Source organism: Phalacrocorax carbo, chromosome 3 (assembly GCF_963921805.1).
Source record: "Phalacrocorax carbo chromosome 3, bPhaCar2.1, whole genome shotgun sequence".
Taxonomy (NCBI): Eukaryota; Metazoa; Chordata; class Aves; order Suliformes; family Phalacrocoracidae; genus Phalacrocorax; species Phalacrocorax carbo.
The window spans coordinates 57,420,424-57,542,319 of NC_087515.1; the positions used below are offsets into that span (position 1 = coordinate 57,420,424).

The window sequence follows — 121,896 nt, forward strand, 5'->3', positions numbered from 1 at the left end:
ATAACCTTTTTACTCATACTTTGCTAATAAAAGTCATTATTTTATCCTTAAAGGAGAGACAAACATATTTTTCATTCCTTTACAGTGCAAGTGTCTTTCCCTCCTGGTGGATGGCAGCTTGCAGGTGGACCATGTTCTCAAAGGAATGGCTGGATTTGTCCCATGAGCCAGGGGATTAGTAGGCATTTTGGGATTCTGCCACGGCAGATATGGGAGGAGGCTGATGTGGTGACTGTGGGGGTGTCTTGCCACAAAGAGCACAGTGTTTGCCCATCCACGTGCCCGGTGTAGGACTGCCTCTATGAGCACAGCCAGGGCTCGCCAGCTTACCCACACAAGGTGGAAGTAGACAAGTCCGATGCCGAAAGCAGTCAAGTTGCCTCCCTTTACAGGCAGCCTAGATAGAGCCACATGCCTGTCAGCATGTTTCTTCTTTCCATGCTTATCTTGGCCAGTGATTGTTTACACTCATCTGAGGGACTGGTCAAATTAAAACACAAAGCAAAGGTGTGCCTGCATGCCTGTGCATCTTTCTCCTCCCTAGTCAATGGGTCAAATTCTGCCCAGAGAGCAGTTTGGAGAGTTGTTCTCACTGGGGACTTGCTAGGACCCCCCTGTGCCTGCAGCCTAGCTCAGAGAGAAGCTTCATGTGAAACGAAGAAAGAGAGTGGTTGTCCCCACATCAGCTTTGCTTTGGGGTGTGATGAAGAGGCTTATGATGAGAAAGGCATATCGACACAGGTTAGAAACATTCATTGCACCAGTCTCTCCAGTGTTGTTTACGCTTACTGTGCCTTCATAAATATTTTTAAAAAGCAGCCTGTGTCAATAGAATACAGCTCCCTTGTACCAGGAGGCCTGCTCTCAATTGTTTTCATGGAGCTAGGCATTCAGTCCGGTCACTTGTCCGGAAGAAAATATGGTAACACGTCAAAAGTAATTTCCTGGTAATGTGGCATCTTCTTTGGCAAAAGCTTCTTAAAACAAACAAAAAAGGCACAATAGATAAATTTATCAAATCCAGGCTTGTTTTAGACCATATCTTCCAGACAGCGAGCACTGTGGATCACACAGTAAGTGACTTTCCCTTCCTTCCTTATTTCTGCTCTGAGGCCCTGCACACACTTTATGTGTGTTTACGGATACAGTTCTGTGATTACTTTGGAAGTGCAAAATACTTGGCATAAGGGATTGTGACAGGGTTTCCTTGGCTCTGACAAGTGTCCTCAGTGCCTTCAGTTTTGGCCAGCCCAAAACAAGATCTTTGCTTCAAAATACCATCCAGTTTTTCAGCAATAAAACAACCATCTCAGACAGCGTGCTCTGGTGTTGCCTGACCATCTGACCTGCTGCCTTTAGGATTTAGGAGCGAGGCTGGGGAAAGAATGCAAATGTACATCTGAAATTGGCATTGGGATTCCTAGCTTTGATTCCTCCTTTGTGGAGTCCTGTCAACCAGCCAGTTGTCTGGGTGTGAGTGTCTGAGTGATCTTCCATGGCCGTTTCAGTGTAAACCATTAATCAGCCAGTGTGGGGGGGACAGTCTGTGCCTTTGGAGGCGACCTTGTGCTGGGATTTAAGGTTATTTGTTGCTTCGGGTTTGCAACAGGCTCTTTACTCTCAGCTACCTTGTACCTGAAATGTACATTTTGTCCTGTCTTCCTTCCCTTTACTACTACCTACTCCTGTTTCTTCACCCTCCAGCTAAACCTGTGTTGGACAACTCAAGCTAATGCTTGTTACTGAGCTCAGGACTTTTGCAAGAGCTCCACACGACGTGTGCATGGCATTGGTGAATGAAGAGTTTTGTATTGGAACACTAATTACTGAGGGGCCTGGTGCAGAACAGGAAATACAAGTCCTTTTCTTACATAAACATGTTCAGTTTGGGTTGGCTGAACACCTGGATACCAATTCTCTATAGGTTGGGATCCCTTAGGTTTATTTATCCAGTTATGTTCCTATTTTCAAATTTAACAACCCCCTAACTATCAGCACCATGGTAGAAAAAATATTGATACACAACGTACAGGAGACAACTTTATGTTCCTTTACAACAGAAACTAAGAAAACTATTCAGCCAGAGGCATCACTGAACACCTCTGCCCATTCACACAGAAAAATGGACGAACTACATTTGTCATTTCTTGCTATCAAACAGCATTTTCTATTTCCTTTGCTGTCCAGAATGGGGACTTAAAACTCAGATACAAGTAAACAGCAACTTTTTTGTTAAGCTCTCCACATTCTGATAAGAATATTTTGTTACACGTAAAACAAGACCAAAACCCCTACACATAGGGAAATCAGGGGTTTTATAACCAGAATTGTCAAATTGCACCAGAATTAGAGATTTGTACACTGGAAGAAATACCATCAACACTGAAAATAGTCTAAGCAATACTGCTTCGAGTTTAATAACACAGAGTGTCAAATAAACAGGGTTTGGGGTAAATACAAGTATTGGTTAATTATGTCTCATTAAGTAGAAAAGAGGCAGAGGCATTCCAGAGATCAAAATAAAGTATACCGCTTAACACAGTGGAAATAGGTTAGGGTTGAGAAGAGTGACTATGAAGTATGTTCACGAATTTTGCTACCTCTCAGTCAGCCTTACTCTGACTGTCTGCCTCTACCCCTCCTCCCATTTCGCTCTTGTTTCTAGCACAAGGCCACAGATGGAGACTTTGGGAGGGCTGGGGAGGAGCAGATATAACTAACAGCTTTATTTTTAAAAAACTTCTGAAGAGGTAAGATTCCCTTACAAGATAATCCTTGTCTGAAAAGAATTTCTAACAAAAGGGTATTGTGCCCATGGAAGTAAATCTTTTGGTTTTCTTTATACTGGATTAAGGTAATTAGGCTTTGAGATGAAACTTGATAGTAGCCTGCCTGTAGCAGCATGACAGTCAGTGAGGGCAAATGGAAGACACTGCTGATGAGTCGTAGACATATATTTATGAAAACAGTTTCCTGGGACTGATAGAAGTTGGGAGTAAAAATGTAGGTAGAAGACTAATGATTCTTAACTAAGAGACAAATGTATTTGACTGTCATACAAAACTGACTTAGTAATTTGGTAAAACTGAAGAGAAAAAGAAAGCTTGAGTTAAAAGGAAGTAAACTAGGACCAAAAGCTGATCTAAAGTGATCCACACAGTGCAACACTCACCCTCATTCAAGTTTTCAAAATTTAGTGAAATTCAGGGCACACCACAAAAGAGCCTGAATTCCCTACTGAAGGAGATCAATTCTTCTAGAGAATGACCCGTATACCAAAACTTCAGACTGCATGAATATTTTAGTGTCTCTCAGAAAATTGTCGCCAGTCATCAGGAGCACTATTCAAGTGAAATTAACTATGCATTAATAAGAGAGAGAAGAGTTTCAAGTTTTAGTAACATGGAAGATGTATAAAGCAGCTGAAGCCAGGTAAGAAGGGGCAGCCATATTTGTGTCATAAGCAACGACATGACTACTTTGTCGCAAGGAATACTACAAGAAGGAAATGGCCCCTTGATAGATAAAAATGACAAAATGATCAATGGCCATGTAGAAAAGATAGAATTATTCTGTTCTTACCTGTTTTTGGAAGCCATAAAGCTAATGAGCATAAATGCCTTCTCATAAAAGAGGACTATATTAAATCACACTGACTCAGAATGAATATTTTGAAAATCAGCAGACCTAGAAAACTTGCAATGAAGAGACCTACAGAGATGATGGAGAAGATCCTGGCCTGGAAATACTTATTTTTAGTGAATCTTGAAACACCAGAAGGACACTAGAACAATGCAGAGTGTTCAGCCAACGTCACAGTAGGTCACCAGCACACTTGACAGCACTGCAGCTTAGTTTGCCTGACAAGGGATCCTAGGCAGCAGAAAAATGAATTGTTAATGAAATTAGATGGGAACACAGTCACTAGAAGTCTACACTGGTTTACAATATAGCATTCTTTTAAGAAACTAATGATATACAATGTCTGTGTGGTTTCTTCCAAAAGGATTAACACAGGGCTTGAAGCCACTCCAAAGAGCTCACTAGCTGGTTCCCTTCAGATAGCCTTCCACATGCAGCAGGTTATTCAATGCTGCTTACATATGGTCAGGCCAAACCAACAAGCAGTTAGATTGACATGCAGTTTGACTACAGCATCTCTGTCATCAGCTGTGAGTCACAAGTAAGACCAAGGCAGAATCAATCTTGCCACATTGGCAAGGAACTGTTCAGGTGAGAGATGCACGACTGAATTCTGCTGTAAAAAAGGTGAAAACTTCATCAACTTCCTTGATAATTTGACCTTTCAAAGCCAAGTCAGGTGATCAGTATGATTTTGAGCATGTGAGCAAGAGACACCAGCAAAGCACCTAAGGGAGTGGGACCTCATTAGTGACTGAGAAAAAAACACTTCAGAATAAGAAACAGAAAAATTTTCTACCTCAATCCAGTTTGAGCAGGGATGTGCTTTTATCTCTGTGTACAGTATTAGAGAGATTGTTTCAATGTCCAGTTTTTAGAAGGTTGTTGAAATATTGGAGTGGGTGCAGAAAAACAGCCACAAAAGTTATGCAAGGTCTAGAGGAAAAGGCCATAGCAAAAATTTGGAGAACTCAGTCTGTTGAGTTTAATAAAGACTTGTAAAAAATGAGAAATGACTTGATTACAGAGGATGTTTCCCTCCTGGCAGAAAATGTCATGGACTAAAGAGCTCTTAATCTAACAGAGAAATGCACAAAAGCCAATAGCTTTTCAGCAGAAGCCTGGCAAATTCAAATGAGAAAATAATCAGAAATGTTTAACAGTGAGAGTAAACATTTAGAACAAATTGCCAAAGAAAATGGTCCGTTCTTCATGTTAAGCTATCATCACATCAAAGCTCCAGGCCTTTCTAAATTACATGCTTCTGTTAGACAAGCCATCAGGCTCCTTATGAGAATGACTGTCCAAAAACCAAATGGCCCATCCCAGGGACTGAAACTTCACTGGCTTTGGCAGGCTCAGACCAGATGAGTTATTGACCTCTCTAACCTTCATTTTGTGGGTCTAAGAGACCAGTATAGGTTAGTTTGCATTTTTAAATTCTCATCTACCAGCCTTATTTGTCACCTCTCTTGTAAACAAAGAATTCCTGCAGCTTTCGCCTGTCCGGACTCCTCCAGTGGGCAAAGAACTATCTCCGCATCTCTGGAGATGCAAACTCTCTGCTGACTGAATCTCTCCTTGCAGCTAAGTACCCTGCAATAGCAGGGGCTTTTCTTTCTCAGACTTTTCCATTTTTCCTGGAAAAAGGGCAGTTTCTGTCTATCCATCCCTCTTTTTCTCTTTCTCCATCTGAAGCCACAATTGCCAAGTCTCCTGGAAAATATTTTCTAGCTTCTGGAATGGATTATTATCCCTGCTCGGTGCAGATCTTCTGTACTGTATTTCTCTGGGTGGTTTTCAGAGCCTCTTGGGGCCCACTACTTCCCATGGTCTGGCAAAATCCCTGACCACCACTTGGGACCTTGGTTTGTTTATTTTAACATTTATAGTGCAAAAAAACTGAAACCAATTGATGCCAACCATTGGTACAGAACAAAAAATTAATATAGACCAAGCACATTTCTATCCACTAAAGAAAGATGTAGAATAAAGGCCTCACCCAGTGTCAAATTAAATAAGAGCCAGAGTTAAAAGTTTTGTCTTGTGACACATTCTACAACTGTCCAAACTGCGTGGCAAGAAGCAATAAATACTGTAGCCAAGGGCTTGGGGGGACGAGTCCTCCTGCCTGGTCCCAGTAGCTCTGGCCCAGAGATAGACAGCAGGAGCATTCTGGTTCATTTCAACCATTGTAAAAATTTAACAGCCCCAGGGCAGATACCAGCTCCTGTTGGAGAGGACGGGGCTGACATGGCACTCAGCTCTAGGAAAGCTGATGTCTTAAATAAGCACAAATGGCACAGACCTCAAAGGAGCACTTGCCTCTCACCTAGGGCCTTACTCTTCTGACACTCCAGTTTTCTTACTTCTCTCCTGTTCTGTGTGGGAGGTGGGCTGTGGGACTGAATTGCTCCATGGTCTTTACGTTGACCTTTGCACCTCTCTCCACAGTCTTCCCTAATTTGGGGGATTTCTCTGCTCAGTTAAAAAACAGGAGGTGAAGGAATACAGTGCCACTGAGCCATCTGGGAAAAGCCGTCTTACACTTCATGGTGGCACGCACACCCAGGTTGAAAATGGTGACTTGCCTCAACTCCCTTTCCTAGGTCCCTGGTGTTGCTGCTCACCCCAGTAGTGCTCCTGGGTTTGCAGCCCTTAGTTCCATGGCTCAGACAGTGCCAAAGCCATTGTTTTTTGTGCTGGAGCTATGTAGTTTCTGTGCCAGAATTATAAGTAAACCGTGAAAAAATATTAACATTTTTGTGTAGACTTTTGCAACTTTTTTCCATGAAGACCCTCAAAAATGGCAAAAGTCTTGCCTTCTCATTAACCATAAAGAAGTGTGTGGTGCGTGTGTGTCTTCTTAAAGGAGCAATAGTTTGTCCAGGAAGAGCATGTTTGCAGACCAGAGATGTTCAGAAGGACACCATGTATACAACTCTGACCAAAAGGCCTCTGCAAAGGCCAAGCTAAGCAGATGGGTATGAAGACTACTATCCAGGCAAACCTCAGTCTACAAGCATAGCTGCTACTGCCCTTGAGCAGTCACAAAGCATGGCCACAATGTCAGTTAGGCTGGGGGCGAAGTCCTACAAAAAGACCGAGCACCCTCTAGGTCCCAACATGGGGCCACTTTTTACTAGGAGTGTTTATCTTTTCCGTCCTGGGGCAAGAATGGTGGTCATCACCAGCCATCCATGCATACTCTGGGGCCTGCTGGCTTCACCGCCGCCTCAGGCCCCAGCAATGCTCCCTGTGCTCTCCTACCAGGAAATACTGTTGTACATGAGATCCCAAACACTTTATAAAGTGCTTTCAGCCTTAGCATGCATATCAGCACTTTATAAAACACACGGGGATGGAAACACACATGCCAAATTCTTCGAGCAGTGAGACTGATTAGTGGTTCAAGGTTTGTCCTGAGGACATGCTTGCTTTTATAAAATAGCAGATTGCTGTCACTAGTGTTTGAGCAGCCTTCATTGCTCAGAAGCTCAGATATATCCTGTGAAATCTGCATGGACCACCACGTGTTTTTGAGGTTGGTGGGTGGACATACGCCCATTACAGAGACTAGCTATACAGATGCTCAACAATTAAGCTGTTAGTGGACTCCCACACACTTGTAAGGTACGCAGGGCTCATGGAGTGCCTGCCAAGTTCCTCAAGCAGCAACAGTTCATGACACTCTTGAGATATCTGCCAGATGCCGACACAGTGTTCTGAAGTTCCTATTTCAGGACATAATTTTAAAAATACTTCTAGCTCAGGATTTAGATGCCAAAAGCATTTGTGTATGAATTGTAATGTAAACCATAAACCCAACAGGAAACATCAGAGCTTTCCCCTTTCATAGATACTATGTGACTAAGGAGCATTAGGAAAATGTTCCTTCACTGGCAAGAAAACAAATACATTTTACTGTCCCATATGTGCAAAACAAAACAACCAATTAACATATATCTGGCAAAGAAGAATATTTTTACCTTCCAGCATTGCCCACACATCCCAGATTGTATATTGATTGCAACATTTATGAGTATTGCACAGGGGCAGATGGTGAACACTCTGCTAAGCACTGAGTTTGGCCAACAAGGAGGCACTGCAGTTTAGCTTAGCCTGAATTTGCTCACGTTTCTGGAGCTCACACTGGGAATGCTCAGTGGCCTAGCAAAAGCTTTAACATAGTCACCTTCATATCATCAACGGGCTGGTGTAATCACTCTCATAGTACTAATACAATTCTTATTCTTTTAGTAGATGCCAAAATTCATTGCAGTAGAAAAGCAGTCCCAAGAAGAGACATTTGTCGGCTTTGCCTAACGTAAGATCTATATTTGTAGATCTAAGTTCAGTAAAAAGTGAGTGCGTGTGTATGTTATATGTATGTGTTCTCATCACATTGGTCCTTTGAAGCTGACTTCTTGGGTTTTTTCCTCAGTTAAGATTCAGGTGGGTATGAGGAAGTCTTAAAGCTAACAGGATGCTAGCCCTGTTTTTCCCGGTATGTTTTTACAGGGGAAGTGCAAAGATAACAACAGCATGAGCAAGAGAATGCAACTCCCACCCCTGCGGCAAGCCATCTTCAGTGCATGTATTTAGCCTAGCCACACCAGCCTCTGGGTCAGAATAAAGTACATATTTGTTGCGTCTGGAATATTGTCACAGGCTTTTTTATAACTGCTGAATAGATTCAAATATCCCATACCACCATTTTGAACCACCCCCCACATCATCTTTATCAGATTTGTATATGTGAGGTCCCTGAGTGCCCTAATAAGCCTTAATGGCCTTAATGAGCCTCAGCTGGGGATTCTACCCACAACCGCTGAGCCCGGAAGCCCCATTTCAGTTCAGCACAGGGCTGTTAGTCCCTGGCTGAGCTGTGTTGCCCTTCAGCTTGTTTATGTCTATGTCCACAGTTTTGTTCCACCATGAGCCTTGGTGATCCAAACCTCAACCTACAGATTGACATCCTGGCTAGACCTCAGCTCAGCCTTGTTGTTGCGGACCTTTCCAGCCATTGCTAGATCTGATCTTAACCCTGACCTACAGATTGAATTTCCAGGTTGACCTCAGATCTGTCTCATTGCCATGGTATTGCCTTATGATCTGGATTCTTGACTGGTTCTGGCCATCATCTCTAGGTTTGCCCTGCTCACTTCATTCAGATACTGTGGATGGGCCCTGGTTGGGGAGGTTGGGACGGGCTGACCCTGGGTTCTCATTACCTCCTGGCTCACCTTGCTTTATGGAGCAGCTGGACTGTGTGATGCCATGAGAGCAGGACCTGCATTTAAGTTTATAAGAGCATAAAAATGGCCAAGAGGGTCTGAACAAGAGTCCCCCAGTGCAGTATCTTTGTCACACACTACTTGGTAGCCAATGCTTACAGAAAAGCGTAAGTGGCCTGTGCTGCCAAATTTCATCAGCTGGTGCCTGAGGGACCTCCTGAGCCAGAGGTGATACCTTTATGCTAAAGCTCGAAGTCCAAGCACACCAGTCCATGCCACTGTTGACCCTTACAGTTTGTGGGCTGGTGACCAGCTCTGCCAGGAGACCTTGGGCTTCCCACTGGCAATAATCTGGGTCACCTTGGAAGCTCCCCAGTTTCCTCACATTGTCATTCAAACTTACTTCCCAGTGTGTGTCCACTGATAACTGCTGGCCTTGAACAGGAGGAGTTGTCAGTAGTAGACTCTTTGTATTTCCCTCTTGTTCCTTTTCACTGTGCTACTTCTTTCTAATGCCTGCTGCTAAACACAAACTAATCAAGAGGGGCAAATAACCTGTAGATAGATTTCTACAGAAATCCGTCTGTAGTTCGGGTTTGCAAATGAGGCCCATCACGTGGGTAGTTTGGGTTGAACAATGCAGTATGATGGGGTGGAGGACTGCAGCTGGGGCCATTTGATTAAAAGTAATATCAAGGTCAAGCCTCTATATCAGTGTAGTTATACATTTAGGTCTAGCTTTGGAAATCAGTCCCATTTCTAAGACATTGAAATGCCATATGAGTGATAGCTTTGAATCCTTTCTACTGAAGGCTTTGGACCTCATAAAAGTCATCTCCAGACTTGTGTAGCATGTTAGTACACTCTGCACAGACACATAAGAAACATAAATAGGGAGCTCTGGTTTCCCATATATCTGCATCCTGTCTCCTATGGTCTCCACAAAAAATAACCCATCTTCTTGATCTCTGAAGGCTTCCTCATAACTATATCCCCAGGATTTTCCCATGTCCTTGGAATGATTCCCTCTCTGGTTCCCTTATGCCTCTTCTTCATCCCACGTCCTCAGCATTTTCTCTTACAGTGATAACTCCATCCTGCTCCTCAACTTAAACACAAGGAAACATGGTGGGATGACTTGCGCAACTGGAGTGCTGCAGTGGATGGCTATAAACTCTTCAAAAGCGATAGACAAGGAAGGAGAGGCGATGGGGTAGCCCTGGATGATAGGGAGTGTTCTGATTGCCTAGAGCTTAATGATGCTGACGACAGGGTTGAGTGTTTACGGGTAAGAATCAGGGGGAAGGCTAACAAGGCAGATATTGTGGTGGGAGTCTGTTATAGACCAACCAACCAGGATGAAGAGGCAGATGAAATATTCTGTAAGCAGCTGGGAGAAGTCTCACAATCACCAGCCCTTGTTCTCATGGGGGACTTCAACTTACCAGATGTCTGCTGGAAATACAATACAGCAGAGAGGAAACAGTCTAGGAGGCTCCTGGAGTGTGTGGAAGATGATAACTTCCTGACACAGCTGGTGAGTGAGTCAATTAGGGAAGATGCCCCACTGGGCCTGTTGTTTGTGAACCGAGAAGGACTTGTGGGTGATATGACTGTTGGAGGCTGTCTTAGGCATAGCGATAACAAAATGATAGTTTTTGATTCTTGGAGAAGTAAGGAGGGGGGTCAGCAGAACTGCTACCTTGGACTTCTGGAGGGCAGACTTTAGCCTGTTTAGGAGACTGGCTGACAGAGTGCCTTGGGAGACTCTCCTGAAGGGCAAAGGAGTCCAGCAAGGCTGGACATTCTTCAAGAAGGAAATCTTAAAGGCAAGGAGCAGGCTGTCCCCATGTGCCAAAAGATGAGCCAGCATGGAAGAAGACCGGCCTGGCTGAACAGAGGGTTTTGGCTGGGATTCAGGGAAAAAAGGAGGGTTTATGACCTTTGGAAGAAGGGTCAGGCAATTCAGGAGGACTACGAGGATGTCATGAGGTTATGCAGGGAGAAAATTACAAGAAAACTAGAACTCAGTCTGGCTGCTTCCATAAAAGCCCATGGCTTGTATGGGTGTACTCTTCACTGGGTAAAATACTGGCTGAATGGCTGGTCCCAAAATGTGCTGGTGAATGGAGTTAAATCCAGTTGGGGACCGGTCACAAGTGGTATTCCCCAGGGCTCAGTATTGGGGCAAGTTCTGTTTAATAACTTTATCAATGATCTGGGCAAGGGCACTGAGTGCACCCTCAATAAGTTTGCAGATGATGCCAAGTTGGGTGGGAGAGTTGATTTGCTTGACAGTAGGAAGGTGCTACAGAGGAATCTACCAGGCTGGATTGATGGGCCGAGGCCAATTGTATGAGATTCAACAAGGCTCAGTGCTGGGTCCTGCACTCAGGTCACAACAACCCCATGCAATGCTACAGGCTTGGGGAAAAGTGGCTGGAAAGCCATCCAGCTGAAAAGGAGCTGGGGGTGTTGGTCGACAGCCAGCTGAATATGAGCCAGCAGTGTAACCAGGCGGCCAAAAAGGCCAATAGCATCCTGGCTGGTATCAGAAATAGCGTGACCAACAGGAGTAGGGAAGACAATGTCCCCCTGTACTCAGCACTGGTAAGGCTCCCCCTCAAATACTGTGTTTAGTTTTGATCCCCTCACTACAAGAAAGACACTGAGGTGCTGGAGCCTGTCCAAAGAAGGGCAATAAAGCTGGTGAAGGGTCTGAAGAACAAGTCCTGTGAGGAACAGCTGAAGGAACTGGGGTTGTTTAGTCTGGAGAAAAGTAGGCTGAGGGGAGAGCTTCTCACTCTCCACAACAAAGGAGGTTGTAGTGAGGAGGGTGTTGGCCTCTTCTCCCAAATAACAAGTGATAGGACAAGAGGAAATGGCCTAAAGCTGCACCACGGGAGGTTTAAATTGGATATTAGGATAAATTTCTTCCCTGAAATGGTCATCAAGCACTGGAACAGGCTGCCCAGGGAAGTGGTTGAGTCACCATCCCTGCAGGCATTTAAAAGACATGTAGACGTGATGCATAGGGACATGGTTTAGTGACGGACTTGTTAGTGCTAGGTTAATGGCTGGACTTGATGATCTTAAAGGTCCTTTCCAACATAAACAATTCTATGATTCTAAATGTTTCCTTATATTTTCACCATCTACCTTTTTTTCTTGGTGGGTGAGCAAGAGGCTATGTGTGCAAGGAAAAGGCTAGGACTGCATGCCCACCGAAGCCACACGTAACGGCTGCCTTTCCCTTGGGAAGGGCATTTGGGAGTCTCTCTTTCCACCCCTCCCATTCCCTCATGGATTTCTGTGAAATGTGAAATTAGTTTTAGGAGGCTGCTGCTCTCATACACAATTGAAACTAGCCGTTGTGTTCAAAAGTACCTGGGGAAAGGGCTGATAGACAGATGGTCTTTGCATAAGCCCTTGTTCCTCTGAATTCTTGCACTATTGAGATTAGTGTTCAGGGAGTGGAGTTATTTTACCTCCCTCATTGTTTAGTTCAAATTCATCCAACAACTGTAATAGTGTATTAAGTGTATTTCAAAATATTTTAAAACAACAGCTTTCTACCTTCTGTTTTCAGAACTACTGTGCAAGGTCAGCATTTTACACGGGGTTGTGATAAGAAAGAGCTTTCGAACAACCGTTAGGCTGCACAAGTATGTGGGGAACTGGTCACCACTGATTTAGAGCAGAGGGAATTTTGCAATTCTGGAAGTAAGACTAGTAAGTGTAGTTTAAATATGCCTCTCCTTTTCTCTTTTCACTGTTTCCACACCAGCCTGATATGTAACCAGATAGTTTTCTGAGACCTCTGTTAGCAAGCAGAATTTAGTGTGCAGGCACCAGTCCAAATATTATGGGAGCTTAGAGGCCTTTGAAGGCGGAACAAATTGGTTTTAAAAGCAATAGCAATTGCTAAAAGGATCGTATTACAATAATAGATTTGAAAGCTTACACTGTGAGCAATGCAGCAGATGAGAGCTGATGATATAGATGAAGTACTTTGTGAGCTGCTGGGAGCAAAGCAGGTCTAGATTATTGCATTGACAGAGGTGGGTTGTGGGGCAGCTGACACCTCATTAAAATCAGGGCTTTCAATCCATCCATGACTACCGTGGGACTTGGGAAGGGTGCAGGAGAAGCACTATTAGTCACAGGCTGGATATGGGAAGAAGGAGAACCTGTGTCTGTATATTCAGTAGCGCTCTGCACTGACTAACCTAAATGCTGCTGTGATAAACTTGATAGTAATTAACTCTAACAGGAAATGAAGGAGGAAAAACAGGAAATAAAAAAAAAAAAAGGAAAGCTCCAAGTAAAGGGAATTCTAAAGAGATCTGCATGACCCTGACAGAAGACACTGAGGCCGAGACCCCCAGAGCTGTTTGAATGAGAGTCAGGTGGCTGACTAACTTTTGAGATCTCAGCCACAGACTGGAGAGACAGAAAAGGAGCTGGCAGTCTACTAAGCTGCTTCTTGACAGACTGCTTTTCATCCATTTTGAGAGGAACCATGAAAGGCTGAGCTGTGAATATTTTTCAGGATGTTCATGCTATTGGGGATTTCTCATGCTTTTATTTACTGTATCATAATATTTGCATTCTGGTTTACCTGTGGTATATTCATTGTAAGTAACTTAACATCCTAGAGGTTTCTTTGCCTGGCTGCCTAAATACAGTGACATCTTGTTTGGCAGACTGAAGAAAAGATTAAAAGTGTTTTGGCTGCAGTTGCCTGCCATGGTCAAACCAAGACTTTGATTTCCTCAAACACAAACTCCTTGTTAGGACCACACTTTAGCAGCAATGGTTTATGTCTCTAAAATAGAATAGTTATTATTAGCTAAAGCCAAGACATATTCAGTCAATCAGATTCTGTTTTGGGGATGTTATGGATGGCATGTAAAATGAAGTACTAATGACTGACAAAATAGCACAGCAATGAAATTCTATTCATAAATTCATGCTCACTGGTTTCCAAACTATTGTTAATGGCAACTTCTTTCTGGGTGTCAACAAGGCAGGAATGGGAAGGCAGAAAAACAAGAATCACTAAACTAAACTTTAATGTGCATACACATACAAGCATACATGCATGCACACACATATACACACGTGTGTTTATTTTTACAAGTGAGACAATACCATATCCATTCTAAGTGTCGCTTTTCTGCTGTTCCATCTGTACAAAGGGTTCTTAAAGCAATTATAAAAAGATACAGAAGACGGAGGGAGGAGCGAGGGAGTATACAACCCAAGAGAAGCATACAAATCATGTGGACACATACTGTGTGGGCAGTTTGAGCTGGCTCACAGGCAGCACAAGATGAGTCTGTCTCGCAGAGGGTGCCACTTCGTGGACTAACCCCTGACTTTAATATTTTACAAACATCCTGCTGGCCCTCAAATGGCTGCAAGGCTGGTTTTGAAAATGTAAGCTAAAGATAAGCAATACAAAGGTGTCCACAGGCAGGAGGAGCAAGATCTTCAAAGATCTGAACTTTTGCCATTAATCTTAATGGCATGTTATTGCTTAAATCATGCAGCCATATACAGTTTAGTATGGTTAACTATTTAATTGCTGGGTAAAACTTGCAAGGAAGAACTAGAATGATGAATAATAGGAAGACATACATTAGTCGCTCTCACTGGCATCTCATTTTGGCCTCACATCACACTAACATTTTACCAGAGCTTCATATTTGCATGATAAAGGATTGTCTTGAACCTATTTGCTATTAAATAGGCTGATAATCTGACTGTTCTGCTATTGACCCAACAACCTGCACAATTTGACACCACTCTGACCATGAGATGATAAAATTTAAGCTCCCAAAGAAAGAAAGGAATGCAGGGTGATAATTCCAGACTTTAGGAGAGCAGATTCCATCTTCTTCAGGATACCACAGGAGGCTGCCATACAGCAGTGTGGAGGAGGTTCACATTCATTCGATCTTCAAGAAGAGTCTCCTTGGAGCATCAGAATGGTCCATTCCAGTGGGCAAGGAAATGAGCAATCCTGGCAGGGGACTGGCTTAGGAACACGGAACTCCTGACTGAAATAAAAGGCATCCTTCGAGGTTTGCCAAACTTCTGAACTGGATGAAGCTTTGAGCCACCTGAAAGTTATCCCTGTTTGTGCAGCAGAGGTGGAGTAGTCCAGAGGTCCCTTCCAATCTAAATTATTCTGGGTTTTATGTTTATGCTGTGCCTTAATGGGTATGTATTAGAAAGGTTTGTTCTTTTCAGTTAACAAATGGAAGACTCCTGGCCATCATTTGAACCGGATAGGCTGCTGCTGATTAAAAAATAAAAGTCTGTCTGATACTCATATATGATGGTGATGGGCCCAGTACAAATGACCCCTTGTCTGCAATCCAAGGACTTGTGTAGTGTATCAGGTAACAGTAATCATTCTTTTGCATTTCTGTGCAAAAACGGTATTGCAAGATGCAGTCCCTTCCGTTTTCTTTAACTGTCCAAATAAGCCATTTGATTCGTCTATTCATTCTTCCAATGACCTTTTTCCCTACGCAGCTTATTCTGCTTCCCCACTGTAACAAAATCAAGAGATACATCTCATATGACAGCAAAGACCAACAGGAGTCATGCAAGTAAATGCAGACAAAAAGGTTGATGTGTGCTTTGTACAGTGTTGTATCTTAGTTATTCTGAAAGTTTTTAGACAGATTCTGTGTTCTGTTTCAGCAGAGGAAGCAAATGTCTCCTTCCCAAGTACAAATAACATGCAGACCTTTGAAGGCAGGACATAGGTGTCTGTCACAATATTGCAAGGCATTTTACAAAGCATTGCAAAATGCTTATTTCTCGTTACTCCCTACTAAAATGGGTGTGTTCTTCACAACCTAAGGTGGTGTGATGGGGATCCAAGTCAACTAGAACATTGAGGCAGATCTGCCAAACATTTTCCTTAAGTTGGGCACTCCCAAGACTGCAAAAGAGCTTTTAAACTCAAACCCAAGTTTTATTTTAACAGAAACTAGATCCCATAGCTTTTAAAACAGATAAAACTTAGAATGAGACAAAACAGAAATGAAAGCATTTGGAAACTGAATTCCTTCTTGCCCACTATGTCCTGGCAGGAAGGGACCTTTTTTTTCAGGCTTCCTCTCAGTTCAGCAGCTCAGAAACTTTCTGTATTGCAACAAAATCTCCTCTGAGAACATCTTCTGTGAAACTCTAGGAGATATCTTTCACCCCATCACCGAGGCCTGGTTGTGTGTCTGTTCTTCTGAGCAGTTTGCCAGTCTCTGCTCTGTGATTGCCAAGTTCTCCTCACACCCTCAGCTTGAGTCCCTACACATTTAATTTAGTGATGAAGTATTTTAATTTGATTACTATTTAATCAGACTTTTAGATTATACAGTATCTAAAAATCTCACCTGAAAAATGAAGGAGGGTGATAACAGAGGAACCATCTTGCGAGGATGGGGGGGAGGTTGGAAGATATAAACTGTCGAAGGAAGTTTAAGACCAACTTGGCACTGAAAGTATGTGGTGAAAGAACACCATGTAAAGAGAAGTCTTTGGCCAAGTTTTTAGGGTTGGTTTCTCTGTTGTTTGTTTGTTTGTGGGGGGTTTTTTTTAGCTTTTATGCTTAATTCCATATCAATTCCACATGGCATGATTGGAAGAACTGGCCCATAGAGGAGATTGCTGTGGTTGTCAGAGAAGGACAGAATAATTAAGATCTTCAGAAAGGGCTATAGGAGACAAGGTAAGAAAAGCTACAAGAGGTAGAGAAGCATCAAGCACCAGCCAAAAGAGAAACTGAAATGGAGACATGATTTTACCATACGATCAGATGTTGTTTTGTAGTAATATACTGTAAGAAATTTCAATCCATATTGTACATAGACTTTTCTAGTAAGGCAAGTTGCATGTAGGAAATAAATTATGTGGTAAATATATGTTAACATAAGAAAGTAGCTTTGCTCACAGGCACTCTTTCTTTTTAATGGAAAGCTGCAAAAGGCATACAGATGTTTTTCAAAGACTTAGTCCATTCAGTTTAATGCCATATAATGCCACTGGTTGTCATAAGGCTATTGTAGCCCCCCGGTTTTTGGCTCTTACTTGTTTTTAATCTGGAATTGTGGCATTAAACTATCAAATAGTCTAGCAGTACCTATTTAAAGCAATGGTTCCCAGATGGACAGAGAGAGAAAACTATACAAATACCTTCCTTTTGCTTTTAAAAGGACTGTGTGCATAGAAAATGGTGAAGATATTTTGGTCATTCCACTCTGAGCCACAGACAGCCATGCGAAGAAGAACACAGGCCCATGTCTGGGTCTGCTAGCAGTAACAGATCTGTGGCCGTACAGCTCGTCAGAAGAGATGCCGCACCCCACCAGTGGTTGTGGTGGCAAGACAAAGACCTGGCCAGGCCAGGGAGATGGTGGGTTCCTGGCAGTTCATACTGGGAGGAAGGTATGGGTGTGAGGGGAGAGCACGGTACCCAGCTGCTAGTCACAGCAGCAGGTTGGAGTCCCAGCAAGGGCAGCGTCACACGGCAGGTATGCGCGTAGGAGCTGTTCCTTAGTGAGTCTGCAGCGTGCCAGTCTTTAGGTTGGTATGAGTCAACTATTTGGTTTTTAATATCTTCCTCTGCATGCATAGTGAGTATTTGTGATTACTATGAAGTGCCCTGAAACTAAATGGCTTGTTTAGGAGCTCGTGGCTACACGAATAAAAGTCACAGGCAAGCTTGGATAGCACGAGCAAGATGCAGCCTTGTTCACATTTTCCAAACAAAAACCCTTAAAAAAAAATCAAATACTCAGTGTCACACTCCTATTCACAATTACCCAAACTCATAATGCAGCATCAGCTCTAAAAGTTCAATTGCTGTTGTCAGTATGTAAGTGAAATACCTTTCATGGGTGTCACCTCCTCAGGATCACCCTGTTCTTATGGTTCGAGAAGTCAAGCAATAGCAGCAGGTGATCATATCAGCTGAGAAAGCAGACAAGCCAGTATCTTCTGCAGATCTAATTTTTAAAAATGTTTTAAACAAGCATGTGCCTGCCTGGATTTACCCTGTAAGACAATATAATACCCAGCTGTGTAACTACAGGGTTACTGCTTGCCAAAATATGACTCCTATAAAGCTGAAGTTTTATGTAGATACAGGTACTTCAGGCTCACCCTTGCCTCCAGAGCACATTTTGCAATGCTTCACAGTTAAAGTTACACACATGCGCTCAGCAAAACAAGCTCCCTGCCGCTGGGGGTGAGGGGAATGGGGGCATTGCAGCTAACTACCAGCCTAAAGAAAGAGGAAAATGAGTCACAGTCATTAAATAGGTCACTTCCACTTTGTGTAGAAGTGGTCTTCTAGTAGTCAGGTTAGCCTCTGAAATAAGGAACTGTCTGGGCTCAGGTTTCCTTCTGTGCTTACTGTTTCTGCTCCAGATAAGTGGGGAAAAGTAAGGAAAAAATCCCTGTAAAAAGATTGGTGTTTTCAGCTGATGAACGTATGATTGTGGATTCTAGCAAAATTATTTTAACCCCCGCTGATTGAACATGTGGTTTAGTTTTGTTTCATGCATCTATGTAGCTTCTTTTTAAAAAAAAAGTCTGTAGCAGCTGCATTGGCTTCTGCTAATATTTGCTTCCCTTACAGAAAAACCTAAGCAGTTCAGCAAAAGATAAAAACTGTTTCTTTATTTTTATTTCAAATCATGTCGTTGAAATGTGAGTTTCTGTTGGAAGACAGAACACAAGCTTATCTGTAGTGAGTGGGAGGTTGTAGTATTACATCTTCTTTCAGGAAGCCTCTTTGACCCCAAACAGGGGGTGAACGCATTTTGACCATCAAATCCCCCAAACAAGGGGTTTTATAGCATCTGAAGATTTAGAGATAATGTTTTTTTAAGGAAATTTGTCAAAGAAGAGGGAGGGGTATTATTATTGTTGTTTTGTTGTAGCAGATAGACTGCTGTCCGGAGACATTGTCCTCGCTGGAAAATTGATTATGGTTTGGTCTTGAAAGGTGGGTGTTTCCTCTGCTTTTAGTTACCATATTAAGTTTTCATTACAAAAAAAAAAAGAAACACAACAAAAACACCACCAAAACCAAACAACTCGTTTCTCATGTTCCTGTTACTTCCCTGAAAGCTCTGTGTCACAACAACTTACTGAATGTGAAGCAAGCTGCTGCTTCTTTTTTTTTGCTCCCCCTCTAGCAAACAGTTGCTTTAGGACTGATTCTGGTAACCTGATACCACTTGATGTATTTTTGCTGGAATATGGAGCCTACATAAATTGCACCATAAGCAAATTTCTTTATAATGGAAGGATCGGGAAGCTGCAGCTTGGCAGGCCAATTCATTGGAGTGTTTTTTTTAAGGTGGATTTTCCAGATGGTTTTTAATAGATGATATTGGAGACTTTTGCAAAAGGTATTAGGAATATGCAGTTGTCACTGTTTGTAGAGCATCCCACCTGCAGATAGAATGCTCTACATTTGGAAAAGATGCTATCCACCTGATGGATACCACTCTACAACCTGAAAGAAATACTGCTGCTATTTGCCCTTCCCAGTGTGCTTAACTATTTATTATCAGTGTTACACAAGCCCAGAGGCTTCTGCTGAAATCAAGTCCAGTCTCTGCATGGTCTCAGAGACAGGTGAAAAGTTAGTTGTGTTCCCCCACCCCACCCCCCCCACCCCCCCCACCCCACCCCCCCCCGAGAGAAAACTGACAAAAAATCCACATGGAGTAGTAAAAACTTCTGCATTCACTAAACCAGAAAACATTCCTTTCTGACTGAAACACAGTAGTTGATACAGGGACTTATTTAGATACAGGATGGGCAGAAGTAAGTAAGTGACCCTGCAGTGTGGTGTGATGCAGGCAGGTGCTCTTCCACTGCTGGTCCTGAAAAGGAGCTGCAACAGAGCTTCAAGCAGGAGAGTTTCCTCCCAGCTGAGCAAAGGCTCTTGTAGATTATGGCTAAGCTGAGATCAACCAAACCAGCTGGATCCACCACATGCAGAGTGCATCCCAGAATTACCCTTCCGTTTTAGCATGTTGTTCCTCCCCAGTAAGCTGAGCCTGTGCTCCAAAAATTTTTCCTTTAAACTGTCTGCATTGGAAGTAATGTTTATTAAAGGAGCCAGAGGGGGACTGAAATCCTTTGGGCATCCCCAGAGCATATATAGCAAGCATAGCTGTGAGAGAAGCTTCGCCAGGCTGCCCTGCCAGTGGATATTTGGATCTCGCAGGGCTTCACCTCTGGGGCAAAAGGAAAAGTAAAGCTTCAAGGTGCCTTTATTTCCTTATTCCCCTGGACGACACTGTCAACTGTCAAGGGTGCCAGATGAACCAGACAGGTGCCTGTAACACTAATGCGGTAGCTGCTAGCCAAACTCACCCAGATGACAAGGCAGCGTGTAGGTGCAGCAGTACTGGGCACAGGTCCCCACGGCCACAGGCTGTGCTTCAGCTCGTGAGAACCTTCCTGTCCTCTTACCGATGTCCTGAGACGCTCAGCTCCCAGCACCTCCTGCACTGTGAGGGCTGGCAATGTCTGAACAGATTAGCAGCAGCACGTCTTTTGCCTCGGGCCTTTCCAGGGCACCACACTGCTGATGCCTTTGCTAGGATTTCCAGACAGCTCTGAGAAAAACAATTCCGCACAAGGCCAAGACTTATTCTGGCTATCAGCAGGAGCTGCCATGCCTTCCTGCATTCAAACAACAGAGCGGGAAACCCTGGCCGGTGACTTTAACATGGGAAGCAGTTTCCAGAGAGTTTAAAACATGCACTGTTTGCCTGGCATGGGCTGAGGTACGGGGGAATGCTCTGAACTATGCAGACCATGCAATCTCTGTCACCGCGTCGTCCCAATGGGAGAGCTCCATTACAACCCATTAAAGCTCCCAGACCATTCAGACTTGATCGCGTTGTCATTACAGTATTATCTGCCCCCAAGATATTGCAGAGTAGTACACCTTCTGCCAGCTCTTCCTCTCACCGCAGTGCACGAATGCATGTTGCATGGGGCTGAGCTGTTTGTTGGTCTGTACTACACAGGAATTTCTCCTGATAAGGTAAACACACTCTGCCCAGAAATGGACCCTGGCCCTCCAGAAGGAAGGAGAGAAGGAGATTCCCGCTTTATTCCTTTCATTGGAAAGAATGCTGCCCAGTGATCAGATTGAAGTAAACACAAGATAGGAGGCTGGAATGCAACTCTTGCCTTATCAGGTCCTGGCCCCTTCCCCGGGAACCCTTTGTCATCTCATAACATTTATTATGGGCTTACCAAGCATCAGAAAGGCTTCTGGCTTTCAGGCTTCTGCTGCTAAATAACTTGTGTGATGATGAATGAGTACTTTAAACTTACAGCACATTGCTTCATTCATCTCCAAAACTCTTAACAGGAATTTCACTGGGCTCCCTGGTAACTCAATGTTCATAAATTGCTTTGAGATCCTTTCTTCAAAGGCTGTAAAGACACAAACCATATCTTCTTGTGTTGTACGAACAGTGTAATAATCATAACTCCCAGTTATGATTCCACAAGCAAGTGGTAAAGACCAGCTCAAATTCACACTGCTCAGGGTTTGCCTGCCCGGGAGCAGGGTGGCTGCATCCATGCTGTGCTGCTGCCTTTGGCATGGGTTTCCTCTAGGTCCCGTGTAGCATAATTGTGGCTGTGAAACTTAGCTTTTCTTTTATGTGTAAATTTTTTTAGTTCAAAGCCTCTGAAATAACCTGATCTCCTGACAAATTACCCAGTGAGAAAGTCCTTCAAAAACAGTCTCAGAGGCTCCTGTTCCAAGAAATGGTTACAAGAAACTAAGCCATGCATCATCACATAATAATTATGATAATTAGGTCCTATCCCTTAGTCTTATGCTTTAACTCTTCAAAAATGAGGGTATAGCTTTAAAAAGCCCTTTTTAAAATATATGTTTAGAATATGTGGCACCCTGGTTTCCCTAAGCAAAAGATCATCTCTGTTGCTTGCTAACTGCTAAGGAGGAGCTGGTCTGTGCCTGCAGGAGGGATTTCCCCAAAACTCAGCACCTGGGGATCCCAGCCCTCAGACACTGACACTTTGCATGCACCTCCAGCTCTGGGGGTTGCCCCACATCATCTCAGCTTGCAGGTATCCATAGTCACTAGTTCTGGGATTAATTTTTTTTTCATTTTTATTTGTATTTTAATAATATGTAATAAAGAGGGATGTGTTTTTTGAAACCAGTTTTCCAGATCATGTTCCTTTGTTCCCCAAAGTACTAGCTATGGACATCACACTTCTTCCCTCACAGGGGCTTTATCCTCTACAAGGGCCAAAAACTAGATGTAAGGCGAGAGGCGTAACTGAGGGGCAAAATGTGTCTTTTTGCTGTAGCTGTGCAGAAAATAGTCAGCTGCTGCAAACGGGTATTAGGGAAGCAGCACAGCTCTGAAGAACTATGTGGTGAAGGGGTAACACACCTAGCACAAGGATAAAGTGGCAGATGAAATTCAGTGATGAGAACTACAACCCAGGGAACGCAGGGAACAAGAGAAATCAAGCTACTTATGCAGAATGCTGGGTACTAAATTACTTACTGCTGCTTAGGAAGGGGACCTTGGAGTCACTGTGGCTAATTCTCTGAAAATGGTTGCATTAGTTTCAGAAAGAGTAAAAAAGTCTCTGAGAAAGGAAAAGAGAGTGAAACAGAACACATCATTGTTTCACTGTGTAAATTTATCATCCACCTACACTGTGGTTATTGCAGGCAGTTCTGTTCCCCTGTCTCAGAAAGAGCTGGTCGAATGAGAGAAGAGACGGGATGCTCAGAGGTATGGAATGTGAGGGGAAACTAAAGAGGTTGCAATTTTTTAGCCTGAAAAAAAGGGATAATTGTGAGGAGATGTGATAGCTATAAAACAAAGGTGGCACGGGACAAGATACCTAGGAAGCACTTATTCATTATGTCTTATATCAGAAAAGCTAGGCATCACCTGAAAGAATGATCAGGCATTGGGTTGAAGTCAATACACACAGAGCACAATTACACTGTGGAATTCATTCCCACAGGATACCACAGCAGCCAGAAGAATAAACTAATTCATAAGAAAATATTAGGCAATTTAATAGGGAATAGCTCAATCAAGACTTATTAATGCAACAGTCCAGATGCCATCTCCTGCTCTGGAAAGCCCCTACATGCTGATTGCTGGAAAGGCGTATCAGAGAAAGGACCACCCTGTCCATACCACTTCTGCTCTGTCTCTGGGCATCTGCTATGGCCCGTGATAAGAAGTAGGATACTGGATCAGACCGACCGTCACAGACACTGTCCAAGCTTGCACCAGTTATGTGAGCTAAATAACACTCCACAATGCTATCAGAAAATTAATGTTATTTGTAAGAACTAAGGTTTCCAAAGGCCTTAACATTTCATTAAGTTGACCAGAAGTGTCAGGAATAATAAAATTAAACACAGAAGCACAGGCCATGTTTTTTAAAGTCTTTGGAAATAATAGCAACCTCGTTCAATCAACAGAACAGTGATTCATTGGATACCTGTTTTCCTTACCAGGTTCTTTTTTTCTTTGGGGGTGCAGAACAAATATTAGAAACTAATCATCAGGGTCCTTTATTTACACCCAAATTACACTGACATTATTTATAACAAGGAAAAGTTATTGCTCCACTCAAGGTGGGAATGTGAAGCCTTTTCAAGCTGGTGACCTATTGCACTTCAGAAGCAAAAGCACCATCCTAACAGAGCAGAGGCAGGTTGCTGGGTGGCCCTCGCAGGGGTTTGCTGCAAGAAAAGCGCCTCAGCAAAGGAGGCTGAGGCAGTTTCAGAAACAGAATGGAAAAAACAGTAGCTTTTGATTCAATGCCGCAAAGCATTTCCTATTTCCATTTCAGGACAGATGAACTTCTGACAAATAACCACCTATTTGGTCTCTGTATACCTCTTGGTAGCCGTAATGCAAGTGCCTAGCAGGGACTGTCTTTCCAGATACTTTGTGTCAGAGCAAGGGCAGTGAATGTTGGCGCCTGAGAGAGTCATGATGTTTTTCCAAAGCCCTGAAACAGTTAAGCATATATAAGTATTTGTATGTATTTATACACACATAAGAACACATGCACACACACTTCTGTATTCAACATATGCAAATATATTGCAATTTTTTAGCCAAAATTGTGCAACTGGATCTCTGTGACAATATTAAAAATTATCTATTTTCGAGGTTTCTTCACCATTTCCATCCTTTTTATTAAATATTTTTAGAGAGCCCTCTTTGAATTCCTATCAGATGTTTGCATTTACCTAAAATGGTTTGTTTCAGTAAATGCACATATCTGCGGATTGGGTAAATTTGACTACAAGGTTTTGTGTTTCTGTTGGTGAGTTTTTACTCTGGGGGAAAAAAAAGGCATTTTCTGCTGGAAAAGCCTTCTCATATACACATTTTTTACTATAATAGAATGTCAAAGAAAAGAAAACATTGAAGTCTCTTGGCTCTTGCCAGCTCCTGCTGCTGCTATTTGTTTTTAGTTTATTCCTTTATTTTTATTCTTACCAACCATTTATTAGTAGTGTAGTGGTGCCCAGAGCCTCCCCACAACGATCATAACTACACTTTGCAGCATGATTTACAAACAGACAAGCTGATACCGTTTCTCCCACCAAGACCTTACACTCCCAGAATACAATCGCCCAACCTGGAGCCAGGAAGAGCAATAGAATAAAATCGCGTCCAGGCTTTGGGGTATGTGTTGAGGGCAAACACAGCCTGGGAGGATTTTGAACAACTGCAAGCAAAGACTCTTTGGGGGACTCAGATCTGCAGGCTGTGGACACCGGTGTATCCGTCTTTCTTAGAAGAGAAAAGGGCATGCCTCAGACAAAATAAAGGCTTTTGTTCATCCTCCAGAAATGGCCAGTGACTGGATTCCGGAGAAGGCTTATCCTGTACCTTCGGGCTGCAGTCTGGCGTGTGTGAGCAGTTCCCCAGCAGCCCAGCTGGGCACGCGGTTCAGGGCCTGGCAGCTGCGGTTGCCGAGTTTGACAGCCACCCCACAGCGTGTCGCCCCCTCCCCAGGGAGAGGGACCGAGGCTGGCAGGACAAGGTACAGCCACGTGCGGGGAGCCTGGGTGCGTTTCGTCCCTACTGAGGGCCTCTGTAGGTGTCACCAAAGGGGGCCCTTGATAAGGGGAAGGGCTTGTGAAGATGAGAACTCACCTGGATTGAAGCCCAAACACGCAAAAAAGTGAGGAGTTAGATAATCAGTTACTGCAGCGGATAAAGTTTGGGAAGGTTTGAGAGGGTTTTGAGAAGGAGAGAAGTGTGTGGTCTTGTATTATTTTGAGGGTGTGGAGGACATTAGAGAGGACTGATGAAGTTTAGTGAAAGGAGGAAAGACATCAGGTCCACTGAGGCTGGAAGAAGGGATTTCCTTGCCTACTTGCTCCTTCTGTGTGAGAAGGTCTAGTCACTCAGAGAGAAAAAAATCTCAGAATTTTAATTATATATTATTAAATTTATATAAATAGGGAGAGGTTGGGAGGAACATATTAAGAGGCTACAGACACTCTATTAGAAGATAGTGGCTAAAAGCTTTATAAAGTTGTCAAGTAGAAGGAACGCAGGTGGAAATGTTCAGGATTGAGTAGCACGGGGGGATCAGTGGCTTTGCAGTAAAAGACGCACTGGGCAGGACCGGGAGGGCTTGGCTGGTAGCACCTAAGCCAACAACAAGGGAAGTAAGCTGGAAGTACGCCTGATCTAGAAGAAAATTAGGAGTAAAGAAACTAAGGCTGCTAGGGCACTTGGAGTGAGACATGCCTGTCGGGATATGGCAGGAGGGTAGAGCTCACTAAGCCTGGCCATCTCCCACTATAAATAAAAGTAATTCCCTTGAAGCTAATGGATTCAGTTTGACATTCATTAGGTGAGGACAGCAAGGGGATGAAAGAAGAAGAATAAGAATGATGATGATGATGATGATGATGATGATGATGATGATGATGATGATGATGATGATGATGATGATGATGATGATGATGATGCAAAAGAGAGCTCTGGAACATAATTCATCTCTAAACCTGCCAGATAATGTCTGGCTTGGGCAGGGCCCTGCAGTCAGGGATACCAACAGCAGGAGAATAACTCTGTGCCTGTCATGGTGGTGAGGCCAAAGGGAATGAAGTGAATTATTAACTGTAGTTTTATGTCAACAACAGCATAATGTTAATCCTGTAACAAGCTAAATTGATAATAATTCGTAATAACTCATAAGAACTGTTTACGGCTTATTCAACATAAATTATACCAATAATGAGTAAAATATAATCAGATATGCAATAGATGTTAATTAACAAATTAGAGACACTGAGACAATCATTGGCAACCATGGTTATAAATGCTTAAATACTGTAGTAGTTGCAGAGCAGATGTAAATTCAGTTAAATGGACAGTCTCAGTGACAGAGGAGATATATTTAACAGGTAATAAAATCAGCAAGCAAAACCATATTCTGCAGTGGACTCAGAGGATAAGACAGGGACTATAACAGTCATATTGCATTGCCACGTATTGAATGTTTTATTTCTAGCATAGCCATGATTTCTGCCTTGTTATGAGAGAAACGAAAAATAAAACATCCATGTTCAGTCTGTGAAAGAAACCATACCTGCAAAAATCACCAAAGCAAGTCTGAAAGAACATGGAAAGTTATCATTCTTTTTGATTCAATAATCTGGAAGTTATTAAATAAATTATTTGCAACAACTCTTAATACTATATTGCAGGTATGGTTTCTTTCACATGCTCAGCAATTTACTGCAAGCAAGGATAAACCAGTGTGTTAAATCTATAGTTTGCTTACAGTTTTTATATTGGCAGCCTCATAGTGTGAAAAATGTAATTTGCTGGAATACATTTATTTATGGTATGTTTCTTCTGGCTGTTGGGAATTGTCCTGTAACTCAGATCATGCCGATAAAGAAAAAAAGACTCTACCCGAAGTATTGCTGTTGTCACACAGTACTTGTGTTGCTGATAAACAGGAAAATGTTTGTTCAGCATCTTGTTGTAAGACCATCCTGAAGCAACACGTGTTTTCTGAAATGGAACTAAGTTGCCATCGCCTGTATTTTAAGGACAAAATCAGAAAAATTATGTGTGAGGTAGGAGTCTTTTTGGCCTTTTTGTATGTTCACTCTCTTACGCCCTCCCAGCAGAACCAAGCCTCTGTACGAGAACTATGATGCTGAAGTCTGGAGCCTCATACTTATCCCTCTTTTCTAGCTGGGGAGAGCTGTACCGTCTCACCATCCCGCTGAGTCAGGTTTTCACGTGGCCCCTGCAAATCTATTGTCTTTCTGCTTTCTCCCATGTCCAAATATTTAATTCCTAGATTATACACTCAAGGGGCACCAGTCAGCGTCTTTTTTTAAAAACTCCAGTGGGAGAGGAGAAAAAGTTGTCTTCCTTCCATACAACACAGCACATCCGTTTTCCAGAATAAGCTCTTTCTGTGTATAATTTGGTTAAAAAGAAAAAAAAAATCCCTTCTGAAGACAGAATGAGTGAAGGTTCCTGGTTTGAAAAATGCATTTTGTATTCTGTAGTTTTCGAAGAGGTTTTCATTGTGCTTTTTTCTATTTGAGTGTTTTGGTTTTGTTAGTGGAGAGGAATTCAAGGGAATGAAATTAAGCTCATGAACTAGTACCAGTAATCACATTAAACATGGGAGAATTGAACTAGCAATTTCCCCCAGCTGTAGGCAGTTTGTAAACTGCCAGGCGGTAAATCCACTGCCACCTACCACAGAAAGAACTGTTGCCTGGTTTCCCTTCCCTCTGCCTTGGGATTTGCTTTGCATTGGGTAGATCGTTTCAAATCCTTGCCCACAGCCAGTATGAAGGCTGCAGTCCAAGAGCAGTGGAGGGTTTCCTCCTTTGCAATCCCTGACCAGAGCCAGGCCTTTGAGTATTAAACATGCTTCAGGGGACAGGCACAAAGAAGTGATCAGGTGCTGGGGAGCCTCCTGTGCTGCAGAACTCAGAAAATAGGTCAGCTGTCCTTCAGCTGCCTTGCAAAAAAAAGAAAAGAAAAAAAAAAAAGGGGGGGGTGGGGGAGGGAGGAATAAACTTGTTTCTCTTTACTTCCTATCAACATTCTTCCAAACCCAGAGTGGGAAAAAACATCCATCTCCTACAAGCTGCACAACTACTGATGGTTGTTTAACCTTTCTTCCGCTCTGAGTTCTCTGCTCCTTGGGCTGTTAAGGGATGTGGATGCCTGAGTGGTGCTGGGGCAAGCAGGCACGCTCCCGAGGCAGATTTCCTGCTAATCCCTCGGAGCTCGATGGTGTCGTGGCGCTGCAGTACTCTGCTCCTACTGCCTTTCTAAGCAGAATCACAGCTCTGTAGAAAGACCTTCTTTCTCTACCCTGGCTTTAATTTCCTCACTAATCCTGTGAACAGGAGGGCTTTCTTCCTTTTCTTTTTTCCCCCTCTCTACAAAGAAAAACTTCTCTATGAAAAAGAGGGCTTGTACTTGGCATGTAGCATAGTAACATGAGCGTAATAAACAAGAGTGGCTGTCCCCATAAATAATAAAAGGAATGTTTCTTCTCACATGGCAGCTTTTCAGAGGAGAAAAGGCAGGGAATAGGTAGTTCTGCTCTAATGCGCACGTCCCAAGCTCTAATCCCCACTTCTGTTGTTTTCTTTGGCAAGCCCCCAGCCGGTGAAGCAGGGGTACCTCTCTGCTTTGCATTCCCTTGTAACTTTCATTTTGTTTCTTATCTCCTGTGCCTTGTGCCTGCTGGAAGCTAGAAGGCTCCTTAAAAACACCATTGTACTTTTTCCCTCTGTCTGTGCGGCATTTTACACTCTCACAATGACGGAGTCACGCTCTGCTGACGATGAACTTGGACTCATAACACCAGCTCAGAGGTGAAAATAGACCGTTCTCAGCTTAACATCCTCCTGATTTACGTTACTGCAGAAAAGGTGATGAGCTTTTGATATAAGTGAATAACTGTATCATTGGAAAATGTTTCTGATGTTGTTTCAGCTGCTTATGTAAAAATGTTAAGCTTTCTCACCATTAGGGACATGATTTACTGGCACGTCAAAATTTCCCTTTTCTGGCCACTCAGTTCAAACTTTGAATATATTGTAGTTGGCTTCAGTCTTCAGAGCCATGTGTGAGCTACTGCAGTAGCTGAAAACGCATGCAAATTATCCTTTTATTCTGGAGGAGATTACAACATTAAAACAACAACAACAGAGGAAGGCCTGTGCAGAGAGTATCATAAATAATTTAGCTTAAGTGAATGCTGAAATTAGTCAAGGCACCGCATTGCTTGGCTCCAAGCAGTCTATTTGCAGCCAGATATGTAGAGTACCCTCTGGCCAAAGCTTAGCCTTTCAAAAATGGAAAGCAGGAAAAACAATATGATCTTCTTTTAAAGAAGCATGTTGGAATGATCTGCGGGGTTAAATATACCTAGACAGTCCTCCGTGCCATAGCTCCAGTGATCTCAGGAGAAACAGACCGTTTATAAAGAGCCCTAAGCTGGGGAAGGAGATAATGAAATGTGCTCATGTATTATTGGCAAGTGCCCTGAATGGTACAGGCAAGCTAAGTGCATACAGTATTATCTTGCATAATTATTGGGTCACTGTACTGTAAACTAAGTGGTTACTATACTTAGCCATACTACTGCGCTCACTGCCTGATTAAGGACTAGATCCAGCTCTCACTCAAACCGGGCTGTATTTACACTGAGTTCAAAGGGCTGAATCGGGGCCTTGCAAGTCTTCTCGGGGTGGCCTTCGTTTCTGAACAGCTGAGATGAACGTGGTGACAAAATAGCGATAGGCAGTTCTAATCGTAGCAGTAGGGGCGCTCCCACTGCGGGGTGTCTGCGGAGTCCCTGGGGGCTGGGAGCTGGTTGTGGCCAGGCTCCGTGCAGCCTTTCCCAGGGAGTCTGGGGCTTGAAGACACAATGAGACAGCAGGTGGGCAAACCCAAATGGGTGACTTGGAGGATTTAAAGAGAGGAGACTGATATGAGCTATGGATTAGATTATTTTGCAGCTACTGCTTAGCCTGCATGGATCAGAAACCACAGATAATCTCAGCTGGGGAGCAAGTGTGTTTCTCTTACATTCATTTGAATGTGGGCAAACGTGCAGGTAGAGTTTGAGGTGAGGGTTCTACCAGCAAAGTACAGGAGATCATGGAGCAGGCCAGCTGGGCTCTCACAGATTTAAAGACAGCCCTGACAGGCAGAAACTGCATTCTGTGGAAGGGAAAAAGCTGAAGGAGTTTTTTATTACAGGCACTCTCAGAAACAGCCTCCTTAGCACATTTAAGAGTCCCAAAGTGACTGTGCAGTTGAATTAGTCATGGAGAATGGGGCAGACCCCCAAGGCAGCCCAAGGAAATTAGTTAAGGAATGAAGTGTGTGTGTGTGTGTGTGTGTGTGTGTGTCTGCCTCTGCCTGCCTGCCTGCCTGCCTCGGTGTCCCCTCATGCAAAACGACACAGCTACTGTGAGTTTAGCAGGCTATTTGTAGAGACACAGGACTGCACTAACGTCAAGAAGAAAGGATGTCAAAACAAGGGTTGAGAGAAGGAAAAGAAGCCGAGATTACAGACCAAGATGAGACGGAAACAAAGGCCAGGAACTGAGATACAGAAATGGGAAGTAGAAAACACAGCAGCAAGAAATGAAGTTGTGAACAGCAGACAAATGGAGAGAGAAGGGAAAATGAAAATAAAATTAAGATTTCTGTTGGTTAAAGGAAGAATAAACAGCTTGATCCTTGGGAAATGTACAAGGCAAGAGAATACATGAAACAGAAAACTTATTTGAAGAAAGTAGTGGGAGAAATCACTGAACAACATGAATGTGGCAAAGGAGATCAGAAATCTGTCCCAAGATGCTAGTGGCGGTATTTTCTCTTAGCTGACAGGTGAAAAATGGGCTAGATTTTATACCCTTATTGCCCTTAACCAATGCCACCATGTTTTCTAAATGGCTGTGCTGCACTATGGCAGACCCCTACTAGTCCTTACTCTGAAAAGTTTGCAATGTGAGAGTGAATATAGAGCTAAGTAAAAGTGTCTGTTTTAATTTATATACCTATATCACCTGACATATTACTAATGCGTTTCAAGTCCCAGAGAAACACTCTGAATTACTAGATCATGAGGTCAATTTTAAAAGGTTCCTGATAACTGGGGCTTCTTTCAGTTCTGGTTTCATGGGAAAATGTAATGACGAACCCTAAACACTAAGGATTTCCTGTGCATACAGCCATCCTCCCCAAGGCAATCACTGGGGGTATTGCATCGGGTGACTGCTGTAATAGAGAATTTCCTCTGCCAGTCACGCCTGCCCTGTCAGTGATGTCAACCATCCAAAAAGGTAGACATTAGGAAGGAATGGTACTGCCCTCCTTGGAGAAAGAAGAGATGGTGAATGTGCTTTAGGTAGTAGATAAAGGATCTTTACCGCCTCTTCACACCTAATGCATCCCTAATGCCACTTTCATAGAGGGAAGAAAAGGCAAAAAGAGTCTGCTTTTACCAGTTTCACATGAAACATTGAATTCTGGGTCAGATTCTTCTAAACATGTGTGCTTTAAGCTCTACAAAAATATCTTTTCCAGAGATTTAATTCTGTTTGTAAACGTCTTTCAAAAGGACCTAGATCCAAATGACTGTTGAAAAAAGAAGCCAAGATTTGACATAAAACCTTAGAAAAAGTTTAAGACGTTCAGCCTTCATATGACCAGAAGAGTAGCAGTGGAAATAGAGGGCTAAACCATTCACCTGCCTTCCAGTGCGAGCTGGGACAGGGCGGACTGGAGCAGAATCTGTGGGCACACGCACATACAGGGAGATGGCCTTCCCTGCAAGACAATGCGGAGTGTGCTAGAACTCATCCCTTACCATTGGACTCGGACTGGCTATGAACCTTGTGTATGGACATGTTGTTGTGAAATACTGTGTTAAGGGTGCTTCTATTTCTCTCTTTTTCTCTCTCTCTCTTTTTCTTTTTTTTTTTTTTATGCTGGAGTCTGCTGACGTGGTCCTTGGGATCCCAAAAGTATATAACTTTTATGGCACAAAAATTCATCTTCCAACTACAGTGAACCAGTATGGTAACTGGCAGGTGGTTTTAATTCCTTGGATGTGGTTACCAGCTTCAGAGACTGCTAGTTATGAAAAAGGTAGCTTGGGTTTTGAGACTGAGAGGTGCAGCTTTGTAACACTGTTAAGTGAAGCCTGTGGTACACTAGCAAAAAACATTTCCAAAGCAACTCTTTCATGAGAGCTGTTTGGTTTTTTCACTTTTAAAGACACTAAGTCTGCCTTATGTATTTAATATGAGGAAAAAAACTTGCCTTATTGCACAGGACTATTTGCCTTATTAAGTCATGTTCACCCCATGTATATACCCAGAGCACTGAACAAGATGCCATTAGGGCTAGATACAGTTATTAGAAACTTGCTACAAGTCAGAAAAACTCATAAGAAAATGATCTTGGTGTTTCTCGTCAGCGAGCTTCACGTCTTTCCTTGTGGAGGGGTTGGGATGCACAGGAACCCCTTATGAATGTTAAGATGAGATCTCATGGTTCAACCACCAGAAATTATTTCTGGAGGATTTTGATCGCCGGTAAGCTCACACATGAAACAAGCTGCCATGACTCAATAATCTTTTTTCTGAAGCATTACAGGGCTTTTTTTCTTTGTTTTGGTTTGTTTTGAGGGAATTAAATTATGCTTGCAATTTAAACCTGCCGTGTGTGTATGCAAGGTAGAAGGAGGTTGCTTGGAGGGAAAGGGTTATACATTCAGTAACCTTTGTATATTTATTTGTTCAGCATGCTAGCTCTTGTGCTATTTGCTGGGAAGGAATGCCTGCACAAAAAGCTACGAGGTAGCTCAAATAAAAAAGCCTAGAATGTTTGAAAGCCTCCCCCTTGAACTCTGATTGAAGGGATCTGTAGAGTTTTTTGCACATTATAAATCTGTGTTTACTGAAAGGAAGAAAAAAAACCCCAACCAACCCAACAGCCCCACTCCGATTCTTGGTTTATGTCTATGAAATTCTATGCCTGCCCCACTTCATAGAATGTCAAGCGCTAATATTTCACAACAGATCCAAGGCAAAAGAAGACTTTAACTACATTTTGGGTGAAAACATGTACAGTATTAAAGTCTTAAAATACGATGCAATTCAATCTTAAGAGAATGAGAAGATCCAAGCTTACTTCACATTGTTCCAACTCTTCTCCTAGAAACCTGAATGTAAACTTTGTGTTTAAATATAAACCCACCTCTGGATTTGGCCTATTCTCTTTATTTATTTTATTTGCCATGCTGCTGAAAAGGTCATGTGCACTAAAAGAATGCCCCTCTCCAAATCTTTCTGAGCTATTGATGGGGTAGCTTATGCAAAGCACTTAAGTTTCATTATGCCTCTGGAAATGGACAGCAAAGTCTCTTTCTAATTCCTCAGTCCCTTTTTTCACACTGCTGCATTTATGTTTTTCTCTTTTAAATAATCATTATGGCCTTTGGTTACAGACACATATATTCAGTATGGGATATAGATACATTTCACAGTTTAGAAGTAACTTGGGCACAAAACTCTTCTAACAAGATAAAATCTTTCTTTATTAAGTCCTTCCTAATACCAACAGAGTAAGTTGGCATTTCATTACATATTCCTTGTTTCAATCCTATCTGCCAGTTGTTCATATGCTTCCTGAGAAGTGAGGCAGAAGAACTTTAGGAATAGAAGATTGTGTGGTTACCTAGGGTATCACCAACCTTGTAACCTAAATCAGAGCTCTGAAGATGAAATCCAGCACTCAGGCACGTGAGCTCATGTCATTTTCCACACAGTGCCTGCTCATTTTTCCTGAACTTCTGTATTCTGAATTTTCTTGGACATTTTCACACTCCACCTTACATATGTGTCCCTCATCACTTGCACCCTGGAAGAGGTAGAGCTTTCTGTGTATAATGGCAGTGTTTGGCTACACTGTGGTGAACACCATTTGTGAGGCACTGGATGAATCAATAAGTTCAACCCTTTGCTTTCATCCCCACCCCCAACTTTAAAAACTCATGTTCGATCACTCCAATTAAGAGTGAAAATCAAACAGATGCTTTAATGTGCTATATAAGCATAGGGGCTGTTTCCTCTAGAGTTAGTTTCTCTCACAACTTGAGGAAGGTTTCTCTTGCAAAGGGGAAGGTTTTCCACCAAATGTCAGCAGCAGAATACAGCAACTGTGATGGGTTTTAGAGGCAGAAGAAACCTCTGAGACAGAGGTTTACTGGTATTACAAATTATTCCAATTGCTTTCACTGTCACCCAGAAGCTTATAAGCACTCAGAAATAAGCAGAGGTGCTCTGTCTGAGACATCCAACCTCCCTAAGGCATCTCAATGTGCTCTGCATCTGCATTGATGCCTCGATGGCAGTGGTTACACCAAAGTCCCAAGGACTGGGTTAAAACCACCTGCAAGGTTTCTGCGCTTGTTGCTGGTTAGTAATTTAGCTGTGGGTCAGAACTGAAGTGTCCAGTTGCTCTTTGGAAGAGATGAGTTTATGGTATCCTATATATTCCCCTATACTGGGGACTGGATTGCTGCACTGTGGCACTGCCTGTGGCTAAAATCCCCACTGAGTGCACAGGAGTAAATGTCCTGCAAGGGAGGAGAAGCCAGAGAGATGCTACCACCTTCTACCTCACCTCTTTTCTGCAGTTCCCAGACTAGGTAAAAACTGCTGCTCCTTTGGAACAATGCCACATACAAAAAGAAATACCCAAAACATTACTGCAGTGGAATTTAATGAGCTGTCCACAAAACACACCTTGCTTTTTAGCACCTGAGGGGCCCTTGGCGTTTCTAGATTTCTGTACAACCTCAGGTTCTGCTGCTAACTGCTCAGGACAGCTGCCCTTTGGTGCCGATGAGTATCTGTCTCCACTCTCCACTGCAGCTTCCACCTAACCCCAACCTGAACTCACCAAGTAGGTATCCCTGGTCATTCAAGGGCCTTGTTTTCGTAACAATATGCTGAATTCATCACACCAGTGCCACAGTCAGCTCTCCTTGTGGATCTTTTGGTCTGTGGCCAGGAATGTGTCTAGTACAGAGGTCAGACAAAACTCTATCAGGGATGAAAGAATGTGAGAAGTCTCCTTCCTCAACACAAGAGCCCTGGAAATGTTTCTCCTTTATGTTAGAGCATCTTTGCCCTGCCAACACTGCATTTAAAACATGTAACCATAGAACAGTTTGGATTGGAAGAGACCTTTAAAGGCCATCTAGCCCAACCCCCCTGCAGCGAGCAGGGACATCTTCAACTAGATCAGGTTGCTCAGAGCCCCATCTAACAAGATCTTGAACGTTTCCAGGGATGGGGCATCTACCACCTCTCTGGGCAACCTGTGCCAGTGTTTCACCGCCCTCATTGTAAAAAAATTTTTTCCCTATATCTGGTCTAAATCTGCCCTCTTTTAGTTTAAAACCTTTAACCCTTATCCTATCGCTACAGGTCTTGCTAAAATGTTTGTCCCCATCTTTCTTATAAGCCCCCTTTAAGTATTGAAAGGCCAAAATAAGGTCTCCCTAGAGCCTTCTCTTCTCCAGGCTGAACAGCCTCAACTCTCTCAGCCTTTCTTCCTAGCAGAGGTGTTCCATCTCTCTAATAATTTTTGTGGCCCTCTTCTGGACCTCCTCCAACAGGTTCATGTTCTTCCTGTGCTGAGGGCTGCAGAGCAGGATGCAGCACTCCAGGTGGGGTCTCACCAGAGCAGAGCAGAGGGGCAGAATCACCTCCCTCGACCTGCTGGCCGCGCTGCTTTTGATGCAGCCCAAGGTACGGTTGGCTTTCTGGGCTGCAATCACACATTGTTGGCTCACGTCCAGCTTTTCATCCACCAGTACCCCAAATCCTTCTCTGCAGGGCTGCTGTCAATCCCTTCATCCCCCAGCCTGTTTTGGTATTGGGAGTTGCCCCAACCCAGGTGCAGGGCCCCACACTTGGCCTTGTTGAATCTCATGAGGTTCACTTGGGGCCACTTCTCGAGCTTGTCCAGATCCCTCTGGATGGCATCCCGTCCCTCTGGCGTGTCAACTGCACCATTCAGCTTGGTGTCATCTGCAAGGGTGATCTTACTGTCTTTGTCATTGGTGAAGATATAAAACAGCATTGGTCCCAATATGGACCCCTAAGGGACACCACTTGTCACTGATCTCCATTCTTTGGACTCTCATCCCCTGTTCCAATACCACCAGACAACTGGGAAAAGAAGAGGACCATAAAGCCTATAGTATCTCAGGGAACGTAGGAAAGGGAATGCCCAGCTGGTTCATTAAACTGTCTTCCCAGAACATTATGGAGAGGGAACAAGTATAGCCAGTGACTGCCTTTTAGCAAGGTGAATGGAGCTCTTTCTCTGTTTCTCTGTAGACACAAATTGTTTTGGAGCAGATGGAACTATTGACAGGTGGTAAGTTGAGCTGTGTTGTATTATGTAGGAACAGGGCATGCATTACGGGTGGGGGCTGGGAATCAGGGATTGGAGACCTGCAAATAAGCATAAAGGCAGTAACAAAAATTGCCAGCTTTAGAAATTTGAAAGCCTCACTGATAACCACAGCTTTACAAAGTTTCTTAAACAGAAAGACTATGAGCTGCTTTAATCTGCTGTAGTGGAATACAGAGGCTTATTTTGTACTTGCTGGCCTTTTTCATATTTATTTTGTGGGGATCAGGCAAAGAAAATGCTCAAATGAAGAGCAGGACTGAATCTTTAAAGCATGCTGCTACAATTATTTGGTTATTCCTGCATTTTATCACTGTAAATTTGATCATCTTTGCTGGTATTTTAGAGACTCCACAATTGCTCTACTCTCAGCACTGCCTGATAACAGGGGATTTGTGAAAATGTCTGTGTGCAAAGGAGAACAGGGAGACAAACTTTTCAAAGTAACTCAGAATTACCTCATTGGTAAGTTTAGAGAGAAACAGCTTTTTAAAAGCTTCTGCTGCCCTTGGAACAAATTGGGAGGGGGAAGAAACAGTATTCATTTATATTGTAAAGTGTTCATTTTTAAAGAGAGAGAAAGAAAGAGGTATTTAAAGGTATTTAAAAGGGGGAATCCTGCTTTTCATAGCAACGCTTCACTTTCTACCAGTAGTTCTAGAATTTCCATTAGACAGAAAAACAAATAACAAGGCTGCCAACCACAGAGATGAAAGAAGCAGCCAACAGAGAGAAACAGATTTTTACAAATAGTACAGCAATGACAAAATACCAAGGCTCATTGACAGCATTGTCAAAGCTTAAAATTATAGCTAATGATACAGTAGTGGCTCTCTGACATTTTAGAACACCACAGCACATGCATTTCTCCCTGTATTTGCAGCTTCCTTCTTCTCTAGAGAGCATCAAACAAACTAATCCTCCTGCTAGGTGGTAACAGCCAGTGTAAAACAATTATCGTCCCAGGCTATAGCATAAATTGGATCAGGCGCTCCTCTGTACACTTTGTTAATAGCCTTCTGGGAGCAAATATAGCACTGTAGTATCAAGAGTCGTTAGTTCAAGTCAGGACTTGGGTGACTGAGCAGGTGGAAGTTTTACATGTCAGATGGAGGAAGCTTAATGCAATATTGAGTAGCAGTTACATAAACGCTGCTAGAGTGTGACCGCTCCTTTACAGACAGGCAAGCTGCAGAGCTTAAGGAGTTTGAAGTGGTTAGAAAAGTCAGGTAGTCCACAGCCATAAAGCTTCTCTTTAATTTCTGTTGGACTCAGGCTTTATCAGCAAATTGTTGATAAAGAAGTAATTTTGTAAGCACCAAAGTGCTTACAGTTGATTTAAAGTGGAATTTAGGTGCCTAACTGTAGCCATGCAGCCAGCAAAACACCCAGCCTGCTTTCTTACCTGCCTCTCCACCTGAAGGCACGCTAATTCCCACCACAGGGGTGGGTCTCTCTCCTGCACCATCAGTAGCCACTGAAATGTAAATGAGACACAGGATTTCCTATTCACTCAGGGTCACTTTATTGTGAATCTCATCTTGGAGAACCCACCTCTCCTTATCAGACCCACAGAGAGCTAGTACAGACAGCCAGTGCTGTGCACTACACCACCTCTGAGCGAAATGCATCAACAGCCTGGAGACTACACCTCAGGAGTCACCTCTGCCCGAAACCCTGACACTGCACTGTAGACACAAGCTATTTCTTCCTCATTCCCCTTTTGGCCCCAAGAAGGTTTTCTTATTTGAACTACGCAGTAACTCAGGCTAACAGATGGGACGCGGGAGGCCCTACGTGAGAGTTGCCTGTAGTGGGGTGGGCGAGCGGAACATGCATGTAGGAACAACTTGGACCCTCTCTGGTCAAGGAGGGCTCCACATCCACTCACCACCTTTCTGGTGAGTGCTGTAGGCTACCATGCAAAATGTAGCTGGTGAGATTATTGACTGGTGTCCTCTGGTTTAAATAACTGCCTATAACAAACCATTTGAGGAAAGATAGAGCATGGAAACAAGTAAAGGGAGTGAATCTATAGGTAAAAAATGGTATTGCCTCTAAGTTGCTGAGGAACACACAGTTTCAGGAGAAGGGTTTTTAACACCGAGAAGTGGAAATGAACACACCTGAGATGGCAGCAAAGTTGAAAGACCTGAACATCGTCATTGGAAGGGTGGGACAGAGACAATACATTAACATAACCAGTATATTGGAAGAACTAGCACGTGAAATGGAATCCAGAAGGTTTTTAATGAATAGCTGACACTTGATCAGATAATGAGGAAAGGACATAAATAGCAAATACTGTGCCTATGATTAGGTTGAAGCAAGACTGCAACGTAAGCAGTTGGTTATTCACCATATCTCAACCCTATGCAAGGCTTGTAAATATTGAAGGAAATATAACTGAAGATATTGAGAAAAATTAAAAATAAAATAAAACACAACATATACTTTAGGAGTAGATTATGCCATACCGATGAAGTACACGTCTTTACCAACTGATCTTGCTGACAAGGAAAGCATTGGATCCAATCCATCTGGATGTTAAAGAAACACATCAAGGAAAACAAGAGTTAATGCAGCAAAGATGAAAATTAGTAGGAGAAAATGAGAGGTAGCTAAGGAACCAGCTAAAAAAGAGACAAAAAAATAACAACAAGAGAGGATACGATTACTGTCACTGGCAGACAGAAAGGAGGTATTTAAGGTAAAAATCAGTGCTGGCACAAGAATGAAGTAGTATAAACTGCCCTAACTAAATTTACATCGAAAACTTCAGAAGTTTTGAAACATCAGAGGAGAGAGGTCTGCAACAGTCACCGAGTCAGCATAACGGAAGCAGCATTTTAAGACAGAACTTTACAAACAAATTTCATCTTGATAAATTATAGACTGCAGGGCTGAGACTGATAACAGGGACCTGGTGTTGATGACCCAGATCTTTTCCAATCCTTTGTATAGAAATTGGAATACAGGAGCTGGAAAGCTCGTGGACCAGACTTCTTACGGATAATGCACAAGATGATAATTTCTAATACAAACTAGCATTAAAGAATAAAGTGACTTGTTCCTTTATCACCTGTTAGTCTGAGGGAAGAGGTAAAGAAGCGAGGTATAGCCTTTGTGAACCATAGGACTCTGTAAAAATGCAGATCTTTTTCCTGTGTACATTGAGCAACGTTTTTTGGCACATATCAAACATGGCAGTGTTTTACATTGATAAAGGAGTTGGTCACAAGAGTGAAAAATTGTGATAAGCTAACAAAAATGTTTGCGTCTTGATTACAACTGTTTATTGTATAACCAGAATCATGTATAACAGAAATTGGTCTGGGGAGGGACTTAAAGAAGTAATGGAATCCATCCCCTGTGGAATGAACTATACCCTACAGCTTTCCTGACAGATGTTTACACATTAACTTCTTTGTAGAAATCTCCAAAGAGATCTCCCCTAGCTATTGCAATGCTTTTGTTGCACTCACTGTTTAGAAAGGTCCACTTAAGGTCTAACCACAAACCTTGCAGCAACTGAAACCCTTCTTTTTTTTTTAAGGAACTACTTCATATTTGAAGATCGTTATTTTACCTGCCTTCAACCTTGTCTTTTCTTGACCAAACAGCACCAGTTCATTCAATCTTTTCCTCATAGGCTGCATTTTTCTGACTTCTAATCCTTCCTTGTTGCTTTTCTCCAGTTTCAATAAAACTGATCTAAAGACATACTGAACTCTGAAAGCCAGTGCTGAGCAGGGCAAGATGACTTTCTGTATCTTTCTGACTTTACTCTTGTTTATAAAGCCTAATATGACATTGTTTACTCGGAAGTTCTTCCTGTTCTAAAAAAAGATCATTTCACAAAGGTGAGAACACATGTCAGCCAGACACTTTCAAAAAAAAAGAACTGAAACAAACTAATGTGAATGATGACCAAGAACTGGCTCTCAGTAGAAACGTTTTTAATAAGCTGTGAATAAGAAAAAAACCCCCACACAATTAAAAGGCATAGGTTTTGAGTTTCAAAAGGAAACACAGGAGCACAAATAACAAGGAGAGTTGCTTGTTCATAAGTTTAAATCTAAGAATTGTAGAAGCTTGCCAAGTGAGGGTACACTGGTAGAAATTAACAGTAAACTTCAGTAGAAATTTTAATTTCTTTCGTTTTAAGCCTGTTGGAAACTAAAGGAGTTCTAATAATAGAATTTTATCTAATACAAGGAAGAAACGTTGTGTTGAGATTATCATGGGAGAGAAAAAAATGTTCATATAATGGATCTGTTCTGTATTTTGAAATAATTCAGTGATGCATTTGATCTATTTCCCGGATTTTGCTGTTGTCGGGGTGAGGGGGTTCTGTGTTTTCAGGTACTTTTATGTTGTATGCATGCCAAATGCCAATGGCTCCATGCTCCCAGCGTGCCTCCATTCAGCCTGGGTTTCCTTCACACGCACGTGAACAAGGAACCTGTTCTGCACTAGGGGGAGAGACACATCCTTTGTCCAGCTAATTCTGCTGCTCTTTGTGGTTTTGGAGAGGTTTTTCTACATGTAGATTTGTTTGTCACAAATCTGTTTGTTGCTTTGCTGTCCTACATGCCTGCCTTTTAATTAAGGCTTTTGTAATGTCTCCAGAGTTAGGCGGACGGCACATTATTTATTTCTTTTCTTACCACAAAAGGAAATAAATATTTTACAGGTAAGCAAGCATCTTCCTACAGAATTAAAAAGTTAGGAACTACAGAGCTCAAAAAATGTCTTTCTTAACAGCGTTTCAGGCATTATTCCTGACAGGAACCTCTTGCTCACTTCTCATTCTGTTTTTCCCATAAAAATAAGATGACAGCATTACCTCTCTCTGCCTCACACCACCCCTCCCTGTATTTTGCCAGGGTAGCAATATGAACAGTACTAGCTTTAGAGCACATGCAAACAACCGCTCTGCATTATGCAATGTGATAAAAAGACACATCATACTGCTTTCGGTATCTGTTGATTACACACTCTTAAGCAGGGTGGATTTAAGGCACGTGTTGCCACCACGTGGCCCAGGTACTGTGTGTTGAGTAGTGATACGAGAGAACTCTGCACGTAAAATTACCTTGATTAATAAGGGCTATTTCAAGATGGACTACAGAGCCAGCCGGAGCTGTAGCTGGGCACCACAAACCACTGACTGGTACTTCCTGCAGCCTTCTGTTCCTCCCTCTACTTCTGCATAGGTTGTTATAAGCCAGATGGGAGAGTTTCTGCTTGCACAGAGCAATTTGACATAGCACGCCGGTGTGACGCTCCAATTTTGCCTAATACTACCTGGAGTTATGCCATAAACATAGGACCTCACTACAGTCTACACTAGTCAGTCTCACAAGGTCAGTGACCAAAAGCCTGAAATGCTCTCCTAGCTAGTGCTAAACCAGGAGTTAATGCTCACAGCACCACAGACTTTGTGGAGTTTAAAATGTTTATTATTTGTACCAAAAACACAGTAATGAGGCTTCTTAAAATACGTAACTGATTCATTAAACAAGTTTGGTTTAACTACTGATCTTTTCCTTAAGTACAAAGATTAAAAGCTGAATTAACTTAATGCTTGGCCAGGTAACCAGAACAGAAAGTATCTCTGCTAGCTATATTACAGCAGCACTCGAGCTGTGCTCAGCAAAACACTTGAAGTGTACATTTGAACACACTGATTATCCGATCTGCATATTTAAAGGCAGGGCACTGGATTATCTCAAGAAGACGTAAACTGATATGGATACTGCAACTCTCCTACGTTGCAATAGCTATTTTCAGCCTAATTTCAGTGCCAAGAAGTGGTACTACCACAATACTGTGAAAAGGGCTTCCCAAAGTAAAATACACATTTTTTCTTAAAGATTGTATCAAATTATTGCTGTTTCAGAATTATCCACCTTTTATTGTTTCTCTGTTATAAGATGGTTGGAGCAATCACTAGGAATTGTTACAAATCAATAGGAATAAAAGCCAGTGTTTGCCCCAAGATATCCATGAAAGAGTTCTTCATTTCAGTGAGACAACTGCAATATGAAACACCTCACAGGAAACGTAGGTGTACTATCTGCAAGCCAACTCCTTTATTGCAATTCATTGTTTTAATGTTGTACACTATTATTTTATTGCATCACCTATGACAGCGTGTCCTTTCATTTCAGCAGAAAATTACACACTGCAATGCAAATTTTCCCCCCTCCCTTTTACAACATTTCTATTTGATTCTATTCTGAAATGGTACCAGGTACTGTTTTTTCATCACTACATTGCTTCAGGGTGACTACATATATATACATATACAACTCATCATACCTCTGAAAGAAACAGGAAGCACTTGTATTTATATCGCTCAGTTACATGGCCACACGGGCTATGTCATTCCTTTTTTGCAGCAGCAAACTACAAATTTGCTTATGCTACAGGTATAAGAAATAAAGATTGTAGGTTAAAGAAGATGGAATCGTGACTCAGAATGAATGGCTTATAGATTCTTAAAAGTTTGATAGATGAAATTAATGATTCATCACAGACGAACAACCAAAAGGAAACCTGTTATTTAGGGCACCTTGACTTAGACACTTTAAAACTTACCTCTGGCCTCCTCTTGCGCAGCATGCTGTGTTACTTGTTCTTTACCCAGGTAGCTTACCAGTCTCAGCTGCAGCAGCTTAACACTGTGTCTTTATTGTTTTCCACATCTTTTCTGGGTCCTTTGTTGCATGTTATTTTGGGGTTCTTTTCTCCCCTCTATAAGCTGGTGGGTAGAAGCTAGTTTAGATTTAAAAGTACTGATTTGTAACCCCGAAGATCCTAAGAGCACTAATCATACTTGAAACACACTTACTATTTGAATATTTATTGCCTTGGGAACGCATAGGCGCTTTTGTAATTTAATATATGCATTGCCTTTGTAGGCCTTCATCATTTGGAAGCAAAATTTGTGCATAGTACTGTAGGAAGATTTCTGAAAAGGAATATTACTCTTAAAAATAAAACTGAAACTCTCTAAATTAAAAACAAAGTTTGTTTATGCTGTTGGGCAACAGGTATTTACAAGCAAGCTGACAAGTGACTTATAAAAACAGTTACTAACAGTAGTTTAAATCTGTTTTTCTGAGAGTGATGTTCTCACTAAAATCAATATTCAGTGACAGTTATTTTAATGAGTAACATGCATGTTCAATGCATGTACAAATATCAGATGACTACTAGGTATCGGATCGTGGTAGCTAGGAAACTGACCCAGATGATACCTCTATAGTTCATTGAACATAGTTCCACGAAGCTGCAATAATATGTTTTTATTCCATTTTGAAACTGGTTTTCACCCCCCATTACTGTTAGGAGACTATTTCAAAACTTCTTTGCTGTGATTAAAAACTTGGTTTTATTTTTACTTTAACTGCAGCCTGTTACCCAGTACCAGGACTGATTCTGACAAAGATTAACTGAAACGGGTAGGAGTTTTGCTTGGAGAAGGGCTGATGATTAAGCTTTAAACTATGTAGTACATCAGGAGAAAGCTCCCAAACTGGCGACCTCAACCTGGTGGGAGTTTTTATGGTTCCGTTACTACAGCTATTTAAAAACACAGCACTGAGTTAACTGTTGGTGAATCTGAACTGTCATTCTGGCCAGCTCATATCTTAGCCTCGTATATGGGGCTGGTTTCTGTACATGGGTTAGCATGGCTTGCCTTAGCTGGCCAGCGTGACTTAGCCCCAGCCTCGCTGCTATTGCCAGGAAGTCGAACTTTCCTTTCTCCCACACTTCTGGCTGATGTGCAGGTGAGAGCTGAGGCTCCTTTGCAGCACTCCCTAGACACAAAGCATGCACACATGCAGCACAACACAATTTCAGTTCATGCTCATGTCTCCTGCCCATTGGTAGACGATGACAGGCAGACAACGGCAGTGAGACGTGACTGCTATGTGCTGTGGGTTCCATGGTGCTTATTTCCAGCTTAACAGGTAGCACAGTTTTTTTCCTGATGTGTGCAATTTTAAAGAAGATGCAACTTTAACCTGAGTAATGATATCTGTATACATCACTGCCATCGCTGCAGAAATCAAAATGGGACCTCAGGAGTGTTTGTAAAGGGGTGAATTTTGAAGAAAAGGCAACCTGTGACATAAGAGGTAGGAAGAAGAATGGAATTGTTTTCTTTTTTTACAAACCTTGCCCATTAGAGTCCCGTAACTGTTCATAAGCATTACCAGAGCAAACTTTCTCTTGGAGCCATTTTTCTTCCCATCTGTGATCTCATGAGTTTTATGCCATCAATAAATTTACTGTTTAATGTTTGTTTGAACTGTAGGGCATTGGGAGCTTGAACGGGTCTTCACTGAGCAGTGGACTGTGCAAATAAGATATGAAAAGAGGTCTGAGGATCCTGAGCTTTGAATCTCAGTGAAATCAGGGATTTGGTAACACTGGAGTCATGAAACCTGTTTTTTCTGTAGACCTGTGTCTCAAGGTTGGTGTTCCCAGTAGATTCTCTCTCATGGAGTAAGGGTGAGGGAAGCCCAATCTTTATTATTCCCTTTTGCAAGGACACTACTGTCTCTCTTTGCACCCCAGACACTTATTTTCTGAAAAACTTGAGAATTACAAATGTGTCCATCTGGAACTGTCCAACGGGCTCAGAGGATGTGGCTGGGAATGGGGGATGAGCACAAACACCTGCAGGCTGCGTAGTCAGCAACCTTGACCCCTTTGGAATACTGGCTATAAGGAGAGGGCCACTGAAAATGGGAGAAAAAGCTAACTTGAAAACAAATTATTATGTTTTGTCTTTTGAACAAAGGATTTTCCTTTTGAAAATACAGAAAATACAACGCACATGCATTGCCTGGTGATTCGGGTGTGAAGTAATGGTAAAGGAATAAACGAAGCCGTTATTGCGGAAGAGTTTAACACATTTTCTGTGTAAGGACATTAGTGAGAGGATCGCCCATTGGTACAGCTCCACTGCTACTGGGGAGAGCCAACTTGCTACTGCAGAGTAAGCTGCTGTGACCACCCGTGTCTACATACATGAGACATATTTGTTCTGAACGGGGCCAGATAGCACTCCACTTAAAACACCAAAGGAGCTATATCTACTCTAGAATTCATACTTTGCTGCACTGTTGTTAGCAACAGAAAGTTTTTGCTGGAAAAAATAAAATTAACATAGACACAGTCTAGTAGAATTGTATCCATTCCCGTTTTGCAAATGATGTAAGTTCTCTTTAAAGGCTAGACGTATAATACCAAATATTTAGAGAAGTTCTTAGCATTAAAAATAAATACACAGCAGTGCACAATGCATACAAGAGAATTAGTTAGCTGACAATTATTGTTTTTATGCAATTATTTATTTGTGGTGTAAATCATTTGAATGAGTAAATTCAGGTGTATGTGTGTAATGAAACTCAGTGTTTAAAAAGCTTGGCCTCCTGTCCGTCCCATTCTCCAGGGAATGCAATGGTATCTCTGGAACAGCCAGGCTGTTACTAAACAGTGGGAAAATTGCTTTGGAAGCTTGGGCTTGCAAAACATTTTTTTTCCTTGATGTGTAGTTTAATTTGCTTTCAGGGATGCAAGGATGCAGAAAATGTTTTTCATCAAATTAAGAAAAATGAAGGTGCTTCTGTGGCAAACTAATTAGCTGGCTATCTAAAATAAATGTTTTGTTTAACGCCTGATTTCTTCTTTAAATACATAAATACCAGCTAGTGTTTTAAGGCTTCTGTAGCTGTGAATGGCTCTGCTGTCCCTCACTGCAAGCTACGTTTTTATTACTTCTTCCCAATAAATTTATTTTGCTGACATGGGCCCTTATCCAGTAAAGTGTTAAACATATGCTTAATTCTAAGCGTGCGAGTAAAGCCAACAGAACTGTTCCTCTGCCCAAATTTAAGCACAAACTTGCATTTGGCTTAGCTGGGGTTATAGTTTCTGCGTTATGTGCTTCAGGATTGTGTGTATTTGGCAGAATGGGTGCCCTCCTGATGGAAGAACAGACTTTCATGGGGTTTTAAGGTGTTTTGTTATTTATCAGAAGATCTTGAGAAGAAAAATGTACCAACAAGTAAACACAAAAAATTTTGGACATTAATGCATTCCTTTAAATAGGTACATTATGCAACTCCTAACTTCCCACGATTTCTTCTTCTACATCTACGTGACATTATAGTAGCTGAAAACAGCTGAGATACCAGCTGGTTGTTTTCATGAATGACCACCTTATTTTCTATATCAGTTTTCCGAGTTGTACTGAGCATTTTAGCTTGGAGGCGGGATGACCTTTCTTAATTCTGGTGAGTTGATGAGTTAGAAGTTCAATATTCATCAATATTTTGCTCTGTGATACTGAAACAATTTTAACTGTGGGTACATACAAGTAATCTTTTCCCACAGAAAAGGTAAAAGCTTGAGAGATGGTGACGAAACATAGCTCAACTTGGAACTTGAAAGTCACACAGGTAGAAGGGGAACTCAGTGATTCTAATGCAGCAGCTAGAGGATAGCTGGTTACATTGTGAAATGTATTCCTGCAACATTCACTCCTGCTGGCACTCTTAGACAGACCTAGGACAGAGCGGACCTGGAATCTGAGCTGCCTTCTCCTTACAAGGGCTTGAACAAGATCCAGGAGGAAACAAATCGGTACAGTGCGTATATAAGCTTACATGACTGATTCTGTTTTGTTACACCAGTGAGTTTTCTACAGAAATGGAGAATCCAGTACGGCTCTTCATCATAATTTACTGTTTCTAATACTTATCAGCATTAGAAAGCTCTGAGTTACCTTTTTTTTTTTCTAATATGGGGTGGCTTAAAGGCTTTGTGTGTTTCAATTGTACTCTGCAAGCTGTCAAGCACCACAGCTGAAAAGAAGAAAGAATGCGGGGAATCTGTACTAAGCTTTAATTTTACTTAATAGCTGGCACAGGATTTGTTCAGAGAGTTTTATTATTGGGTGAGGGGTTAAGGTAATTACAACAGTGGGGCAGAAGGCCAGAAGATGATGGAGAAATCTAATACCATGAACCATTTAGGTTTAGAGAGTACTTTGGGTCATTTTTTAAAATATACTAGCCACCTACCAATAGCCTCCTCCATATTAGGGGGAATTTAAATGCAATATAATTATTGCACCTTGTGTGTTAACATACATAATAAGACTACGTATACCGCAGTTTGCATTCTCATTCTCATATTTACACAGTGTGCAAAGGAAAGGGATTTGGCTGAAGTCAATGAGACAGAAGAGGTTAAAATCGGTAGCTGGAATATGAAAGAGCTGTAAGACGTTCTGCAAGGGTTTTTACTATGAAAACATTCATGCCTGATTTGAAACTGGAACAGGAAAGTCATTTGTTTGGACTTCAAGGTAGGTTTCCTGTCTCAAATCAGCAAGTTATACCTGTCCAGAAAAACACTTAAGCCCATTCTTTGCCTCAGGTTTCAACACAGCATAAAGTTTAAACAAGTGGTTGCAAGGTATCCTGAATAAAGATGGACTTTAGCAAGAGACTAGGTGTTTTGCTGAATCAAGACCCTAAAGATGTACAGTGCCTATATACCAGTATTATACAAATCTTAAGGAAAGTGGAAATTTACTTTTATCATTACTTTCTACTGAATTTCCCACAAAGCATAGGGAAGAGTGGATTTGGGAAGAAGCATAACTAGTATTTCTACTGAAGTATCTTGGAGCCTCAGATAGTCTTGGCTTTCTATGTCTTATGTCACTGAGTTATCAAAAAATAGTTTCACAGAAGAAGCATATGGTAGCATTAAATAATACTGAATTTGTCTCCCTAGTAGCTATTGACTCAACCATGTGAACACGTATGAGCTTTTTAGTCACACATTTTTAATTCTCCTATTCAGAACACTGAAAGACCTGTAAATTGTTGATGCTATCAACAATGCACTTTTTCTGACTTAGTCAAAAGATTGATTTAATATGGCTTTCTTTCCCAGTTTTAAAACAATTATTTTTAAAACTTCAGTATTGTTTTGGCTTGGCTAAGATATTTTCCTTCAAGTGTAAACATTCTTCTAAGACACTTATGATCAATATAAATGAAGGGTTTTTTTTAAAGATATTGGGAAAAAAAAAAAGTCTTACCAAGTCTCCAAAACCATATTATTTTAGTACGTCAGGTTAATACATAGCCTACGCTAACGCTCCACTGTTACACAGCTCACTATGCTTTTAAAATTGAAATGCCAGGGTAGGCTGTCCCTCTCAATGGATTTTCCTTCTGCAAAGGCCTAATCCAAATCTTGCGAGGCTGCTAGAACTCGTGAACCACTAAGGCACCTCTTAATCATATCCTTATCTCAAATGCCATGTTTGCTCTCTACTCCTAAATAGATGAGCTGTTAGGAAGTAAAGAAAGCTGGTGCTATCTTGAAGAAAGGAAGGGAGCAACCTGGAAAACCAGAGGAGTCTCAACAGAGATAGTGGAGCTGTTTGTGTACTGTGAATTGAAAAGGAAAACATCAGGGCGCAGCAGCTTTTCGTAACTGCACATATGTGCCATCTAAGCGACCAGAGTTCACTGTAGTCTTTGAGTAATTTGACCTGAAATCCATTTCTTTACCAAAACATTTTCTTCTACTGGAATGATTACACTTGTTTGTTATTTTAGGATTGTTCATAAATTCTGAGCTCCTAGAGCTGATGTTTCTGATTAAAGAAGAGTGTTTTGGGTTCAGTTTGTTTTTCAAACCAGACTTAGAATTACGCTGACATTTCAAACAGAAGGAAGAGATAGTAGACTAGAGTATTGACACTACAGTTTCCAACACACTCCTCCAAATAAACATCAATAGCTGAACTACTCCTACACTAGAAACAAAAAAGGAAGTTTTTTGAAAGCTATTACATGGTATAAGCTCTCACCGTGGGGTGGGGGAGACAAGTGCTGAGAAACTTCACTTGAGCAAAGCTGTGCTGCATATTGGTCACAGCTTTGGCTTTATGCTGAGGCTCTGCAATTGGAAGTTTACTTCCAAATCCAGCAATATTCACTTCTTTGCACCAGGTTGGGCCAATTATTGCACTGTGGCACACAGCCAATAACTTCTAGACAGAAGAGGAAAAGTACAATGTGTGACTCCTGTGAAATAAGGTGAATTTCTGTATTTCCTTGTCACATTATTAATCTAAATTCCAATTGTTTTTATAGAAGCTGTGCTTGTAATCTCAGACTGGGAGCTTCCAGTGACTGTCCTTTGGCCAGTGAATCCTACTTCTGCTTTTGCCAACCTGAAGACTAACAGACCTTCTATCTAAAAGAATGGAAAAGAAATTGCCAGGTGAACATTCAAGGGAGAAGTGGTGGTTTTAAAACTGTCAATATCACCTTTTTCCACTGCAGAAAACTAATTTTAAGCTCAATTTCAGAAAAAATTATGCCAGTTGTTGTGGATTGGTTTTAACTGGACTTGTTCTCTTACCCTTTCTAAAAAGCATTCTCAGGAAATTTCAGCATCAGAAATGTCAGTACCCAGCTGACAAAATTGACTGTACTTTGCAGAAATGGTTTTCCTGTACAATATGTTTAGAATAATTCCACAAACCTATTTATAATTTCACTTTCTAGCAGTGAATAACATTAACAGTCTGATGAAGGTTTTAAAAACATGAACTCATACCTTGTACGGCCAAAAAAATGGGTAATATCTAAAATCTGCAGGGAAAGAAGCAAGGCTCTGCATCAGCCGGACTGCTGGGCAGGCAGCCCCCTGTGCCTCACTGGTGACTGAAGCCTTGATTTGCACCACGATAAGAGTTACACCCAGATTTTAGTATTAGATAGGTCCTCCCAGTTCCTGTTACAGATATATAGGAAAAGAGTTCATTTCTGAATCTCAGCACACAGAACTATTTTCCTAAGTACATTGTTCTTTGATTTTGGAAAGGTGTTAAAAAAATTGTTCAAAATTAGCCACTACAGGGGAGAAGAGCAACTTCAGCAATGGGCTCAGGCATAGATGCAGCATAGAGAATCTGGGAGCAGGGGGAAAGGACCATCCGTGCAGCTCACTCACATGACCCCAGTGCTTAAGCACTGCAGTAAATACTGCTGATGGAGCAGTGAGATGGTCTTTCACTTTCCTGTGGCAAATCCCTGTTTTAGCAACTGTAGGCAAAAAGGTCAAATATTTAACTCTGTATTAAACTTAGCAAAATAAACTCAGTTTCTAGCGCACAAAATGTGTTCATGCAAGTATACTATCCTATCTGTCTGAAAGGTCAGGTATGGCTTGGCAAAGTTTGAAACGGTTGTGCTGGAAGAGTTGAACACCAGTGCACTAGAGCAGATGACCCGGCAGATCACCAGTTGTCAGCATGGGTCACAAAAGAGAAAGGTTTCATTAATGTTCTGAACAATTACAATGGAGCAACCCTGGTACAGCTCCCTGTGATCTGACCTTTCTGTTGCATCTTCTTTCTAGATACCCCATTACCCATTTCTGGCTGGTTTTGGGGAAATACTGTTTTGTTTACAATTAACAAACAAATTTCAGCAGATCCTTAGCCTTGTATAACCTTGAATCAGTACAGGCTGAGTAATAAACTTTGGACACATGCGTTTCATGCACCATGCTGCTGATGTACAAAAGAACCGCAGACTCTGTTACAGCTTAAGAAAATGTCCGATTTTTACTGGAATGTATATATGCACCTTTATTTCCACATTTTGTGAGGGAAAAAAACCTGTCATCCTGTTTCCCTTTTCTCTTTTTTTCCTCCCAATATAACAACTCACCATTAGACTACTTGGTGTCATGTTCTCTCTTTCCCTGCCTACTCCAAGCAAAGCTAGCCTCTGCTGTTGCTTACCCTGGGCTTCTTCCTGTTTGACAATTTTAACTAAATGCATTTGAGAGGGTTTTTCTTTTCATTTGTTAGCACTTTCATTTAGAAAACATATTTTCAATCATTTCAGAAAATACCCAGTGTTGAAATGGCAAAGTCGACTTTATTTCTTGTAACATAACACTTAGCCTAAATTGCCACAAATAATTTAGTTCCTGCCCAGCACATGTTAGTTTTTCATTAGTTTATGTCATTTTAACTCACAATTGTCAATTGGCCAGTCTGACAGCTGATGCCTTGTGAAGAAGGTATGGCCCTCTTCCCATCATACCACTGCAAAGGATAGAGCAGCTTTTAAGGTTTGAGATCACCACGTCCTGGCAGCTTTGCAGTTCCTTTCATACACTGGAATGCGCTGGAAATCACTGGTGTTTCTGGGACCTAAGGCTGGGAAAAGAAATCTCTCTACTGATTTCTGCACAGCACCACTGTCTTATGGGGAAATCTGAAAGCCCCACCACATCCCCTTCCCTACCAGGTCCTGCTCTAGGTTGCAGGGTTTCAGACAGTTTTCCTTCCACTACAGGTGATAAAGATTACTTTTAAACGATTTCTGTTTCTGACTGTATTTTGCACAGTTGGATTACCCAAGAATGGATGGAAAGGTTGTTCATTGTTAGACTGCACAAGCAGCACCTGCTCACCACAGGGAGGAAGGAGAAGACACTCAGGAAGAAAGGAAATACAGGAAGAGTAAGAAAGAGTAAGCAGTGTAAGGTATCACACCCCAAAACCCAATTGATTTACTGGATGATTTTACAAACTCATCTAAAAGTTATCTTTTCACTTAAGATGAAACCTCACGAATTACAGAAATAGCAAAACCTACTTGAACGCCCCACTAAAATCAAGGATGCCTGTCTTCCTACCACAGGAGGAATTCGATCCCTATTTTCAAGCCAGCGTGTTAGGACCCGCGGGGCCTCCTGCCCCCGCGGCTGGCAAGGCTCCCCTCCCACGGATCGTGGCCTCGCTGGCCCCGCAGAGCGGGTCGGGGCTCCGTCCCTGCCGCAGGTGTTGGCGGCTGCGAGCTGAGCGGGAGGAGGGCTTCGCCGGCCAGCGAACGGGCCCTTGCTCGGCGCTTTGGAAAGAGTATTGGGCCGAGCTGTACCTCGGAGGGATGCTGGAAATCACGTTCTCTGTATAAAATATGAAGAAATTTAGACAGAGCAGCAGTATTTCTGGCAGTTCCCTCTCAGAACAACTGTTTCGGATATAGCGGGTTTTTTTTTTTAATTAATCCTGCTTTTCGTTTCTTTTTCCCCTTGCAGATGCTACCCTCCACAGTGCCTGCTCTTCCTCCCTCAGCTCTCTTAAACCCCCGCTTCGTTTCCCGCCGGCCTCCCCTTCCCCAGGCGGGCGGCCCACCTACCCGCCCCGCCGCGCCACCTCCCTCCCTTGGCGCCGGGCCCGGCGGAGCGGTAGCCACGGCCAGCGGGGAAAGGGGGGCGGCAGCCGGCGGGGCGAGAAGGGCCGAGGGAAAAGCAGGGGGCTGAAGGGGCCGGGGGAGGCGCCAGCCTGGGGGCGGAACGGAAGGACAGACGGACACCGGGGGGAGTGCGGGGGTCTGCCCGACGTCCCTCAGAGACGGCCGTTGCTCCGCGCCCTGCGGCGGCGGCTGCGGCGGCAGGCGATTGGGGGGCGGGGCAGTTGGAGCGCGGCGCGTAGCGGAGAGGCGGCGGCCCCCTCCGCCCCCCAACGCCCCACCCTTGGGGGCGGGGCCGTAGGAGGCCCCGCCTCTGGTGCCCCCTCCCCCCCAACGCCCATTGGCGCGTGCCGCATCCCGTTAGCACCCGGGGCCGGGTCTCGCGATGCTGGGCCGCCGCCGTCGCCGCCATATTGTGACACTATTTTGATTTGGAGCGCAGCGAGCGGGGGGAGGAGGGGGGGGCCGGGAGCGAGGCGCAGCCGGAGCGGTTCCAGCTGAGGGACGGGAGCGGCGCCGCGCCGCGGGCACCCACCGACCGACTGACCGACCCACCCACCGCCAGCTGCCCCGCTTCTCCAGCCCGCCTGCGGCGGCAGCACGGACTCCCCCTTTCCCTTCCTTCTCCTCCTCCTCCTCCTCCTCCTCCCCCCGCGGAGCGGAACGGCGGCGGCGGGAGGCTGCAGAGCGGGTCGGGTCGGCGGGGTCCCCCCTGCCGGGCGGAGGCGGCAGCGGCGCTGGTGGTGGCGGCGGTGGTGGTGGTAGCGGCAGCGGCGGCTGCCGTGGTGGGGGAGGCGGAGGCGGAGGAGGAGGAGACGGAGGAGGAGGAGGAGGAGAAGCAGCAGAAGTGGCAGGGTAAGGCTGACCCCGCCGAGGCGGGCCTGGTGGCGGCTCCCCGGGCCGGCTTCCTGGCGGGGCCGGTCCCATCCCCGGGGGGCTGCGGGGGGAGGCGCGGGGGGCCGGCCCGGCCCGCAGGCCCGAGGGGGGGCGGGGGTCCGGGGCGCTCCCGCAGTCCCGCTCCTCGCCTCAGGAGGCCTGTGCGCGGGGAGGGGGCAGCCCCCGGCGCCCCGCTCATCCCGGCGGGGCGGGGTGGGGGTGGGAGTCGGCCTCCCCGGCGGGGTGGGGAGGGGACGGGACGGGACGGGAAGCCGCCGCCGCGCAGCGGGGCGTCCGGCGAGAGATGGAAACTCCTTTTCCTTCGCGAGTGGCTGAAGCTGCCCCCCCCACACACACACACCCCCACCACCGCGCGGGGAGGGAGCCGGGTCGCGGGGCGGCGTGGCTGGCGGCGGGGCGGCCCCGGCCTGTCCCGCGGCGGGGGGCTGCGGGCCCGGGAGGGGCGGAAGCAGCCCGCCACCAGCGGGCTTGCCTTGCCGGGGCGGGAGGGCCGGCGGGGCCGGCCTGGCGCCTGGCAGGTGACAGGTGTGAGCGCGTTGGGCGAGGCTCCGCCATTTGGGGGTGAGTAACGCCGCCTCGGAGGTGCGATTTTTCGGTGCCGGGTGTCTTTGCGGGGGCTGGCTGGGCTCGATTCCATATATAGTATATTTGGGACGTTAGTTTCCATTATTCAAGTCAGTCTAATTGTTGAGTAGAAATTCTTGAAATGGTTCTGATAAGAGGGATTTTAAAGAGAGGAGATGCGTACGGTTTCTTCCCCCCCCATTGGCTTTTTGTTTTGTCCCTCTGAGAGACCTGGGAGCGCTATGCAGAGGTCTGTAGTACACTGTCTCATTCATTGAAAGTCCTGTATTAAAAGTCCGAATGCTCAGCCCTGTTAGATGTTGTAAGGCCTTCAGGGCAGGGACCTTGGTTCTTTGTACTGTACCTGGTATCTCAGCAGACCCTGGTTTCTGTCCAGGATCTGTAGGTGTTTCTGTGTTAGTGATAGTAAGTACATATTTTAAAAAAGAATTCGGAAGCTGCTTCTTAGCAAGGCATAGGTTTCAGGTGTGGTTTTCTAGTCATTGTAAGGTTAGGGTATTTGATATAGGCTGAGTAAAGCTGTTTCTGAGGTTCGACTGCAGGACACTGAAAATGGTGTTGCGTATAATTTCCAGTACGGTGACTTACATAGATGTTTAAAAGACATAAGTTTAATACAGATTCATTCTCTTAGGCTGCTCAAATTGTTTTGTGTCATAACTTTAGCCACCAAAATGGTAATGTGCATGCGCTACAGTAAGGGGGGCTAGCAAATCTGTAGCAACAGCACTATATTCATGATTGGCCATGATTTGCTGAAATCAGGAATAATTTTCAGCTTAGCTAATGATTTACCTGATAACCAGGAGTTTGCATTTCATATACGTATTTCAATTACTCGTTCTTTATCTGTATTATTGTAATTGGGTTTCGTCAAACCCCAGAATTCTGATACCTGCTTTTGGCAAGAGGGAAGTTCCACTGACAAATTAGGAGATGCATGTCATCAGTCTCAGTAAAGTTCTGCCCTTCAATTTAAATGAAAGCTTCAGTCACTTGTGGCTGTTATCCATACGTTAAACTTACAGAGGCTCGTCTGTACGTAGTACCTTGGCTTGCACTGCAGCAGAATGGATGCTGAACAGACTCTTGATTTCTTTGCAAAACTGAGAAGATCTGGTTCATTTTTCTTATGTTGCTTCACAGGAGAACCTGCACAAAGGGGAAGAGGGGAGGAAGGCTGTTAGAGGAGATGCTCGGTTTCGGTAATCCCAGTTTTGTTTCTGAGAGATGTTTGATAATACATTGTCCTTATTACGTGTGGGGCCAGTGCCATCTCTCTGCTGTGCTACCCTTGCTTACACCAGCTTTCAAAGACTTTGCGAAATGTAAACCATTTTCCTTCTCAACATCAAGAGAAGTCAAAGGGTTGTTCTCTCTTCCTTTAAATTGGCAGAGATAAAAATAGAATTCTTGAATATGGGCATTCTTCCTATGACAGTGTCCTGGTAGAAACTTCTCTTTTCCAGCAGTGACAAGATGGAAGAAGATAGTGGTTTTTCTCACCGTGGCATTTCTTTGAAGGCTGAGGTCCTGTGTTGTTTAGTAATGGTCTTTGGATTTGCAGATAACTAGTATGCTTTTCAAGCCTTGTAGAATTAAACCTGTCATCTGTTGAAGAGATTATTCTCAGCAAACTTAGGTATATATTTCTTTTTTGCTAGGCAGCTTAAAGAGCTTTTGGCAAACTGGTTTTTTTTTGTGAGAGTGTACTGTGAAACATAAAACTAGATTGCTCTTCACCCTATTGCAAGTGCCGCCTCCTTATCGTGTGCTCTATGGCTGGAAACACTGGAAGAAATAAGTTGGTCAGATGTAACCTCAAGTTTATGAAATGACTGTAAATTTAGGACTGAGGGATCAGGCTGATCGTTTCTGAACTGCTGCAAGCGGAATGCTGAACGATGTTGCTGTTGGTGCTTTTACAGGAAACAGAACAAAAATTCCAGTGATTCAGAACTGGATTTTTTTAAAGCTATAGTCAAAACTCAAATATTTAAATGATTGAAATGAGAGTTAACTTTTTTCCCTCACTAGTGTGTATGTGTTTAAGTTGGGGATTTTTTCTCTTTAATTGCACAGTAGGTTATCTCAACTGGAAAAGTACACACTTTTTATTTCAGAGAGGAAAAATGCTGGTGGATGTTCTAAAACTTCTTGAGTCCTGCTTAGCAAGCTGGTCTGGATTGGATTCTACATATTTAAATGCAACTCAGAGTGAGAAAGCTGTCAGAGTCACAATTGGATAATATTTTTTATAAACTCTTAATTGTAGTCAGAGGTTTCAGTATAATAGTTGTTTCAGTTTCATCCCCTCTTGAGAATGCTTACCAAAAAAATCACTGTTGTAATATTAATGCTGTCCCTGACAAAAGATTTTGTATACCTTTCTCCTAATTACAGTAAAATTAGGAACGTATTTTTACTGAACTGATCAGCAAGCTCAACTCCCATGCAAGAAAGTATTCCAAACAGTATACAGATGTTTACTGAGTTCTTCCTAGCTTTGTGTTACACTGCCTTTGAATTTTGGTGTTCCTTAATTGGTACTACAAGGTTTTAGTGAAACCAAGTGAAATAGCCTGACACAAATAAAGCTGAAAGATCTGTGTTGTTGGTATATGGTATCCTCATATTCTTGGAACATTTCTGTTGTTAAATGAATGGTGCTACTCAGAACATTCTTGTTGCCATAGATGCAGTTAAGGTGTAGTTAAATAGTTAATATTTTTAGAATGTGTTAAACTTTTTGGTAGCAAGAAGTTAAGCATAACTTCTGGTAATGTGCTAAATAAACTTTGTTTAAGTTAGTATCTGGCCACAGAATTTAAAAAAGAAAGATTCTTTTGTTTAAAATACGCATTATATTCTTAGAAAAATGCTGTGTGTGATCAATTTTTATAGCAATATGGAAAATGTATAGCGCTCTCCTATCTGAACACAGATAAAGATCGAATTTCACTGTCTTTAATGATGAGTGGTTTGAAACTCATTCAGACCCTGGCTGTACTATGAGCAGAATTTAATTTTTCCATTATTTCAAAGTCATGTTTCAGAATGGATGTAAAACTTGTGCTCCCTTTAGTGTTTAGAAAAGCATTAACTTAGCAACACACAGTGGTAAGAAAAAAGAAAAAAGATCCGATACGTTTCTGTAGGTTGCATTTGCAAGTTTTTTAAAAAAAAAACCAACAAGACCCAAGCAACTAAAGCTGTGTACCGGTTAGTCATTATATTGTTAGGCTTGCTAGAATTTGCCAAGAATCAGGACAAAGTCGCTACATATGCTCACTGCTTTGATTTTTCTTAAGTTAGATAAACACTCAAATACTAAATATCTAAAGCTTGTCCCAGAATTAATCAAACCTGGTTCTCTGTCCATGCTGGCTGGTTGGTCTGCTGGGGCTGCCAGTGGAGAATGCAGAGTTCCGCCTGCTTTTTCACTCATTGAAGGCATGAATTCAAGTTTTGGTTGTTTGTTGGGGTTTTAGGGGTTGTTTTTTTTTTTCTACAAAGCTGCCAGTTCTCACAAAATTTATAGAAGCCTTTTTATCTTTGATGCTTTTGTACCTCCTTTAAAATGCACTTGAAAATAGTTGAAGGATGCAAATACTTATTAAAAGGACAAACAGAAAGTGTAAATGCATTTTCTTTAAGAAACCTTGGTTAATTAGACACGCTAGAATACAAATTTTTGCAGTTGGAATTCATAATCAACTGTTCTCACATGGATGAGATGTTGAGATGCATCTATTTTCTGTGTGGTTTCATTTTTAAAGCAGTAAAGTTGCTGCTGGGTTTTACATATTTGTGTAGTGTACGAACAGTCTTTAATTCACCGTTCTAAAGACACAAATCTGGAGCAATTATGCTTTCTTTAATCCTATATCTCAATAAATTTTGAGCTCATCAGCTAATTTCAGCAAAGAAATTAGCTAAGGGGCAAGGCCCCAAAGATTTTACATTTTAATAACGTTTAACAAGCCTTAGTAAAATTGATGGCTTTGTTGAGTAAGATCATCTCTTCAGGGGAAAGTTTTTTGCATGAATTTAGCAGTTACGTGTGTTTAGCCTGCTAGTTGGCTAGTGAACAGTTGTCTGAGGTAAGAACTAGAGATGAACTGCAGCGTTCTTTTCTTCAGTCAGTAGTTAGAGGACATGAGAGGTTAAGTGTATTGTGGCTAGTGCTTGGAAGAGAGGGGTAAGATAATAGGCATCTGGGATAGAGGTGGAATGTGACTACTTGGAACACGGGGGCATGGCTGAGACAGAATGCAAATCTGTGGGAAACGGGTCTTTGTTAGTTCTGCTATTTATGGGACAGTGCCTTTAAGAGGAAGGTTAGCAGCAGCTGCCAGTTTTGGTTTACCAAACAAAAAACCATGTTACAATAGGTTCTTAAGAAGGTTAAGACTGGGGAGGGGAGAAAAAAAGTGGGGGAAAAGGGGTGAAATATGTAAAGTAGCTGAGCAGACTGCGGGGCTGCCAAGATTGTGTTATAACAGTGGCATGCTTTTGAGTACAGCAGTAGAAACTCTTAGGGTGAGGTGGCTGTTGGATGTTTGGTGATATTGTTGCTTCCATGCACACAGAGCCTCTGCTGCTGTGCCTGCCTGTGTGTTTGCATGGGCCCGATTCAACACATGGTTTCCCTAATGCCTAGACTGACACAGTTCATGTAGCAGCACGGGGCAAGAATGTGCACGAGTAAGGGAGGAGTTACTTAAGCTGCATAAGACAGACATGTCATTCTCAAAATACTTTATCTAAAGGACTGTTTTGTTGTTACATTATATAGAGTTACAGTTTCTTTAGATAATGGGACTTAGATGTTTGTCTCATGCTAATAGGATAATTCAGTGATATGTCTGTGGGCTGTCACATGCAATGGTATATTTAATGTATTCCCAGGTCTAATAGATTTATCTGTGAAGATGAGCCATGGTAGTATAAAATTCTTTTAATAAGCCTGAAATTATTTGCTTTTTATTAAAGATTTATTACACACTAAAGATTTTAGGTAGCTTGTTGAACCTTGAAAAAAGTATTTATCTGGTATACCTCTATTTCATAGGTAGTGCTAGTAGAAGTGGAGAAGAAATTACTGGCAGACAGGTGAAATATTCTCAACAGCAAACTTAATTGTATTTGTTGCGGTGTATCTTTATTGCTCAAGAAGATGCTTTGCTGTCAACAGGTATTTTCATAGGTGACTTGAAGAAAGTTCAACCATAAATATGTTTAGGGAGTAATTCTTGGGAAAATTCTTAGAGGCTGTCATAGCTAGGGCTTTAGAATGCATTTTTCAAAGGAAATTGCAATGTATGTGTAAAAAAATAAAAAAGTCCACAGACCTCATTTGTTGATCTATCTGTTATCAATGTGATTACAGAATGTCTTACTTTTTCAGCAAGATAAACTGGAAAAAAAAATACAGTAAGTTTCAGAATTTGAGCACCTGTCAAAGCATTAGTACTTCTTACTGATCCATGCCTCAGAAGCTATGACTAATATTTATATCCAGATAAGTCATCTGTTTTCCTGAAGGTGTTGGGGAAGGGGGCGAAATTAATTTCTACTTTACACCAAAGGTTAGAAATGCAGAAAAGTGTTTTCCCATGCAAGTCCTAAGCCTGATCTCCACAGGTGGAAAAAATTATGAACTGTTTCACCTACATAGGAAAAGAAAAAGCACACACTTCAAAAAAAATGAAGTTGTACGGTGTGGCATGTAATTGTATCCTTTGTCAATTCTTGTGTTTAAACCCTTAAGAAAAGTTTCTACTTCCTGTGTCCATGCTGTGCTATCTCTTTACAGTACTTGCCTGTCTTTTTAAAGCATTCATATTTTTTTCTGTTCATTTTTTTCTCAACTCTTTAAAAATCTGCCCCATGGGGAATTTATCTCCTCCAACCACCTTTTTAGTGACATCCTATCATATTTGTAGGTGAACTAGAAAAGAGGAGATCTCTTCATGCATATCCTTTCATCACTCTCCTATTCCCTTGCCAGGTAATCTATGAGATATACTTTACAATTGAAACATTAGTGCCCTCTTGTTTATATTTCTCTGGCATTCTTTTTTTGTTGGAAGCAAAGAAAATTTTTATTCTGGGAAACTTTTCTTCCTTCTTAAGAGACCAGTTTGGCGTTTGTCATTTCTTTCTCATTCTGTTTCTTCTTCAGAGCATTGGTTGCTAAGTTTGCCCCTATGCCATTTAGGCTTTCCTGAGAGAATAGAGAAAAGGAAAGTGTCACAAGTTCTGTACTTGGATTTCTTTTAATTTGTTTAACTGCATCAAACTGCTGCTTTCCGTTTGTTGGATGAACATTTGTTTTTCGGAAGGGAATGGTAGGTTATCTTTATTAGAGAGCCTTCTTTAACCTAACAGGTTTAAGCCTGGGAGCAGGGAGTCTCCAGGGGCTCAGCAAAAGTATGCTTTAAAAGGCATTTTATGTTCATAATTACAAAGTAGTATGTTTCACATGCACTTATGAAGCTGCTTCAGTTAAAAATTTTGGTGTCTTGTTCCCTTTTTTAAAATACTGGTCTTGTCTTTGGTAAATGAGAATAAGTCGGGGAGTGGGTGTTTTGAGTGTGTGTCTCAAACTGTATTTTAAACTGTCTTGCTGGAATAATTGCCAATACCAGATTATTATATTTATGCTTTGGTATTGGCTAAAGATCTTCACTTGGATTAGGCCGTTTTGTTCAAGGCACTGTATAAATATTTATTAAATAAGTCTGTCCCAGAAGAGTTTGTAGTCCTATGAATAATAAAGTTTGTTTACCCACATGCATATATTGGATTAGACAAAGACATTTAGCAAAGTGTTTGTGTTATCTTTAATCTATTATGCCTGTTCTTCAGCCATTTTAAACTGCCAATCTTAAGTTAATTAAAACTGTCTTTAATAGATGTAATTCATTTAGCTGTTTCGACACGACTTGCATGAATTGTTCAGACAAATCTTAAAAGGATTGTGAAATGACTGTGGACCCTCACCAGCTTGTATTCATTGGTAGCTGCTTAGGGTAGAGGTAGGTGTATCAAAGCTGGGAATTCTGTTGAAGGTTGTGACAGTGGATCACATCTGTGATGCTTACATTCGGGACTCCCGTCAGAGTGAGAACACTTTTTTGTAAAATGAGTAGAATACAAGGAGAAATTTGAGTGCTAGCAAATTTTTAAGCAGTATAATTAACTTTGTTGTGTATCTGAGTTAGGACTTAGCTATGTCTAAAAGGGGTCGCTGAAGAATTAGTTCCTGCTCTTCTGTAAGAAGCACATTTTGGTCTTCCTTTCCCAGGCTGAATGTGCAACACTTTTTGGATTCCTCTTCCACAGTATCTGGCAAAGGAGAACAAAATGAATTATAAGCAGCCGGGAGAGAACTGTCATTCGGATTGTGGAAATTTCTGTTCTCTCCAGCCTCTTGTTTCTAGCAGGTGATGTGTTAAGCAGTAATGTTCAGAGAAAACTCATTATTTGTTTCTTTTTTTTTTTTTCCCCCTGCATGGGGTTGAAAACCCCTGTGGTTTCCAGACTGAAAGGAAAATATCAGTTCTCCCAGTAGTGCTTTCATACATCTAGTGCAGAGGGGAAAAAAAATTGATATGATAATCTATTGTCTTCACTCGCCTGGTGATGTAGGCCTTGTGAAAGCTGTGAATGCTACCAAAATGGCTGCATCATTCTGGATGCATGAAAGTGTCATCCTTCCATGATGTAGCTGTAGACACTCAGAGGTTGTTAGTGTAGCTGCAGTTACACAGGCAAAATGGTGTTACTTTTCTGGAAGAGCTTCAACATTGACTTGGGTGAGTAGCTTTGGTTTATTGACACAAAATATGACTCTGCTGCCGTGAAAGGAATGCTTTACCTCTTTTGTCAGTATTTCTTTGTAAATTAAATACTTCTGGAGTCATATAACAAAATGGCTTTGAGATATGAGGTTTAAAGCAAGAAATGGAAGAATGCAAGTATTTGTGAGTATCAGGGGCCAGTGTGATAGTTTGCTGTGACTGAACAGGGAAGCTTTCTTTCACTGACACAAGCAGCTGGTCTTTGGTACTTGTCTCATCTGTCTGTTCACCAGGTCAGTCTATGAGCTGGGAGTTAGAAAACTAACCAGAAAATGTTGATTGATCTTTAACTGCCTTAGGTGATCTCATGGAGTGAGACTAACCCCTTGATGCTGAGGAGCTGTTAGATCAGTTCAGTAGTTTCCTATAACTTCACACTGAGGGGGATGTTTTGTACTACCGCAGTGACAGTGTATGGATTTACCATCTTTTCTCCTTAGTTCACTGATGTGGTTTATTGTATGATCCCACAAATAGGTTTTTCTGCACAACTGAGGTATGGCGAAGAGCAGTAGAAGAGATTATTTTATTTTTATATTTTTTTAATAAAAATATTTATTTTTAAGTTTATTAAGCTGGTGGTGTTGATGAAGAAAGCATCTCATGAAACTGTAGATCTAAGAGTGGTGCTATGATAGACAAGCAGTAAGACCAGTTCAAGAATTCATCTCTGCCCATCTGTGGCACTGCAGCTGTTTACAGGGCCACCAACTCAATTGCCAAAATGATGCAAATCAAAAGCTAGCCCTTCAAAAAGTAGGACGGGAACTAGTTGAACTGACTTCACCACAGAACCCACATATGTGGATTCTGCCACTGTGTGAAATCTTCACCGTGGCCTACCTGGGTGAAAGATGGTAAGAGTAATCTTTTCCTGGAGATAATAATCAAGGAGTCTTAAATGCTTTCAGCAGGCATGTTTTAATTAGTGAGCTTTAAGTGATTGTGCATGTAAGAATCCCAGCAGTCTTCTCTTTATCAGTAAGAATGGCTAGGTTTTTCTAGGGTGTTTAGTCTTTGAACATTGTAGTCCAGTTTTGCAATGGAGTAGGAAATTCAGGTCCCATTGAAACTGGTGAAAGTGTGGCTAATAGATAAGCATAACTGCAATGAGGTATGTAAACGATGGAAAGAGAAGGATGGAGAGAATAATTTAGAAAAGAGGTGCAGCACTTGTAGACACTTGAGGAAACGTGGTTAAAGTGGGATAGCAAAACAGATGTTTTGTAAAGATATTCCCATTTCATCTGTGTACTACAGGGCAGTATTTTCTGAGCCGGCCTAGAATTGGAGCCTTTTGTAATCTTTGAGAGGAAGCTGGTGAATCTGTTACATTATAATCTGCTATTCAGCCATATTAGTGAATATAAAGTGTCATTTAAACATGAGTAAATTCAAGTTAGTATGTAGGTGTTCTCTTTCTTTAAATTTCAGAGTTTGGATGGACTTTGGAACGTAACAGTTGTTGCCAGTCTGGCCTGCATTTTCAGATTTCAGGCTGGCGGATACTAAAAACTTATCAAGCTAAAGCTTAATACAACTGTCCATCTGTATACACAATGCTGTACAAAATAGGCATTTAAGCCCTATCTAGGTGCTAAATTTTGACATCTTTCTTGGTTGTATGTATTAAATTGGTTTTGCTTAATTTTTTATTGTGATTTTTAGTTTCAGGTAAATTCCCTGTGACAGTATCTTAAAGTCAAAGTACCACCTAATGGTGTTAGCAGAGCTGATGGAGCTACAGGCTTCCTTCCTGTTGAGACTGGCCAAAAGAACAGGCCAAACTGTAGCTTGTGTTTCTTCAGTGTAGAGCCAATGGCAACTCTCCGAAATGTTTTTTCCACTCCCCATCAATGAGTGGGGAAGTTCTTGCCAAAGCAAAAGAGATCTTGAGACCTGCAACTTGACTCAACATTGTATAGTTCATACTGAAAAAAAATCCTTTAGCTAGAGAAATATCCTCCAGAGTTTTACTAGCATGAGATTTTGTTAATTAAAAAACAGTTGTCTTCTGGTTTGAAGTTTTTGTGAGACTTAGAGCAAACTAGTATTTCAGCTTTGTCTGTTTGACTTCAGGCTGCTGCCTGTTTGTGATAAGGGCAAGTCATCACCTTGTACTGTCGTCAATGAATGTTGCAGAATGGCTACAGTGACTGCTCAGACTGTCAAAATTCACTGATTTCAAAATCACTTTCTCATTTAATGTTTTACTGTTGCAGTACAGCTTCTTTCGCTTCTGTTGCTTTGTTTTCTGATGTGTATGCATTGACTAGGATTTTTAAATTGAGGAGAAGCTTAGCAGTGCAGCTTCATTTGCCTTTTAAACTTAAGGATGTATTGTCACTGCTTTGTCATCCTTTTTTGAACCTATTGTGAGAATAAAACTATATGTAATTGGAAGGAATAATACTACTTTTGCTATTCGTTTATGGGGAAAAAATTGTGCTTTTATCACAAAACTAAAGCACAGGAGTTTTTTCATACCTTTGTTGTTGATGGCTCCTGCGAGAAGTCCACATCTTCAATTTTAAATTACGCCTGCCTGTAACCCACAGCTTAGTATTTTTGCAGGACAAAATTTACAAAATCGGTATACTTCTGAAATATGAAGCAAGTATCTCAGATACAAATCCTTTGCTATTTTATCTGCATTACATTGTTCATCTTATCTTTCAAAAGTTGGTCATCTACTATTAACAGGTCTCTTATCTTTGCAAATGCAAGAAATGTATTAGTATGTCTAAGTTGTGAAGAGCTATCTAGACTAGCAGAGTTACTTCTCCATGGAGTTGTTTAATACAAGTTTTTATAAAACGGGATCTCAGCTCTCTTTAGTTTCCTGAAACCACCTGATATCTGGTTGTATCTGTGGTTAGGAGGCTTAACTGTTCTTCTCGCTTGTATGTACTTTTTATATTTTTGGTGTTTAACTCCAGTGGTACAGAGGAAGATAGAATTCAGCTAATTCCTTAGATAAAGGCTATAAGGTGGTATAATATCCAGAAAACAAGAATAAGGTCAAAAATCTGAGTGGGAAGATAAGTGCTCAATAAATGGAGTGGGAAATTATCTCACTTTTAGTATGACTGGCAAGTTAATAACAAAATTTGTCCTTTTAGTAATTAGTGAAACATCAACTTTTTTCACTTTTGGCATGTGTTAATATGTCAAATATTGGTGGTTTCATAATTAAAAAGTTTTGTCAGATTTCTTGGTTTAATAGTACATGTATGTCAGTTTCAGAGAACCCTTTTCTGTTTGATGCTAGATGATAGTGTAATCTTGATTTCTAGCTTTTTAAACAATGGTTTATTTCGGCACTATCTCTCTGTCCCCCATCCATAGTTTGCAAGAAAGGGCCTTGGAATAGGGGTAAGATACGGACAGAATATTAGTTGCAAATTTTCTGGATTTTTGAATGTAGATTTTAGTCGTCTCTAAATCTTGCTTCTGTTGTGGGAGTCATCTTCCCAGGCAGCATGACAAAGTGGAGGACCGTACAAGGTTAAAAGCTCTTTCACCATGAGGTATCTGTACTGTTCTTTCTCATCTTTCCTCTTATGTTCCTTGTCTGCCTTTTTCAGAGTTTTTTGATTTTTGTCCTTTTGTCTATCTAATTGTCTTGTTAGTCTGTCAGGACCTTTGTAAGGAGATACTGTTTAAAGTAGAAAGGTACAAGATAGGTTCATTTGTAAAAGGATTAGTGGCCATCTTTAAAAAGGTTATAACAGCAGGAAACAATAAGTATTGAGGAGCCTTGAATGCTGGAGGCATTTCTGCTCTTCCCAGCTTTCCTCTCCCCTTCCCTTGTTAATCTCCTCTCCCTGAATGCTGTGTGGAGAAAAGTGCAGAAAGAAGGATTGGTGCTGTTAGTCCCTTACAGAGCAGGAAGTGCAGTGGTGGCATCTTTCTCCAACCTTCTGTAAAGAAAAGAACAAGTAGCGTTCTTCTTTCCTTTGAAGAAAGTTCATAGTGGCACATGGGAAACTTGGGAAAAATAAGAAATTTTAATGTGAGATTTTCAGTTCCTAGGTAGGAAATATGTATTTTTATCTTGGAAGAAGATAAGTATGGAAAAATAATTGGGAGCTAGAGGAACAGCTCTTTAGATGTGTCTGTTACTTTTCCCTCCTTGTGTATAACATGCTCCTTGAAGAAGAGCAACAGGGAAAATAAGTTATATTGGCAGGACCATGAGTATTTGACTCTTGCTATCAGTGTCTGTTACCTCATCTTGGTGTAGGGTTTTTCCCCAGGTTAATGGATTTTTGTTTATTTTTCCCTACTACAATGAAGTTGGCAAAAAATAAGTGGAAACTATAGAGGCTTCCTCCCAAATGTTGCAATGGTTGTCTTGGTTTTGTCCTTATGCGTGTTAGTTTAGGAACTAACAGAGAAGAAAGAAAACAACTCCTAGTTTTCATGACCATGCTTCTCCCTTTCTTTTCCCCCTTTCCCTGGCAGTTATTCTGTCCAAGTCCTCCATTACCCTAGGACCTTCTGCCAGTGAGGCTTCACAGGTGAAGATAACCACACTTAGATATGAAGTCAAGCTCTCTTACCCTAAAATTGACAGCCCAGCTGTAGGCCTCTTCCTAATATGGGCACCCTTCCTATCCAAGGGCCTCAATTCCTCTTCTAGAGAAGAGTATGGACAGAAAAGGGTACTTCTGTGGCCATTTTTTTTTTTATGGTACTGTGTTAAATAGCTGAAGGCCTTTCTTCCGTACTGCTTGGTGGTAGCTTCCTTCTTGGTGGTGTCCTACCAGTCTTTCTGAAACTTCTCCACCTGCTCTCAGTTCAGGTGCTGGCCTTTTAATACAGTTGTTTCCAATTAGCTGCTCATAACTCAAGGAAGTGGTTTGCTGTTATTAACCTTTTTGCGTTGCTTCTGTAGAACTTATATGTCTCTTCCTTCCTCTTACCCTACAGGCCCACCTTGTTCCTAACAGCTGCCAGAGACAGCTTTGTGTAGCTGAGCTAGATGTTTAACCTCCTAAATGATTATTCTAGTGCTAAATCAGAAAAGTCTTAGTGTTGAATACAACTGTGGTTTTTTCCCCCTTCTACAAGATTGCTCTCAGGAAAACCTAAGGTTGTGATTTGTAAATCAGCATAAGTTGGCTCTGCTCCTTTCCCTGTGTTCACGCTGGCATTCATCTGACTCGAAGCTAAACTAGCAGAAAACTAACACTACTTTCCTGCACTGCCCCCACCCCGGTTTTTCTCTGTGAACTGGCTTGCTACAGGATCAGATGAGTGCCAGTGTTGGCTTAATCACAGGAGGGAGAGGGGGAATGCATGCCTGGGAGCAGGGGGAGTGACAGTGGCAGTACTGAATTGTTTCAGAACTGCATTTTAAGGAGTGGCTGAAATACCCAGCCTTACTGTCACTGAGACGTTATGAGTAAACAAGTCAAGTCCCTAAGATGAGAAAGGAATTTATTTTTTTTGCCAGAGTCTGGCTTTCAGTAGGTATTTACCCAAAGGCTGGATTTAGCAGTGACACCTCTCCTATCAATTAAAGAAATCATTTGAGTTTTGTAAAGAGGGGAAGAATGGAAAATAAAATATTCAACCAGCCCGGAAGTAAAAGTGTGTCTGTGACACAATCTTTTCTGCTCCTTGACCAGGAGAGAATAGCATGAGGGTTGCTGGGAAATTAAATCTCAAAGTTCATGAACTGAGATGATTCGCAAGGTGAGTCATCCAGGGTAAATGAGAAGGGAGTAGAAGTCACTCTGTAGTTGCTTGGTTTATAATTAGGGAACAGGCGGGAAGTTGGAGCTCATGGTACTTAGCTGCTTAGTTATCTGATTCCATGCCCACTGGTCCAGTTGCTTCAGACCTTTCATTCTGCTTGCATCTATTTCTGTGGGAAATAGGACATAGGGCTTTGTCATCAATGCCTAAGAGCCTGATAGTGGTCACAGATTTTACTCCTTTTACTAATTCATAGTGATAGGTGATGCTGTCATCCTTACTACCCAAGGTGAAAGTGTTTTGAAAATGGTCAGTGTACTTTCAAGGAGTGGGTGGATTTTTTTTCTTTGCTCATTAGCCTTCTTCCACTACCCACCTCTTAGCTGATCAAATGGCTATGGAATGGGAGTTGACCATAAGAGACTTAACTATTTTGGAGGCTGCAGGACAAGGTATTGCTGGTGACACCTGAGGAGAGTGAGAGAGTTAGGTTTGATACAGCTTTGAGGCTTGTCCTACCATGCCAGTTCCAAGTGTAATTGGAAAAACTTTTAAGTGTGGCAAAACGAAAAAATGAGAGTTTAATTTTGATTATAAGTTGTTTTCTCAGGAAAGGGTGGGTGAAATAAAGTACAGCAATTCACAAAGCTGAAGATGTGTTCTATTTGATCTTTGGACATATCTTAATTGTAGATTTGGTTATTACACTATATCTTTAAGCCTGCTGTTCTCAAAAGATGACCTCTTTGAATAAACTCTTGCATGGAAATTTTCCCAAAATCCTTAAAACAGGCAAAAATCTTTGCCCCCACTAGAACAACTCTGCTTTTACTTCACTGAAAAAAGAGAAACCTATGACTGATTGCTTCAGCCAGTCACTTTCTACCTCAGAAAAACCTTTTACATTTCAAAAAGAAATCATTTACTCAGACTTCTGCTTTTCAGCTTGATACAGATTTAGGCTGCAACATGTTTAATAATTTTGTGTGGTATGCTTTAATTGTTATGTGAAAAATTTTAATATGCTGACAATACTTACTTTCTGGCTGGAAGTAGAATGAGCATTTTGAGGTGGTATTGTCTGTAATGAAACATTTTAATTGAAGCTCTTGAGCAGAAAGAAATGTTCTGTATGTGAAAGGTGTAAAGAGGAAGATGGAGACTGCTTTCTTTGAAAAGCTGGAGAACCTAATTTTGAGCCTAGATATTCTGAACAAACTAGTTTTTGATGAGGCTTAAATGATTCATTTAATCTTTTTTATGGTTAGGTTCAGATCTCATGACAACTCTGATTCAAGCTTCTTTCTTCACTTTTTAAATGAAGGAAAGGAATTGGAATTTTTTTGTCACCAGTATTTTTATTTTTTTTTTAAAGATGCCTGCTGACTACAGATGTTCATAAGGGACAGGTTTTTTAATTTCTTCCCTCCTTCTCCGGCAGTTAGGGATAATGATGTTCTAAGTATCTTTGCTCTGTTAAGGGACCATGATTATAGATTTTAAGTACTTGCAATATAATCACTTAAGTGTCTTGGTAACATAATTAAATTATTTGATGATTCCATGTGTGTTGTTTATTTTTGCCTTTAATGTCATGCATGGAGAACAGACATTTGCTTTTATCAGTACTTGAGCAAATAGTGAGTCAGGGATATCAGGCTGTAGAACTGTGTGTGTGGGGTGGAGGTCTCTGCTAATCTGTTCTGCGAGTCTTATTCTTCTCAGTTATGATCATGCTGTTTACATTTTTTTTCTTTCTTTGACCAAAAAACGGGACTTCACTGTTATTGTCCCTACGTGTTAAATCTACCATCCAAACTTGTGTAGATAGCTGCTGAGGCAATTTTCTTTTTGCAGCTTATTTACCACTTTCTTGGACAGAGAGAATGAAATTTAAAATGTTGAAGACTGCTGGATTAGAAGGGGAGACACTGAGCTTTGAGTCTTAAAATCATGCTGGTGTTTTATGTTATGAAGTAGATATGAGTTTTAGCAGAGGTGATAGTAAAATTATCTTTCGAGAGCAGATGCAGTTTCCAAGAACTGGATCAGCAACTCATTGTGTAGGCATGTGGACTTTGGTATTGGGAACCTTGTAGTTGTAAGCAGTAGTTGGTAGGATTTATGTCAATAACACATAAGCTAAAGGAATACTATAGAGGATAGTCAAAAACTGTTTCTGGTAGGCGTCAACAGCTCACCTCTTCCCCTCAGAAGTCTGTAGTTTAAACTGTCTACTATGTGAGGGGGTTTTTCTTCCCTTTTCTACACCAAAGCTGAAAGGTCCCCAGTGGTCAGCTGCCTTTGTTTTTCCCCTGTAGACTGAAGTTTGGCAATGCTAGGTATCTCACACCTTGTTCCATTTCAGTAGAAGAAATAACAAGTGGGCTTTTTCTGAAACTTTTTTTTTTCACTTACATGGCATGTGTGTAAACATCTTTTATTCTGAACGAAGTAGGAATCATACAGCAATTTCTTTACTTGCATCTCTGTCCCTTTGTAGCTAACCTTCTCCATAGCAGAGAGTATGCTTTTATGACTAGGACTTAGGGGCCCCATTGATTTGAAGGCCATTCTGTTGCTGCTGCTGCTGATCGCCTTTCCCAGGCCAACAATAACAGCCTTTAGACACTACGAAAAGCTTCAGATTACATGACTGTCATTAGTGGCTGTTTCTCAGGACCTTTCTCCTCTGGTCTTCCTTTTTCTGAGTGTCCTGCAAGGGAATCTGTACTGTGTTCTTTCTATACCTGTTTTTAACCTTTTCCTCCAGCTATGGTGAGAGATATATTTCAAACTACATCTGTAACTGGTTTTGTCTTTCTGATTGTAGCAAGTGGTATTTCTGTTATGGTTTGAAAGTGAAATTTCATGTTGTGGTTGCTCTTTAACAGATGAGAGAGTGGAGAAAAAGTGATGTAGGGTAGTTGAAGTGTGTTGGTTTCTGAACGTTTGTTTTGTGATTTCTGAATATATTTTTTGTTTACTGGTAGGATGTGCATGAAGAAATGACAGGAACAAGTAGAAGAAGCAGCACGGTGCCAACTCTAGTGGTTTTTCAATGAGCTGCATGATACTTAGTGTTCTTCAGGCTCCAGTTCCTGAAGTCAGAATTTGAATATTCTTAAAACACAAGCCTCTGTCCTTCAAGGCTGCATGTATAAAAATTAAAGGTTAAACATTTGGGGGGAGAATCTTTTTAAAAACCAACAAACTAAAAAGACCCACAAGAACCCAGTGTTTTCTAGATAAATTGTTTTTTGAGAACCAGAAGATTTTCAGTTCTTCTATTTTTTTCCCGTTGTTTTAATCTTTGGAGCAGATGGACCCTGGGTGATGTGGAAATGAAAGGGGAAAACAGGAAAGAAATGAGGACAGGGATGCAAGACAAGTTCCTTCCCTTCAAGTCTTTTAGTCAGATAAAATTGTCAGATGTGTAGAAAAGTATTACTGCTGAATGTGAAACTGAAAGTCTGTACTGACTTTACAACCTCTCAGAGTCCTAATGTTTTAGACTGGTTTTGCTCTTTTGCCTTCCACGCTGTCAGGCAGAGAGGCTGTGTGGAGCCTAGTGTCTTCCCATATGCCTAGAATTTTCCAAAACTTAGCCTCTGACACTTAATCTGCTCCATTAAAAGGTATAACTGCTACTTGTTTTGCATGAAACAAAGTGAAAAAGAGAAAAACAAATGATACTGATAGGAATTCTTTCTTATCTGAAGCATTTCAGAAAAGCAAAGCTCACTTTTATGTGGTAGCAGCAATCTCTTCTTTTGGTGATTATTTCTTTCTTTTAAAACTGGAATTGCAAACACTTCTAGTCAGTTTAATGCTGATGGTGACTATAATTGATGTAAAATGACACTTGTAAAACTATCCAATTGAAGATTTGGTATTCTGAAGGGTTTTCACATCTGAATGTTAAAATACAGACCAGAAGCTTCACCATTGCACGTCTGGCACCAGGCTTGAAACTTATTTCTGTGAATTACCAGATAACCTGTACAGTTCAGTTACTTGATATCCTTTGTTCTTGCTTCATGATGTGGACAACAGAATTTTCAACTTTTTTTTTTTCCCCGTGTTGGGGCAGAACTGTTCTGTGGATGTGTTCGTGGAATATGTAGCACTTGGGCTGACTTGATTTTAGTCTCTTTGCCTTAGTTCACTTGCAACTTCAGGGGAATTAGTTCAAATTTTAAGATTAGTGGAAAGATGAATTGGTGTTTGGAGATTACTTTCTGTTCTCTTACCAGACTGATGGGTACTAGCCCAATTGCTAACAAAGGAGTAGTTTGTCTTAACTCTTTGGAGATTCATTGAAAGCTTAGAATTAAATATATATGACCTTCATATTAATTCAGTACTTCAGGCTATATTTTAATCACAAAATGATAGAAGACCAAGGATTATAGAAGGTGCCTAAAGCCAGCTAAGTGTTTAAAGGCTCAAATGTCTTTAAATGTGTGTCTGGAAGTGGTAGGCTTGAGAAACCATCTTTTTATGGTTTCTGTAAGCAGTATTGGTATGGCTGTTATATACTTCTTGACGATAGCTATAGCAGTGGTCACTTTATTTATAACTAGGAACATGCTATTTGGCTGTTAGCACTAGAGTTCAGCAGTCATTCTGCTAGTTCATATAATTGGAAATAGTAGAGTGCCAATCTAACAGTCCCCTCCTGTTAACAAGGCAAATACATCCCCAGTTTGTACTCCTCCCCTGCATATGGGCTTCTGTTGGCACTTCTTAGGTCCCTCTTCTAGCCAGCTCAATTTGCAAGACTAATTCAGGTTCCCTCTCACCCACCAAAAAATAACTTTCTGCTGTACTAGCAGATGGAGTTGCTTCTTTGAAGTGTCCAGTGAACAGAAGAACCAGAGAAAAATTGCAATGGAGGAGAAAAGAGAGCAAGACCTCTTCCGGTAGGTGGCAGCAGCAACCTGTGGAACTGGGCTGAATTGGGGGTGTGAGGGGACAGAAAAATGAGGGCAAATATATGATGAGTAGATGAAGAAAGCTCACTTAAGAGAACTTGCTAGCTTTTAATAAACAATGTCCTGTTAAAGGATTTATCTCATAACTCGGTCTGTGAAAGTTGTTGTGATGCAGAACCCTTAACTTGGGGACACTTACCAAAAGAGCTCTGCAGTGGTATTTAGAAAGGAACGCCTCTGAGTGACAGCAAGCTGTTTTTGTTAGCTCAGCTGGCTGTTGTAGGGTAGCTGAGAAGGCAGATTAATTTAGGTGCATCTGTGTTATTTAAGTCTTACCATATCATTATGATAAGAGGAAACATGCATTTCTAAATAATGCAGTTTACTTTTTGTGCATAAACAGGCAATACTTGGTGTTGGGTGATATATTTGGGCACATCAAATTTCATGACTCTTACTGGGTCTTACACAACTGTGATAAGGTGTGAGAACAAGCACCTAAATAAAGCTTTATGTTCATGGGCTCCCACACACTACAGTTTAACTGTGAATTTTTCAAAATTTGCAATGCAGCAGAGAATTGCAGTGAAACCTGACCCCTGAAGAGGTGTGTTCAGACCAGATGAGAAACCGGGCTACTGTCCCAGGACTTAAGTGTGGTGTTTCCTTTACTACATAGACTATTAATGGAGTTATACTACAGGCCAAGCAGTAGTTTGAGATCATTTGATCTAGGTCTGACAAATACAATCTCCTTATTATTTTGTGCCTGTTAATTGCTGAAGTGCACGCTTCTGGCTAGCATTTTTCCCTGAAAGGATTTGGAATTGCCCAACCTTTACTTCTGGGAGGATAAGCATCTATAGCGGGATAAATTGTATTCAAGTATTATTGTTTCTGGTTTGTTATATTGTAGTATCTGTTGGAAGTTTAATAAAAGATCAGAATACTAAACAAGATCTGTTGCTCGTGATGCATCTCTGAGAAGTGCCCTCTGCCCAGCAGTGGCTGGAAAGAGTACAGTGTATTCTTGGCATTAATATGGATTCAGAATAATTTTTAAGACTCATTCTTTAATTACAGCATTCGTCCCTTAATTCTAAACCGTACTTTGAATTAAATCTGATGATAAACATCTGAAGTTAACGGGTGACAAAATATATTTATTTCCTCATACTCTAAGTTGATAGCATTGAAATGTCTCATGAATGCTTTGAAGCAAAATCATAGAAAGAAACTGCATAAGTTGGACTTAGCTGTTGGATATATTTTCAATTTAAACATTTTAAAAGATACATTTGATTTATTAACTTTCCTGAGATGTGTACAGAAACTTACCTAAGTGTGAAGCATGTGTGAATAAGATATGAACTTAATAGACTGTTCCCAAAATTAGGTGGTACTTTTCTTTTAAGTAAAAGCATATACTTGTTTTCAGGTATTAACTGCAGTCCTTTCAAAAACTGCTGTAGCGAGGAGGAAGATTATTATGTGCCAGGGATACTGTTTTTGAACATGGCTGAGACACAGGTGTGTGCTCCCTATGTCTTGCATGCCATGCTAATATGATATAAACCAGCTTCTGTTCGGAAGCCTTATCCATGTAGTGATAAATCTGAGCAGTCTGTATGCCAATAGCTCTTGTCCCCAAGAGTAGAAAGCATTTATATCAATAGAGCACAACCAGCAAGGGTTCATACCTTTTCATGGCCTTGCAGACGTGTTGATCCTTCAGACTGAAAAACTTGGAGTAGTAAAGCAGATCACTAACAGAAAGGCTTGTCCTATTGCTGCTGAAGGTTAAAAATCTTATCAAGGAGGTAGGATGTAGCCCTTGTACAAACAGGGTAGCTGGTATTGTGAGATGAGGTTTTTTAGTCTTGTTACTTTATCATAGCACAGAAAATGTGCTTACACATAAAGGTGCTGTAAACAGATATTACTGTCCTAGCTTACAGTTTATTTTCCCCTCCTTTTCCATTGCCCAGGATTTGGTAAGAGAACAAATGCAATAGCATCTTGCCCATTTGCCTGAAGGGCAGAGATCCAATACCAGGTTTTGTGTGCGAACTAGTGAAAGAAACAGTAAATGGTAGAATACACTTGTTCTACATAAACAGGGGAGTGATGATGGGGTCGGGAGAGGAAGTGGGGCAGTTGGCAACTTCTGTTTTAAAAAATAATAGTTTCTAAGAGAATTTCTTATAGCCCTTGCATAGTATTTCCTGAAAAGTGGGTGGAAGCATCCTGTGTGCTTTTTTTTTTAAATGTTTGTGAGGTAGTATTCTTCTCTCTTATTCTGCAATGTTTGGGTAATGCACTTGATCAGGGAATGCCAAAGGTGTAGTTTGATGAGCATTTCTTTCCAAGTCAGCACCAGCATGAGCTGCCCTGACCTTAGCTTCTTATTCTTGCATTGCCCCTCAGTTGCACTAGTATAACTAGTTAATGTTCCAGGTGGCTATGCAGCAAAGCAGATTGTGGAATTTACCATCAGAAAAATATTATTTTTAACCTGGATCGATTCCCTGACTGGCCTCACTGCTCAGCTGCACAAACAGTTGTGCCCGCACAGCTGAGGATGAGGACTGCTTAAGCTGGTACTGCAGTGGAAAAAGTGTTGTGAAACTATAGCCTATGGTTTAATCTGTGTATTCTAGGTGTTTTGCTGGTACTATGCTGGCAAAATGTTACACAGATGCAGCTTTCATCAATATAGCTTATTTTGATTGTGGAATGGAGAAAAGGATAATTGTGGGTTTTGCTCTGATATTTCTCTGTCACAGTATATAATATATACAACATGAGTCTGTCAATCCTGTATTAAAAAAATCATTATTCTTTACATAAACTGATTTGAACTACTATGGATCATTACAAAATGGAAAAACTATAAAGTCATGGCATCCTCTGTTTATTTGTGCTGTCTACTTGGAATACGTGTAATGTTGAGATAGTTGCTTCCATCTTTTACTGCATCAGAATTCCTGCAGACGATGGAAGATTAATAGCAATCTTTATATTTGAAGGTGAGGGCAACAGGAAGTCTTACAAGAAATTAAATTCACAATTCTTGAGTAGATACAATAAGAAGCTAAACGCTCTGAAAAAGAGGTTTAGGATTTCAGGGGATAATATGGAATTTCTTAATTCCCCTTTTTTGTCACTGGACACTTAGGAAGGCGGTTATGTAGCTGTGGGTCCACTTGGAAAAGAAAGCATCAAAATGTTTTGATTCTTTGTCCAGAAACCTGGGCTTTCCTGCTACTTGGCAAATTTCCTGCACTCAGGCAATTAGATTCTCTAATTTTTTTTTCGGATGTGGTTCTATCATTTTAGGTGTCAGTTTACTTTCAGTTCTCAGTCTCATGCTATAAATTGGGGGGAGGAAAAGGCATGTATTCTCCCATACTTGGAGTAGTTAAAGAATTTGAGGGGGTTTTTTATGCTTTGCTTTTAAATTTGTAATTCTGCATATTGCTACATGTACTATACAGTGAAGAATAATTTAAAACTGTTGTCACATTTCTTTGTATTCAGATACCATTCAGCTACGGTGGGCTTCCTTCAATCACACTTGACTAATAGTATATTTGTAGGATTTAAAAAATACTACAGTATTTCATTTTTTTTACTAAGCTGATAAATATCTACGCTCATATGTGACTATAAAGCAGTTTCATTTATTTCACTTGGTAATTAATGTTTCGAATGCCTTTTGCCCCATTCAATTTCCAAATGTCAGTCTGGAATGGGCTTTGTACGACAGGGACAATGAGAAGTCTAAGGTTGTGAAACAGACTACTGTTCTAAACGCTTTTATCAAATGTTGCTTATCATGTAATGCTAACACCAAACAATTACAAATCGATTGAGAAATGTAACATAGTGTTACAGTAGAAATGTGTGCTTTGCATATTCCTTTAAGTGTTCATTATCCCTGTGGCAACAACTGGAAAGAGCTTTTGCTAATTATGCAAAGTTTAAGGTTTCATTAAAATGGAGGGGGGGGAAGCAGCTTCTAGATTTTGTGGCTTGGAAAGGAAACACAAATCTGTTCTTTGTAGACAGTTTTTTGCTGACTCTTTGTAGCTTTCCGAAGCACTGAAGAGAAATTCTAATATGTGGGTAAACTTACTGATCTGCGTAAGAGCAAAATCACTAAAATCACTGTTATTTAAAAAAATTATGCGATAGTTCAGAAGCTATAAAGAAAACTTGCAGAATTTCTTCTAAAGGTGAAAAAGGCATATGGGCAACTCATTTCACCGTAACACTGGTTTCCCTTCCTCTTGAATATATAAGGAATAAATTTCTAACTTCCAGTGTTGTTTGTGACTTTTCTTTATAGAATTTTAAGTTAGAACTACTGTGTTTTGTCTCTTTAATGATATAAATTGAGATACAAGGAATACTTTTTTAAAAGGCAAGTTATATTTATTGTTGTAGCATTCAAGTAATTGTTAAATTTTACTATGAAACATTATAGTGGATAGACTATATTTGAATCTGCTATACATAATTTTGCTGTTAACCCAGGCCTAGGAGCATTTCATAATTCTTCATTCTAAATTCATATAACTGAAATGGCACTGTTCATGGTAGATTTTGATGTTTGAGAGCATGTTGGTTTGTTTTTTTCCTGAAAGATATGGGCCTGTAGCTTGCCTCTCAGGTTGGTGGTATTGGTATTGACATTTAGTTTTGATTTGGCTGGAGCAATCAAACCTGTTAGGACTCACTGGTAAAAAGGGATTGAGCTGTAGCTGACACAATGTGAATACATCAGAATGTATTTTAACATTGTGCAATGGAATGGCTGTGGGTTCATTAGTTTTAAATTATTTATGATAACCTGTGTTGCATTATGGCAAATTCAGTGGATTCTGTGGAAGATTTGCTTTGTGTTTTGCATTCTTCCTTGGATGCTGTCTGTGGCCAGTATCGCTAAGCGTCTCTTACAGGGACTAAAATTAGTCATGTATTTTAACCTATGTAGCTCTCATTGATGTAAAAGGGAACAGTATAGTCAAAATTCATGCTGCAGTGTCTCGAAAATTTGTCCAGTTGTGATTTAGTTGGATATCTTACACACCAATCTACCAAGCTGCTGTATCTATCCCCTGTGGCTCCCAAAGGGATGGTTAAGATGTCTTGGTCAGTCTCATTCATTAATACTATCATACCAGGGGGTGAGAGGCCTCATCACCTGCAGGCTGGGCTAGGTTCCAGGGGTGCCTGGAATTTTATGCAGTTTGATTCCCTCAGTGGCCCAGTCACTAGAACTGCTGCTTTTTTAAAACGTGTAAGGGTACGCTGACAGTGTCAGAATAAGGATGTGACATTTCCAATGACAGATTACTGACTTCTTTACAGCTTAAACATACCTTTAAGGGCAAGATAGAAAGACATTTAACCTCAAAGGAGGTGTAGTCTTTCAATATTATTTCATAGGCTGTTGTCTTTGCTTTTGTTCTGGGGACTTCTCATGTAATGACCAAAAGTGATTGCATGTCTGTCTGTCTCAAGACTAAATCAGTAGGCTTTCTGGAAGAGCTGTAGGATAAGAGGAAGCCACAGCATTTCAAAACATTTTTAATCCTTTTTTTCCACATAAGGAATTAACTATACCACCTCATTTGAAGTAACTAACCATTCATTTGCAACATGGTGGTAACTTTTATTTCATGGAAAGTGTAGCAGTTTCCATTCCTTGTTGGAAAGAAGCAGCTTTTCAAGGCAGCAGGGAGAAAATGAAGTTTAAAAGTCCATCTGAAACCTTTTGGTTTTGGTTTGGTGTTTGGTTTTTTTTTTCCCCTTAGGTTCATAATGACTGGTGCCAGTAACAAGTCAGAGTAGCTCTCTTTGATATCTATATGCTCTTTCACTTACAAGGTTTATTGTTCTCTTAGTCAATAGATGACCATCCTGCATTAATCTACAAAGACAGAGCAAGATCTGCCAGCTGCTATGACATGGGAAGATGTGGGGCTTTATAATTTTTTCTGAACTTGAGTATATGATATTGAAAAAGGTTTTCCACTGTCTATACTGGCATCTAAAACTTTCCTGCTGTGAAAATATTGTTAGCAGTGGCTTTGACTTTTGGCATTAAGAAGTTTGGTATTTTAAAATTTGAATTTCAAATATTTAAATGGGTTCTCTGTGATGTCTAGAGAGGACATTTGCCTGGGCTAGAAAGAAGTCTTACTCAAATAGAACTAAATTCTGCTGAAACCTGTAAGGTCTCTGGAAAAAAGATTTGGGGCTCACATAAGCTACTGATTTAAGGATCTGCACAGAGCCCAACTGTAGCAGATAAATACCTGGCACAGAGGTTTGAATTTAATTTGGGCTCAACATCACAAAATGCGTTGAGGCTTATAATTTTTGCTATAGCTCTTCCTCATAGCACATTCAGCCCCTTAACTTCCATTTTCCTCTGTGTGTTTTTTCCCCACTTCAGTTTTCTGAGTAGGCAGCTGTCAAACTGAATGCTTTTCTCCAGGTTCTGCGGGGGGGGGTGTGTTCACAAAATAATCAGAAGTACATTCAAATGTTGGAAGTATTATACATCTAAAACTAGAGGAAAAGTATTTCTATACTAATTATTATATTTTGCCAAAGTACTTCCCAGTGTGTCAGTCTTCTCAAAGCACAGGCAAAAGGGCTTTTCAGGATGAAGATAGGAAAGACCATAGCCAGCATGTTGTAGGATATGATTATTCCTTCTCTTCAGCATTTGTGGGCATGCATCTGACAGGCTGTTTTGAGCCTGCCACTGCAAAAAATGCTGACAAACTGGAGCAAGTTCAGCTGAGGGCAACTGAGATGGTTAGTGATATATGTGGAAAGGCTGAGGAAACTCATCTTTGATGTGGGGAAGAGAGAGCTAAAGGTGGTCTTAGGTTGTTTTAATGGGAATTACGGGCAAGATGGGGGAGGCATACTCTTCTCAGGTGGTGAGCGAAACAACAAGACGTAAGTCATAGATTGCAACAAGGGAAATCCCAATTAGACATAAAGAGAAAGTTCTTTGTAGTGGGGTTGATTAAGCACTGGTGGAGGTTTTCCAGAAACCTAGTGGATTCTTCATCCTTGGGGATCTTCAGAATCTGGCTGGCCAAGGCCCTGTGCACCTAAAGCTGAAGTTAGTCCTGCTTTGAACAGGTATGTGGGGCTGTTGACTTCCAGAAGTCCCTTCCAACCTAAATTTTTCACTGATTCTATGAAAATTGAGCTGTTCTTTATCACAGAGTAATCCAGAGTTGTAGGTCCAAGTTTAGAAAACATTCCAGATCAGTACTGTTTTATCAGGGATGCTGCTGGAGGTGGTTTGAGACAGAGAATTCTTAGATTATATAATTCCAGCCTGTTTGAGGCTGCATAAATTGAGACTAGTGCTTCCTAGAGTATGTTTTTACATGTTTCTTAGAAATGTTTTTGGTTTGTTTATTTTTTTTAGGCAGTCACTGCTCTTATGCACCTATTCTAGTTGTAGAATTGGTTTAATATGCAATCCCACAGGGGGGTAATAGGAGTGGAATATACAAATGCTTGCAGTCATACCACTGATCCAATGCTGGCTGCTAAAATAATACAATACATGGCTCATAACTCACTACCCAAATTCAGCTTTTGGTCTAGCTATGCTTACAGGGTCTGTAATTCAGATTCTTACTTACAGTTCTTGGAAAGTGGGTGTAATTTATGTCAGTCTCTTTCATTGTTCCTCTCAGTTTAGCGGTGAAATCTTAGATTTGAGAATAATGCAATTCCAGACTTTTTGCACAGTAGGATCTTCCAGTGTGCCCTAGTATCTGCTGGATGTGATATGGGTGAATGTACCTAAGGTGGTTTGAGCTTATGTGGCAGCTTGTTGCTGCTGAAGGATAAAGAATAATTCAGCAAAAGGAAAGATATTGTTTTCTACCAGGTTAATCACCTGAATGTGACCTGGAGAAGAGGTCAACAAATGTTAATGCTAGAGGAAGAAAGATGGCAGAACTGCAGTGTCTGGGAGCAGAGTGGAGGATGGAAAAATATGTTCTCTCACTGAAGCTTTCCGTCTTCTCAGCTTTCTTACGTAGTTTCACCCTAGATCTCTAAGCACTTCATCAGTAAAGGAGCATACAATGTTGACTGTTACTGCCAGACAATTAACTTTCAGTGCAGATCTCGCATCTCGTAGGGGATCTCAAGTCTTCTAATAGGGGAAGATCCACTTAACAACCTTATCCTCGCAGTGAGCGAGAATAGCGATAGTGGACTCATTGATTGTTCCTCATAAGTAGTCTGGATACTGAAGCTAACAAAAAACCCCACGCACCCCAGAAAAAAACCACCAAACAACCCAACAAAAAACAACCTTTCCTGGCTAAGGTAGCTTGTGCTCTGGACTTGTACTACAGGAGGCAGCTGACAGGTATAATAATGTTAGTGCTGGAGCTTCATTGGTTGCACCTGCAACAATGAGTGGCCTTTGAACTTGATTTGAAAAGGTTCATAGATACTTTTGGCATATATATTCAGAGGATTTTTCTTCTACTCCTTCTCAAAAAACAAAGTAGGCTAGATTGTTAATTCTGAAATTACTTTGAAGAGTTGAAAATCAGAAAACTCTTAGGTGACTGACTAGCCAGCTTTTATTTGTATTGAAGCCAGTAGATTTTAGTTTAAATATTTTGAAGAAGTGTTTTCTTTTTAGGGGGAGGAAGGGAGAGTTAATGAAAGGCCTTAAATAATTTGTTTTGGTAAAACTTCAGCTGACTATTTTGCATTAGTAATTTCAGATAAATGCTGTTATTTAATTAACAAAGAACAGGAAAGCTATGAATCTTCAGGAGGAGCATGATGAATATTACCTGTTGGGGTCCTTAATCTGAATGAGCACAACTCTCTTCTTAGTGACTGATTTTTTTTTTCTTTTTCCATGCATAATGTTTTTACCATAAATCATTCTCTTGGTTTGGCAGTCTGAATTATAAGAAGAGTCCTGCTTTTCACGTGTTATCATCAGTGTCTTTACCATCCCGGACTGATGATTTAAGTTACTTTATTTTTAGGTTATTTTAATTGATCTGATTGAAATTATTTGCTCTTGAAATAAGAATATATAAAAAGTCACTTTCTGCACACACAGCATGAGCTGAGAGCACTTTCTGAAAGGAGCATGTGGAAAGTAAAGGGAATACTTGGAGTTACTCTCAAACTTTTTGGATTCCTTGTGGCTTTTTGTGACACATGCATTCAATACTTGGTGAATGCCAGAGAAAGTGTAACTTGATCACTGAGCCACGTTTGGTAAATCCTAGTTTTGTGGGGACAGCCTGTTCCGTCCGTAGGGGGAAGCTTGCTGCCAAAATCTAAAAGCTTTCTTTATTTCGTTCTCCATTCTTTTGCTCTAGACTACTGAAATACAGATATGGTTACTTGTGACACTAACAGCATCTCTGTGTTAGTTGTTGTAGTGTTGGTCAATAAGTTTTCAAACTATACTTGTGGACATCTGGCTAAATAGTTACTTTGAGAAAATATTTTAATAAATGATTTTGTAAAACTCAGATATATGATCAGTGAAACATTAAAATCTGATGTGATGCCTGTACCCTGCTGCTGCTTAGCAACTGTTTGAATACTTTCTCAAGTCTGGTCTATATGAAATAGATCTATTTGTTCTCGTTTGATGCTTTCTTTAAGTCCAAAGCTACTTCAAATTTCTCTGTAAATGTTATATTTTAAAAACAATTAGCTAGTCTTCAGCACATAACTTATACTGCAAGTAAGGTTGAAAACACTAGCTGAAAGCTCTTTAAGTGTTAAATTTGTGTTCCTTCCATTTGGATTATAAATGAGAATAAAGTACCTGTTCTGCTAGACATACTTTTAAAAAACATTCCAAAAGCTTATTTCTTTGGCACTAAATAGTATTTTTTTTTCCTCTAGGGAAGCACATGAGGGAAGAAAGCGAGCATTAGCATTCTGTGAAATAGTTTTTCATCTTCAGATCGTAGTTCTGAGAGTGATTTTTAGCTGGCACAGCTTCTACCAGCCTCTGTGCTCCAGTTGGCACAAGCATTTGATTGGCAGAGTGGTGAACAAGGCTGGGAAACTGATTTAGGTTAAAATTAACCTAGCCCAAAAAAATGGGATTACTAAATCTAAATCTAAGATGTATTCTGAATGAGTAATCTAATTTTTTTCATACAAGTGCTTGCTCAATGGAGAAAGGGGAAGTGCCAGCCCAGGTACTAACGGAGGGAAAAGCAGGATCTTTCTTTGAGAGAACCTGGACCTCAGACTGTCCTAAATGCCTTTTGTCCTAACCATCATACCACGCCTGGTATAAATCCACTTAAATCACACATAGCAGTAATTTTGATGTTAGGGCTTCATAAGGAACCTTTGATATACCAGGTGTGATAATTCCACAGTATAATATTAATTGGTTAATTAATGATAACTGAGTTACAAATGTAAGTTAGGCAACCTAAACTTCACTTATCTTCATTGAAACATGAGTGAAAGGATTTGGTTTGTAATGAGGGCTTAAACTGTGGGTATGAATTCAGTAGCTTGAAAAACAAAAACCTGTGTGGTGAGGACTACGCATGACTACAACTACTAGTTGTGTGGCGTCATGACTGCATGTGGCAACTAGGAGGAAGCAAAACAGCTCTCCTTTCTCTTTTGGTGCAGTGCACTAACAGTCCAAACGCACAGCTATGGGTTCATGATGATCCATTTTAATTCTCTGAGCAATGGCTTTCATGTAAATGGGATCACAAATTCTACCACTAAGAGCTTCAAACCACACTTCTATGTGGTGTATAATGTATGTTTTTTTTCAGGGAGGTAACTGTTCATTCAGTAAAGGAAAGAACACTGAACATGATGTGATGAATTTATTTTGCTCATAAATCATGCAGTTAGTAACTGGTAATAGCTTACAGACTTGCTCAAAATACTACTGCTCAAGCTATCCCTGGTATCTTTGCTTTTCTCTAAGCAGATAACCCCTCTAAAGCCAGTAGTACTGCTCAGGAATTTTTCACTTCCAACACTTTTCTTTTGAGTGGTGTTTTGTATAAACCAGGCATTCTCAAAGTAGTCTGTGAATCATGGTGAAATGCTCCATGAATGTGGCTTCAGCAAGCTGAAAGGCTGGGGGGGCGGTGTCTGTGTGCACGTTGTATACTAGTGCTGACAGTTCCTGGTTGTGTGACTGCCATAGATCTGAAAGCCCTTGCTATACATTTTTGCAAAATGTTAGTATTAGTCAAGTACTTGCTTAGCATATGGGGAATCACAGATTTTGACCCTATGAGCTGGAAAAACTCTTGTTGTTTCACAAGTTAGAATTGCTGCTATGTTTTAAAATGAGATCAGCAGAGAGACTGTTGATAAGACTGTTTGGAAGATATCACAGTTTGTAAGTGTAGTGTTTTGCCTAGCAAAACACAAAGGAAAGATGATGAATGAACTGGAGTATGATAAGAAGAGAGAAATTGTCTTTTTGGTTGCGTTCCATTGTGCTAAAATCAGTGTGAGCAATTCTATTCCTGGCATTACTGCGGAGTTACTGCATGATGTTAGGCAGATCTTGAGTGATGTGCGTGAGAATACATGTTGCATGGTTTAATTGTGATGTTACTAATTTTTTACTCTTAACTTCCCAGTGCTTGATTATTTATTTTTTTTTCCTTTTTGGAAACTTCTTTTTTTCTTTTTATGTGGATGTGTATTTAAAGTCTGTACTGAGATAAGTCACCATTAATATAGTCTGCAGTAGATGTATCAACTGTTGAACACTACACATCAATTTAAGAAACAAAGAATAACTAATTAAAAGTGAGATATATTTAAAGTACTATTTCTGGAGCTTGGCTGCCATAAATTTAAGGATAGTTCAATCATATCATAAGTAACAGAGTAGCACAACTAGATTTAATTCACCTTTGCTACATTCATGCTTTTTTTGAGGCCTTTTATTCAGTTATTGCATTAGTCTGACTTTGTTTGTAGGATATGAACGGTACGTAATGTGGCTGAGGGTAGAGACCCAGCAGGAACATTCTTCACAGCAATTTTATTGTTCATAGTAAGCTTATTATAGCAGGAAATGAGAATTTTAAAGACTTTTTAAAATCTGTTGTTATTCTAAAATACATGTTGTCAGAAGCTCATTTTTTAAATTCAGTAATGAGAATTCCTCAAGCTAGAGACCTCTCTTGCTTGCTCTGTGAAATGCTATTGCATCTCATTGGCTGAGTTAGAAACTTAGTAAAGTAAGTTTCGTTCCTAATTGTATGGCTTGAGGAGGTTTTGGTACTGTGCCATGACAACTGCATTCAAAAGCATTAGCATTATTGTTGCCCTTGCTGCAGTAGTAACAACCCTTAGAGCAACAGAATAAATGAAGGATGGAGAGATCTCTGACTGGTTGACTCTATTCTGGGAACATTACAAAGAAAACAAGATTCTTCGAAGTCTTAGAGTAGAGGTGGTAGTTCCCTCCAAATCAGTTTTCCAGACCTAGCATTTTTATTTCTCCAGCTTCTGCTTATGGCCTTATATCCTTTATATTCCCTTACACCCTTATATCTACCCTTATATTTCATCCTCAGGAAAAGGATTGAACTGTCAATCTTTAGACCACCACTGCCATTCTTACCAGTAACTCATGTGGGGCTGTACTGACACATTCTGAATTTGTTTAATCTTCTTAAACCATAGCTAGAGTTACCCACTTTCCTGGTTTAATCAGATTCAAAAGAATAAAGGGAATGGGGGCTGGGAGAAAGACCATACTTGCTGATGGTGAACATCTTCCAAATAAGAACATGTAAGTTTTGGTTTGAATTTTAGAGAACTGGAGAGAGTGTCAGAGGTGCAACTAGTCCTGAACTTGAAACACGTGCTCACCTTTGTTTCTTTCTACAGTCATATAAACATTTGAGGTTTGACAAAAAGAACAGGAGTGGGGGGGGGAAGCAATGAGATGTGGAAGAAGGGGATAAATCATAGCCTATATTTTGGAGGTGAATGAAATGACATTTTATATATTGTGGCTTGGCTTTTCTCCATTCTTCCCTTCCCCTCAGCCCCATCCTGGCTAGGTGAGTTTCTTAAAGATGAGACCAGGTTTTATTGGAGTAGGACTTTCAGATCTTTGCTTCCTGCATCTTTGTTTCCTGACAGTGGACACTACTGTCTTGCTGGGCCATGTTGCAGTGGCCAGCTTGTGCCAAAGTGAGTCACTGTCTAGACTGGGGTTGCACAACTAAGGAAATAGAAATTTAAGTTAAAAAAGCAAAAAATGGAGACTCACTTAATGAAATCAGGGAAATAACTGGAAAAAAACTTCCTCATAAAACCAGGAAATAGCCTGTGTATTATGTGTTGCCTAAGAAAGAGAGGTGCAAATGGCTTCTGATTTTTTTCCATAAATTAATGTTTTCAGTCAAAGCAGCAAGAAAGCTTCACCTTAATTTTTAAAAATGTTTGGAGTGAGCTTTATTCTTTCAGAAAATCTCACTGTTAATACAGTAGGTAGGCTATAACAACATTTTAGGCCAATATTATAAGGAAGCCATTTCTTTCCTCTAAGGAAAAATATCACACATGGATTAGAAAAAAGGACGCAGCATAGAATGTGAATAAAAACAATTAACATACCTTGTTACTACTAGGATTTTTGTGAATTTTTTTTCTAACGTAATTGTATGCATACAACTTGCTATGCAGCCTGACTTCAGCAACATCATCGAATTGTAGGGAAAAAAATTTTAAGACATTACTTAATGCACTGGATTTTGATTGTTAGAAGAATTGCAATTATCTTTGGTCATTGCTGATATAGATCCGTAGAATGGTTTAGGTCTGAAGGGGCCTTTAAAGATCATCCAGCCCAAGCTCGCTGCTGTGGGCAGGGACCTCTTTCACAGGATCAGGTTGATCAAAGCCCCATCCAACAAGAGGTATCCACAACTTCTCTGGGCAACCTGGTCCAGCGTTTTGCCACCCTCATCAAAAACTATTTCTTCCTTGTGTCCAATCTAAATGTATGTTGTTCTATTTTAAAACCACTACCCCTTCCTCAGAGTTGTTCGTCTGTAGGTATGGGCAATTATTGAGATACTTCGATTCTGGAAAGTTGCCCCTAAAAATGCTGGCATGTCCCTTGATCTCTGATTAGCTTAATTTCTGGCTTACCATGATAGGATAATGGAACTTCTTAGCATTTTTTTAGGGGTCCTTGCATTAGTATTGGTATGAAGTGCAGAAAGAAGTCTTACAAATGCCAGTCTAGTTATAAGCAAAACCACTGTAAGATTGGCATATGTAATGAAAGCTTTGAGATTTGTAATGCTGTTTCCGACTTCTGTGTCGGACTGCTGAAGTTCAGATGTTTGCCTGGGTACAGAGGCTTTCCAGAGCTTCCCCCTGTGAACTGAATAACTCATATATCTATATCAGAAATGAAACTACTGGGCAAATAGCTAAAACATGGCACAACAGGGCATATGTTCTCATATGAATTTTGAAGAAATATGGTAATACTGTCAGAAGGAACATGCTAAAAGGGCACAAAGTTCACTCTTGGACTTTCTGCTGTTGTGGAAATGTGACAGTAGGATGATTTTACATCCAACAACTTAAAGTCACTATAAATGAGAGCAAAAGCATTATATATCATGCATGTAACTTTCATCTTTGAATTGGTAATATAGGAAAAACAGTAATGTACTTTCAGTTATGAGATTGAAGATTCTTTTTGCAAAGCTTTTTTTATGGATAAACCTGACAGTTATTTCAGTTTCAGACCAGCTGGGTTTGAAGTGTGTCTCTGATGCAGTCTTCCCACTCAGAAGAGTGTAGTAAGAGTACTTCTATTTAGTTCCGAACTGAAGCGATGACACTTCTTGCTGTTTAGAATGAGAGCTAAGATATGCAAAGTAACAGCAAGCTATGTGTAACTTTGTTTTTTGAGAAACTTTGTAGCAATGTGGTAATAAAGGGCCATCTCTACAATGGTTGTCTGTTAAGGCATGAATACCTTGTTTCACAGAATCTGTTGGCTGCTCAGGATGAAACCCAGCAGTTGTTTTTACCTAAGTATTTCAGTGTGGATTTGATTCTCTTTGTGCTTTTTAAAATCCAATTTCAAACTGTTTCCATCTAAATTTATTTCTCTGAAAGGTCATATTTCTGACTTCTAAAAATAAATTGTTTATGTATCATTTTTGAGAGGTTTACATTGAGGAAGCCTGAGATATTCCTGGTCATGTGATCTTTTAAGGGCAAAAAGCATCATGCTCTTCCTGTGTGCTGCCTCCTATACAGTGCTGACCCATGGTGGCTCTTCGGATAGTAATCATGTGCATCAGTCTCTTCTGAAAGGTTTTGTATCTAGTTTGTGTGCCATCTTTTTTTAACTGGGGAAACCATTGTCAAAAAGTACTGTGAAATAGCTAGGGTTATGGATTCCTAGAAATTATAGTTCTTTTTTCATCAGGTGTCTATTTCATTTAGCTGAAGATTTTAAAATAAATACAGGCTTAGCAAGGGTAAGCTGGGTCTTACCTGGATTCAGTAAAACTACCATGGGAATAGGGACTGTAGAGTACAGTGCCAAATCTGAAGCAGCCAGTCATGCTGGACTGTGGTTTTCGGTGGTAGAGCCAGAATCCTGAAAACTCTGCAGCTCCAGGTCTAATGGAAGTGTTGTTTCATACTATTGAAAGCATGTTTGGAGCCAGGAGGTTTTGAGATGGGCTTCTGTGTACTTAGGCTGCAGGGTAGTCCCGTTTGGCCCAGAGACAACTATTGTAGAGGTTGCTGAAGCTTTTGAATGAACTTGTCATTAATGTCCATTTTATTGCTGCTGTTGGCAGTAGGTTACTGGCAAGTTCCCTGAACATCTACAGCTTTTTAGGGGGCAACTTGTTCAAGTAAGACTTTGATCTGATTTAGACTGAAGTCAAATATAAAAACTGGAACTTCACAAACTGCTCTGGAGCCAGCTCTTTTTAGAATTGTTCTCTATGTAGAGTACTGATTAAAATTCAGGAAAGCAGAGGGATAAAAATAAACTAACACTTTCAGGTGCTTGTAACCCTACTTCTGCTGTGGTCATAACCAGCATGTACAACAGGCTTTGTACCACAAGCTTAACACTTTTCTGATTTTGAGGTGTTAAGGACTTTAACTCTGACTCTTCTTTCAGTTGCAGCTTTTACCAAACTACCTTCCACTCAACAAACTAGGAAGTAGTAAAATATTGGAAAACATTTTAGACTTTCACAGCTAATGATGTTTAGGGAACTAAATATGGAGAAGGAAAAGCATTGGTGGGAGCGAGGGGTAGGAATAGGCGATTAAAGTTCCAGTATACAATCCTGTGGTGTGTAATAGCCCTGGTGATGCTTCCAGGTACTATATTCAGAACTCTCCTTGCAATTCAGAAGAGATATATCCTTGATTTGTGGCAGTTATGTGAAACTACTGGCTCAATGTTCAGCAGTAGCCACAAAAGCCTACAGAGCTGTTGGGCATCATCAGAAAGACACTGAGGATGTAAGAAATAGTGTCTTTTCCTGTGTAAAGTCCTGGTGAGCCCTTTTCTTGAGTACCGGGTGCTATGGCCAACATATATCTGGGAGGATATATTGATATTACAGAAGGTAGCAAGAAGAGAATTTTTCTTTTTTCTAAATCAAGATGACAGCTCTTGCCTTTCAAGGAGGGACTTAAAAGACAGACTTACAAGTTTGGAGAGGGGAAGGTTATAGGAGGATTTATGAGTGAAGCTTACAAATACATGAAGGTGGTGAATGCACGACTGTTACTCACCAAATCCTGCAACCTTAGAACTATGTAGCACTGGAAGCTTATAGGACAACTGGTTAGAAAGAGTCTGAGGAAGATTTTTGGTTGTAGGGGTTTTTTGTTTGGGATTTGGTTTTAATTATTACTACTTTTAAATGCAGAGTGTTAAATTCCTGGAATCCTTTGCCACGGGTTATTGTGGAAGCAGATGATTTCAGCAGGTTGAGAAAAGGAATTTGATTGATATGTTGTCAGCAGGTCTGTAAAGAGAATAGATAAGGATCTGCTCTCTAATTTCCTTAATCACACAGTTGTATATACTGACAGAATGAGAGGAATGTACTACAGAAAGGCTCAGGCTTACATGTTCTTCCTGAATATTGCTTTTTGTTGCCCCTGTTAGACAATACTGAGTCCATTCATCTGACTTGGGGATACTTATGTTCTTTCATTAGTGCAGATTGTGATCATAGGACCTGTAAGAGGTCATAGCATCTAGTTAGATTTAAACTGGTTGTTTAAAATCATCACTTAATTTCAGGAAGGCTTTGAATTTTTTTTCTATTTGTCAATTGTCAATTAAAACCGGATTTTAAAGGAAATCTAGTTGAGTGAGAAGAGACAAATAACAAATGAATATTGCTTGTCATTGTTTCCAAACTGTTTATTTAGTAGAGGCTGGTTGTATAGATGTGTGTTTTCCTGCCTATTTCTCAGATAGGCATTTTTTTGCCTAAGTGTTTTTTTCTTCCTCCAAATCTCAGAACAGTTGCACTAGAAATAACGCATACTCCTCAAAATAGCAATACATACATTTGACAGTAGACTCCAGCTAGTTCCTAGATTATCTTTATGAAAGCTTTATGTTGCAGCGCTAGTAGAAATTTGAGGATGCAGAAGGAAAAAAAATGTGGAATATACTTCACAGCTTTCTCATACAGTTAATCGGTAGAAGAAAGCTGATACAATCGCAGTTGGGGATGTGAAGGTTAATACTTGCTACTTGAACTTTGCCTGAATTAATGGATTTTTCATAGATTGGGAAGCTGATAAATCGAAGCAAATATGTAGATGCATAGAAAAGAAGGGAATACATCTGCTTAAAGGTGCAGAGAATTGATTACCTGAGTAGAATTGACATGAAGGATGCTAAGACTGGAATCTTAACACAGGCAGAATTTGGAGTTACTATGGAGTTCATGAATATAATTAACAAAAATACCCTGACAGTGTTAGGTAATGCAATTTTTTTTTTTATGGCATCCTACAGTTGCCATGAAACAAGTGCTGCAAGACACATGCAAATGTATGGTTGCTTCTGAGGTGAAGAAAATGTTCCATCAAGATAAATTTGTAAGGGTCTGAGATTTAAGTTTCTGAGTTTCATGAAGTACTCCAAGATACATGTGGCAGTCAGTCATCTTGATTTTTATCTTCACATTATATTCCCAGTGTGATTTTACAGGTAGAGACCCTATTTTGAGATTCATGTGAATACCTAACAAATCATTGGTTACTTGATCACAATTAATTGCACTTTCAGTGTATTTATCAGGGAATAAAAATGAAGAAAAATAGCATACTACCTCTTCATTTCAACTTGGTGAGAATAATTTGGTGGGGAAGGGTGGGGGGAATGATGATCATCTGTTCTTAACCAGAAGGCTAACTTGTGATGCAAAGGTTTTAGCCGTTTTGGAAGACGTGTGGACAGGAGGGCACAAGAAAAGTATTGCTCTTAAATGGTTGGTTGTGCCCTTGAGAGTAAGCCTAGAAAGAATTCAAACTGGCTTCTCAGCCATCTTAGAGATGCTTTTCTTTCCTCACCTCTACTTCATACCCAGTAGAATGGAACTGAAACCCTTTTTACAAATATTAAAGCTTTCAGATCCAGATTCATATTGTTAACATGCCATGCAGAGAATACAGGTTAAATTTCAAACTGCCAACTATAACAATAGCTTGAGGCGAGCTTGATAACTGTTGTGATAGATGTTTCTCTAATGAAACCATACTCCTGAGGAATTATTTAAAGTTATCTGAAACTTAATTTTTAAGGTGCTCATATATGGGGTTTACTAACATATTGCTGAGCTATGAAAAAAGTCAGCTATGCTTTGGTAGAATCCATGGAATGGCATGCAGTAAAGGAAGGTGGCCTTCTTTTTAATTATTTCTCTAAGGGAGAAAAAATAAAACCCAAACCCAACTTGTGTAAAATCCATTAATAGAATCCCTTAATGTGCATGTTAGCATGGCTGACCTAGAAGAATTAAAAGCATTCACAGGGCTGGGGGGCTGGGACGGCCACTAATTTTTTTTTGTGCAATATGAAAAATGTGCAACCCCAAATAACTATTTTTCATTGAAAAATAAATTCTGTAAGTTCTTATAGTTTCCAAGGGAAATACCTGACATATCAAACATCTTTAAATGTTTTATATGTGCACGCTTTTGCTATGGGACCCATTATTGTACATTGTTATTCAGACCAGGAGCTAGAAAGACATTATGAAATGTGTTAAATGAAAGTTTATTTGTGGAAATAAATATTTGTAATTAATTTGGAGGAAGAAGAAATACCAGCTTGTGCTTCAAGGTGTGAATCTTTTCCAGGTAGGATCACTTAAAATAGGTTTTCCACAAGAACAGATTATTTCTTTGAACTGTTGCAGAGTTTACCATTGTCCTCTGATTTTGCTCATCGTTCATTATTTGGTAGAAGTCTTTTGGTCTAATCCAATCGAATAATGTGTTTGGGGGAGAACTCTTAGTCATGCTTATTTGTAATTCTGATTTTTTTCAGTTTTGTGGTCATATGATGAAATTGGGTTTATATCTTCTTTCTTGTTTGGATCTAGAACAGTGCAGAGTAGAGATCTGGCGAACAGTTAAATAGATGTATCGCTGTTTAATAGGTTGAGGATGAGACCAGAAACTAATTGTGATGAGCTGAATTTTTTTTTATTTAGGAGATTGATGGTAGTGAGTAGAAGATAACTTGTGGTTTTGATAAGAAGATTATTCTAAGTAGAGAGACTCTTGAAGGACTGTTGAAATGGTTCAAAAAAGCCATGGAAAAGCTGAGTAATGTATTAGAAAAATTAAATTCTGCTAGGAATATTTAATCCTGTTTCCATCATTTAGTTCTCACATACTCTTTCTTTTAAAATATGCATTTAAAGGATTAGTGATGTTAGTGTAAGCTTTTATATTCTATCATTTCACTTCTTAATCTCTTTTACAGAGAGAATATGGGATTCTGCAGTAGAATGGTCTTGTTTCTATATTTTCTCCCTTACAAAATTATTTTAAACTTTAATTTTAAGAAAAAAGTGTGTTAGGACTAGATGGAGGTGGGTAGAAGACTCATTATTTCTTGCTGTTTAATTTCTAAATATATTTTGTATTGTAGCTTCTCAGAGTTATAAAATTTTGGTTTTGTTGTTGGGTTTTTCTTTTTTTCTTGCAAGTTGTCAGTTTTATAGTTAAAACTATGCAGTCCTTCATGGAGCTACGAACCTATTTCTTTAAGGAAAGTTGGCCTTACATGCAGTGGTATAAATTCCCCCGTGCCCCCCCTCCATTTGCTAGGCACATCTAGTGGGAGTTTCTAGTCTGACATTTAAAAGGACTTGTAGGTATAGGTGAGGAAGGAAAGGAAGGAATAATAGGTGTGGAAATCGGTATGTACGAGGTTGGAGAGGCAGGTTGCAAGAGGAAAATATGGCACATAAATTTCTGCTGTGCCTCCCCCTCCACTCCCCTACCCCCCAAGCAATGGGGGTACAAAAATATGCCCCAACCTAATTCTCAGGGGGAGCGTTGACATGTAATGGCTAAGTATAAACTGCTTATAAACTTGCAATGCTTGTTACTGCCAGAGGAATGGGATCCCACTTAGGAGGGGTGTTTTGTGGCTAGAGGTTCATAAGCTTATAATTTGATTACCAGTCCTAGGCATAGACCAGAGACGTCACTGTATTATTGAAAGAAAGATGGAAGACTAGCAATACCTATATCAGCCATACTTTATAATTAGAGCTGTTCAGTGTAAGGAAATACTCAGTAGAGGGTTGACCTAAGGTTGGTCTGCAGTTGAATTGGCAACGTAGAACGATATGTCAGAATTGAGGCCTGAAGCAGGGTCCATGGGAGTTTTTTAGTATTTGTTGATCCAGTGCTTGGATAGGTGTTTAGATAAGACAACAGGAGAAAGGTAGCTAAATATATGGGGGAAGGTAGTGCTTGAGAAAGCATGGAGCGGGGAGAGGAGAAGACAGTTTTCCTTTTTCGAACTATGTAGTGGATAGGTGAGAAGTTTGGGGGGAATTGGGGAACTACTTGGTCCTGCTGAAGGACCTGAGATGAGTGTAGGGAGGGGTTGGGTGGTTGCTTTTTCCTTTTTTGTGGGGGGGGTGTGGGGTGTCAGTCGCCTTTACAATTGCTTACCTGTTTCTGCTCTTTCTGCACCTCTTGGACCCATCAAAAGAAATGCCAGAAATCTTTCAACAGGCATTTTAGCAACCTCTAGCAGTCTTGCATTGCAACTTGTTGCATCTAATTTGCTGTTGTTACAGCAGTCCTTTTATGCACAACGCTATAATCGGCACCATTAATGCTACAAAGAAATGTCCTCTTGTTTCTGCATTCACAGTGCCCTTTTGATAAATATTTGCAGCCAGGTTTCTAAAACAAGCTTTTGGAGGGATCACTTCTATAGCATTTTTAGCCATGTGAGTAAAATAACAGATCAGATGTGATTAGGTGAAAACTACAGAAAAGCATGAGCAATTTACTTATTAGATGTAGCAGAAGTATAAAGGCAAACATGAAGATTTCATTAATTTGGTTTTGGGAAGGTTGAAGGGCATGTGTTCTGCACATTTCCAAAAGCTTTTCTCTTGAACTCGCAAAGGCTGTTTCCAGAGTGGTAGCTGACCATAAATGGGACTTCAGTTGTCATGAGTGCATCATAAGTTCAGCTGGAATCGTTCAGTACAGCAGTTATGCTACTGTTTGCACAGTTACCTTTGATATTTCTTATGGCTTGGACTGTATGTGAAGCTGCAATAAGAAAACATGAGTAATGAACAAGAAGTGCAGATAATATTCTAGACTGTCAACTGCTTTGTTTAGATTGTAATGTATAATTATTCTGTAAAATCAATTTTGGCAGAATTTACTCTGAAGAATGCTTGCATAAGTGTTTTGTGAAAAGTCAATGTGATATTAAGCTTAAGGTTTGTATTGAAGAATTGTCTCTGATCTGTTGATGTTGAACGTGTTCTCTGTCAGAAGAAAGGAGACTTAAAAATATTTATTTCTTAACTAGCTATTGGTTCAGCATTATAACAGTCTAGTATTTGGCATCCGAATCATATTTCATGTTAAGTCTTCCTTGAGCTTTTTAATAAACAAGATCAGTTTGTTTTCTGTCCTATACTCATGGTTCTGAGCAGCCTTTGGGAGATGACACATTGTTTACTTTTGTATCAATAGTTTTCACAGGATAAAGCTTCAGCAGGAGATCCATCATGTTACAATTGCCAGGCCTTTTAAGTTATCCGGGGATCTTGCCAGTAAACCTTAAAAGAACACAACTAATTAATTCTTCCAGTTACTTAGTGTTTCTGGCATAAGTGAGCGCTAGGGTCTTTGTTGTGTGTGTCTGTCTTCAACAGTATGAAGTCACACTGAAGGGTTTTTTTGAAATAGCCAAAAAGCAGTATGTAAAAGGATTAGTAAATGGACATTACTGCAAAAATAACTTTATATTGTACTGCACTTCAGTATGTAAAAGTGTTCCTTTGTAAGTAAACTCTGCTTCTAATGGTTTTATGAAGAGTTCTTTCTCTGAGTTACCATTGCTGGATTTTGTTTCTGCTATCTTGAATAGGTTTTTTTTCAGTTTACTTCTATATGCTGTATTGCCCTTATTTTATGCCTGAGTCTCTGAATGAAGCCAAAATGTTGCTGCCAGCAGTTTCCCTGTTGGTACCCGTTTCTTCTGCAGTCTATTTACTGGCAGTCTTGGCTGTTCACTCTTGCATTTGTGCTTTTTATTTTCCACTGGTATATATAAACTTTCTAACAATATTCTGGATGTCGTGCTGTCAGATTCTGAGTTCTATGGCTGACAACAGTGCTACATTTCTATTCCTTAGGCATGCAGCTGTCAGCATAACTTTCAGTTTCTTTAAGCTTTCCTCTAGCGCTATGGATGCCGAGTCTTTTTATAGTTCCTTTGCAGCATCAAGAATTGGGAAAACTTTTAATCTTTACTAGAGAGGCATCATGAGGCCTCCTGGCCTGCCACTTTAGACTTCCTTAAGGTTAATTTCAGTTTATTCATGATCTTTAAATATCTTTGAGCTCTGCAGTAGGTTTTTCTTTTTTAAGTGATGGTTGCAGTGAGACCTTAATATTCATGAAGTGTTTTTTTCATATGATATATTGTCAGTGAAACTATATCAGTTACCTATTGAAACTGAAGAAAAAAAAGGGTTTTTTTCTAAATGTGGTAGATATACTGCCTACAAGATTTCAAGTATTTCTTTGTGAATGAAGATAGTGGAAGCAGAGCCTATTGCGTTTATTTTCTCCTGTACTACAGTAAATATAATTGTGTTCCACCATGTTGACACATTTGGTGCACACATACAAAAATTTTTGTAACTTCAGTAAAATGATAGAGTACATGTTAATTCTAGCTCTTCCTACGCTAACTGCATGCATCTTCTTGGTGCTAAGCCACCCAAACTTAAAAGTGCAATAGTAAAATAACAATAGTCAGTCTCCCAAGTATTGCATGCTACCAACAAATAATTGGATTTTGCAAACATTGGATTATGGCCCATGAGTCAGCTTCTCTGCAGCAGTTATTTGAATTGTAAGGTAATTATAATACTTTCATGCTGTTTCAAAGTAATAAATGGAAATTGTGGTCATTGTGTGTTTTATCAAGACTACAGGCACTGAAAAATAAGCTAGAATAGAATGTATTTTACTGAAATGAAGCAGTGGGGTGATGTGCAATGCTCTCCTGGTTTTAAATAACATTTTTTAATCTATTCTGTCCTCTTCATGAAGAGGGGATACATGAATCTTTTTCCATGCAGTTCCATGTGAAGGTGCTATTTTGCCAACCTCATACATAAGACAAAATTTATATTTTATATAAAGAGTAAATACAAATGTTTTAGTACAGTAGTGGGAATTTGAGATGGAGAGTATAGAATTTACTGTTCCAGTAATGATATAGTATATTGTGGTGTGGTTCCTTTAATGTAGGTTAGAGAAAAGGGGGGGGAATCAGAGGTCTTAGGAGGATTGGGGGGGTTAACTGTTTGTTTAGCAGTAAATTTAACGGGCTACTCAGTATAAGAAGAGTGGAAAAATGACTTTTGATACTGAACTAAGGTAAACCAGTTCCCTTCTTGTTAATTGAATCCTGTGTGTTTTTCTGGACTTGCTGGGATCTTGCCAGCTTTGAATTTAATTAGCAAAGCATTACAGTGCAGTTATCACTGATAAGCAGTTGAATTATTTGCTTAATTTGTTGGGGTATTTTCCCTCTGCTGAGCAGTGTATTTCTTAACAGTTGCTTAAAAAAGTGTAAGATCAGTAGTGTTTTGTCACTGCTCTGATTTCTCTAGTGTTCTAAACCATTGAAGAAATAACAGGTGTGTGTTTTTAGTGAAGCATGGATTAATTCATTTTTAAAACTGTGCTACCACTGCCACAGAGTTGACATTTTCAGAGTTTAAGAATGTAAGATTTTTGTGAGAAGTTCCTGTTCTCGGTCTGAGGGCATGTATTTCAAACAACTGGGAGTGGGATCTCCAGTAGCTGTTAATCCAGGTGGAGGGCAGAGAGCTGCTAAAGGTGCTTTCAGGGGTGTGTGCAGCTGTGTGCTCCTCAAGGGCCTGCTCTCTGCTCTGGATGAAGCTTGTGTGCTCTGTCTGGATCAGCAGCTTTTCCCTTGGGTCTGCTGTAGTGAACAGGCATTTGCTCTGAGACTGTAAGGACTCCTACAGCATTCTTTGTTCCCAAACCTTCATGAATTGCTTGCTTTAAACCTGAGTAAATGTAAACAGGCGTTAGCATAATTTTAACAGTGTATGTACATACTGAACATGGTGCTGGCCAATGCATGGGAGGGGAAAGGAACTCTGCAGTACTTGAATTTGTTTAAAGCTGTTTCATTACTTCATTTTAACTTTTGCAATTCTTACTTTAACCATATTAATGTTATGTTTAATATAGCTTTTCTCTGTAACAGGTAAAAGCCTGACACTTTTTCTGGTAGAAAATAAATTACTGCTTTTTGTTTCACATGAGGTATTTACTTGTGTTTCTGTCTGGCCAGGGTGATTTTTCTCAGTTGTGTAAGCCAAGATTTGCTCCATCAGTTGGCTTTTGAACATGGTTCTTTGTAAAATGTATAGCTTGAGTTGTTCAAAACAAAATATTTTGATCCTCTGCTTGTCCAGTGGTGTGGTTTCTGAGACCCCTGGGGTGTGTCTAAACTCCAGTCTAAAGTATGACCACAGCTTGTTTAGGGGGTATTCATGCTACCTTTAAATTAGTGATCTTGGGTATTGATAGTAGCAGCCGAAAGGCGCTTTATGTAGCAGTTGTCTTTGGTATTTCTCTACCCCTTTGAGATACATAGCAGTCTTGGTATATGCAGAGTAAATTTGTGCAGGGTTATTGCAGGTGTGTATTTAAACTGTAATCATGCTGTGACTGTTCATGTTAAATGTGTGCTCACTACTTTTAATTTACTTCTATAGGACTCCACAAAATCCTGTCTTGCCTGCTATTTTCACAGATCTTCATACTGGTCACCTCTTTGCAGATAGTTATTTGTTTAGGGTGTTTGGTTTTTTTTAATCATAAAGGTCTGAAGGGAGCCAGACTTCCTAGCTCCTGAAGAGTTGGGCTGCTCTGACTCCATTAATAATGTACACAAAGAGAAGGGATGCTGAACTTGGATAGTCAGATAAACAAAATGTGTATGCTGGGAAGGAATATCATAACCTGTGTTGCCAGTTCTAGCAGTCTTGGCTGGTACTTGTCATACATTAGGGTTTTTGGAAGATGTGGTACTGTTTTCGATAGTGGAATATTGTGTTATGTGCCCTAAAAACTGTGGGTAGGATAGTGATACGTTTTATCAAAATATCTCTGAACATTGCAACAAAAATTTCTGTTTGTGCATTTTTAATTATGTATTTTGATTATATCGGAGAAGATGGGATTTATGGGACTAAAATTAATGAGCAGATGTTTACTAGCATATTCTTAGGACTTTCAGCCTTCACTATTTTATTAGCTATCAAGTTGCTTTTTTCCATGTGTAGTGCAAATTGATGGAATCTTCAGATCAACATGTATTTTGGGTTGTTTTGGGTTTTCTTTTTTCTGAGCTATTCTTAAATTGTTGGCAGACAGTTGAACTGCTTAATGTGTTGCTTTTCAGACCATGTTCACCTGTTATTGGAGGTGTTCTGGTTCACACCAATTACCAGTTGACTGGTAATTGTATCAGTTCAGACCAGAGAAGACACAGGAGTTGAAAATGTCTTATAATAGAGTGGTTCAGGACTAGCATATAATATAGTGGTTCAGTGATCCTAAAATAGTATTATGCCTGTCTTGTCATAACTAGTGAAAATTATGTACTTTGTGCTTTCCCATCAATTCTTTGCAGGTTTTTCTCCATCTTTTCAGTCTCAGGAGAAGTTGTGGCATCATGCTACATTACATTTGAATCGCAAGTGGTGTTAATGCACTAGAAGATTGTGATTAATGCTCCTCAATTAATTTGCCACTAGTCCCTTTTTAGTACATAAAAGTACAGAAACATAAGCACATAGGCTCACTTATAAAGTGAGTCTGCCAGTGGGATTGTTGGGAAAGGTTGATGGGATCCACATACAGGTGCCTTGTGCTGGAGGCAGGTCTCTGCTGCAGGTTGCTGTGAGTCAGCACATGGGTAATAGCACATGTTGGATATGAGGCAAAGGAAAAAGAAAAGCATGTAGAGAAGGGGAGGAGAAAATGAGTAAGTTGATCGAAATGTTTGAATAAGATTTGCTAATTTAAGAGGTAAATGAACGTTGGAGTTGACTGCTTTGGGTTTTTTATAAACCATATGGTCACATTTATTTGTAATATTTTATATGAAGAAGATATCATTCCATTGCTTAACACATAGGTGCATTCTTCCAAACTTAATTCGTAGAAGTTGTTCTTGGTAAAAGCCTGTGGACATCATATGGCAAGGACAGATAAATTTCTATAAATGTGTTGACGAGGTGATTGTGATACAATCTTATTTATAACTCTTCATCATTTTCTTCAAAGAAGAAACTGAATTTATTGAAGAAACCTGAGTTGTTAGAGGGTTATTTCCTTCTGGTCATAAACTCAGTATATTTTTAAGTATGTTGGGTGAAAAACAAGTAGACTATTGCCAGTAAGTCCTGAAACTTAAAAAACCTGAACTTCTAGCAACAATGTACTGATAGTAAACAGTAACAGTGATGATAAAAGTAACAGTGTAGGTGCACTCAAAAGCTGGATGAACACTGTCTTCCTATTTTTGATGTGGACTTCTTTGTGTTTACTTGTGTTTTAAATAAGTACATTTGCTGTTCTTAAAACCATTAATTTTAATAATGTGATAAACCAAGTATGTTTCATTCTTAACGTATTTTATAATGTCAATACAAAAACCAAGATAGAAACTAACTGATGAGGAGATGTGTCTATAAATGGGCAATTTTCAAGGTTATGAGTGTGTGAAAGACAACTAGTTAGCCAGAGAAGTCACGTGAGAAAACACTGACATAAAATATAGGCTTAGATTTTATAATTGGAAAGGGGTGTTTTGTGTGTTGCTTTTTGGGGTTGTTTTTTATTGGGTATTGTTACATCAAAAGTGCCTGCTTTCAGTGTCTTAAGGCTTTCCTTCCTCTTGCAGAAAATGCTGGGACAGAAGAGATGAGTCCTTCCTTTACTAAGGCCTAAAACTGCCTGTTGAAAAACGATCCTGACCAGGCAATATACGAATGGCCCAAGGAAGCCAGCAAATTGATATTCAGGTTTTACATGACCTGCGACAGAAGTTTCCTGAGGTACCTGAAGGTGTTGTGTCCAGATGCATGTTACAGGTCAGTGTTCTGTTAATGACTGTACGAGTAAGCAGTATTGCTTATTTTAAGCATTATGTATGGATGTCTCCTTTGAAAGCAGAGCAGATTTTTTTCTTTCCTTTTTCCATTTTGAGTGAGACAAATATACACAGCCAATTTCTTCATGTTGCACAGCAAGCTAAGTGTTAAATTGGCCTCTCTTTTTCCATGTCTAATCATGGCGGCCCAAGGTAAAACAGCCTGTAAATCAGCGTGTGCATGGAGACTACCGTCTCGCCAATCAGTATGTTCATGCCTTTGGCCATCTCAAGAGCCAAAACTAACTGTTGCAAAAGGAGGGATGCAAAGCCAACCTGAGTCCAGCAGGGACACAGATGCGGCTTTTTCTTTTGCTTTTTTCTTTTTTTTGGGGTTTTGTTTTTGCTTTGAGGCTCAGGGCAGGTCCAGAAGCAACTTTCCTACCCAGTCTCCATCAGGCATCAAGGCAATTAGTGGGCTCCTGCCTGCATGCAGGTTGGCCCTGTTGCTTTCCACGCCCAGCTCCCTTGGCCTGCAGAGCCAGAGCTAGTGGCCTTGCGTGTCTTCCTCAGCAGGGAGCCTACGAGTGTAATGTGGGCACACACAAGTTCTCTGCCTGAGCGAGCCTGAGTCAGGCAGGACTAGGTGGCTGTGGCCCAGCATCCACCCTGTTAGACCTGAGTGGGTGTGATGCATAGGTGTGCTTTTGCCCAGTGTTTCCTAGGGCTTTGGCTGCCAGATGGACTCTGGCTGCCAGATGGACTTCCTTTTGTTTTGTTGTAGCTTTGGAGTCCATACTGCTAATTATGGATTTCTGTCGGGCTTGGAAGTAACAAAGCATTTTTGTCTGGTACTGCAGTTCGTGCTAAGGCTATGGACTGCCATATCATCAACTTCTACCTCCAGCTACCTGTTTTCTATACTGCCACTGTCAGAATACCTACATGCCCATATTTTGTGTCAACTTCTGCTCTATAATATCATGTTGATTACACAGGAGATAAATTAAGTATGCCTATCCAAAGCCTGGTGTAGGGACACCTGAAAGCCTAGAGTTAACAAATGCTGGTAGACTTACTTAACTGTGTTGCTTGAATGTGTTTGCTTTGCATTTTCCAGTGATCCCAAAGCATCCATACTGATTGGATTTTTTCATTATCTAAGGTATTCAACCTTTGAGTACTCTGGATAATAAGAGGATTGTCTGAATATTCGTACTGATCATCAGTATACACAACTTGATTGGAGAAGGAAAAAAAAGGTCATGAGTTCCCAGAAGCTAGCTGTCTCTGGATGATAGCTAGGACATCCATGGCTATGATTCAACATTCTTAATATCATATTTGTTTGTCTTTTTATATGTATTTTTATTTATAAAATACATATATGTGTATACTTACAAAAGTATGTAGTCACACACACATGCATCCAAACACAGTGTTTGTGCTGTTGGGAATAGAAGTGTGACTGTGCCAATTTAATGTTCATATTTTCAAGACTTTATCATGATTTACTCATACTGGAGTAACAAGCTGTGAAAAGTGCAGTTCTCTTCAGAGAATTGCTTTTGATTTGCAAGAGGGCAAAATTCTGCTCAGGGCTTGTGAAGTTTCAGGCCCTCCCCAACCCTTTGTCTCTATTTAGCTGAAGAGAAAACTGAACCAGACTCTAAATTGCCTATATTTGTTTCAGGATTGTACACAGCCGTTTCTGTATTAGTTCTCGGTAGGATTACTCTAATTCTTATACTACAAGTAGAGTGTTGCTCTTCAAACATGAGAACTACTTGTTGAGCAAGGTCAATGGACTTGACAGTGTGAATGCATTAGTAATCACTTCTTGAATGTAATTCCTGGTAAATTTTAAACTAATATTCGGCTCTTGAGAGACCCAGCAGTCTTCATAACATGGAATACAGTAGATATAGTAGGGTTTTGTTTTTTATAAAAAGGAGCCTTGTAACTGAAGAAAACATGACTGTACATTCCATGGATTTATAGAGATATGGGAGAATGGTTTAGATTTTGAGGGGAGTGTTTTAGGTCAGCTTTCATAAGAGCATTTTTCAAAAATTCTGTAGAGTAGTTTTCCATATGTGCAATATTACTACGCTAATTTGATACACTAGAAACTACCTTTTTTGTTGTTAACTGAGAGCTGCTAAGACTCACCCAAAATCCTGTCAAGTTGGTGGTTCTTTGAAATTTCATGAGCTCTGGTTTCTCTGAATCAGCTTCTAGCTATGCTACTCCTCTGAGATAGTGGGGGGTTTGGGGGGATTTTGGGGGTGTTTTTGTAAAAAAAGAAGCCTAACATGACCCCTTTAAACCAACAAATTTTGTACTTGGACTGTTGGTAAAGATTGGACAGCAGAATTTGAGACTATTTTTGCATGTGTTTGCAATATTGCTGGAACAGTGTCTGAATCCTGAGTTTTGCCTTCTTGCAGTTGAGCATAGTGGAAGGAATTTATGATAAATGCAGTAACTATGGTTTAGGTCAGAGATAAGTACGTAAGGGCATCAGCGGGTCTAAGAAATGGTGCATTTGCCTTGCCCCTACAATACCTAATGTGCAAGCTTCTTGTCAAGGTGAAGCTGCTTTTAAATCAGGAGGAATAAGATATCCCAGGAGAGAACCTGAAAGAGTTGAAGCAGTTACGCAGTTTTTAATCATATTGACAAGAAGCTTTTATAACAAGAAAAGCTTCTTCAGATCACTGTGAATTGTGCAGGAAAACCATACAGATAATTCAGTCCTCTTCTCTTGAATTTATTCAGCCAAACACTTTCAGCTTGTTTTTAATGGAAGATTTATAGCATTATATGCTTATAATGAAAACCTTAAGGATAAACAGCATGTAAGTGTCTTGAGGCGAATAGCCCACTGTTGAAATATCTGAACAATACCTAGTACACTAAAAACAGAGGACCACCAAAACTATAATAGGATGAAGTTTAAACCTGTGTAATCTAGGGAGTAAAATGTTTTATTGCTTTCTTGGGCTGACAGCACTGAATGTTCCTGAAAAGTTTTGCATCCCTCCATTCTTCCCAACAAGCCTCCTGCATTCAGCGCTCTCCTTCTCATTTAGAGGAGTCACTGCAGTGTCCCCAGTCTGTGGACATTGTCCCCTTTTGTTCTTTTTTGTGTCTGGAGCATTCTATAACTACCTGCTCCTCAAGTCTACGTCCTCTCCTTGCTTCCTTGTTTCCCTCCAACATTCTTATTCTTTCTTTTTTTTTCTTTCTCTTTCAGGGTGCCAACATTTTAAACTCAATTGGGACATGGGCAGAGCTAAGATGAGGGGTATTGTTTTGCTGGAATATGCTCAGTTCTGCCATCAACCGGTTCTCTGATCTGTAAAGAGCTAGAAGCGGTTGAAACTCTGCCTCTGCCAGCCAGAAGATGCCAGGGGTTCCATGTGCCCCCGTTTCCCCTTTGAGTTCTCCAATTTGCTCATTGACGTCACTGAAATTTTGGAATTTATTTGATGCAGTCTTAAAAAAGAAAAAAAATTGTCCAAAGAAATGCATTCAAGCTGAATGTAAGGGCCTTGCAAGCTTGGCCTGTTCCTTTTTGGTTTGGTATTTTTGGCCTTTCTGTTAATAATTTTAATTCACTTAAGTACATGCAAAATCTGCCTTTAAGATCTTTCTAGCTTGTTTTTCTGTGGCATCCTATCTTTTTTCCTTTTCTGGCTCCCTTTACTCCTTTGCAACAAATACAAGGCTATTGTTCTTTTATTTTCTTACCCACCGTTCTGTCTGTGTGTGATTCTTTTCTTCACTACTAACTTCATTTGAATACTTTGTCCTCTGGTGCTTATTCCAAACTAGAGCTGATATGCATACCATCAATTTGACCCATTTTCATATCTCTAAAGACTTTTCTGCAACAATCCTTATATACAGCTGTCTAGTTAGATAGCCTGTTGGGAATCCTGTTATTTTAAAAGGTTTTGTGGCTGAGATTTTTTTGTAGGATGATATTTTTTTTTTAAGAATTCAGAACTGCATCTGGCCTGTATGAACACATAGCTTTGGTTTTGTGCGTGGAGTTTAGCCTTGTCGTCCCTCTCCCACTTCTGTCATGTCTGTGCTTTTTCTTTTTTTTTCCTTTTTTCTTTTTTTTTGTGGGTTTTTTTGTTAATCTAAGGTAGAGACAGTCTTGCTGTGTCTGCACAACACTCTAACCTCTCATCCTCATTGAAGGATGAGAACTGCTGTCTGCTAGTTCAACAACTTGATACAAAGCATGTAGCATGGATCGATTTATCTTGCTTGTGTTATTCTTCAACTAACTGATAATACTACTACTTGGCATATGCAGTTTTTTCCCTTGATCATACATATTCTTTCTAGTAACTGTTTCTGTGTGCTAGATGAATTTGACACCTATTTAGTTTTAATAATTACTGGGTCTTAACATGTTCTTTTCTGGCTGAAAGTATTAACCTTTGTCTTGGGGGTCGAAGGGGGAGTTCTGCAAGAAATGTAATATGGACTGAGCACAATATTAACAAATTATGCCACTGATGCATGTTCACTCTTTTCTAAAAATCCTTATGTAGGAAACTAAATTGGAAAGACTGGAGTACAATATTACTAAACATGTGGAAAAAGAGAAGAGGGATTAGCAGTTTGCTTCTGAAATGTTCTTAAAAAGCAAGCTAGCTAGATTGTGGTTTTTGTTCGAAGTCATCCTATTACAGGTTTTACAAAGTAACTTTGTACAAATGTAAGTATTTAAAAGCTTTGCAAGCAGTGGTTTAAAATAAAAGTACAAATGTTCCCTGGGTTTTCCATTAATAGTTTCATCTTGCAAAAGAGTAATCCTGCTGTATTCATATAAATTTAATTTTGGTGGGTTTTTTTCTGAAATCATGTAAAACTCCTTGGGTCAGCATGTTTCTTCTCTGCGTAAGATTTACTTTCCATTTTCAGCAGGAGGTAATGCATAACTGGTGTTGAAGTGTTTGGGGAAACATTTAAAATAAACATGTATTTTCATATTTGTTTTTAAATTATTAACCAGTAATATACAGGTGCTGTGAATCCATTCCTTCTGTCATTTTCCCCCTCAAGCCAGAGACTTGGTCATTGCTGAAGATGTTCTGAAATAGAGAAGGAATAGCATATGTATTCATCCAAGGTGTATCATTATGTATGGTGTTAGCTTGTCAAGGTCCAAGATCTCCCTGTCATTGCTTCAGCAGCAATGCAGATCTCCGCCCTTAGTCCCAGTGACTGAGTCGCTGCTTTCAAAACAGTAAGCCTCACATGCAAGGCCCTTGTGCATGTGTAGCAGCTATGCTAGCCAACCCCCTAAAGCTTTGTTCGCTACTACGTTGTTAATTTTCCATGATGCATATATATCTAACTGACTGTATTTTATCAGTAATGTCAAACTTTCATCTGTCTTTTATAGAATAACAATAATCTGGATGCCTGTTGTGCAGTTCTCTCTCAGGAGAGCACAAAATATCTCTACGGTGAAGGAGACCTAGGCTTTTCGGATGATTCTGGGATTCCTGGATTGCGAAATCACATGACATCTCTTAATTTGGATTTGCAGTCACAGAACGTATATCACCATGGAAGAGAAGGAAGTAGAATGAATGGAAGTAGGACTCTAGCTCACAGCGTTAGTGATGGACACCTTCAAACCACTCAGTCCAACAATGAACTGTTTCAGCAGGAACCACAGACAGCACCTGCGCAGGTTCCACAAGGATTTAATGTCTTTGGGATGGGTAACACAGTTAGTACTTCTAATCCAGGGCAGCATCTTGGATTTCACCTTGGCAGCAAAGGAGTATCTAACTTGTCTCAACAAACACCCAGATTCAACCCCATTATGGTAACTTTAGCCCCAAATATTCAGCCTGGTCGCAATACCCCTACATCTTTGCACATACATGGTGTACCTCCTCCTGTACTTAACAGTCCACAGGGAAATTCTATCTATATTAGGCCTTACATCACAGCTCCTAGTGGTACAGCTCGACAGACACAGCAGCAGCCAGGCTGGGCATCTCAGTTTAATCCTATGCACCCTCAGCAAGTCTACCAGCCTTCGCAGCCAAGTCCCTGGACTACTCTTCCTACATCCAGTACTACGCCACATACCTCATCACAACACTCAACACAGCCAAATCAGCAAGGCCACCAGACTTCTCATGTCTATATGCCTATCAGTTCTCCTACTACTCCACAAGCACCTATGATTCATTCATCTGGTAGCTCACAATCCTCTGTTCATAGCCAATACAACATTCAGAATATATCCACAGGACCTCGCAAAAACCAAATTGAAATCAAACTTGAACCACCACAAAGAAACAGTACTTCTAAGTTGCGCTCAACTGGCCCTCGCACCTCCACTACTCCTTCTTCCCTCAACAGCCAGACATTAAGTAGAAGTCAGCCCACTGTTTACATATCGGCCAGTCCTCCAAATACTGATGAAGTGATTACACGCAGTCAGCCCAAGGTCTACATTTCAGCAAATGCCACAGCAGGAGATGATCAAGTGGTGCGGAACCAGCCCACGCTTTTCATATCGACAAATCCAGGAGTATCTACCACTTCTAGGAATATGTCTGGTCAAGTAAGCATGGGTCCTGCATTTATTCATCACCATCCACCCAAGAGTCGAGCAGTGGGCAACAGTACCACTGCAACCTCTCCTCGAGTGGTGGTTACGCAGCCTAACACAAAATATACTTTTAAAATTACAGTTTCTCCAAATAAGCCCCCTGCAGTTTCCCCAGGGGTAGTGTCCCCAACCTTTGAACCTACAAACCTTCTAAACCTTCCTGATCACTATGTTGAACCAGAGGGTATTCAGCATCTTACTGACCCTGTTTTAGCACATGTGGATAGGATCAGTGATGCACGGAAATCGAGTATGGGATCTGATGATGCTGCCTACACGCAAGGTAATACTCTTAATATAAATAGTAGAGATTTCAGCCAGGTTGTCAATTCAGTATGTAGATAACAGAACAGGAAACAGTTTATAACCTTTGTGATGTTAATACAGTATCTTCAACTTCAGCATTCATGAGCATTTCCTAAATAAACAAAAAAGCTTTATAAGCAAATCATAGATTTCTTTTTATGGTGAAGACGTGTAACTGAATACTTGGAGATAATTCTTCTGTTTGTCTTAAGTAGATATGTTATCTGTTTAATGGAGTCAGTGTCCTCATTCTCATGTTGTTCTGAAAGAAACATCTAAGCTTGTTCAATTTGTCCTAACAATTTAAAGTTAGAAGTCTACTGGCAGATCTTCGAATCAGTTGAGATACTGTTTCCATTGGATAATGTTCCCGTTTTTTTCTTTTTGCGAGTGTTAAGAAGCAAGAAAAGCAGGCTTTGAAAACAATTAGTGGGAAAAAGTGTTGGCCTCTGTTTCCTAATGTGTGCATGACAACAAAATGTTTAGTCTTGATATTTACTTCTATTATATTATAAAATGTGAGAAGGAGCACTGCGCCAAAGAAAGCTATTTTAACGGATCAGTGGTAATGGGAGGGTAAAACTTAAAATACATGATATGGCAACCCAACGTGTTAATCTTTCTTCTGTTTTCATGGGTTTCTATGCTTTTATTACCAATATGATGGTTTATTAACCCTCCTGTGGACTTTTTGTATAAAGATGTTGAATGAGTCTTAAGATATTTAAGCAGTATACAGGACAGGTTGTGAAAATAATTTCTCTTTTACCTTATTGGCTCTCTTTGGACTTAGCAAACCATTTAGTATTAAAAAACTGGCTTGCTCCATGATCACTCTAAATGTTCTTCAGATTAATTTAGTCGTTTTGTGTAAGCAAGGTCAGTGATCAGGACACTGGAAGCCTGGTCTGCATCTGGAGTACTATAGTAATGAAATAAATAAAATACTGCTTATAGCTTGTGCACTGCTTCTGGATATAATTATATCTTTGGTGAGAGAATAATCAATCCTAACTCAAGTGTCTAAAGGTTAGGTGTCAAAACCAAAAAGCTAATCATCCTAGACTGTCTTTTACAATCAATGAAGAGTTAAAGAACTTCAAAAAATTATTCATCTGTAGATAAGCAAAACCAATTGCCCTCCAGAGTGGTATTTCCTTTCCTCACTCTGAAGGCTGGCTGTTTTAGTCTTATAAGACTTTAGATACCCAGAAATTAAGCAATCAAAATCTTCTCCTTAGGCTTTCAATACTCTTCTAGATCATGCACTTGCTTCCCAAGCATTCTGCATTTTAAGTACTTGTTGGGGAAGGGTGTCCCTTTCTCCTATTCTGCCTGTCTGACGGGATTGACTTCTACCAGGTCGAGCTCTTCATCTCTTGTACCCCTGGTAGTGATGGCTATTGTAACCTGACTTCCTGCACAATCTCTACAGGCTGCAGGTATCAGCATCCAGTTAATCAAGCTGTGGCAAGCTTGCGATGCCTGTTTCTGATATGCAGCTTCTAGTGTTCCTAAGTGTTGAGTGGCTCATACCTGCTGTGGAATCCAGTTGTCCCCAAAGCCAAGACATAGATGCAGTTTTTAGATGCGTGATGTGGGCTGGTGCAGCTTTAGGGACTTTTCACTAGTTCCTATAAAGTACACTCATGCTTCTGAAGTTCCTTACATTAAGAAGTGTTTGGGACTTCTGACATGTGTCGCTCTATTTCTGCTGCAACAAGTGCAGTAATTTTTAAATTTTTGTTTCGATCTCTGAAAAGCTGACGTGTGTGATACTTACTTGTATGATCTTGGTATCTGGAGGTCCTCATTATTGCTTTTAAACTTGAATCTTCTATGTAGAGGTGGTTTTTCTTCTGTTAGAGACTAAAAGGGATTTAAGTTACTTGATGCTTTCTGTTGTGAGGCCATGTTTTAAGCTGCTTATAATATAGCCAGACTCTGCAAAAAAACCTTCCATGCTAGGTGCTCATCTCATTTTAATTTTAACCAAAACAGATGAGTAGTTTCTCTGGCCATGATTAGAGAAAAATGTATTTTCATCAGCTTTTCCATTTCTGCCCAGAATGCTCCTTATCTTGGCAGGAAGAACTGAAACTGGCTTGGGGTAGAAGGAATGTGGAAGGTGGAGTTGCTTTGGTGTCAAAGGAGATTTCCTTTACTTTGTTCCAGTGAAGTACATTTGTATGCATGGTGCAACCCAAGAGAACAGAAGGCATGCTGGACCTATCTGCAAGTGCTGCTGCCTGCTACCTGAGAAGCTTTATTTCAGTTATGGTGTGTGTAGGCATTCCAGCTTCTTTCCATGATTAGATTTGTGGGTTTCTTCCCAAGTCAGTCACATTAGGTAGTAGAAGGCTGCCACAGATCTCCATCTTTTTTGCTGCCAGAACTGGAGGTTATATGATGGGAAAAGGTGTAGGGTACTGCTCAGATAAAATCAATGTAGTTACCCTGGAATGATAGGTTATATCCCTGCCACTTGATTTTGTGATGCTAAGAAACTCACCATCACCAGACTTTTCAGAAGTGATTGCTAATTGTTGTTTCTGGTTTTCTTGGATTCCAGTTTGAGATACTGCAGGCTTGCTTGTGGAAATATTGAGAGCACTCATCCACTGCTGAAGTCAGGGAGAATTAATGCTGTAAGAAAAGAATTGCTAGGTGCGTGCTCAGAAGGACAGCCAAAAGAGGATGCCTTTTAATGCGAAGCTATTTAGTATCAGTTCTGTGTGTGTACAGGAGTATCAGTTCCTGTTACTTAGCAGAGATTTCGATTTATAATAATTTTTATTAATATGAAGTAATTATCTGAGATTTCAATATATAATCTACTGTAGTATAAAGTGATTTATGGATGAAAAAGCCAAATCTTGTTAGAAATGGAAAATTCTGTACTTAGAAATGTTTTTGTGATGTACACTTACGATGCATGCTAGTTGAATAGTGAGGCTAAACAATTATTTAATAGTTGCTCAGTCTGCATATAGCGTTCCATCTGTGTAATGGGCAGGCATCCTACCAAGAAAATACATAATTGTATAATAAAATCTTTAGGTTGACGTTTTCATACTAGAGGGCTTAAGTCCCTTAGTTCAATACTCTTTGGCTTTTGACTGCCTGATTTTTTTCATATTTTCTTTAACTTGGGGAGGGAACGGTATGCATAGTTAGACTTAATCATTGGTGACAATAATAGGTATGTATGTGGATGTATGTTTACTTAGCAATTCTTGCCACTGTTTTTAAATATGTTAATTGATAAACTAGTTCAGTAACTTGACATCTTGCACAGTTCCTGCTTTGGTTTCTTGGAGCTTTTTAAAAATTTCAAAAGGGAAAAAAAGCTGCAGGAAACAAATTCCTTAACATCCTAACCAGTCCTTGTAGATCTTTTTTAAAAAAAAGACTTGAATGAGATGCAGCTGTGCCCCATGCTCCAAGGGGCCTTAAGCTCATTACATCATGTGATTTAAGAAAAAAAAAATACAGCCTTATATTTGGATCTCTATATCAGGCCCTACTCTTGAGTGACACTCTTTTTAAAAAAACTAAATGAAGAGAGTATTGGAAAGGGAGGGGAAAACAATATGAACTGTTGAAATTGCATATTAAATGCACATTAATTGACTGGATCTTGTGCAGCTTCAAACACAGATTTTGAAAATGTGCACATACATAAATGTGTCTTGAACCTACTGCCACAGCATAACTGTATTGCCAGAATTTCCCTTTCCTCCATATTTGGCAAACTAAGAAATTTCATAAATTCATAGGTCTGTAGAATAGAGTGAAATCATTGTGTGCCTAGATGAGCTTTTTTCTTAGAAACACTTATAATAAACAGTATCTGCTTTGAATCTTAACAAAAGATGCTCTAGATTCACTGAAAACAACTGTGCGTACACTTTGGAACTTAAAATATAATCAGTACCTGTTTGAGTAAGTCTGTAGGAAAGGAAGAGTGAACTGTCCTCCATACTTTCATGCTCCCTGTAATTGATTTACAGCCTTTTTGTGGAAAATGTCCTTCAAATGTGAAAGGAAACAGTGGCATCTGCCAGAGCATTGAAGTGTACTATTCTTCTTGCCGATCTACTGAATGTGAACATGCAGAAGTTGAAGAAATTAAATGTGCACAGTACCCTGTTTGCACATAATTAAAAAGTTAAACGTTAAATCTATTCCAGTTGTGGTACAATAATGAGAAGTCCAGGAGGCAATCTTTGTACTTCTTTTGCTAGGATGATTACAGTAAATAGCTGCTTTTTAAGGATGACTGAATAAACAAGTGCAAGCCTGAGGCTTTCTGGCTTGTACTCCAGGGTAGTCCATGTAGCGTAAACTTGGCTGTGCCTATGCTGCCTGCATAGGTGGAATCCCGTTCCCGCAAAAAGTGCAGGATTATCAAAAAGACCATTAAATGTCTCCTCATGGACAGTGTAAACTAGATCTAGTAGCTGAATTGCATGAGATTCAGAAATGCACTGCAGTTTTTCCGTAACATTTTCAGTTGCTCTGATTAACACTAGAGGGAGCTGAATACTTAAATTGTTGTTTTCCATTAATAAATACTGCAGTGGGATACGGGGAGATTGTCTTCCCCAACCCATTTTTTCCTACAGCTGCCAAATTGGTATTTAAGCAAAATTACCAAACTCTATGTGAAAACCACCACTTAAACCAATGTCTTGCTAGTCACTTATCCAAGTTATTTTTAACACTAAGTTTAGCACAGCACTATCAAGTGGTTCTTCTTCATAGTGGTAATTTTATAATATGTTTAAAATCTGTTGGGATTTGAAATTGTAAAATGGTAAAGTAGTCACAAAGCTGCTACAAGAATAAATTGGATCATGTCTGGAAAGTGATGTGAAAATGAAGAACGTGTAATAGTGCTGTGGGCATCCATCGTGCCTTCCGCTCCCTGTGCGGTTCCATAATGACAGCTTAATTTCTAAACCACAGAAGTGGGAGAGCATTGAAATGAGAAGTTGTGGATTTTGTGCCTTTACAAGAGTAGCTTAAAAAGAAAGGGGGTGGGGGGTGGGGGGTTGGCAGGGTGAAGTCCTCCAGAGATGCAGACTTGCTCATAGTCTTACTCTTGAGACCATGCCATGTGTCCTGGAGATCCTCTGGTAGCACTCTTCTGCACTTAACACGTCCAGCGTACTGGCTGCTCACCAGCAGCCCACATCCATAGTTTGCAGGTCTGAAGAGTTTTAAGTGTGGTCAGTAGAGCTGTGTTGCTGCAGGTCAGGTACCAATAACCTGGATTTTGAGGACTTGCCTCGGGTAATAGCAAGGCAATGAAAATAGAAGAGACTATCTAGAAGTGGAAATAAAGTGCAGAAGGAAAAAGGGCTTGTACTCTCCCTGCAATAGTAGAGGCAAAGTAGTCTTTGATTTTCTTTCTTTATAGTTGCAGCTACATTTGGAACTCCTGGAGTTCATAAATGGGAAAGTTCCTTCAGCTCTTTCTAAAACACTTCAAGAGGGGAGGCTCTCTTCTGAGACTATTTACCTGATGATTCAAGTCTTCAACAAAAATCTTGATCTTGAGATTTCAGTTACTATGTTTTTATATTACATACGAGCACAGCTGCAACTTTAACTGTAGTGTGACTAGTAGCTACCCCGCATAAAGGTGACTGTTTATGCAAACATCTCTAATTTGAACAAAACTGAGCACAAGCTCAAGCAGCTTTGTCATTTCAATATCTTTTGAACACATATAACTCAAGCTTAGACTGAATCTCAGTAAGGCCCTGCAGTTCTGTAACACAGTACAAAAGTAGTTTGGCATGGTTCCTCCTTTTGAAGAACCTCTGGAAGACAGAATAGGATGTGTGAATGAATGAACAGGCAGGAATTGCAGCAGAGAGCAGTTCTGCTTGCTGAAGATGTGGAAAGTTGCATCTTTTTGATGGGCTGTTTTTCCTCAGATACTACTCAGAAAGCCTAACCAACCAAATTTGAGTGCCTCTTGGTTTTTGGTACCTGAAGAAGTCGTTAATTAAACACTACGTTCCAGCCACAGTTTTGCTTAAACACTTTGTGAGGCAAATTCAATATTTTTAAAATACCTTGTTATTGCTACTTTTTTTTATAATTTCCACGGTGCTGTAAAGGTATCCATAGTTTGTGTGAAGCTGATCCTAGTTTACATTAATTACTAATTTAATGGATGAATGAATGACTGTGCAGAAGTTGAAATGATCGGGTTTATTTAGTGAAATACTTCTTCATTTTTGTAGAAGGTGATTAATGCTTTAAGCAGTGTTATCTGCTCCATGTGGTGATATTTAATAGTATACCTACCTTTAATGAAATAAACTCATTACATTGTATTAATTTGATTGCGTCTTCTGCTACTTATGTTCTTTATAGCTTTAAAAAAGCAGTGGTTTAAATGCTAACAACTTCATTGCTGCTAAATTAAGTCTCCTCATGTCATTTTCTTCACAAATAGTAAGCAGTGTTAGAAATTAGAAGCTGAGTCAATGGTTCTGCACCATAGTTTAGGGATACAGTGGCATACAATCCAGCCTCTGTGATAAATATAACCAATGTTTGCCAGCAGTATTGCCTGTAGTACTTTCTGGTTTAGTTTCATTTGGTGTCTCCTGCTATGGCAAGAACACTGGATTATGTTCCAATCCGAACAGCAATAAAAATAAAAATCTTGATGCTTGTCTAGCATATATAGTGCTCTCTTGCAGCAGTCTCTCTGAAATCCTCCTCATACTACCTGTTGTACAATGCTTGGGCTGAATACAATGCAAGGACAAGTTTGTTGTTGTTTTCTGGTAGTCATTCCTGTAGATTGATTGGGTTCTTGAAGAAGATTTTTATGGATTACAGCTGAATTTTGCATGGTCGTATGTTACGTTGTATGATTTTCTCATTGTATTTGCTTGTTATCTGGAACTGATTTATGCTGTTCTCAGAAATACAACACATTCTGTCTTACGGCAGAGATTTTTTTTGTGAGGAGAATGGAAAAGCAATTTGTAGCAATGTTTTTGCCTGTATTTTCCCAAAAGACTACTAACTTTCATCTTTATCTGATGTTGCCCTGTGAAGGATAATAAAGTAGATAAAATGGGACTTTATGTATTGCAGCTTTACTGGTACATCAGAAGGCCAGGATGGAGCGACTTCAACGAGAACTTGAGATTCAAAAGAAAAAGTTGGATAAACTAAAATCAGAGGTCAATGAAATGGAGAATAATCTAACACGAAGGCGCCTGAAAAGATCGAATTCTGTTTCCCAAATTCCATCAGTAAGTTGAAATGTCTGTAAGCTATAAACCTAAACCACAAGTGTGGTCTGTCACAATAAATTAAAGGAACAGTTGCTCATATATTGACAATATACTAGTGACAGGCAGCATAGCTAGAACTAAACTGGTAAACAGTGTAAAGACTAAATATGCCTTATTTAACCACAACCTTTCAGTTCACTAACTGCTTTGTGAAGTGTCGCTTTTAAAGGCAGTCATAAAAAGTTTGACCTGGTAGTCCTTCTAGGTGTTCTTAAAGGCATGATCACCTAATGTTTTAGACTACAACTTAATACTCCTACTGCTTTCCACACAAAGTATTTTTTGATCCTCATGCTTACACCAATATCAGAGAAACTGATTAAAGCACCAGTTTTCAGTGCCAGAAGATCATTGGTATGGTAGACCCTTGGTTGTGTCCTGACCACAGTCTGGAGTTGTTCAGGCAGCTCTGAAGTCTGGTGAGAGAAGAATTCAGTGGGTCTGAAAGCTTTTTGTAAGGGTATGCTTGCATTAAAAGAGAGGTTGTTATAAGGGAAGATTCCTTTATCTTCACTTCTGAAATAACTAAATGCTGTCTACCTGTGCGTGAATGATAACTGATAATAAAATGGGAAAGTTTAGTCTAACAGGCAGATTTTTTTTTCCAGCTGGAAGAAATGCAACAGTTAAGAAGTTGTAACAGACAGCTGCAGATAGACATAGATTGCCTAACCAAAGAGATTGATCTTTTTCAAGCAAGAGGTACAGTATGTCTTAGTACATCAGCAACTGTAAATGTTGATTATTTTTTTTTCACTTCTGTCACTGTCTGCATGTATTAAAAGCATCTGTGTTCTAAATGATGGGTATACACACTATTTGCAAAATCATCACATTAGTTTGAGCAAAACCATGGAAGTAATTGTCCTCTAAGCCTGTTGTTTTTGTTGGCTCTATGATTTTCCTAATCCCACGGTCATTCCTATCTCATACTTGGCTCAGAAGAGAGAAACTTGTGATGCCATTTTATTTAATAAATGCCGGGGGGGAAAGATCTGGCTATTTGAGTATCAAAGAAGAGGGAGAAGTGGTTTTCTAAATTAATACAGCCATGCATATGCGTCCATCTCTCTTGTCTTCCACTTTTTCTGTCTTGTATTCAGCCTCTCAAGTTAGCAAATATAAAGTACAGTTGTAACTTCCAGTGTCCTCTCTTCCTTCTGCTTTCCTTGTGTTCAGAGACACAGCCTTTGGTCATGAGGGTGAAATTATAAGACAGATGAGCCAGTTCAAGAGCTGCCAACAAGAGGTCCCTCTCTCTTCCTGCCTCCTTCTCCTGCTGCTTACTGTGCTCTGGCTCTGGATTAGCTTTTTAGACCTTTTGCAGAGCTGATTCTGCTCACTAGCCAAGCAAAAAATGTTGCATTGCTGGAAAAGCTTGCTGCAGCTGATGTGAGGGAGAACATGGGAAAGGAGAACTGAGATAGTGAGAGGGGAAGGGACTAATGCTTTCCACTTTCAGCAGCAGTGAGCTGTTAGATCAGTTCAGTTATGAGCCATGGAAGTTCTCCTTGAGACAGTGTACCTGCAGATAAGGAGACAGTAGACAGGTGTGCTGAATGTAATGCACTAAAAACTTGTACTTAAATAGAATATACAAATTGCATGTGATTTCGTACCTGTTTGTTACAGTAAATTGGAGTTAGCAGTTCCTCTAAGTATTAAATCTAAGCATATATAATATACTGCATAGTAGATTGCATGTCTCTTTCAGTATAGTTACAATTTAGAAGAGGTCTCAAGTAAAATTTACTAATAAAAAGCTGTTATATTTAAGAGTGGCAGAAAAAGTATATTTAAGGAGCTTGGTCTGGTGGATTCTGTTTCTGACTTCACTTTATATTGCATATCTTGGGCAATAAGTTCAAGTGTACTGTTGACATCACTAATATCTCAGGTCTGTATTGACATCTTGATAGAAAAGGTGATAAGTGAATAATAGTGCTGTTTCAGAATTGCTGCCGAAAAAAAGCCCCGATATGCTTTCCTACCCAAGTTTAAAGTTTTAAAACTGCTGCATTTTTTTATTTTTAGGACCACATTTTAATCCCAGCGCTATTCATAATTTTTACGATAATATTGGATTTCTTGGTCCGGTGCCACCAAAACCTAAAGGTACTGTACTGTTAAATTTTTTTGATTTAATACTAGTATCTGGTTTGCATCTACTATCAAGTTCTAGTCAGTGAATCTAGTTTAAATGTTGGTTATGAAATAGATTACTTCAAAAGCATACGAACCTCGCATTTTATTTGTATTGGAAGTAAATATACTTCTGTTTGCTCTTGTTTCCTCTCTCGTTATACATTCAGGAAAGAAAAGTGTATTAAGTGGGCTATGTTTAAAGATGGATAATATGTTTGGAGGTAGTTTAAGTAAATGGAAGCATCCATCTTTTAAAAATGAGTGTGAGATACATTGCTTAGGGGTGAGTGAAACTCGCTCAGGTGACTTGTTCTTGTTGAAAAGTGGATTTACTCACATGTTACAGGAACTCAGTTTGGTTACCCTGACTGGACTTCCTGGCTACTGTAGACTTTGTATTCACAATTTACATAAAAGCCTCTTCTGACTGTTGTTAAATAAACATAGTTTTAGATATTTGAAGAGGAAAACTCCCAGTTGCCCAATAGGGCAGTCAGTATTGCTGAATTTATTAGTCAGTCTTGAATGTTCTGCTTGTCGTTAAGTTTTGCATCTTTTTATTTTGCCCTTGGGATGTTAAACGAAACAGAATAATTACCTCTTGTGTGTTATATAAAGCAGAGAATGAAATTGACTTGTTTGCAGATAGCATCATACCATGACCTATAGGCACACCACCTAATGAAATCGATAATCCACTGTAATGTTTCTGTGCAGCGCTTCTGTCTCCACAAGTTCTCCACATAATGTGTGTGTCTGGGAGATTGGTCCCTGTAGTGTGCAGTGACTGTTATGGAATCTGTCTTACAGGTTTCTGACCATTCTGTATTTCAAAATGGTCTAGGTAAATTAGGGGGCTTTTGTCCTCCAGACTGTACCCCCTCCAAACTGGTACTGTGCTTCATGCTTTAAGGTGTTGGGGGGTTTTTTATCCTTTATCCAAGCTGTTAGTGAAAATACTGAGCAAAGTTAAATCCATACACAGTCCTATTAGACACATCTTACAGCTGAACCACAAAGACTTTATCAAAAGTTCTGTCAATTGCATTGTGCCCTTTACAGTAAATAAAAACTAACATATCAAAGAAGAAAATTAAAATTAATTTTCTATTACTAGTTAACACTTGCGTTGATTCATCTTCTAGGAACCCACAAATTTACGTGTCTAATAATTTGGTACAACCTATCTTGAAAATGCAAAGTCAGCCCTGACTGGTTGATAAACCTCTGAAGCCCCTCTTATTTTTATCTCTTTTCTTTTTTAAAGTATCACTACTGTATCTTACTCCTTCATTAACTTTAATTTTCAGTTCATTTTAAGTTTTAATTTAGCTATGATGTAGGGTGTGACTTAAACCAGAATTACCGCTGTTCACAAGAATGAAACACAGTTCTCTTTGCAGTTGTGATCAGTAGCATTGTGCTTTCTGAAGCTGTCGCTGACATTTTGCAGGAGTTGCAATTGGCTACTTGGTAATGAGATGTTCTCCTGTCAAAATAATTGGCCAAAAGACTTTGCTGCCGTTGTCTAAACCAGGAACCCTTGACTTGAGAAGTCACTCTTCTGTCTTTTCACCTTTTTTCATTTCTTCTTGCTCTTCATCTCTTCTCTTTTAAAGCTGTTGAAGGTTCTTGTCTAGCACATCATGCAAAAAGATACATGTATATGCTTGGGAGGATTGTTCTATAGCATGACTAGACAGAGCTGGGCATTGATTTATCATTAGTGTATCTGACTACTTATCTGGTTTGAGGAAGAACTGCTGATACTCATCCTAGGGTCAAAACGTCAAATATGTCAAAAGGTTACAGGGCACTTATTTCTTGTCATAATGAATTTTAGACTGCTCTGTAGACCTCAGACTTCTAAATCTTGTGCACGTTTCCTGTGCTGATTAATTTCTAAGTTTTATCTCCTTTTCATGCAACAGCTTTGAACTGAGACCAAAAGGGAGGAAAGCAGAGTGAAGGGTTGGGAAACTTGCTTTTTATAGTTTCACCTTGTGCCATTTGGCTGCCTTACAATCAAGCTGTAGTCAAGGGGGTGGTAAAAAGCTGCCTCTGTCACTTGTAATAACTGTGCTGTTCTCAGAGGAACAAGATAGTTCTCAGTTACTGAAAAAAATAATCTCAAAATTCTTTCCATGCTGTTCTTGGTTAGTAACTGCTTTATCTTATCTCTTTCATGTCACAGATCAGAGGTCCATTGTGAAAACACCAAAGACTGTTCCAGACACAGATGAAGATGAGGGAGCTCAGTGGAGTTGTACTGCCTGTACTTTTTTAAATCATCCGGCCTTAAATCGCTGTGAACAGTGTGAAATGCCCAGGCATTTCTGAGCCAACAGGCCTGTTACATTTTGTAAAACCATAGCAAGCGTACAAGGAACTATCCAGTCGTTGCGGGGCAAAAAAAGCATTTACGCGTAGGATTTTGTAAAACTGAAGGTGTGACGAGATGGTATTTTGCTAATGTTAAATGTCAGCCCACAGAGCTAGTAATACCTCAGTGTTGTGTCACAGGCAGTTGAAATCAATCGGCTGAAAGGTAATCTGCTGAAAGACTCAGTTGCCAGCTGCCTAAACCATGTACAGTATTACCAGTATCCCAGTAACACACACCATGTTCAGTGCTTGGGTGTTGCCCATCCTCTTCTCTGCCCCGATGTCACTACTGAATTTTGACAGGGGAAAGGAATAGAGTGCTAGCATTTTTGTTTTCAGAGCTTTCAGTGAAACACTACATGCACAGAGAAGATCTAAAAGGAACAAGGTTTAACTATTTAAACTGTTTGCTGCCAAGTAGTGCCTTTGATAAAGGGAAGAACTTCACAAGTCAGTGGTACTCTTTGCCTTGTCTTCCCTGAAAACATGTCTGTGAAGCCAGAAATCAGTACAATCACGTCTAAAGATGAAAAGGAAAAACTGCATGCGTTGTCTGTACAATACACACAGTGAAATACCCCAAAGCTTTTCCTACTGTACATAGCTCTAGAGCCTGCTTTAAGTGATTTCTTTTCTTCACCTTTATTATTTTCTTGTACTTCTGTATGTATAGTGTAATAGTCTTTTTGTTAACTTTCTTTTTTCCCTTTAAGTGATTAAGCACGATCATGTCCCTTTTTTTAGCCTTTTATCTGAGAGAAACAATGCCTTAAAATAAGAGCATTAATAAGAAACTATGCACAAAATAGCTTTCCTCTGCTCATTCTGTACATTGCTCTTGTAAATGCTGATGATCTGTGAAGACCTGCAGATGCAGCGTGGTAAAAATGCAGGAAAAGTTGGAAGAGTTATGCATATAGTTCACTCTGTACACTGAGTTTTACGGTGGGTGACACAAGGTAGCATTTTGTCTGGCGTGAGGAAACTTTATTCTAAAACTTTCAACCCACCAACAGATCAGCATCCAATTTAAGCTTGCTTCATCTGCTGGGTATCTTGCAGACTCCTGAAGAGAGATTCATTGGGGAAGTACATACAGTGCCAAAAATCAACAGCAGCAGCATCGTACAGCTTTGTTCAAGGACTTTAAATGCTTTCCTGTTTTGGCAGCCAGTTTCTAAACCTGACTTTGTGGTGAAGTCTCATATTTATAGAAAACAAGGATAGCAATATTTAGGACAACTGAAATAAAGGCTGGAAAGAGAAATCAAAAAGACTTGAATACTGAAGCAACCTCAAGCATCTCTTTATTTTGATGATCTATTTTTTTAAGGAAAATATTCACATGATCGGGGATGTATGTAACCGAGATCAAGAAAATGGAATTCCAGTACAGTATGCATGAAAGACGGCACGCAAAGAATTATGTAGCAGCACTTAGCGTGAGGCTGGAGGGAGTGCTAACAATGTAGCAAGAGACAAAGTAGACTGTCACCCACTGTAAACATTTGCCAGTGGACACTTTTACTAGGAGTTTTACAAGTGATCTATGTGAATGCACAGAGGCCTTTGTTTTGAAGGCTTTGCGTTATTTTTTACATGGGAAGAAAATGCCGATCCCAGGTAATTAGGCAGTAGACCCAAAGCACTTGCATTCAATGCATTTTGTTTATAAAATGAGGCCTTGTTTTTCAGCTTCATCTGCAGTTCTATGTGAAGATTGACAAATCAGTTTTTACCTGTTTATTAATAAAATCTAATTTGGATATCTTGAGTTGATGGTTTTGTGATTTAGCTGGGTAAACTGCCTTTGTAACAGATAAGTTATTTATAAAAATTAAAAAAAAATTATATTCTAATGTTTGCTTTTGTGATTTGTTTGCTTTTTCGTTGCTGTGGAGCAACAGAATACTCAACAGAACAATAAGCATTAACAGTATTAAAAGTAGGCTGATTTCTTGTGACCAGAGATTTTATTTAAGCCTTTGTTTTGTTGACTCTTATCTTCCCTCCCATGCATTATTCTGTGTAATTCTCATTCAGGAAGTGTAAGGAATGTATTCCATGAAGTTGCACTGGCAAGGTTGTGTCCTGACCAAAGAACTATCACTTATTCATAAAGTAATAAGCTAGACACAGGTCTCTTACTTCATGCTTTGATTTTAAAAAAAAAAAATTCTCATTTAAAATGGGCAACCACTTTGTCTAAGGTAACAGATTATATTCTTTGTGTACTGTTAATATAAGCACGGTTTAA

The 121,896-nt window shown here is 40.3% G+C and overlaps 1 protein-coding gene across 3 annotated transcripts; it reads left to right on the forward strand.

Annotated features, from left to right (window-relative positions):
- Positions 1 to 53,198: 53,198 nt before the first annotated feature.
- On the forward strand, positions 53,199 to 121,498 carry TAB2 (TGF-beta activated kinase 1 (MAP3K7) binding protein 2). 3 transcript variants are annotated; one of them, XM_064447007.1, is made up of 8 exons: positions 53,199 to 53,661; positions 72,701 to 72,787; positions 100,623 to 100,812; positions 106,243 to 107,755; positions 114,907 to 115,067; positions 115,718 to 115,811; positions 117,144 to 117,224; positions 119,449 to 121,498. In XM_064447007.1, the coding sequence occupies exons 3-8, from the start codon at positions 100,711 to 100,713 to the stop codon at positions 119,592 to 119,594; spliced, it is 2,097 nt and encodes a 698-aa protein (XP_064303077.1). In that variant the 5' UTR covers positions 53,199 to 53,661; positions 72,701 to 72,787; positions 100,623 to 100,710; the 3' UTR covers positions 119,595 to 121,498. The 3 variants fall into 3 exon arrangements, with proteins under 3 accessions (XP_064303077.1, XP_064303076.1, XP_064303079.1); XM_064447006.1 differs by lacking the exon at positions 72,701 to 72,787; XM_064447009.1 differs by lacking the exons at positions 53,199 to 53,661; positions 72,701 to 72,787 and adding an exon at positions 104,071 to 104,359 and having other exon boundaries at positions 100,663 to 100,812.
- The last annotated feature ends 398 nt before the right edge of the window (positions 121,499 to 121,896 follow it).

Coding starts and splice junctions, on each gene's coding strand:
- TAB2 (XM_064447007.1), top strand. CDS start 100,711: ATGGCCCAAGGAAGCCAGCAAATTGATATTCAGGTTTTACATGACCTG. Junction 100,813..106,242: donor TGTCCAGATGCATGTTACAG/GTCAGTGTTCTG, acceptor TGTCTTTTATAG/AATAACAATAATCTGGATGC. Junction 117,225..119,448: donor GGTGCCACCAAAACCTAAAG/GTACTGTACTGT, acceptor TTCATGTCACAG/ATCAGAGGTCCATTGTGAAA.